Source organism: Pipistrellus hanaki (assembly GCF_964339955.1).
Source record: "Pipistrellus hanaki genome assembly, chromosome: X".
NCBI classification, from domain to species: domain Eukaryota; kingdom Metazoa; phylum Chordata; class Mammalia; order Chiroptera; family Vespertilionidae; genus Pipistrellus; species Pipistrellus hanaki.
In genome coordinates this window covers 63,911,675-64,046,180 of record NC_140524.1, presented here as the reverse complement: position 1 = coordinate 64,046,180, position 134,506 = coordinate 63,911,675, and the positions used below count along the sequence as shown (strand labels likewise).

At 41.9% G+C, this 134,506-nt stretch overlaps 2 protein-coding genes and 1 pseudogene across 4 annotated transcripts; 1 reads left to right on the top strand and 2 right to left on the bottom strand.

Moving 5' to 3' along the window:
• The first annotated feature begins 19,395 nt into the window (after nucleotides 1-19,395).
• TAF7L (TATA-box binding protein associated factor 7 like) lies at nucleotides 19,396-50,418 on the top strand. The gene is made up of 12 exons (XM_084869758.1): nucleotides 19,396-19,550; nucleotides 23,227-23,309; nucleotides 24,370-24,448; nucleotides 26,797-26,930; nucleotides 27,747-27,873; nucleotides 28,123-28,178; nucleotides 34,636-34,708; nucleotides 35,797-35,949; nucleotides 36,525-36,803; nucleotides 37,004-37,116; nucleotides 38,818-38,877; nucleotides 48,545-50,418. The coding sequence occupies exons 1-12, from the start codon at nucleotides 19,538-19,540 to the stop codon at nucleotides 48,587-48,589; spliced, it is 1,215 nt and encodes a 404-aa protein (XP_084725884.1). The 5' UTR covers nucleotides 19,396-19,537; the 3' UTR covers nucleotides 48,590-50,418.
• LOC311615456 (large ribosomal subunit protein uL22-like) lies at nucleotides 49,272-51,960 on the bottom strand (annotated as a pseudogene). The gene is made up of 2 exons: nucleotides 51,876-51,960; nucleotides 49,272-49,708 (listed from the first exon to the last, which is right to left on the bottom strand). The product of its transcript is annotated as a large ribosomal subunit protein uL22-like (transcript).
• A 988-nt stretch (nucleotides 51,961-52,948) lies between these two features.
• Nucleotides 52,949-125,038, bottom strand: DRP2 (dystrophin related protein 2). 2 transcript variants are annotated; one of them, XM_084869491.1, is made up of 23 exons: nucleotides 124,982-125,038; nucleotides 85,517-85,697; nucleotides 81,473-81,636; nucleotides 78,947-79,103; nucleotides 77,420-77,540; nucleotides 74,641-74,909; nucleotides 74,103-74,249; nucleotides 73,309-73,387; nucleotides 71,445-71,505; nucleotides 71,070-71,131; nucleotides 69,991-70,065; nucleotides 68,610-68,811; nucleotides 68,302-68,387; nucleotides 66,274-66,431; nucleotides 65,780-65,946; nucleotides 63,865-63,976; nucleotides 62,445-62,581; nucleotides 62,099-62,164; nucleotides 61,784-61,849; nucleotides 60,773-60,916; nucleotides 58,742-58,979; nucleotides 57,478-57,598; nucleotides 52,949-57,173 (listed from the first exon to the last, which is right to left on the bottom strand). In XM_084869491.1, the coding sequence occupies exons 2-23, from the start codon at nucleotides 85,631-85,633 to the stop codon at nucleotides 57,049-57,051; spliced, it is 2,874 nt and encodes a 957-aa protein (XP_084725617.1). In that variant the 5' UTR covers nucleotides 85,634-85,697; nucleotides 124,982-125,038; the 3' UTR covers nucleotides 52,949-57,048. The 2 variants fall into 2 exon arrangements, with proteins under 2 accessions (XP_084725617.1, XP_084725618.1); XM_084869492.1 differs by lacking the exon at nucleotides 62,099-62,164.
• Nucleotides 125,039-134,506: the final 9,468 nt, after the last annotated feature.

The window sequence follows — 134,506 nt, the reverse complement described above, 5'->3', positions numbered from 1 at the left end:
TTTCGGCCTGTAGACTAAAAGGTCCCAGGTTTGATTCCGGTCAAAGGCATGTACTTAGGTGGCGGGCACATCCCCAGTAGGAGGTGTGCAGGAGAGAGTTGATCAGTGTTTCTCATCGATGTTTCTAAGTAAACCCTTTCCCTTCCTCTCTGTAAAAAAAACCCCTATAGAATATATAAAAAAACCAATTCAACAAACTGAAGTGCTTACTTTGTGCCTAGGTATTTAACAGTGCACAAAAGCAAAGTCCCTGTCGATGTGGAACTTATGTTCTAGTGAGGGGAGATAGGCAATAAACACATATATATATATCAATATATTGAGTGCTATGGAGAAAAAGCAGAGTAAAGGTGTTGGAGAATGTCCATGGGGTGTTGTTATTTGAGATAAGATGGTTAGAGAAAGCCTCATTGGGACAATGGCATTTCAGCAGAGACTTGCATGAATTAGGTGTCCAAGCCATGTAGGCTTCTAGGAGAAAAACATTTTAGGTAGAAGTGATGCAAGCCCCAGGGTCGGAGCGGCATGCTGTGAAGCTAAGATAGAACAGTGGTCATTACGGCTGGAGTGAAGTAAGAGTGGTAAGAAAATCTGGGAAATATGCTTGAAGTGGATTGGGGCTGGGCGGTGGGACAGGGATGTACAGTGATCATGTAGGGCATCGTAGGCCCTTGCAAGGACTTGGAGTTTACCCAGCAAGATGGGGAGCCTTTTGAGGATTTTAAGCAGACAAGTGATGTGATTTAACTTAAGATTTAGGAGGGTCTGGCTGTTGTGTGGAGAACACTTACATGGGAAAGAAATAGCAACAGCAGCAAAGTAGTAAGAATAATGCCATTTTGAGGTCCAGAAAAAAATCAGGTTTTTAGGGTAGTTATCTGGCCTACACCTTGTGTCAACACGCTCCTACAAAATTAGTGTGTTCATGTAAAACCCAAGGTCATATAGAAAAGGACTTTGGCTATTTAGTTCTTATTCATTCTTCCTTATTCTTTTTATTATATTATAGTAGAGTCCTGGTGCATGAAATTTGTGCACTCTGGCTCGCACCCTCTCACAGTCCAGGAGCCCTCGGGGGATGTCCAACTGATGGCAGTCGGACATCCTTAGTGCTGCGGCAGAGGAGGGAGAGGCTCCATCACCGTTGCTGCACTGAGCCTGGCTTCTGGATGAGCTGCGCTTGCCCCTGTGAGATTGCACTGACCTCCAGGAGGCAGCTCCTGCATCAAGCGTCTGCCCCCTGGTGGTCAGTGTTCATTATAGCTACTGGTTATTCTGCTGTTCAGTCAATTTGCATACTAGGGTTTTATTATATAGGATATGCATTTTTTTAAAATATATTTTTTATTGATTTTATACAGAGAGGAAGGGAGAGAGAGAGAGAGAGAGTTAGAAACATTGATGAGAGAGAGTCATTGAGTTGTGAAGGGGCAGGGTGGGAACTGGGTGGTGGGGGCAAGGGGGAGAAATACTATCAACAATAAAAATGATGTTTAAAAAAAGAATTTGGAGATGTAATAGCAATATGATAATAATTGGTCTGCTTTATTGAGAGTATGTACTAGTATATTATTTGCCATACTAATTATTTTACATCGGCCATCTTTTAAAAAATTATGACTATGAGAGAAGAACTATTATTATCAGGCCCATTTTATAGATTGAGAAGCTGAGGCTCAGAGAAAGAAACTTATTCAAGGTTACACAGCTAATAAGTTGTAGGGTTGGAATTTGAACCCAGGCAGTTTGATTCCAGAGCTCATGGTCAGAGCTACTATACCAGATTGCCTCCTGATGTTTATTTAAAGACTAGAGGCCCGGTGCATGGGACTCGTGCACTTCTGGGGGGCATGGCCTGCAGGGATCCTCCCACTGTGGGAGCACTGCTCATCCTGGTTAGCCAAGCAGCTGTGGACCCGACTTGGAGTGGCTGCTCCCTGGTCTGGCATTTTCCATGGAGTTGGAGCAATTGCCTCTCTAAGGGCCCTGTTGGGGCCAGGCCCAAGGACAATAGCACTGGGAGGCAGCAGAGTAGGCCTCAGTCCTGTGGTGGCCACAAACCCGCCTCCTAGCCTCTGGAGTCAGTTCTGCGATCCTGCAGCAGCACTGCATGGCCTGTGGGCATTCAGAGGAGGCAGCAGGGAGTGAGGAAGCAACCATCGCAGCTGAGGTTCCTACCCATCGACCCAGGGTTTGCTCATCCCGGTCAGCCAAACGGTGCTTCCACTGTGGGAACACACTGACCACCAGGGGGCAGCTCCTGCATTGATCGTCTGCCCCCTGGTGGTCAGTGCGCATATAGTGACTGGTCGACGTCGTTCTGGTTGTTCCGCTGTTCCGTCACTGGGCTTTTATTATATAGGATAGAAAGGAATGTTTCTTTAAAAGGTAGAGCTAGAAGACCAGAACATTTCATTCCAGAGATGGGAAGGTATAGTGGAAAGAGTGTAAGTTTTAAAGCTAAGCAGAACTGGGTTCAAATTCTGACTCTGCCAACACCTATGTGACCTTAGGGAAGTTACTTAACCTCTTTGGTACTCAGTTTCTCCATAAAGCTGAAATGTAATGCCTACCTTACACAGTTGAAAAATGAAATCACATGTAAAATGCTTGGCAAACTATATAGATGCTTTAATTGGTGCTATTATTATTTAGAACTGAGCATCTTTGATAACCCTGGCAGACTCATCTGGGAGAACAAGAGAAAAGCAAGAAGCCATTTAATGAAGCTGATTAATTGATGAAGTGGCATAGTTAATTGAGCATCCTATATAATGAAGAGGTAATATGCAAATTAACCCTCATGCCATCATAAGATGGCTGCACCCACAGCTGAGGCAGAGTTCCTGTAACACAAGATGGTTGCACCCACAGTGAAGGCCGGGTTCCTGTAACACAAGATGGCTGCACCCACAGCGGAGCCTGGATTCCCGTAACACAAAATGGCTGCACCTACAGCGGAGGCCTGTAACAAGATGGCTGCACCCACAGTCGAGGCGGGGTTCCTTTAATGAGCGATCAGCAGGGACCTGAGGCTGCTTAGTGCCAGGCCAGGCTAAGAACCTCAGGTTGTGCTGCCCCGTGTATGCCAGGGGACCAGAGGCTGTACCCCCCCATCTGGTGGGGCTTGACAGGAGACCTGAGGCTGCTCCCTCTGCCTGGCGGGGCTGGATGGGGGTGAGGCTGGCCTGGTCTGGATCTTGCCCAATGGTGGTGGGCTGGCTGGGACTGGGTTTTGCGCGATTTCAAGGTGTGCACGGGTTGGTGGGGACTTGACTCTGGGTCCCACGGCACATCCCAGATTCTGACAGGAGAAAGATTTTCATATACATTTTACTAATTTTCTTTCATCTCTGTCTCTTCTATTATAGAGAAAGGGCAAATAGCAATATTAAAATACTAGAGGGGGGTGGTAGAGGGTGTCCCTGTGTCCCTCAGCCCAGCCTGCATTCTCTGCAATCTGGGACCCCTTGAGGGATGTCCGACTCACCCCATAACCACTCACCTGCCAGCCTGATTGATGTCTAACTGCTCACCTGTCAGACTGTTTGCCCCCAACTTCCCTCTGCCAGCCTGGTCACCCCTAACTGCCCTCCCCTGACGGCCATCTTGTGGTGGCCATCTTGTGGTGGCCATCAAAGGGGCAGGATCTTTGACCACATGGGGACAGCCATATTGTATGTTGGAGTGATGGTGAATCTGCATATTACTCTTTTATTAGATAGGATAGAGGCCTGGTGCACGGCTGGGGCCGGCTGGTTTTCCCTGAAGGATGTCCTGGATCAGGGTGGGGTTCCCTTGGGGCATGGGGTGGCCTGAGCGAGGGGTCTGTGGTGGTTTTCAGGCCGGCCATGCCCCGCAGCGACCTAAGTGGAGGCCCTGGTATCTGGGATATATTTAGTTTCTACAATTGAAACTTTGTAGCCTGGAGTGGATGCCTGGGCCGGCCAGGGTGTGTGGAAAGCTTTGCTTCCTCTATTGCCTAGGAAACCCAAGCCTCCTTATGGCAGCAGCCATCTTGGTTGGGTTAATTTGCATACTTTCTCTGATTGGCTGGTGGGTGTAGTGGAGTGGCGGTTAATTTGCATATTACTCTTATTATATAGGATTTCCTCTAATTTTCTTTTTAAATAAATGTTTATTGTTCAGATTATTTCAATTGTTCTTTTTCCCCCATAGCTCCCTTCCATCCTGTTCCCACTCCACCCTCTGCCCTTACCCCCGCACTGTCCTCATCCATAGGTGTACAATTTTTGTCCAGTCTCTTCCTGCACCTCCCACACCCCTTCACCCTCCCCCTCGAGAATTGTCAGTCCATTCCCTTTCTATGCTCCTGATTCTATTATATTCACCAGTTTTATTCTGTTCATCAGATTTTTTTATTCACTTGATATTTAGATTCACTTGTTGATAGATATGTATTTGTTGTTTATAACTTTTATCTTTATCTTTCTCCTCCTCCTCCTACTCTTCTTCCTCCTCCTCCTCCCCCTCCCCTCCCCCAGCATTTCATATAATACTGGTTTGGTGGTGATGAACTCCTTTAGCTTTTTCTTATCTGTGAAACTCTTTATCTGACCTTCAATTCTGGATGATAGCTTTGCAGGGTAGAATAATCTTGGTTGTAGATTCTTGCCAGTCCTCTCTGCGTGCATCTCAGTACTTCTGCCTCCTGCAGCTCCTCTGAGTCTCATTGTGCTTTTCTCTTTCCTTCTAGTTGTAGAATTTCCACTCAGCCAGCCTTCCTGTGGTTCTGGATGATGTTTTGTCTTTTAGTTGTAGTTTTGAAATTGTTGTGCGAGGCATCAGTTTAGGTGTTTACCTATGCTGCCATCTTGGTTTCTCCCCTAATTCCCTTTTAAAAATATATATATTTTATTGATTTTTTTTACCGAGAGGAAAGGAGAGGGATAGAGAGTTAGAAACATCAATGAGAGAGAATCATCAATCAGCTGGTTACGGATCTGATCTCCACTCATCCCTTGTTGGGCACTCACTGGAGGCAATGCTCGATCCTTCTCTCTTATCTCTTTCTCATCTCTCTCTTTCTCACTCTCTTTTCTCCCTGCCTCCCTCTCTCTCTTTAGAAAGAAATAAAAACATATCCTGAGTGAGGATTAAAGGAAAAAAAACAGCCCTGGCTGAGTAGGTCAATTGGTTGGAGATTCATTCCGATACATCAAGAACAACAAGATTTTGGGTTCGATTCACAGATATCAACCAATGAATGTATAAATAAGTGGAACAACAAGTCAATGTTTCTGTCTCTCTCAAATCAATAAATAAAAAGAAAAAGGAAACCTACACTGAGATGCCATCTCATGTATTAGACTGACAAAGCAAAAATATGACACTGTTGTGTGTGGGTGTAAGGAAAGAGACACTATTACATTACTGATGGGTAAATTGGTACCACCATTACAGACAGCAGTTTATCAATATCTACTAAAATATAGGTGTACAAAAATTCCAGAAATTGACTTCTAGGAATTCATCCTACAGATATACTCGCATGGACAAAATGACATATAAATAAGGTTATTCACTGCAGCATTGTTTGTAGTAAAAAGGAATTGGAAACAATAAAATATTAGCTAGATAATGTTACTACAATGAGATACCAAGAAACAACAGAAAAGAATACGAAGCCTCTTTATATACTGATATGGGATGAATTCCAATACAAATTGGTAAAATAAAACAGCAAGATTCAAGACATACGGGGGATTAAAATATATGTACACATTTGCTTGAATAAGCATAAATTATTTTTTATTTTTACTTATTTTAGAGAGGAAGGTAGAGAGAGAGAGAAACATCAATGGTAAGAGAGAATCATTGGTTGGCTGCCTCCTATATGCCCCCTATTTTGGATCGAGCTCATAACCCCGGAAGGTGCCCTTGCCTGGAATCAAACCCAGGACTCTTCAGTCTGCAGGCCAAAACTCTATCCAGGGAGCCAAACCAGCTAGGGCCACACATTATTCCTTGAAGGATATTGTTAGCATTAGTTGCCTCTGGGGAGAGGAACTGGATGACCCAGGGGAAGGGGAGGGAGGGAGCTTATTTATTTATTTTTTTACTACAGATCTTTTTTTTTATGCCTTTTGATTTTTGAATCATGAATACATATATTACCTACTCAAAAATTAAACATTCTTTTAAAAATAAAAGAAAATTCTCCCCACTTCAGAACTCTAAACTCTGTACTAAAAGTGGAAAGGTGTGATGGAAATCACTTCCAGAAATAAAAGCCCCATATTTTAACTATAATACTTGCAGAATCAAATAGATTACTTATATTTAAGGACCTCAAGCAGTGCTGGGATAAGGGTGGGTTGAGTAAGGCACTCACCTTGTGTGCAAAATTTAAGGATATGCCAAAAACAAAAAATCCAGAAATATAAAATTTTAATGTAACATTTTAAAATAAAAATTAGTTCAAAACTCCATGAACAAAATGCCAAAATTCTAAATGCCACACCAAGCCATACTAGAGCATGTGCCCTTGACAAAAGGAAAAATGTGGGACATGTTTTAATGCATTCTTGAATAGTTAACTTTTTCCCAGAACATTGAAACAGTTGAAAAATTTTTTTTTACAAATTTGAAAAATAGGTCGATTAAAACACATCATTAAATATAAATATTTTATCTATATCAAAATCAGAATTTATTAAATTTTACTTTCCTGGATTTCACTGGAAGCAAACTCATCAATAATGTTTTCATTTACTATTTTCCTATACCAAATTAGAATATAATTTGGGGGAAGTGCTAGTAATCTGGTGGAATTTAAATGCAAGTAGATGCCGAAGAATCTCTGGAAATGAGAATCACAAAATAGACGTGGATTTTATTTTAAAGGTGGTGGGTTACGTCAAAACTATTTTAAGCCTGTGTTTTAGGAAGATTACAATCACATCAGTGCCCTGGATTGAAAAAGGAGAAGACTGGAAGTAAAGACCTGATAGACTTTTAAGGTAGAAATGTAATTCCAAGGTTGATGGGCTAGGTTGTTTTTAAAATATATTTCATTGATTTTTTTTTTTTTTTTTTTTTTTTTTTTTACAGAGAGGAAGGGAGAGGGATAGAGAGTTAGAAACATAAATGAGAGAGAAACATCGACCAGTTGCCTCCTGCACACCCCCTACTGGGGATGTGCCTGCAACCAATGTACATGCCCTTGACCGGATCTGACGCTTTATCCACTGAGCCAAATCGATTTCGGCTAAAATATAATACCCTTTTAAATGTACAGCTGAATTTTCAGGTAAGAAAATGAATTCACAATGAATCCAAACACAAAATGAAAAGCAGAAAACCAGAGCATTTAGTCAGAGTTAGAAGTCTTAGCTGCTCTGATGATGGGGTCCAGGTGGCTTGATTATCTACTAAGTAAGGTGCTTAGTTTTTTTTTTCTTTTTTAATATATATATATTTTTTTTCATTGATTTCAAAGATGAAGGGAGATAGAGAGAAACATCAATGATGAGAGAATCATTGATTGGCTGCCTCCTGCACTCCCCCTATGGGGGCGGGGTGGATCGAGCCTACAACCCAGATATGTGCCCTTGGCCAAAATCGAATCTGGGACCCTTTAGTCTGCAGGCCGATGCTCTATCCACTGAGCCAAACTGGCTAGGGCAGAGGCTTAGGTTTCATTGCCATGTAACGGCAGGAGACAGAGCCTTGGAACTAAATGAGGCAGAGATTTTGGAACTGGGACACCTATAGAAAGTTGAGACTTTCAAAGTACTAAACCATAGATAAGAATATACTAAACAAAAATCTGGAGAAAAATTCAGTAGCATAGGGAGATGACCTGGGATCTGGGAAGGCAGATAAAGGGTTTTGCTGGGAGGATTTGTAAGTTCAAGCCTGCGTTCACACGAGCTTGGGATTCAAAATATATAACTCCTGTAAAGTCCAAGAATCCTCCAGGTTAAAAAAAAAATAGCATAAAGTGGTTCCTAGCTGTTTATATCGGTCAAACAACTCGGCAGAAGCAACACACAACAGCATTTTCCCAGGTCTTTAAGTAGTAGCAGCATTAAGGTCCATAAGTTTAGTATCTGTTTTCTTCTATGTAATTTATTCTTTCAGTCTTTTATCCATTTTGAGCTAATTTTTGTATATAGGTGTTTTTTTTTTTTTCTTCTATTCTTATTTTACTTAGAGTTTTTATAAGGAATTCCTGCTAACTTATTTTTCAAATTCCTTTTCACTATTTATCTATGTGATCATAGGGCTTTCTCCTTTAATTTAAAAAGTTCAGCCCACTCCCTTTCTATTCCTCTTATTCTGTTATATTCACCAGGTTATTTTGTTCATCATATTTTTAATTTGCTTAATTTTTAGATTCACTTGTTGATAGATATTTGTTGTTTATAATTTTTATCTTTACCTTTTTCTTTTTCTTCCTCTTCTTAAAGAATGCCCTTCAGCATTTCATATAATACTGGTTTGGTGGTGATGAATCCTTTAGTTTTTTCTTGTCTGTGAAGCTCTTTATCTGACCTTTAATTCCAAATGATAGCTTTGCTGGGTAGAGTAATCTTGATTGTAGATTTTTACTATTCATCACTTTGAATATTTTTTTTGCCACTCCCTTCTGGCCTGCATAGTTTCTGTTGAGAAATCAGCTGACAGTCATATGGGTACTCCCTTGTAGGTAACTTTTTTCTCTTGCTGCTTTTAATATTCTCTTTGTCTTTTGCCCTTAACATTTTAATTATGATTAAATTATAATTTAATCTTGGTGTGGTCGTCTTTGGATTCCTCTTGTTTGGGGTTCTCTGTACTTCCTGGACTTGTAAGTCTATTTCTTTCACCAGGTAGGGAAAGTTTTCTGTCATTATTTATTCAAATAGATTTTGAATATCTTGCTCTCTTCTTCTGGCACCCCCATAATTCAGATATTGGTACACTTGAAGTTGTCCCAGAGCCTCCTTACATTATCTTCATATTTTTATATTCTTTTTTTTTTTTTTTTTTTTCCTCTTCAGGTTGGGTGTTTTTTTTGCTTGCTTATATTTCAAATCTTTGACTTGATTCTTGGATTCCTCTAGTCTACTGTTGAATTTCTGTATATTATTCTTTTTTTTTTTATAAATATATTTTATTGATTTTATACAGAGAGGAAGTGAGAGAGATAGAGAGCCAGAAACATCGATGAGAGAGAGTCATCGATCAGCTGCCTCTTGCACACCCCCCACCGGGGATATGCCCGCAACCAAGGTACATGCCCTTGACTGGAATCGAACCAGGGACCCTTCAGTCCCCAAGCCGACGCTCTATCCATTGAGCCAAACCGGTCCCGGCTGTATTTATTTCAGTCAGTGTATGCTTATTTCTGACTGGTCCTTTTCCATTTTTTTCGGGGGGGGGGGGGCATTCTCTAAGATCGTTGAAGGTCTCATGAAGTTCCTCGTAGGTTTCTAGAAGATTCTTAAGTAACCTTATAACTGTGGTTTTGAACTCTATATCCAGTAGCTTGCTTTCCTCCATTTCTTTCATTTGTTACCTGTTTCTTTGTCTCTGCATTTTGGTTGCTTCTTTGTGTTGATAGAGTGGCCTTGTGTGCTAGGTGTCCTATAGGGCCCAGTGGCTCAGCCTCTCCAGTTACCTGAGGTGGACACTCTTGGTGCACCCCTTTATGGGATGGGGGCACAGTCCTATTGTAGTTAAGCCTTGCTGTTGGTATCACTGGGAGGAATTAGCAATGGAAGAACAGCTGTGCTGGAGACACCCTTATGGGGAAGAACTTGCTTCAGTGGGGCTTTGGTGCTCAATGAGTCTGCTCATTGAGTGTGTAGTTTATGGATGTGAAGAATTGTAATCTGGTATGGTCTGAAACTGACCACTCGGTATACTGGCTTTTGTCTCCCAGGAGATTCAAAGTCAGCCAGTGCCTGAGGCCACTGAGCAGGAGCTACAGAGAGATCTGCAGATTCCTCCTCTTTGTTTGGGGTTTGGAAGTTCCCAGGCAAGGCCCAGCTGTGAAGCAAGGCGAGTTGCTGCTTCCGGGCCTTGGGCCTTCTTTTGGAAGCTCTGGGGCTCTCTGACCCCTCTGTAGTTACTTAGGTTTTAAGCTGCAAAAGGACAGGCCATTCATATGCAAAAGCTGTTGCATATAGCTTGGGTGGGGTTGTAAATTGGGTAGGATGGGATCTCAGAAATCACCAGGGCTGAGCAAACACCAGTCAGCCCTGAACCAGAGAGGTCCCCATGTCTCTGCAACCCATGCCCCCATGCTGGGACAATGATTGCTGCGAGCACCTCTGAGAGAAAGCCACCCTCTTGTTCCAACCCGATGCCAGACAGTCCAGTTCCTCCCAGTATGAGTCTGGGTTCCCAGAGTGTTACCTGGAACTGAAGTTTAGAACAATCTGGAGCTTGTATCTCCCTCCTGATTGAAAGAACAACAACAACAACATCGCACCCAGTTGCCAGCCTGTTCCTCATGCGCCTCCGCACATCCGCATCTCCTACCAGTCTCAATTTACTTTTTTCTTTCCTTCTAGTTGTAGAACTTCCACTCAGCCAGTTTTCCCGTAGTTTTGGATGATCATTGTTTTGTCTTTTAGTTGTAGTTTTGATGTGGCTGTGAGAGGCAGCAAGAACCTATGCTGCCATCTTGGTTCCTCATCTGTACCACAGTTTTTTAATTCTCATCTGCTTATGGACACTTCGGCTGTTTCCAAATCTTAGCTATTGTAAATTGTGCTGCTATGAACATAGGGGTGCACATATCTTTTCTGATTGGTGTTTCTGGTTTCTTGGGATATAGTCCTAGGAGTGGAATTACTGGATCAAATGGCAGTTCCACTTTTAACTTTTTGAGGAAACTCTGTAGTGTCTTCTGCAGTGCCTGCACCAGTCTGCTTTCCCACCAGTAGTGCAAGAGGGTTCCTTTTTCTCCATATCCTCACCAACACTTGTCATTTGTTGTCTTGTTGATGATAGCCATTCTGACAGGTGTGAGATAGTATCTCATTGTTTTGATTTGCATCTCTCAGATGATTAGTAACTTTGAGCATGTAATCATATGTGTCTGGGCCTTTTGTATGTCCTCTTTCAAAAAGTGTCTATTTAGATCCTTTGCTCATTTTTTTTTTATTGGATTGTTTATCTTCTGTTTGTTAAATTGAATCAGTTCTCTATAAGTTTTGGAGATTAAACAGTTATTGGAAATATTATTGGCAAATATGTTCTACCATGCAGTGGGCTTTCTTGTGGTTTTGTTGATTGTTTCTTTTGCTGTGCAGAAGGTTTTTATTTTTATGTAGTCCCATTTGTTTATTTTATTCTTAGTCTCCATTGCTCTAGGAGCTGTGTTGTAAAGGTATTGCTATGGCATCTGTCTGCTATTTTTTTTTTTTTAAGTTTAAGGTCTTAGTGACATTTCATCTTTTTAAAAAATATATATTTTATTGATTTTTTACAGAGAGGAAGAGAGAGAGATAGTTAGAAACATTGATGAGAGAGAATCATCCATGAGCTGCCTCTTGCACACCCCCTACTGGGGATGTGCCCGCAACCCAGGTATATGCCCTAGGCCAGAATCGAACCTGGGACCTTTCAGTCCTCAGGCCGATGCTCTATCCACTGAGCCAAACCAGTTTCGGCCTGTCTGCTATTTTGTTGCCTAGGGAGTCTTGTAGAATTTTTATAGTTTCCTGTTTTACAATTAAGTCCTTTAGACATTTTGAGTTTGTTTTTGTGTATGGTGTAAGTTGGTGATCCAGTTTCATTTTTTTTTTTTTTTTGCATGTATCTGACCAAATTTCCTCACACCATTTATTGAAGAGACTGTCTTGACTCCATTTTGTATGCAATTGCCTCCTTTGTCTAATATTAATTGAGCATAATGGCTTGGGTCGATTTCTGGGTTCTCTGTTCTGTTCCATTGGTCTATATGTCTGTTCTTGTGCCAGTACCAGGCAGTTTTGAGAACCGTGGCTTGGTAATATAGCTTAATATCTGATATTGTGATCCCTCCAACTTTGTTCTTCTTTCTCAGGATTGCTGTGTTTATTCAGGGTCTTCTTTTATTCCTGATGAATTTTTGGAGAGTTTGTTGTAGATCTTTGAAATATGCCATTGGTATTTTAATGTGGAGTGCATTGAAGCTATAGATTGCTTTGGGTAGTATGGACATTTTAATGATGTTGATTCTACCAATCCATGAATATGGTATGTTCTTCCATTTGTTTATGTCTTCCTCTATCTCTTTTTTCAATGTTCTATAGTTTTCTGAGTACAGGTCTTTTACATCATTGGTTAAGTTTATTCCTAGGTATCTTAATTTTTTTGGTGCAATGGTAAATGGAATTGTATTTTTTTGCTTCTGTGTGTTCACTATTGGTGTATAAATTTTGTATTCTGCTACATTGCCAAATTCATTTATTAAGTCTAGTATTGTTTTGATGGAGTCTTTGGGGTTTTCTATGTATAGTATTATGTCATATGCAAATAAGGGCAGTTTTACTTTTTTTCCAATTTGAGTGCCTTTTATTTCTTCTTGTCTGATTGCTATGACTAGCACTTCCAGTACTATATTGAACAGGAGTGGTGAAAGTGGGCATCCCTGTCTTGTTCCTGTTCTTAGGTGAAATGGTTTTAGTTTTTGCCCATTGAGTATGATGTTGGCTGTAGGTTTGTCATATAAGGCTTTTATTATGTTGAGGTATGATCCCTCTATTCCCACTTTGCTGAGAGTTTTTATCAAGAAAGGATGTTGGATTTTGTCAAATGGTTTTTCTGATATGACATTGTGATTTTTGTCTCTCAGTTTGTTTATGTGATGTATTACATTTATTGATTTACAGATATTGTACCATCCTTACATCCCTGGAATAAATCCCACTTTGTCATGGTGTATGATATTTCTAATGTAATGCTGAATCCGATTTGCTAGAATTTTGTTGAGGATTTTAGCATCTATGGTCATCAAGGATATTGACCTATAATTCTCTTTTTTGTGTATGATGTTTCTATCTGGTTTTGGGATTAGGGTTTTTATATCTCTTAAATTAAAACATATCCTCAGGTGAGAATTAAAAATATTGCTACATGGACAATTTTCCCAGATTTTAAATTCTTATGTTTGTGTGATATCAGCAAAAATGTCAGAGTAGAAAACACCAAAAATCTTTCCCTTCACAAAAGCAGTAAGTAAACTGGTCAAGTCAAAATCAAATTTATAAGAACTCTGGAAACTATTGTAATAAAAAGTTTACAACAGGTACAGCCACTGTGGAAAATAGTATGGAATTTTCTCAGTAAATTTAATTGGAACTCCCATTTGACCCAGTAATCCTGCTTCTAGGAATATATCCTAAGAAAATTGAAACACCAATCAGAAAGGGTATATGCACCCCTATGTTCATAGCAGCACAATTTACAATAGCTAAGATTTGGAAACAGCCTAAGTGCCCATCAGCAGATGAGTGGATTAGAGAACTGTGGTACATCTACACAATGGAATACTATGCTGCTATAAAAAAAGAAGGAATTCTTACCCTTTACAACAGCATGGATGGAACTGGAAAGCATTATGATAAGTGAAATAAGCCAGTCAGAGAGAATAAATAGCCAATGATCTCACTAATTTGTGGAATATAATGAACAACATAAACTGATGAACAAAAATAGAACCAGAGATATAGCAGCATTGAACAGACTGTCCAACCTATGAGGAAAGACCGGGGGGTGGGGGGAAGTAATGGGCTGTGAGGGAGTAAGAGATCAACTAAAGGACTTGTATGCATGCATATGAGCATAGCCAATGGACACAGACACTAGGGGGGTGAGGGCATGTGCTAGGGGGTAGGAGTGGCTGGGGAGAGGTCAATGGGGGAAAAGGAGATTCATATAATACTTTAAACAATAAAGAATTTAAATTTAAAAAAGATTTTTAAAAGTTTACATCAACTATATTTATTGAGGGACAGTACCAAAAAAAAATGGCAGAGTAGGTAATTCCAGGAGTTCTGTCTCTTCACAAAAAACAACTAATACTCTGACAAAAACTGTCAACTTATGTAGAACTCTGGAATATATTAAAAATAAATGTACAACAACCAGAGGAAAGCTTAATGGAGAAAGAAGCAGCTATATTGCAGTAAAAAAGTCAGAACTAAAGGCTAAGGTGGAGTTGTAAATGGATGGCTAAGCATTGAAGGAGTCTCACAGCACAGAGGTGATCTGCAAAAAAATGAAAAAACATTTTTTTTTTTGGCTCCAGGCATTTAAGACAATTCTGTCAAAATACTAGTTGAGTACTAACCGGTTGCTCAGTGGTTAGAGCATTGGCCCGTGGACTGAAGAGTCCCGGGTTTGATTCTGGTCAGGGCACCTGAAAAAGGCAACCAATTGATGTGTCTCTCTCATACTGGTGTTTCTCTTTCTCTGTCTCTCCCCCTCCCTTCCACTCTCTAAAAATCAATGGAAAATGTGTTCTGGTGAAGATTAAAAAAAGAAAAGAGCTGAAACCAGTTTGGCTCAGTGGTAGAGCGTCGGTCTGTGGACTGAAAGGTCCCAAGTTCGATTCCGGTCAAGGGCATGTACATTGGCTGCGGGCACATCCCCGGTAGGGGGTGTGCAAAAGGCAGCTGGTCAATGTTTCTCTCTCATCGACATTTCTAGCTCTCTATCCCTCTCTCCTCCTCTATGTAAAAAATCAATAAAATAGCCGAGACTGGTTTGGCTCAATGGATAGAGCGTCGGCTTGGGGACTGAAGGGACCCGGGTTCGATTCTGGTCAAGGGCATGTACCTTGGTTGCAAGCATATCCCCAGTAGGGGTTGTGCAAGACGCAGCTGATCAATGACTCTCTCTCATCGATGTTTCTAGCTCTCCATCTCTCTCCCTTCCTCTCTGTACAAAATCAATAAAATATATTTTTTAAAAATCAATAAAATATATTAAATAAGAAAAGAAAAGAAATACTAGTTGATTACTAAGCTAATGGAATACAAACTTTACTGACCATATTACAGAATAGAGACTTTACAAAATATTTTTGAAAAGTCATTAAACAAACAGCCCACAAGAGGAAAGAAAACAAACCCTGGGGAGGGAGGAATTGTATAGCAAGAATTATCATATTATAACACTAAAAATAACTAGCTTTAAACAAAAATTATAAGGCATGCAAATAAAAATGAGGTTGCAGGCTGCATTCCCAGTAGGAGGGCATGCAGGAGGTTGCCGATCAATGTTTGTCTCTTATCACTATTTCTCTCTATATATATATCCATAAATAAATAAATAAATAGATAGATAGATAGATAGATAGATTAAATAAATAAATAAATAAATAAATAAATAAATAAATACACTTTTAGCTCTAGCTGGTTTGGCTCAGTGTATAGAGTATTGGCCCGAGGACTGAAGGGTCTCTGATTCAATTCCAGTCTAGGGCACATGTCCGGGTTGTGGGCTCAATTCCCAGTAGGGACATAGAAGGAGGCAGCCGATCAATGATTCTCTCTCATCATTGATGTTTCTATCTCCCCATCTCCTTTCCTCTCTGAAATCAATAAAAATATATTTAAAAATAAATAAACACTAATAAATAAATAAACAAATGAATAATGTAAAATAAAAACATTTTAAAAAGATGAAGTAGAAACTTAGACAATTTATTAAAAAATTGGTTTTAGGAAAACTGGAGAGGATATCCACATGCAAAAGAATGAAATTGAACTCTGACCTTACACTATCTATAAAATTGACTCAAAATGGATTAAAGACATAAACATAAGACCTAAAACTGTAAAACGCTTAGAAGGAAATGTGGAAAATCTTCATGGTATTGGTTTTGGTAATGATTTCTTACATATAACATCAAAATTACAGGCAAGAAAAGAAAAAAGATAAATCGGATGCCATCAAAATTCAAGTTTTTGTGCATTAAAGGATACTATCAAAATTATTTTTTAAAAAACAATCAATCCACAGACTGGGAGAAAATATTTTCCAACAATATCTGATAAAGGGTTAGTTTCCAGAATATATAAAGAATTCCTAGAAGTCAATGATAGCAAAAATAATAATAACAATAATAAAATAATAAATCAGCCAACTCAATTTAAAAAATGGGCAAAGGACCTGAATGGATATTTCTCCAAAGAACATATTACAAATGATCAATTATCACATGAAGAGATGCTCAATATCACTAGCTATTATGAAAATGCAAATCAAAACCATAATGGTAATGATAGCTATGTGAGTATTCTGTGTAAGCTACTTTGACAAGAGTGTTATTTCAGGAATGAATGTGATTATTCTTCTGTAATGTTTTAGGGATTTGTTTAAAAATACCTGTAATACATTCTAGAGGCCTAGTGCACGAAATTCGTGCATGGGTAGTGTCCCTAGGCCTGGCCTGCAATCAGGGCCGATCAGGGCCTTCCAGTTGCCAATTGGGGCCTCTCTCCCCCAGCTGCTGACTGCCCGCCAGGGCCTTCCTTCATTCCACGCTGCCCCCTGGTGGTCAGCACATGTCATAGCAAGTGATTGAACTCCCAGTTGAACTCCCAAGGGGGCAAATTGCAAATTAGGCTTTTATATATATAAATAATAAAGATGGATATGAGTTTTAAAACACAGTGAGATACCACTACATACCCATAGGATAGCTATTTTTATTTTTTATTGGAAAATAGTAAGTGTTGGTGAGGATGTAGAGAAACTGAAATCTTGTGCATTGTTAGTGGGATGTAAAATGGTGCAGCCACTATGGAAAATGGTTTAGTGGTTCCTCAAAAAGTTCCACAGATTTACCATATGATCCAACAATTCCACTTCTGCATATATACCTCAAGGACTCACACAGGTACTTGTACACCAATGTTCACAGCATTATTCATAATATCCAAAAGATGGAAACACACCAAATGTCCATTGACAGATGAATGGATAAATGAAATGTGATATATCCTTATAATGGAATGCTATTCAGCCTTTAAAAGAAATGAAATTCTGATAATGCTGCAACATGGATAAACTTGAAAACATTATGCTAAGTGAAGAAGCCAGATACAAAAGGACAAATATTGTATAATTCTGCTTTATATGAGGTACTTAGAATAGGCAAATTTATAGACAGAAAGAAGACTCTGGGGAGCGGGAAATGGAGAATAACTGCACATGTAATTATATAGAGAAGGTATGAGAATGTAGACATAGACATAGAGTCAAGTAAGACTGGACTTAAATTAAGTCCATTTACTATATGTGTGACATGTGTCAGTTAATTAACTTTTAAAAATCTCAGTTTACTCATCTAAAAAAACAACCCCAGGATCATAGTCACACCAAACTCACAGAGCAATTATGAGGGTTAAATAATATAATATATATAGATTACTTAGCAAAGAGTTGAGTACCTAATAAGCATTCAATGAATGTTAGCTATTATTAACCTTTGATAAGTTTCTGGCATATAATGCAATAACTTTCTGTTGGAATACATGCAAGTACATCTATACTAATAAAAGGGTAATATGCTAATTGGACCAGGAGACCTTCTGGATGTCCTTCTGAACAAAGCCACAGTGTGGGGCCAAGGCAGAGGTGGTTAGGGGTGATCAGGCCAGCAGGGTAGGGCAGTTGGGGCGAGCAGGCCAGCAGAGGGGGCAGTTGGGGGCAAGCAGGCATGCATGGGGGGGGGCAGTTGGGGATGATCAGGCCACCAGGGGGGGCAGTTGGGGGTGATCAGGCTGTCAGGCAGAGTCGTTAGGGGCGATCAGGCAGGTGAGAGGTTAGGAGCCAGCAGTCCTGGATTGCAAGAGGGCTGTCCAACTGCCAGCAGTCAGACATCCCCCGAGGGGTTCCAGATTGGCTAGGGTGTAGGCCAGACTGAGTGCTACCCCTCCCCCATGCACGAATTTTGTGCACTGGGTCACTAGTATTTGCTATAATGATGAAACTGATTGAAGCATAGTTGGGGGAGGAGAGGAAAGCTTTGGAGGAGATGGGTCCAGAAGAACTTATTGGAAAGGCAGCAACAGACAGAACAGAACCTAGAAATATATTCTATATATATTTGACAGCACGATAGTATGTATATGACAGGTTATTAGAATATCGGTGCTACTTCTGGGATTAGTTCTCCCCTACCAAGAGAAATCATAATTCATGACTTTTTTCCTTTTTTGCACTTTTTATTCCCCTCTTCCTTTGAAAAGGGTGGGAAATCTGGCAGTAAGGGGAAATTTACATAATGTGTATGCTTGTATTTTAAGTTTTACCTTCTTCCATGAAACTCTTACTGTATATTAAGCATTTAATAGATGTATGACATGGGTCAGTTAATTAAGTCTTATCATATTTTAATGAACTCTTACTATATTTTAATTATCTCTTGCCATATTTTAAGCATTTACTAGATGTGTGACATGGGTCAATTAACTAACTTTAAAAAAAATCAAGCTTGGCACAGTAGATTCTTAATTAACATTTGTCAGGTGATTGAATTTATAAGTGAGCTGACTATGCTCCCCACCTCCACCCATGGAGATGCTCCCTGTGACAATTTTGCAAGAGCTCTATTTTTAAATTACCTAATATTTATATAGAATTCTCTTTTTAAAAGTTTTAAAGCAGCTTTCAGTGTTACTTATCACAAAATAAAAATAATTAGGGAATTGGGAGAGACTGTTTAAGATAAAAGAAATTAACATATGCCAATAAGGTTTACAGTTTTTATAGGTGTGTTGCAAAATGGGTTCTGAGCATCATAGCAGCCATCACAAGGAAAGTTAATTACTCAATTCACATTGCCCATATGACTGAAAACATACACTCAACCCAGTTACCAAAAGTATAATTTTTTCCTTTTGAGTTATTTTAAAATTATATTTTGATGTAATATATGCCTTCACGAATATTATAAATGAAAACCAAATTTCATTGGTATATTTTGTATCATAACCTTTGATGTAGTAGTCTCAAGGCCAGGTGGATGAATTCTAAAAAGGACCAAAAGCAATTTTGTCCAGGTCTGAAGCTCTGGTAATTTAGTTTCACTAAATGAAAAAAATCATTTATTCAAAAGAAATAGTTGCACAATAATTAGTGTTCCAAAAATATTATAATTAAGTTTGGATAAGTGTTAGGCAGTAGAGACTTTGTGGCTATAATGTCTAACAGGAACCCACAATATCTGTAATATTATCCCTATGCCTTTAAGGAGGATGCCTTTGACATCATTTTATGGAAAGTACTAGAACGGTTCAGGTCACATGACTGAGCAGGGAGCCATTTTAGTACCTCAAGTGGGTAGACCATGGAGTACCCTGAGGGACAGCTCTCCGAAGAGATGGAAAGTGACTCAATACCAACAACTTCAATATCAGAAACTATAAGTTTCCAAGATCCCCAAGTTGTTGTCGACTCTCGAACTGAAACTGCCGATGTTCACAGCACCCAAATTGCGAGTGACCAAGTCACCTCAACTTTTGACGACCATGGTGCCCAAGGTGATGCCCAGGGGGCTGCCAGACCTCCTCTGGAAAACTTAATGGAAAGTCAAGGTAAGTGGCTTTATGTTCCACCCCGCCCCCCAAAATATTAAGGATATTTTGGGGAGTTTATTTGAACCGTGCGACCCCCTTGAGGAGAAATTGGTGTAACTTGTGTTCCTGTCCAAATATGTAAAATAATGACTCTGTGGAGGAGAGGGGACAACTAATATGTTAGAGTAGTTTGGGCAGGATTCTAATTATTTAATGGGTTTGCATAGTGGCATGTTTGTCATCCGGCGAGCAGCAACCGAATGTGCCACCCCTTTTACAAATATCTAGTAAAAGCCCTGTGGCCACTCCGAAGGTTGCCCTGTACCAAGAGAATTTGTTCTGAAGCCTTGTTCTTTGAGATCCCAGAGCAGCCTGCGCCCCTTGAACCTTTCCCCCCAACCCCACCTCACCGGGCACGCGAGGATCCCACCTCGAGGCCACTGGTCTGTCAGCTCCGGCAGGCGGCGCGGAGGCGTGGCGAGGTGGGGAGGGGCTGTGCCCTCTCCTGCTACCTGTGGCTGCACAGTCCACCCACCGCCTGCCCTTGGATTCCATGGCTTGCTTTCCTGGAGCCCACTCACACCCCCTTTGGAACCGCCAGGGCACAGAGGGGGGTCTTCCTCCCCGCGGCCTTTCCGGAGCCATTGCGAGCCAAAGGAGGAGCAGGTGAATTGGCCAGGCGGAGGTTTCTGGGGCTGCTTAGAACCGTGTGCCAGTGCACACGAGGTGCTTGCCTCCCCTGCTAGCCTGGACGGGGCTCGAAGGCTGGAACCTCAAAGTCTATGAGCTGGGCTCTTCCCTTGGAAGCTTTGTGTCCCTGGAATAAGGAGGGAGGGTCATTGCCTCCAAACTGCAGCCAGCCGCTATGAACTTCAGAAAATGCAAATTTTGGCTGTTGCTGACTTAGGCTGCATGGAGCATGCTGTCTGGTGCCTTCCTCCTAGCTATCATTCTAATTCCAAGTCTAATTTCACTGAAGCTAGATGGAGCTTGGGGGTGGTGAATGGTCGAGAGAAGTCCCATTAATTTAATTATGTATCCAGAATGCTTGCCAGGAAAAAAAGTGGATGCCTTTTCTTAAATATGAAACAACCAGTTCATTGGTTAAATGCAGGTGACAAACTTTAAAACATTAAAAACTCATTTCAACCTTGTTTTCCCACCTTCTCTGAAAGTTTCCATTTTTACATTCTTTCTTTTACAAAATAAAAGGATTGAAATGAACAAAACGTCCAAGTCTTAGTTCTGCTGAGAACTCTAAAACTTACTACAGATCTGATAAAATCTTGCTTAGCAGCCAGTTCTTTAAATATCTGTATTTCTGCTCCCAATCTTAAGTGTTTATTACTTTTTGTTCTGTTATACAATGTTCTCAGCCCCAAGATTTTTAATGTAATTTGGTATATTTTAATTAACATCCCCCCCCTTATTTTACATTGTGTGTATATAACTGTATGAAGCAGGAAGAAAAAAATGATTGTCATAAATAAGCAATGTCTCTCTTTCCCTGCCCTTTTCTCGCTTTCATCTTGGCTGCCTGCTTTTCCACTGCTGGCTTCTCTTGTGCTTTCTATGGCTTTCTGAGAGTTTCTGAAGTCATACTAAAGGATTGAAATTATAACTGGTGAGTGATTTCACCATAATAGGGTCTCAGACTATGTGATTATTTTTTTTAAAAAAAAAAAGGTTCCAGTGCTTTTAAATGATATTCAAGTTCAAAACTCAGAGCCCAGTTAATGGTTCACAGAGTATTAGGAGCTGTACATTAATCTAACTTAAGGTATAAGATTTTATAACTTTATGTATAGTATAATGTTCTTAGAACCTAATAAAACTTTGTCAGGTTTCATATATGTACATTGCTTTCTTTCCACTTTTGAGAAAAGTTTCCTCAGAAGAAGTGAGAGCCCTAAAACCCAAAATGCAAGCCTCTCAAAATCTACCCAAAATAGATGGAAAATAAGATGAAACATAAAGATTAATTACACTTTACAGAAGGTGTATTTTTTTAAAAATATATATATTTTATTGATTTTTTACAGAGAGGAAGGGAGAGAGATAGAAACATCGATAAGAGAGAAACATCGATCAGCTGCTTCCTGCACACCCCCCACTGGGGATGTGCCCACAACCAAGGTACATGCCCTTGACTGGAATCAAACCTGGGACCTTTCAGTCCACAGGCTGACGCTCTATCCACTGAGCCAAACTGGTTTCGACAAAAGGTGTATTTTTAAAATATAAATGGATATGTCTTAGGATTCCTTTAAATAGCTTTTAGAGATATTTCAAATAAGTGATGTTGTGAGGCTTATACAAAATAATAGACCTAACACATTCAATGTAGTGCCTACACATAGAATGAACATAGTAAATGTAGAAATGAATAAATCAAATTGGATTTTATAGTCTTTCATATTATCTTTCAGGAATGTCTATTCAATGAAGTTAGGTGTACTCATATAGATAGCTTATCCATAAGAACTGGACTTTTTGAGAGCTTGTTTGGAGGTTCTAGCAGGGGAGCGCAGCTACTCGTATACCCTTGACCAAAGACCGGTCCTCTCCTCTTGGGGGAAAGTCGTCCTCTTCGACCGAGCGCGCAGCTTCGGGAGGGACGCACATGGATCGGTGAGGGAGGAGGGGGACACCCGCCTAGCCAGCCAGATCAGCCGAATCAACCCTGGTGATCAATGGGGTGACAGATGTCGCAGCCAGATCGCCCTCACATCCAGAACTGGACTTTTTGAAAGGTAGCTCTGAGCTATTTATGCTGGCTCTAGAGTTAAAAAGCTGCCTGCTCCCCCATGGGCTTGTTTAGTTCTTACCAATCAATTATAGTGAATGATATTTAAAATGTAGCACTTATTTCTTTCTAATAATCACGGAAAATTTCTGCCAGTGGTTTGGGGGTTGATTTCTGACTTTAGTTGGCACCCTCCTGCAGAGGAATGTAGTTTGCTTCACTTATCCCTCCCTGACCCCCTTCACTTACAAGTGGTGAAATTGTAGTCCTTTATCTGAGAGTCTAAAAATATTAAAAAGACTAAATCATGTTTTTAAACTTATTTATTTATTGTCTAAAGTTTTACACATGTCTCCTTTTCTTCCAATTGACCAATTGACACCCGTCCGCCCCCCCAGCCATTCCCACCCTGGGCAAGCCCCCACCGCCCCAGTGTCCGTGTCCTTAAATCATGTTTTATAACAGCTCTGACTTTATTTGTTATGTTATTTGGGTTGATTTTTGAAAATCTTCAAGTATTGTAGGGAAGATAAAGAATTTTTAAAATAGCCGGGACAGGTTTGGCTCAGTGGATGGAGCGTCGGCCTGCGGACTGGAGGGTCCTGGGTTCGATTCCGGGCAAGGCATGTACCTGGTTGCGGGCACATCCCCAGTAGGGGGTGTGCAGGAGGCAGCTGATCGATGATTCTCTCTCGTCGATGTTTCTAGCTCTCTATCCCTCTCTCTTCCTCTCTGTAAAAAAATCAATAAAATATATTAAAAAAAAAAGAATTTTTAAAATAAAGAAGTTATTTCAAATAAGGTATTTCAGAACTGTACACACACAACAGTCCAGTGAGGATTATGGGCCAGACCTTGTATAATTTAACCAGTACTGCCAGAAGTGATTAGCAGAGGGAACAAGAGGAGTTTTTGGTGATTTTCTGTTGGTTTTGTTTTTGTTTTCAGAAACTCAAAATCCAGAGATGAGTAAAACCCTGCAGGAACCTCCTTACGAAATTGAGAACCAGTTTATACTGCGTCTGCCTCCGGTAAGAAACCCTTGTATCTCAGAGCAAATATCTTCAGTATTTTTTAAAAAAAATATATATTTTATTGATTTTGTACAGAGAGGAAGGGAGATAGTTAGAAACACCGATGAGAGAGAGTCATCGATCAGCTGCCTCTTGCACATCCCCTACAGGGGATATGCCCGCAACCAAGGTACATGCCCTTGACCGGAATCAAACCTGGGACCCTTCAGTCCCCAAGCCGACACTCTATCCATTGAGCCAAACCGGTCTCGGCAATATCTTCAGTATTAGCTCTGCTTGGATTCTGTACCATTTTTACTTAAGATAGGCTATAAAAACTGAGAACATTTGTTTTCCAGGAATCATGTTCTATTAAGCAGTCCTATCCCAGCGTGTACTCTTTTAGCAGCATTCCTTTTGTCCTGTACATACCACCTATCGTGGGGGTTGATTTCCTGGCAAGCAGCTGTGACAATGATGGATTCAGTATCAACAGCCTGCTCATTGGACAGCCAACATAAGACTTTTCTGAAATCCTTTCTGTCACCTCAAAAGGGCTAGTGAGAAGGACCAGCACTATGTTCTTCCAACTGATCACCATACAAGGCTGTTAAATCTCCTCTCAACATTGTGTTAGGTTCTTTTCCCCCATTGAGACCTATATTCAAGTATTGTTTAGTCTACAAGACTATATTAAGATGGGCTTCAGAAAGTTACTTCTCCCATTAGGGTTAATTAGTGTATTCAGTAAACTGCAGCTAAATCTTTCTTTAGCAACTATAACTGAAAGGCAGCAGTGAGAGGCAGGAATATAGAACTAGGAGAAGGCATTAACTGTAGCTACTAAAAATCAACAATGATATTAGAGTTCACCTCATCCTAAATTGACCTTCACAATGCATGGTATCTAATGGTATGTGGCATTGTTCCTAACGTTTGGGAGGCTTAATGTGTGTGTGTGTGTGTGTGTGTGTGTGTGTGTGTGTGTGTGTTTTAAGAAAGACTGTCTCTGACATATCTGTTCTATTAGCTGCCAAGTAGACAATCCTTCTAATTTGTCAATTTATCTCCTTTTTAGGAACATGCTGCTACTGTCAGGGGAATGATGCAATCCGGAAGTGTCGCCATGAAAGATAAACTAAAAATTGACTTGTCTTGTAAGTAGTTAATATCCACTCACCATACATTGAACAGTAACTTATTAAGAGATTGCTCTAGTGCCGAAACCGGTTTGGCTCAATGGATAGAGCGTCGGCTTGGGGACTGAAGGGACCCGGGTTCAATTCCAGTCAAGGGCATGTACCTTGGTTGCGGGCACATCCCCAGTAGGGGGTGTGCAAGAGGCAGCTGATCGATGACTCTCTCTCATCGATGTTTCTAACTCTGTATCTCTCTCCCTTCCTCTCTGTACAAAATCAATAAAATATATTTAAAAAAAAAAAAAAGAGATTGCTCTATGCCAGGTGCTCTACTCCATACTAAGGATTTGAAAAGAATAGAAGTGTTCTCTGTCTTGATGGACTCTAAGAGGGGCTTAAATCATTCCCATCTGTTCTTTTAAGAGGAAAGGAAGTAGATATTATACAACTTGAGGTAATTATCAAAATGTGTATAAGAACGAACTTGGGGGTCAACTGTGGGATTTGCATGCTGCTGATTGTCTCCTACATACAAGCTTTGGGATTTCTGACTATAACAAATGAATGTACTGTTCTTTGTTTACAAAGGTGACACACCTTTCTCTCTTTTAAACAACATTTATTAGGTTTTATAAATATATAGAAGCACAACCTATGCCTTGAAAATCTGTGTGTATGTGCATTTAAACTGTGATTGTCACTTTGACTTTAATTCTAGTTGGATCACCTATTGCTAATCAAAAGCTGCAGAGGGTTTTTTTTTTTTTAATTATAGAATGTCCTTTTGTTCAGCTAATTTTACATGACAATACATGGTATTTATTCAATAAATTTTTTATGTTAAAAAGAAAATAAATACAGAGGAGTATATAAAGAAGGAAATATAAAATGGTCCATAAGCCCACACTCTAGTAACTCAATTGACATTTTTAGAAAGGGCAATGCAAGTTTATGGCTAGAAAATTCAAATAAAACAAAAAAGTTCAAAAGGAAGAGCAAAACTCTCTTTCACAGTGCCCCGAAGTCAGTGCTAAAGATAAGTGATATTAACAATTTCTCCTTGTATTTCCTTACAGACAAAACTTTTATGCATAATATCATCATTTAAATAATCTCCGTTTTTAAAATTAATTTACACAAAAAGGGTCATGTCAAATATAGTTCTGCATTTTTTTTCACTTACTCTTAGAAGATTACACTTGACTCCTCAAAAGATATCCATATTTAAGACATCTGGGCAGGATTCAGAGTCGTCAGTATATGAGTATATGTATATCCTATATAATATCAATAAAAGGTTAATATGCAAATAGACTGACCAGTGGAATGACCGGTCGCTATGATATGCACTGACCACCAGGGGGCTGACAATGCAGGAGCTGTCCCTTGGTGGTCAGTGCACTCCCACAGAGGGAGTGCCACTCAGCCAGAAGCCAGGCACAGGCTGGGGAGCACAGTGGTGATGGCGAGAGCCTCTCCTGCCTCCGTAGTAGCACTAAGGACCCCTCAGGGGGATGTCCACATACCGGCTTAGCGGGCCTAAGCCAGTAGGTGGACATCCCCCTGAGGGGTCCTGAACTGCAAGAGGGCACAGGCCAGGCTGAGGGCGCCCCCTCCGCCAGTGCACCAATGTTGTGCACCAGACCTATAGTATATTAATAATATACATACTTTTTATTTTTAAAAGTTTTTAATCCTCACCTGAGGATGTGTTTATTGATTGTAGAGAGAAGAAGTGTGTATGTGGGGGGGGGAGGGAGAGAGAAACATTGATTGGTTGCCTTCCATACTCGCCCAGACCTGGAATCAAATCAGCAACCTTTTGGTATATGGGACAATTTTCCAATCAACTGGGCCACCTGGCCAGGGCTACATATTTTTTTCAGTGTTTGATGATTATAAGAATTTTATATTTGTGAAGCTAACTAGAGGTTATAAATTGAGACTTACTACCAAAATTCTAGGATAAATCCTTCCTTCACCCAACCCTTTGAAAACACCCATGCATAATGACATGATTGAATGCTTCTTATGGTATCAAAATGAATGGGTTTGAATGAATGGTGTTTGCCTTTCAAGATGAGAATGAAACATTTACTACTTTATCCACATTTGTTCACAACCATTACTAAGAAAATTTGATACTTTTGATCAGTGACACAAACTGAGGGAAAATGTATTCCATTTACTCTGCCTTTTTTCCTTTGGGGAGTTATTAAGTGCATATATAACTCTAGCACTATGAGAAATAGTAGATTTCACTGAAAGACTAGTTTATCCCACACATTGTCTCAGTATTCAAACTCTAGGAAGTTTAAGAGTACATGAAGAAGATGTCAACTTTAATATTTCCTGCTTCTCTTTAGCTGATGGACGTCATGCAACTGTTGAGGTGAAAGATGTCTCACTGACTGCTAAGGTGGTTGATTTGCCTTGCGTTATTGGAAGTATGAAGACTCTCGACAATAAAATGTTTTATAAAACAGCAGATATTTCCCAAGTATGGATGAGTTTTCTTAATCTCCTAGCTCTCACATCCTTCTAGGAATCCCTTTCTCCCTCCCTTTCTCTGTTTTTATTTATTGATTTGAGAGAGAACATTAATTTGTTGTTCCACATATTTATGCATGCATCCATTGATTGATTCTTGTATGTGCACTGAACAAGGATTGAACCTACAACCTTGGCATATTGGGATGACACTCTACGCAACTGAGCTGCCCAGCCAGGGCCCTTTTCTATTTCTTTCCGTGCTCCTTTACACTTGGTGAATGGCTGCTTGTTATTTCTAATTCCCAGCTCAACTGCACAGAAATACAATGTCATGTTCTGGTTTAGTGTTTTATTCATAATTTTTCCCTATTTTATTTTATCCAGGTAGCTTTTAGAGCCCCCTGTTTGCCACTTCTAGTGACTTTAATTTGAAATAGATGAACATCTGGATTTTCTTCTGAACTCTCTGATAAAACAGTATGTTTTTAACTGTTGAGATTTACACTGGTTCTTATAATCTCTTCTCTTGATTTTTTGTTTTCTTTCTAAATCAAAATGCTAGGATATATCTGTTTTAAACACATTCCTTCTACAGTGTTAAACACTCAAGCTAAAAAAAAAAAAAAAAACCCACTCAGAGTCCACATACAGACTCCACATGCCAAGACACAGAATGAATCCGAATGTATGTAATACTTGATTTTCTCGAAATGCCAAGTAACATTGTCCTTACTTCTATGCTCTGGTGGTAAGAATGATCATGATTCATTACTAATCCAAGGTTTATGTCCATAGTCAAAGTCTTCATTTTTGTTAAATGCAGATGCTTGTATGCACTGCTGATGGTGGTCCCCAGTCTTCTCCAGAAGAACCTGTTACCTCTACTGATCTTAAAGTAATCAAGAAAAAGGAAAAGAGGAGACGGAAAAAATATGCCTGGAAGCATGGCAGTAAGTCACCAGCCCTTTTGCTCATTTTGGCTCACTACATTTATCTATTGAATCATAACTACTTGTGAACCAGACACCCATTTTACAACACTTGGGCGTTTGGTTTATTAGGCATCCAGACATTATTTAAGGAATGAGTCATGTCATGAGCCAGTAGTTTATAACATGACATTTCTCTTTGTCAAATTCAAATAGATGTGTGACTACCATCAATACTATATACATTTCACTATGTTAAATTTATTTTAGTTACTCCACCACTTAAGAATGTCAGAAAGAAAAGGTTCCGCAAAACAACAAAAAAGGTTAGTTTCATGCTATTTCTGTCCCTAAGGGTGGATTGGAAGAGGATTATAGGGGGTGGGGGGAAAAGAGAAATAGTTCATTGGGGATTAATTTTTCATTCATTTATATGTTCAATAAACATTTATTGAATGTGAGCTAAATGCCAGGCACTGCATGCTAGCAGTTGGAAATATATAGTGAACAAAAAACCAACCTGATCCTTGAGGTTATAGGCTAGTCCTTTAGGGATCTGTTTGTATCTTGATTTTGAAACCTTCTGCTAATGCTTTTAGTTTTCAATTACAAGATTTGGTTTTAAAGTGAACCCATGTAGAACCTGAGAATTGGGAATTGTGGTTATATTCCTAACCTTACCTCAGATTTTTAGAACCATGAGCAAGCTACCAGAGTATTGTAGTTTGGCTTTATTTTTTAATTAAACTTAAAAAAAATTATAGAGTTGTGTGCAGTTGTTAGAAAAAAAGGGAGTTACCATGTACCCTTTACCCAGTTTTCCCCATTGTAACTTTTTGCAAAACTATAGTACAATACCAGAAAGAGGAAACTGACATTATTACAATTCACCAATCTTATTTAGATTTCTCCAGTTTTACTTCTACTCCTCTGTCTGTGTGTTTAGTTGTCTGAAATTTTATACTATATGTATGTTCATGTCTCCACCTATACAGTCAAGATAATAAAGAGTTCTGACACCACAAGAATCCCTCATCTAGCCATTTTATAGTCATGCTTACCCTTAGTCTCTAACTTCTGGAAATCACTAACTTGTTCTATAATTTTGTCATTTTGAGAATGTTATATAAATGGAAACCTACAATATATAATATTTAAGATTGGCATTTTTCCACTTAGCATAGTTTTCTTAATATCTGTGCAAGTTGTTGCATGTATCAATAGTTAATTCCCTTTTATTGCTGAGTAATTTCATGGTATGAATGTACCACAGTTTAACTGTTCGCCCATTGAAGAACATCTGGGTCATTTCCAGTTTTTGATTATTATTATTATTTTTTAAATATATATTTTATTGATTTTTCACAGAGAGGAAGAGAGGGGGATAGAGAGTCAGAAACATTGATGAGAGAGAATTATCAATCAATTGCCTTTTGCACACCCCCTACGGGGGATGTGCCTGCAACCAAGGTACATGCCCTTGACCGGAATCGAACCCGGGACCCTTCAGTCCCCAGGCCGATGCTCTATCCACTGAGCCAAACCGGTTTCGGCGAGTTTTTGATTATTATAAGTAAAGCTGTGAGCAGGTTTTTGTGTGAACATGAGTATCCGTTACTTTGGGATCAATGACCAGGAGTGCAATTGTTGGGTCATATGGTAGTTGCATGTTTAATTGTATGAGAAACTGCCAGACTGTTTTCCAGAGTGGCTGTACCATTTCACATTCCCACCAACAATGTATGTGTGAACTACCTTCTCTATATCCTCACCAGCATTAGGGGTTGTCACTATTTTTTATTTTAGCCATTCTGACAGATGTGTAGTGATCTCCTTGTAGTATTAATTTGCATTTCCCTGATAACTTATGATGTTGAACTTGTTTGCGTATTTGCCATGTGTTTAATCCACTTCAGTCAAATGTCTGTTCATGCCTTTCACCATTTCTAAATTGATTTTTTAAATTGTTGTCTTTTGAGAGTTCTGATCTAAATATTAGGGCTTTTTGGTCAGATATCTGGTTTGCAATATTTTTCCCAGTTTTTTTTTATGAGGTCCATTTTATTGATTTTTTTCTCGTTAAGGGTCTTACTTTTTGTGTCAAGCCAAAAAACTCTTTGTCCAGTCCAGATTTTCAAGATTTTTTTTCTATATCTTTTTTCTAAAAATTTTAGATTTCACATTTAATTCTACAATTTGTTTTGGCGTTAATTTTTATAAAAGGTATAAGGTTTAGTTCAAGGTTATTATTATTATTATTATTATTATTATTATTATTATTATTTGCCTTTACATGTTCAATTGTTCCAGCACCATTTGTTAAAAAGCCTATCCTTCCACTATTGTATTTCTTTTATACCATTGTCAAAAATTGGTTAGGTATATTTGTGTGAGTCTTTTTCTGAGTTCCTTGTTCTGGTCAATTAATCAATGTGTTGATCCTTCCATTAATATCATATGTAGCTATATAATGTTGAGAAATCAAGATGACTGTTCTCACTTTATTTTTCTTTGTCAAGATTGTTTTAACCTTTTGGACAGCCTGTACCTTTCCATATAAATTTTAGAATAAGACCGGCCAGTGTGGCTCAGTTGGTTGAGTGTCATCCCATGCACCAAAGGTTACTGGTTCAATTCCCAGGCAGGGCACATGCCAAAGTTTTGGGCTGGATCCCAGTGGGGGAGTGTGCAGGAGGAAGCCAATTAATGTTTATCTCTCATTAATATTTCTCTCTCTCTCTCCCCCCTTCTTGTCTCTCTAAAATCAATTTAAAAACATATTTCAAAAAGATTACATATTACCTTTTAGAATAAGTTTTTGTCTACATCTATAGAAAAATCTTATTGGAATTTTGATAAGGAATTTCATCAAACCTTAGATTAATCTGAGGAGATTTTACATCTTTACTAGTCTTTCAATCTATGAATATAGTTGCCTTTTATATTGTCAGTCTATAGCATTCATTGAATGCCTACTAAATGTAAACCTAAGTTAAGACTAGTTTTAGAACTCTTTATGCCTTAGTGAAGTACAACAATCGTACTATAACTTCATTGTTTATTATGTTTTATTTTATAGCTGTTTAATTTCAAATAAATTGAAGAAGTCAGCTTTACTGAGGTAGAGCAGTCATAACCTTATTGCTTGCCCTTAGTATATTTTATTTCATAGCTTAATTTCAAACAGATAGATCATAAAAGTCACTTTCAAGCCTTTCTTCTCACCACTAATCCTCACTCCCACACATACACTGAATTTATTCACTGAAAAATGAATTCATTGATTAATGTCTGATAACTCCTAGAGGAAAAGATATAGTTTGGCCAGTGACCCCTTGTATTCTAATCTGCGTTTTTACTCTGATATTTATTTATTTATTTATTTATTTATTTAAATTTAATAAATCTTTATTGTTCAGATTATTACAATTGTTTCTCCTTTTATCCCCCATAGCTTCCCTCCACCAGGTTCCCACCCAGTATCCTCATACATGGTGTACAATTTTTGTCCAGTCTCTTCCTGCACCCCCAATATTCCTTTCCCCCTGAGAATCATCAGTCCACTCCCTTTCTATGCCACTGATTCTATTATATTTACCAGTTTATTGTGTTCCTCAGATTTTTAATTCACTTGATTTTTAGGTTCACTTGTTGATAGATATGTATTTGTTGTTCATAATTTTTATCTTTAAGTTACTTCTTTTTCTTCTTAAAGAATACCTTTCAGCATTTCATATAATACTGGTTTGGTGGTGATGAACTCCTTTAGCTTTTTCTTATCTGTGAAGCTCTTTATCTGACCTTCAATTCTGAATGATAGCTTTTCTGGGTAGAGTAATCTTGGTTGTAGGTTCTTGCTATTCATCACTTTGAATATTTCTTGCCACTCCTGTCTGGCCTGCATAGTTTCTGTTGAGAAATCAGCTGACAATCGTATGGGTACTCCCTTGTATGTAATTAACTGTTTTTCTCTTGCTGCTTTTAAGATTCTCTCTTTGTCTTTTGCTCTTGGCATTTTAATTATGCTGTGTCTTGGTGTGGTCCTCTTTGGATTCCTTTTGTTTGGGATTCTGTGAGCTTCCTGGACTTGTAAGTTTATTTCTTTCACCAGGTGGGGGAAGTTTTCAATAATTATTTCTTCAAATAGGTTTTCAGTATCTTGCTCTCTCTCTTCTTCTGGCACCCCCATAACTCGGATGTTGGTATGCTTGAAGTTGTCCCAGAGGCTCCTTACACTATCTTCAACTTTTTGGATTCTTTTTTCTCTTTGCATTTCTGTAGGAGTGGTTTTTGCTTCTTGGTATTCCAAATCTTTGACTTGATTCTTGTGTTCCTCTAGTCTGCTGTTGGGTCTCTGTATAATATTTTTTTATTTCAGTCAGTGTATGCTTAATTTCTAGTTGGTTCTTTTTCATATCTTCAAGGGTCTCGCTAAATTTATTGGAAATTCTTGAAAAACCTTATAATCGTGGTTTTGATCTCTATATCCAGTCATTTGTTTTCCTCCATTTCTTTCATTTGTGATCTGTTTCTTTGTCTCCGCATTTTCGTTGCTTCCCTGAGTTGATAGGGTCGCTTTGTGTGCTAGGTGTTCTATATGGTCCAGTGGGTCAGCCTCCCCAGTTACCTGTGCTGGATACTCTTGGTGCATCCCTTTGTGGACTGTGTGTACAGCCTTGTTGTAATTAAGTCTTGATTGTTATTGGTATCACTGGGAGGAATTGACCTCCAGGTCAATTGGTTGTGAGTATCAGCTGTGTCTACGCCAGGAGACCTCTGTGCTGGAGACAGCCTTATGGGACCAGACTTGCAAAATTGCAAAAGCCTCTGTGCTCAGCTTGGATGAGGCAGAGTCTCAGGGCTGAGCAGACAGTCTTGGCTTCCTGTCAGCCCTGCCCGAGGCACCTGGGTCTCAGTGTCCCTTGGTAAATCGCTGCAAGCATCTCTAAGAGAAAACTGCCCTCGAGTTTTGCCCGTTGCCAGACAGTCTAGTTTCACCCCAATGAATCTGAATTGCCAGATTCTCGCCTAGCACTGGATTTCAGAGAAGTCTGGAGCTTAAGGTTTCCTCCAGCCATGGGCACAGTTAGCAGTCAGTCCTATCTGTGTGCACTGGCATGTGCTCCTCCAGAACTCTGCCTTTTTGTGACTCCTTGAGTTTCCACCTGACAGTCCAGATACCCCTCATAAGTGTGTGGGTCCCCAGGGGCTCGCACAGAACTGGGGTTCAATGCAATCAGGAGGTTCTGACTCCCTTCTGCTAGGGAAAGCCAGCAGAAACCTCCACAGTCAGTCTTCTCTGCGTGCACTTTCACACACATGCCTCCAAACCCCTGCCCATCTCAGCTCCCCTGAGTCTCCATGTGCCTTTCTCTCTACCTGACAGTCCAGACTCCCTCCATATGAGCCTGGGTCCATGGGGTTTCGCCTGAAACTGGAGTTCAATCCAGTCGGAACTGGGTTCAGTGCAGTCAGGAGCCTCCTTTTCCCTCCCACCAGAGAAAGCCAGCCAGGCACTCAGCTGCCCTTCCTCTCTTTGCCGGTGTTTCTGTACCTCAGCCCTTTTCAACTCCTCTGATTCTCTGTGAGCTTTTCTCTTTCCTTCTAGTTGTAGAATTTCTACTCAGCCAGCTTTCCTGTGGTTCTGCATGATATCTGTTCTGTATTTTAGTTGTAGTTTTGAAATTGTTGTGTGAGGTAGCAGTTTAGGAGTTTACCTCTGCCACCATATTGGTTTCTCTCTGATATTTATTTAAAAAGCCATTTCTTAGAAGTGAGGGTTAATTTTTTACCAGCAGTTTTTTGCAATTGCTATCCCCCCTCAAAGTTCTAATTTCTATCTGTGGCATAATGAATCAGTTGCTGTGGAGATGATTATCTAAAGCTGGTTTAAGGGAGAAGATATAGCTAAGACCCATATTTTAATAGGAAAATATCTAAATAATAAAGATGTGGGGAAGTGGAATCCGGGAATTTGGATCTTAAACTAAATTACTTTTAAATATCAAATAAGGAATTATAGTTCTTTGCCAATGTGGGTCAGGACAAGTAGTTAAAAATTGAGGCCTAAGGGTTGCATCTCTGAGACAGGTCTTTAACATAGAGGTGCAGGTTAAAAAGATTAAATGTCTCAAGAAATTTGATTGTGAAAAAGAATAAGCTTAACATACACAAATCTAGAACCTGGTCAAGATTCCTTCATAGTCCTAGCTTGTTTGGCTCAGTGGGTAGAGTGTCAGCCTGTGGACTGAAGAGTCCCAGTTTTTTTTTTTTAAAATATATTTTATTGATTTTTAACAGAGAGAAAGGGAGAGATAGAGAGCTAGAAACGTCGATGAGAGAGAAACATCGACCAGCTGCCTCTTGCACACCCCCTACCGGGGATGTGCCCACAACCAAGGTACATGCCCTTGACCAGAATCGAACCTGGGACCTTTCAGTCCGCAGACCGACGCTCTACCACTGGGCCAAACCGGCTTTGGCGAAGAGTCCCAGTTTTAATTCAGTCAAGGGCACATACAGGTGTGCAGGAGGCAGCCAATCAATGATTCTCTCTTGTCATTGATATTTCTATCTCTCCCTCTCCTTTCCTTTCTGAAATCAATAAAAATATATTTATGAGAATATTTCTTCATGATTAGCATTACTTAAAGTATAAATTTGGATGGATATCTTAAAGAGGATTAATTATTTGAATTTGTATATAGGAAAAGGGCTTTCCTGGAAAACACAGGGTGTTAAATGGCATTACTAATATTCTTCCCACTCCCCACTTTGGTCCAGGGCACTGACTCTCCTGATTCAGAAAAGGAAGTGAAAAGATTGCTGTGTTCTGATGCTGAAGCTTTCGGTGTCCGTATCCTTTTATATTAAATGAAGGGCACAGTGCATGAATTTATGCACCTTGAAAGGAACTGTGGGCCAGGAGGCTGCGGTTGGCACAGGTGCAGGTCTCGGCCCATACTCTGAGCCCTCACCTGGCCCCTCCCACTGTGGCCCCTGGTCCCTTATCTGCCAACAGCCCCACTCCTACTGCTGCAATTCCCATGCACTGAGGACATCGGCTCCACTCACGCGCATGCTGCTGGTGCAAAGTGATTGGATTTGGCACCAGCAGCGGTGCAAGCGGGGCCGACGCCCTCAGTAGGGGCAAGTAGTGGCTGCTGCCCCTATCACCCTTCAGGAGCAGGGGGAGGTGGAGAAGCCCTCAAAAGTGATCAGGGCTGGCAGTTACCACTTGTACCCACTGATGGTGCCGATCTATAGGGACTGGTGCCGGGTGCCGGTAGAAGACGGAGGCTCCAGTGCTGGCAGCAGGTGTGAGTGGGGCTGGTGGCAGGACCACGGTGTGTGGGAGCAAAGAATTTTCAGTAATGTCCAGAGGCTTGCCCTGATGACAGCGACTGGTGTCCAACCTTGGTCTGGCACTCCTACTCACCTGCTCCACATTCCATCATGACTGATGCCTGCCATGTTCCATGGTCTGCCTCCTGCTGCTGATGCCTGCCATTTTCTGCATGTGCTCCCTGATGGTCAGCACACATCATAGCAACTGGTTGTTCAGTTGTTCTGTTGTCTGGTCTATTTGCATATTATGGTCTTATATATAGAGAGATAGATAGATAGATAGATATGTCCTGTGTAGTATGTTCCATTTCATATGTACTTGCTGACAAGCCCTCACTTCTGGTACTTATGTAATGATTTTGATGTATGGAATGTAAGATTTTTGGAAATGTTACTTTCTAGCTAGGAACAATGCATTCATAAAATAAAAATTTATTTACCTGTGTAATTCAATATAATGCACTTCTCCATACAAAGAATCTAGATAGAAAGGCCTAAAGTTGGATTAAATAAATAACACTTTCAGCAGAGAGCCTTTTTTCTTTCAATGGTGTCTTCTCCTTTATTTCTGCTTTTTTCCTTGACTGCCCCTTTCAGGATGGGAAGTAATTGCTGAAGGTGAAGCCAAGGAAATTGAAAATCAAGGCTCCATTCCAAGCTTTGAGATGTCCCCAGGAACGAGTGGCTATAAACAGGTTGATAGATCACCAGGTATTTTAAAAAAGGCAAAAAACAGGAGCTCCAGACAGGGTAGGTATATTCTCTATAGACTTACAAGCCAATTACAGGTCCTTCTTTCTGCTTATTGGTCACTCAGTACTTTGTGGGTATTTGATTGCAGTTCTAATTTCTTATCAATCTATGGTATTATAAATTTCTATAGGACTTTAGATTCTCTAAATATCTTGATCATTTAATAAATTAATGAATGCTACATTGTTTTATATTTCTTGTCCTAGTTTTTTTTTTGAAGGGATTAATCTTCCCACAAAAGAAATTACTTATAAAATTCATTGGTTAGACAAGCTGGTGTGGCTCTGTCTTGAGCATTGACCTTTGAACCAGGAGGTCACAGTTTGATTCCTGGTTAGGCCATATGCCTGGATTTCAGGCTTGATCCCCAGTAGGGGGTGTGCAAGAGGCAGCCAATCAATGAGTCTCTTTCATCATTGATGTTTCTCTCTCTTTCCCTGTCTCCTTTCCTCTCTGAAATCAATTAAAAAAAAAATTCATTGGTTGCCCAGAAAATTTGAGAGGAAAGGATACAATGGCAGCTGGAATGGGAGTCACTTGAAAAGTTTCACCTTCTTGCTTAAAACCAATAGAATATCATATGCTTCGGAAGATACTCAGTGATTCTAGCAATAGCAGTGATGATGATGACGAAAAGTATGAGGATGATGATGAGGAGGAGGATGAAGAGGAGGAGGAAGAGGAGGACGATGACGATGACGACGACGATGATGATGATGATGAAGAATTTTACTATGATGATTGGAATGAAGAGGCAGAACAGTATTATGAAGAGAATCTACAAAGGGAGCTACAGGCAAAGTTAATTGAATTTGGCCATTGTAAGACAAAGGAAGGAATCAGTTCAATAGGTAAGTTAGAAAAGAAAAGGCAAAGGGGTGAGATAGAATGGGTGGCAGTGCCTAAGATTGATTCTAAACATACAGTAGTTGCAAGGCTAAGTTTGAAAAGTTATTGCTCAGATGCATAGTGGACTTTTAGTTTATTTGGATTTCAGTCCATTAGTTTAGGCTGTGTTTAGATACATAAAGTTTCTGTCTATCTCTGTTAGTCATGGAAATTCGGAAGCATATTCATTACATGGAGAAAAAGCTCCAAGAGATTCACTGTAGAGCACAAAGACAAAAGGATCTCATCAAGAAAGTGGAAAACCTGACATTGAAGGTAAATTCTTGTTGGCTGGTATAAAAATATCTTGGTATCTTACTTTTAAAATCCCATCTTGTATTTCCACTCATGTCCTCTGAGCAGCATTCTTATTCATTCATGAAGATAAACAACCTCTTAGAACCCCCTAATAATAGATAGCTCTACTTCCTTTTATCTGAGTAATTTTGATAATTTCATATAAGCATTTTTTTGGAAGGGACTAGGAGACTTGAGATAATAATTTCCAATATTGAGCATTTCCTATGTGAAAGGCACAGGAAGAGCTTAGTGTTTTACATGTATCATCTCATTTCATCCTTACATCCATGAAATATAGGTACTGTTACTATACCCATTTTATAGATAAGGAATTCAAATTCAAAGTGGTTAAATAATTTTCCAAGGACCACAGAAAGCGGTAGGACATAGGATAAATCCAGTTGTTTGTGCTAAAATGTTTTCATTGCAGTGAAAGAGAATTAATTAAATTTGTTTTTAAATTTTATTGTGCAGCCGAAACCGGTTTGGCTCAATGGATAGAGCGTTGGCTTGGGGACTGAAGGGTCCCGGGTTCGATTCCGGTCAAGGGCATGTACTTTGGTTGTGGGCATATCCCCAGTGGGGGGTGTGCAGGAGGCAGCTGATCGATGACTCTCTCACATCGATGTTTCTAACTCTCTATCTCTCTCCCTTCCTCTCTGTACAAAATCAATAAAATACATTAAAAAAAAAATAAATTTTATTGTGCATCCTTGAATAAGAATCAATATCTTGATTTATTTTTATTGATACACATTTAATCTAAAAGAAAATGTATATTTATGCCATGTTTGCTTTCCTTTTTGTAGTGAGGGAAATTCTGAAGCATCTGGAGAACTATATTAAATGACCAAGTGAGATAATAGATGTGAACACACTTTGAAAGATACAGATATGTGATATTATTGTTACATGCAGTACTAGTTAAGAATAGTAATATTCTGCTCTAGAGCAGGGAAATGGAGGCACTCATTAACACCAAATTCTAAGCCAGCTTTTTATTTTTTATTTTTTTATTTAAAAAATATATATTTTATTGATTTTACACAGAGAGGAATTGAGAGGGACAGAGAGTTAAAAACGTCGATGAGGGAGAAAATCGACCAGCTGCCTCTTGCACACCCCCAACTGGGGATGTCCCCGCAACCAAAGTACATGCCCTTGACCGGAATCGAAACTGGGACCTTTCAGTCTGCAGGCCGATGCTCTACCCACTGAGCCAAACCGGTCCCGGCCCAAGCCAGCTTTTTAAAAATAGTTCACCACAATCAAAGGATTTGTGTTAACTAGAAAAATGTAACATGAGGCATGTCAATCCTTTATTTCAGGACAAGAAAAAAAATGCTATGTAGGGTATATAAAATCAAATTGATGGTTTTGTAGTTAGGAGGTGCAGTTTTCTAAATCTTTTAAAAAGAGTGCTCTTTTGTTATGACTGTTTTCTTACTTATAAAATCATTTGCTAAACTGTTTGCCTCTCTTGGTTCTTCTTTTTCTTCTTCTTTTTTTTTAAATTTTTAAAAATTAAATTATTATCTGTGTACATATTTTACCATTGCCCCCCCTCCCATACATACCCACCCTCCCCAGAGTTTTGTGTCCATTGGTTGTACTTTTCTTTTCTTTTCTTTTCTTTTTGAAACTCAACATGCATTATTGACACAATTTGTTTTTCAGAATCATTTACGCTCTGTACTGGAACAGCTTGAGTTAAAGGAAAAACAAAAAAATGAGCAGGTAAGAAATGTGTTTTCAAATCAATAAGAAAATATTTGATACAAATAATACCCCACCCCACCCTCAATCTCATTTCTGACTGTTCTTCTTTGTTGTTGTTGTTAATCCTCATGGAGGATATTTTTTCCATTGATTTTCTAGAGTGTGGGAAGGAGGGAGAGGGAGAGAGAGGGGGGGAGAGGGAGAGTGAGAGTGAGAGGGAGAGTGAGAGGGAGAGGGAGAGGGAGAGGGAGAGGGAGAGGGAGAGGGAGAGAGAAGAGAGAGAAGAGAGAGAAGAGAGAAACATTGATGTGAGAGAGACACATTGATTGGTTGCCTCATGCATGCACGGATGGGATTTGTAACTTGGGAATGTGCACTTGACTGGGAATTAAATACAAAACCCTTCCTTGGGAAGGCCAATGCTCTAATCACTGGACCACACTGGCCAGAGCTCTTTTCTTATTTTTAATCCTCACTTGAGAGTATGCCTTCATTGATTTTAGAGAGAGAAGAAGGGAGGGAAGATGGGAAAGAGGAGGAGGAGGAGGAGGAAGAGGAGGGAGAGAGAGAGAGAGAGAGAGAGAGAGAGAGAGAGAGAGAGAGAGAGAGAGAGAGAAACATCCATGTGAGAGAGAAACATTGGCTGCCTCTCATACATGCCCCATCTGGGGATTGAACTCGAACTGGGTATGTGTCCTGACCAGAATGAACCCAAGACCCTTTGGTGCATGGAACAAAGCTCTAACAAACTAGCCAGGGCTTTGCTGTTCTTTATAACTTGTTTCCCTGAAAATAAGACAGTGTCTTATATTAATTTTTGCTCCCAAAGATGCGCTCGGTCCTATTTTCAGGGGATGTCTTATTTTTCCATGAAGAAGAATATGGTACACATTTATTGTTAAATTAAAATAAAGGAAATTTATTACCTGTATATGGTACGGTAGTACAGTAGTTGTCAACACAAACCAGACAAACTGTGAATCCTACAGTATCAAGAATTTACTCATTTATTCAATGAAAATCATGTCATCATCTTCTGGAACATCATAACAATCCAATTCCTGAATTTCCTGGTGAATTTCTTGTGACTCCATTTCTTTCAGAATCAGTGGACCAAATCTCTCATGTTTAGCCTATGGAGTCCTTATTTTCGGGGGGGATGCCTTATATTTCACTCAGAAGGAAACCTGTGAGTAGGTCTTATTTTCAGAGGATGTCTTATTTTCGGGGAAACACGGTAGGAACAGTAGTGGTCAAATCTTCTAAATAAGGGTAGCAGGTTGGAATATGGTTTTTGTGAAAATTCGCTCATTCAGCAGATATTAAGTGAAATGTCTATTAAGTGAAATGTTCTGGATGTACAGAGTGTTTTTTAAATTTTATTCTTCAATTATAATTTACATTCAATATTATTTTGTATTAGTTTCAGGTGTACATCATAGTGGTTAAACAATTAAATAATTTACAAAGTGTTCCCCTTGATATTTCCAGTACCCATCTGACACCATACATAGTTATTAGAATATTACTGACTACATTCCCTATGCTTTGCTTTACATCCCCATGGGTATTTTCTAACTACCAATCTGTACTTCTTAATCCTTTACCTTGAATAAGATATATACAATACTTGTCCTCATGGAGCTAACAGCATAGCAGGGAAGGTTGACAGTAAACAAATTATACAAACGTAAAGGTGCAAATCATGGCCTAGCTAGTTTGGCTCAGTGGATATAGCACTAGCCTGAGGACTGAAGGGTTCCAGGTTCAGTTCTGGTTAAGGGTATGTACCTCAGAGGAGGATCCAAGATGGCTGCGCCCAGGTGAACACCTAGCCGCAGCCTCACACAACAATTTCAATAAAATACAACTAAAATATAAAACGGACATTGCCCAGAACTACAGGAAGGTTGACTGACTGGAAATTCTACAGCGAGAAGCAAGGAGAAAACCAGAAGGAGGCGCAGAGGAGCTGGAAAAGTCCAAGGTACAGAGACGCAGTGGTGCATGCGGAGAGGACGGAGCCGGAGAGGAGGGAGGCCGAGTGCCTGGCGGGCGTTCCCTAGCAGAAAGGAGATAAAACTCCGACTGTGCTGGGCCCCTGACTGCTCTGAACCCCAGTTCTAGGCCAGACCCCGGGGACTCAGGCTCAGCCATAGGGAGCTGGGCTGTAAGGCGGAACCCCGGGGTAGCGGAGAAAGGAGGTCCCGGAGGCGCGCACACTGCCCCCAGAGAAGGGACGGTCGGCTGTGCCGCGGGATTGCCCTGACGGGAAGGAGACTGGGGCTCCAGACTGCTGTGAACGCCACCTCCAACTCCACTTCCAACTGAACTGAACCCCAATACCGGGCTCATTGTGGGAGAGCATAGACTGTTTGGCAGCAGGCGAAAATCGAGGGCACCTTTCTCTCAGAGGCGCCGGCAGCGAGCATTGAAGGACCCGCATAGGGCGGGGCTGACGGAAGCCAAAGCTGCAGGCTCCACCCTGAAACCCCGTCCCATCTGTAACTGCGAAATGCGACAACAAAATAGATCACAAACGAAAGAAATGGAGGACAAAAAGCGTCTGGATATAGAGTTCAAATCTACGCTTATAAGGTTTTTCAAGAATTTCCTAGAAAAGATGGATAAGGCCTATGAGGATATGAAAAGAGATCAACTAGAATTAATAAGGAGTCAACAAGAAATGATAAGGGATCAACAAGAAATAAAGAATACATTGTCTGAAATAAAAAAATATTTTACAGAGTCCTAAAAACAGAAGGGAAGATCGCAAGAATCAAGTCAAAGATTTGGAACATAAAGAGCCAGAAGACACTCCTCCACAGAAGCTAGAAGGCAAGAGAATCCAGAAAAATTGAAGATAATGTAAGAAACCTCTGGGACAACTTCAAGCGAACCAACATCAGAATTATGGGGGTCCCAGAAGATGAGAGAGAGCAAGATATTGAAAACATACTGAATGAAATAGTGACAGAAAACTTCCCCCACCTGGTGAAAGAATTAGACTTACAAGTCCAGGAAGCGCACAGAACTCCAAACAAAAGGAATCCAAAGAGGACCACACCGAGACACATCATTATTAAAATTCCAAGAGCAAAAGACAAAGAGAGAATATTAAAAGAAGCAAGAGCAAAGAAGGTAGTAACTTAAAAGGAGCACCTATACGATTGTCAGCTGACTTCTCAACAGAAACCATGCAGGCCAGAAGGGAATGGCAAGAAATATTCAAGGTGATGAATAGCAAGAACCTACAGCCAAAAATAATCTACCCAGCAAAGCTATCACTCAGAATCGAAGGCCAGATAAAGAGCTTCACTAATAAAAAAAGCTAAAGGAGTTCATCAACACCAAACCAGAATTATATGAATTGCTGAAGGGGGTTCTTTCAGAAGAGAAAGTAAACAAAGATAAAAATTATGAACAACAAATACGTAATTATCAACAAGTGAATCTAAAAACCAAGGAAATTAAAAAAATCTGATGAACAATATTAACTGTTGAATATAATAGAATCAGAGGTATGGAAGGGAAGTGAACTGACGATTCTTGGGGAAAAGGCGAGAGGGGGATGTGGGAAGAGACTGAACATAAACTGTGCACCTATGGATGAGGACAATGGGGAGAGGGGAAAGGGCAGAGGGTGGGGTGGGAACCTGGTGGAGGAGAGCAATGGTGGGGGGGAAGGAACATTTGTAATAATATGAAAAATAAAAACTTATTAAAAAAATAAATTAATTAAACTTAAAAATTAAAAAAAAAGGGTATGTACCTCAGTTGTCGGCTCGATCCCTAGCCCTGGGTCAGGGCGCATGCTGGAAGCAACCAATCAATGTACCTCTTTCACATTAATGTCTTTCTTTCTGTGTCCTTCCCCATCCCTTCCGCATCACACCCTCTAAAAATAATCAGTGGGAAAAAATATCCTTGGGTGAGGATTAACAAAACAAAACAAACAACAAAAAAGGAAGAGGGTGCAAATCGTGAAGAAGTGCTGTGAAGGAAAAAAAGTCAATGGTCTTCTTTGAATAAAGACAGTCCTGATTTAATTGGGGTGTGTGTAATAAGCCTTTCTGAGGAAGTTATATTTAGGTTGAGATCTGATGGATAAGTCCAAGCTAAGAGGGGATGAAAAGCTTCTTGGGTGGAACATACGCCAGGTATTATATTTGGAAAGAACTTAGCCTCTTCAAGGATCTCTGGAGTATTCAAAACAAGGAAGAGAGTGACAACATAAGGTTAGAGAAATAGGCTGATGCCATATTGTCTGGTCCCTTGCAGGCCATGATAATGAGGATGGATTTTAGTCCTAAGTGCAATTAGAAGCCCTTGAAGAGTTTTAAGCAGGGGATTAACATTTAATTTAAAAGATCACTCTGATTCTTATATGGAGAATGTATTATAGGAGGGCAGGAGAGGCTGTGTGGTAGTATAATAAGATGATGGTAACTGGACTAAGATGTTGGCAATGGAGATGGAAAGAAAAAAATATATAAAATTTAACTGTCTTATAAATGTTTTATAACAGCTTTATTGAGATATAATTCATATACCATACAATTCACTCATTTAATTTTTACCATCATTTTTTTTTAAAAAAAATGGACCTCAAAACGAATACTTTATAGGAGTCAGATAAAAAGAACTGCTGCTTAGAGGCTTCAAGAAATTTGCATCATGTATAAATACACACTACAGATACACAGATACCCCTATATTTAACTCAGTGCTTGATAAGACCCTTTACCACATAATGTCCTTTGCCCTGCAAACTATATAGAGGAAATTTTTAACTGCATAAATGAATTTAAGTATTTAACTATGTTGTAGGAAAAAAATGGAGTAAAATTAAACATTGTCATTCTCTTGACTGTAAGAGTATACCATCACTTTCTTATTTGGCAGAAGTAGAAATACATCCATGTTATTTTTTTTAATTCACCAATTTAAATTATACAATTCGATGGGTTTTAGTACATTCACAGAACTGTGCAACCATTGCCACAATTAACCTTATAACATTTTCATTATCCTCAAAAGAAACCCGTATCCATTAGCATTCACTTCTCATTTCTTCTGAATCATGCCTACACTCCACCTCTAAGCAACCACTAATCTACTTCCTACTATTGATAGTTTACTTTCCCTATTCTGGATATTTCATATAAGAAGAAACATATATATTCTTTTATGTCTCATTTATTTCATTTAGCATAATGCTTTGTAGGTTAATCCATGCTGCAGCATGTATCAGTACTTTATTTCATTTTATGGCTGAATAATACTGTATTATATGGATATACTGTACCACATTGTGTTTATCCATTTTTATATCAATGGACATTTGGGTTGTTTCCACATATTAGCTATCACTAATAATGCTGCTATGAACATTCATATATGGGTGAATACCTTTTTAAAGGTAGAATTGATGAGACTAGGCCAATTACTGGGTGTTGAAGGAGAAGAAGTATTAAGGATGCATGCCAGATATCTAACTTGAATAACTATTATTTAAAGCCATAAGAGATTGAGCAGAGTGGAAATATTAGGTCAGTGTGTGATAAGTGAGGTTCAAGTAGCTATATAGAAAATATATGCTGACTCCAGCCCTATACTTTTGAGGGTCACAATTTTAAAGAGATTGGAGGTCATATTATGAGAATAGGCTTAACATGGGACTCTTAAGGTAGAGATGATCCTGTCCCCCATCCCCATCCTACAAGGCCAGGGGGATTCTTATGTTCTGTATCTTCCCTTCCCCTCAGCAAATCACTTATCCAAGTACTGCTTATAAACAATCATATGAACGGTTAATGCCAAGATTTCTTTAGCACCCTCTAAGCATCTTTGTTTTCATCAATGTAAGTAGTTAGTATTGGGGAGTGCTATTTTCAACAAGAAAGATAGCTGTAAACTTTATTCACCCAGAGCCCTTTATGTTAATTCATTTATTTAATGTACATTTATTGGGTGCCTATTTAAGCTAGATTCTGCAGAGAACTACAAAGTGATTACAACACAGCCTCTGCCTTCATTGGGGGAGTAATTATGAGAAGGATAGGAATTTAAAGGACTGAGAGCTCACTTTTGTCCACTGAGATTAGGGAAGACTTTATGGAGAGGTGGTGTTAGACTGGGGCCTTAAAATGTGGGTAGGGTTTTAATAAGGAGATAGAGAAAGGAGGGCATTCTGTATAGAAAGTAGCATGCACAAAATGGCTCGGTGGTATTGATGACAGGCTAAAGAGTTTAGATTTTTAAAAAATATACATTTTATTGATTTTTCTTACAGAGAGGAAGAGAGAGGGATAGAGAGCTAGAAACGTCGATGAGAGAGAAACATCGACCAGCTGCCTCTTGCACACCCCCTACTGGGGATGTGCCCGCAACCAATCTACATACCCTTGACCAGAATCGAACCTGGGACCTTTCAGTCCGCAGACCAACGCTCTACCGCAGAGCCAAACCGGTTTTGGCAAGAGTTTAGATTTTTGATGTAGGTCATAATGAGCCACCAAAACTTTTTTTTTTTTTTTTTTTAACCTTGGGAGTAGTAATTCAGGAGGATTTATCTTCCAGTAATGTAGGGGAACAATCAGAGGGGGGAAAGACTAGAGGAAGATGTAAGAGAGAAGAAATCAGAACTGGACAATTGATTAGACTTAAAGGATAGAAAGGGGAAGAAAGAAGAGTTCAAAGCCTGGGTAACCAGAAAATGGTGTGCCACTAACACAAATGAAGACAACAGAAAGATATTATTGGAGTAGAGGATGGAGAAGATGATTAGTTGAGTTGGAAGCACTCTAAAATGGTAGAGTGGAGAGTGGCTCATGCATAGAAATGATCACTGAAGCTGTGGGGATAGATGAGTTAGCCAGGTTGACTGCTCAGCAAGATGTCTGAACCTATGAGGAAAGCTACCTTTAGGAGGTGGTGGGGGAAGAAAAGAGCCCACAAAAGAAAAAATTGGGCCAGTCAGTGGTTGTAATCACGGTCAGCATCTGAGTGAAAAAAGCCTCTAAGTTACTGCAGATAGCAATTATAGTAGTTTCAGTAGATGGTATGCAGCATAGGATCATTTTGCAATGTTCCATTCTTTTTATTTCACAGAATGAAAAGCCACATTGGTATGTGGTGAACTAAATTGAATAATATTCGAAAACCATCTTTGTCCCACGGACAGTATATTTCTGAGTGTTATTAGTCACTTTGCCATTTCAAGTAAAAAAATAAATAAATAAATAAATCCTACATCACAAAAGATCCAGGACTTCTGACTTTGAACGCGTTAGGATAAGTAGAACATCACAAGCTCCTGATTGGCCAGAACTCTGAACCAGTTTGCAAGTGTCTCTCTCTCTTTTTTTTTTTTAAATAAATTTTTATTGTTCATATTATTACAAATGTTCCTCCCCCCCCACTCCATTGCTCTCCTCCACCAGGTTCCCATCCCACCCTCTGCCCTTTCCCCACCCTCCCATTGTCCTCATCCATAGGTGCACAGTATATGTTCAGTCTCTGCCCACATTCCCCTCTCCCCTTTTCCCCAAGAATCGTCAGTTCACTCCCCTTCCATACCTCTGATTCTATTATATTCAACAGTTAATATTGTTCATCAGATTTTTTTTTAATTTCCTTGGTTTTTAGATTCACTTATTGATAGTTACGTATTTGTTGTTCATAATTTTTATCTTTATTTACTTTCTCTTCCGAAAGAACCCCTTTCGGCAATTCATATAATTCTGGTTTGGTGGTGATGAACTCCTTTAGCTTTTTTTTTTAATTTTTTTATTAGTGAAGCTCTTTATCTGGCCTCTATATCCAGTCGCTTTTTGTCCTCCATTTCTTTCGTTTGTGATCTATTTCGTTGTCTCGGCATTTTCGCAGCTTCCCTGATCGTGTGTGTGTGTGTGTGTGTGTGTGGGGGGGGGGGGGGGGGGGTTTCAGGGTGGAGCCACAGCCCTGGCTTCCGTCAGCCCCGCCCTATGGGGGCTCCTGAGTCTCAGTAATCCCCAGGGTCCTTCAGTACTCATTGCAAGCACCTCTGAGAGAAAGGTGCCCTCGATTTTCGCCTGCTACCAGTCTAGGCTCTCCTCCAATGAGCCTGGAGCTGGGGTTCAGTTCAGTTGGAAGTGGAGTTGGAGGTGGCGTTCAGAGCAGTCCGGAGCTTTTGTCTCCCCACCAGGGCAATCCCGCGGCACAGCCAACTGTCCCTTCTCTGCATGCAATGTGCGTGCCTCCGGGACCTCCTTTCGCTGCTCCCCTGGGGTTCCGCCTTACAGCCCAGCTCCCTATGGATGAGCCTGGGTCCCCAGGGTCTGGCCTAGAACTGGGGTTCAGAGCAGTTGGAACTGGGGCCCAGCACAGTCAGAGCTTTTATCTCCTTCCTGCTAGGGAACGCCAGCCAGGCATTCAGCCGCCCCTCCTCTCCAGCTCTGGCCTCTCCGCGCGCCTTGTGTCTCCGTACCTTAGGCTTTTACAGCTCCTCTGCTCTTCCTTCTGGTTTTATCCTTGCTTCTTGTTGTAGAATTTCCAGTCAGTCGACTTTCCTGTAGTTCTGGGTAATGTCCATTTTATATTTTAGTTGTATTTTATTGAAATTGTTGTGTGCGGCTGCGGCTAGGTATTTACCTGTGCAGCCATCTTGGATTCTCCTTGCAAGTGTCTCTTAATGTGGCAAGAAGAAGCAGCTAAGACCCAGTATAAGACCTACTGTGTTCAATGAGTCAAGAGGCTCTCCCAACTGCCTTACCTTCTGACTCTTTAAATATGGCTACAATAATCCCATCTCCATTACTCCTACAATGAGCTATGATCTCTATACTCTTCCCAGAAATACAAATTCTTAACAGCAATCATATTTAATTTTTCAGTATATTCCATTTTAAAGCCTCCTTTTATAAGTTTGTCAAAATAAAGGACAATATCATGGCTGCAGCATTGTGTATGTATTCTTTTTGTTTGTTAATCCTCATTGGAGTATATATATTTTTTAATTTTTAGAGTGGGTAAAAGTGAGGATGGGAGAAAGAAAGGGAGGGAAAGAGGGAGGGAGGGAGGGAGGAAGGAAAGAAAAGAGGGAGGGACGGAGGGAGGGAAGGAGGAAGGGAGAGAGGGATGGAGAAACATGGATGTGAGAGTGACACAATTGGTTGCCTCCTGCATGCACCCAGGGATCCAACCGGCAACCCTTGAAACCCAGGTATGTGCTCTTGACTTGGAATCAAACCTGCAACCCTTCAGTGCCCAGGTTAACACCCTAACAACTAGAAACACCAACCATAGTTCTGTATGCATTCTTTATTATTTGTTTGTTTATTAATCCTCACCTGAATTATATTTTTCCATTGATTTTTTGAAGAGTGGGAGAGATAGGGAAAGATAGTGAGAAACATCAATGTGAGAGAAACACATCGATTGGTTGCCTCGTGCATGTGCCCGGATCAGGGCCCAGACTAGGAGGAGTCTGCAACCAAGGTATGTGCCCTTGATGGAATCAAACCTGGGACCTGCATTCTTGACTGTGACATTGTTCTTTGGAATATCACAAGATTAACATACCATATAAATGTCAAATTACAGTTCTTCTTTTTTGTTTTTGTTTTTTTGTTCATATAAGTAAATTCTAGATCAAGTAGTGGAACTTGATGAAATTTTCATGTTTTTCTGCCTCTCCCTACAGATAATTTCCCTACAGGAAAAACTGAAATTTTTTCTGGAGAAGTGAGGAGAGCCTTCAGCCTTACACATCCAGATTGAAGACTGCATGAAACTATTTGTTTGTTTCATTGCTTTATGTTGAATCATTTGTATTTGTTTCTCTGAGCCGTTTTTTTGCTAACTATATTTGAAATTTCTAGTAGTGTATAAATGGAGTGTAGAAAGGGACAGAATATAAAAAAGTAGTAGACCTAAGGACCCAACTCAACTATGGGACTTTGCTTCTCTTTATGAATTTGAGAATTATTTATATTGCTCTGTTCTATGGTGCCATCAGATGGTTCAGTCATGCTTGCCAAAGATAGTCTAACCTTGAAGGCTATGCAGCTGGCTTGCTTATGTTTTAGCCTTTTCTTCTGTTTGCTATATATATTTTCTAAAACATTGAATAAATTGAGTCATTTCTACCAAAGGCTAGAACTGGCTACAGTGAATTTAAGTGCCTACTTCATGGCAGCTAATACCCTGTTTCCCCGAAAATAAGACAGTGTCTTATATTAATTTTTTCTCTCAAAGTTGCACTAGGTCTTATTTTCAGGGGATGTCTTATCTTTCCATGCGCTAGGTCTTATTTTCGGAGGATGTTTTATTTTCAGGGAAACACAGTAGTGGGTTATGCCCCGTCTCTGTACATATAATAGGGGCTGCTTTCCTGCTCATGGATGATTTTTTAAAATTTTTATTAGTATTTATTTCATGCTGAATTTACTCCTGAGCAGTAGTTTTTGTTTCTTCAGTTTCGTCTGGGATATCTTTTCCTTCTGCGCATCCTCTTCTGGTGTAGGAACAATCTGCTCTTCTTCAGTAAGGAGCATCTCCTTGTGGCAGGGAGAACTCGTGTATAAATTAATCCGCCCATGAGCTCTGTAAGTTCAGTGTAGCATCTTTGGAGCTTTGTTCACGTGGATGCGCTTAATGACTAGAGAATCTACATTTAAACCTTTAAGTTCGGCATTACTCTCTGCATTTGTAAGCATGTTCAGCAAAAATTCTGCACACCTTTTGGGCCACCAACCCTGTATCCAACCCCACTGTTTGGCCTGGGTGCACCTAAAAATGCCAACATTATAACAATGGAATGACACACATTGCTTCTGTAAACTGGCACCCTTCATATACTTGGTGGCTTTTCAAATATGCATACCCTTGATGGCCTGGGTAGTTTTATGAGTGCTCGTTTAAAAATTTTATTATTTCATATTTATTTATTTATTTACTTATTTATTTATTTCAGCGAGGAAAGGAGAGGGAGAGAGAGATAGAAACATCAATGATGAGAGAGAATCATTGATTGGCTGCCTCCTGCACACTCTACACGGGATCGGGCCCGCAACAAGGCCATGTGCCCTTGATTGGAATCAAACTCGGGACCCTTCAGTCCTCAAGCCAATGCTCTACCCACTGAGTCAGACCAGCTAGGTCTCATGAGTGCTCTTAAAATGAAAACAAAGATTTGAATCTCTTGATTTGAATAATTTTGTGAAGTTTTCTGAGTAGCGAACCATTTTCAGAGGTCACCTCAGGCCACTTATGGGAAGAGTCAGGAATGATTTCTTGCCACTACAATCTTTGTTCTGATGTTGTGTTTTTAGGACTGTGTCTGGTTGTTATTTGTTAGCTAAGGGAATACTTAGAGCAGAGATTAAATTCTAAAGGTTCCCCTTATTCTGAGCCTCTTCATCCTAACCCCCATCAGAAAAGGTTAGGAAAGACCAGATACTTGTGATGACTGTGAAGACTCCTTTAAAAGCTGTGGATGCATATATTTTTTTAGATGCATTGTTAAGGTTTTCCACTTTGTATTATTTAAGCAATAAATAAATTATTTATTTTAAATAGATTGCTGTCACTTTATTAAATCACTTCCAAAAGGAAACTGGAGAGATAAGCAGTTAACTATGATTAGGAAATGTCACAAGATGCTGTCAGTACTGAAGCTCCTTCTAAAGAGCTCTTAGGATAACTTCTAAAGAACTAAGCAAATCATCTCATATTAACCATAGAGCTCCAAAATTTTTGTTGAATTATGTTTAAGTGGAATGAACATATGATTGAAATCCCAGGTCTACTACTCACCTTGGACATGTTTCTATACCTCTTAGAGCCTCCAGTTCCTCATCTGGAAATCAAGGGTGATAATGCTTATTACCAAGAAGCAGCTGAGGGTTTTCTGGAAGTAGTCCAGCTAGACCCAGATCTGGTCCCAATTAATGAAGTTGGAAATGTACTCACAAATTTTCTCTGCCACTTCAGGTGCTCCAACTCCAAATTGAAGTTAGTAAGCCAAGGGCAGAGAAGGGAGGTCAATATGTATGGAAGGGCCTATGGAGGAGGGATAAAGACAGAAGGAATACTGGGGGCTAACTAATGCAGGGAAGAAGGGGAATTAAGGGAGACAGACATGTTAAGGGCAAACTAAATGAAGCCAAGATTAGATGAGAAGTTATAGGATAGCTTGAAAACCAAAATGATATAAAAACATTACCCCCCACCCAACCGCCACAGAAACCCAGAATTTAAAAAATAAGAAGAAAGAGAATGGGGGAAAGGAATTGTCAGAGGCAGAAGGTGGGAGAAGAGGCAGGGTTTGAAAAGAAGATAGACCTTTTCAAATGAAGGAAGGCAGGGGGGCTGGAACAGAAACAGATAAAAAGTACTCAGGGCACTTGGCTGGAGAGACTGAAGTCAGTGAGGGTGGCACATATGCCGCACATGCCATCCAAGGGTGAGAGAGGTAAAAGAGTCCTATCCAGCCTCTGCCTGATACTCCAGCCCAAGAGCAACCAGAGCTCTGCTGAGAGGCAAGGGGGAAGGGAAAATAACAGGAGGGGACAAGGTCAAATTCATGTGTCTGCAGTGCCCTTTCATTCCTTCTAATACCATATCTCATTGTAACTGTAGGCAACTGCTTTACCATTGCACTCCAGTCCCCCAAGGCTTATTGCCACCCTGACTGTCCTCCCCACCCAAAATACACACATATGATATCTCACAGAGTCTTTTTTTTTAATAGCCCAGTGATTCTGACTTTTGTATATTACAGTCCTGCAGTGGCCAATATGGTATCCACTAGCCACCTGTGGCTTTTGAACAACTTATCTAGCCTGAATTGAGATGTGTAGTAAGCATAAAATATACACAGGGTTTCTGTGGGGGGACTTCTATTTGCCAATGGCCTAGCAACCTCACACTATCCTAATAGGTCACATAGGCAAGGCTCAACTGCAGGCTGCTCTGGGCCTTGGCGAATGCCCTGTAATTCTACAAGAACATGGAAAGATAGGCAGTCTCACAGGGAGCTCCTACAAGATCATTCTCACTCACTTCCTTATCTTGAGGGAGACTGCCATGAGGCAGTCTCTCATCTGTCTCCTTCATTCTGGTGAGGCATGGGACTTTATGCCTGCCCCCCAGCACCAAAGGGGACATCTGCAGGCCATAAAACTGCTTAGCTACAGTTTGGAATTGGCTACTCAGCAGCAACATGCCCCAGCATCCATATTACATGTCATAAGGCTCCTTGTGTTTCATTGTTGTCCTGTGGTACAAGGGGTGCAGGGACCTAGTACTATTGTTGTTCTTGCTTTTGCTGTCTCTCTAAGTAATAAATAGTCTGGATCGATGTGGGTTTCTTATTTCTTTATAAGCTTGTTTCACAATTTATAAGACTTCTTTAAAAAAAAAATGAATCTAAAATATCATTAAGAATCATCTTATACTGATTACATGTTGAAATAATAATATTTTAGATATATGTGTTAAATAAAATATATTAGCAAAATTTGCTTCACTTGTTTATTTTTACTTTTTAATATGGCTTCTAGAAAATATTAAATTGCATATGTGTCTCACATTATATTTCTATTGGACAGTGCTGTTATAGATTAGTGAAAAAAGAAAAACGGTGGTAGCAAAGAGGGACTAGCAGAGTTTTATTTTGGCAGAAAATGGCATTTATAAAAAACGACCACCACCGATTATTTACAAGGACATTATACATATAATCTAGAGAATAATTGAATAAATGTAACTTTATGGCCACTTACTGCATTGTTCTTTTTTGTATAATGCTTCAGGCTGGTAAAAAAAAAAAAATCGAAGAACCATTGCCATGGAGCTCATTTGGTGAGGGTGTAACTAGCTAATGTGTATAGTGCCTTAAGTAGCAACCATTTCAGGTAACTGTGGTGGATGTAGTTAGTGGGGGTGTCTTTTTGGTACAGTAGGTATTGAACTCATCTAGTAACCTATTTTTTGCAGTGTTGCTGTAGTTTCTTGGCCCACCTTCTCTTCCCACACACAAATAAGAGAAGGGTGTGGAATATCAGAGTCAAAGAGTACATATATATAACCAGAGGAACCAAGGTAAACAAATACAAATTTATTCTTTTCAAAGAAGATTTCCAGGGAAAGGAGAAAAGCACCACAGTGAGTGGCAATCAAAGTTAACCAATTTGTTCCCAGCCCTGCCTCTTTGTCTCAAATGTTTCTAGCTTATGTGTCACCCTTGTCATCTCCCCTGAATCTCTTCCCCAACTCCCATCCTCATGACCAGTTCTTGCAGCCAGCAAGCAGCATAGCTTTAGTCTGGCTTCAATACTGCCCTGGGGACAATAAGAACATTCAGCAGGCCCCTCAGCCAAATGCAGCAGCTGTGGGAGGAGATAGAGGCTGGGAGCTGAGCCCTGGCCTTGAGCCTTTCCTTCTCCCACAGCCATGGGTGTTAAAAGAATAAGAAGGAACTGAAATATTCCTTTCTTCTTAGGGCCAGATTTTGGCAGGGAGTCCCAGAGATAGAGGTGCCCTGCTGAGCAACTAAGTCTCCACAGCTCTAGGGCAGGGCCTCCAGTTTTCTCTTCCGGGACTGTTTATCTTAAGGCAGCTACTTTCTTGGTTATCTGTCACCTACGTCAAAGAAACTTTGATGAAATTCTTGGCCTGAAATGGTTTCAGAGGCCACAAGTCTGTCATTGAGAATGTGTATTGAAGGAACACCCTAGCCTGAAGCTGGAAATGGAGCCCAGGTCCCAAACACACCACCTCAGACAATATGAGTATTCCTTAAAATGAATCTGGAGGCAAACCATCTCCCAGAATTGACCTTTGCCTGTCTTCAGGGTTTCTTATTACTGTAACCTAACAACCCAGTTCCTGGAAAAGATAAACTCAAACAGGTTGCTCTGTAAGAAAATATTTCCAAATTTTGGGCCTTGAAGGAAATGGGTACTTAAAAGCCTTGATTTCAGCCTTTCCATTCTGGAGGGAAGGGCACATGTCTTCCTGGGTAGGGCCCTCCCTAGGGTTCCATACAACAAAAACCACATATCCTCCAGCCAGTCAGCCTTCCCTAACAATTTCCCAGTCAACATTACCCCACTCTGCTCTCACTACAAGCAGAGGCACCCTCAAAATGGCTTTTTGGCTTATATCAGATTCTGCCAATAATAAATCACCTATCAATCCTAACTGTTTATTGATACTATTTGACAACAACCTCCGCAAACACATTTCTTATCACAGCTCCTAACTCTTCAAGTCAGACATTTTCCTCAGGCTGCCTACTCAGCAACTCCCTTCACGACCCTTTCAGTCCAGGGCCATAAACCATGCAAAATCACATACGATACCTTTAGGAAACATACGTGACAGATGCCTAATGACATACACCACATCTCAGTAAGTGTCACCTTAATTTGGATTCACAGTGCCCAAGGATTCCTTTACCTCACTACAGGAAAACTGCCTGCACATGAGGAGCTTTGAGAGATAAATAGGCATACCTGGGAGATATTTTGGGTTTAGTTCTAGACCATCACAATAAAGTGACTCTCACAATAAAGTGAGTTTGTAATCTTTTTGCCTATAGAGGATCTTGCATTCAATTTGTAAAAACAATGCAACACCTGTGAAGCTCAATAAAATAAAGTGCAATAAAAGGAGGTATGCCTGTACTTACCTCGGGCATTAAGGTAAACACAGGACCACAAAGTGTCAGTAACCCTGTTAGTGAGAATTCAACACTTCACCTGTTGCTTCTTTCCACCTAACAGCACAAATCCTACATAACAAAATCTACATCTCTCTACTATGCCTGGCCCGCTGCAGTTGCCACAGGCCCTCAGCAACCCTGTATCTCTTTAATGGCATGAGGGTTACAGAAAGGATTTTCCAGGATTTCCCTGGTAAAAGATTGTTTTATAACATCTATCCTCCTAAGACCTAGGCAGCCATAAGCCTCAAAGACCCCGAGCTCTCTGTTTTATAGCAAATTTCTTCTATCCCATTCCTGCCCACAATCTAGGCCACTACAAATATAGCTTCCCCCCACTCATAGACAGATGCCTAGGCTCTGTGTCTAATGCCCACTTACCACCTACTCATCATATATCCAGATACACAAGTCCTTCTTCCCAGAGACCTCTTGAGCAATAAGGTAAATGTTGTGATGAGGTCTGACACTGGGCCTTTGGCTTAATGCCCCGTGGTGATTCTAGAAGGAGGCAATCCTAGGCTTTTGCATCTAAGCTTCTGCCTTCCCTCCTATACAGCAGATAAATCTAGCTTCCCAGAAGCTGTATTCATTGGCACACTGCTTGATTATAACACAGCACTCCAAGCATCTCATACCCACCTGACCTCAGTGGCAACCACAGCTTTCTTCATGGACCTGAGCCAGACTCAAGAACTGGAAAGGGCTAGATAACATATTCTGAGCCTTTTACAAAACGGCCGCTAAAAGCCTCTTTGTTACTTCTTTTCTGCATGGGGTAGGTAAAGCTTAGATTTGCTCTATTTTGGTACCTGAAGCATCATTTAGAGGAGCCCTGGAAAATTCATCCAGGCCCTGGTCTCAAGGGAAGAAGATTTGCATTGAGTAAAGAGAAGAGATTGACTCTTCCTGTTAGATTCCTCTATGGCCACAGGCTTCTGTTGCTTTGGTATTAAAGAGAGCTCACCCCAAACATGAATAGAGAGACATCGTAGGGGAGCAGCCAGGATATATCTATCTGTTCAACTGGAGGCTTGGGCTAACAAAAAGCAAGGCAGAACATTAATACTTCAAGAGGTATTAGAATTTAATGTGTGAGTGAGGCCAGGGGAGTACTAATATACAGTAGATATGTAGGATAGATATGTATGTATATAAATTTAGGCAAATGAAGTCAATTTTAGGGCTCTAGGTCGTAAAGCTCCCTTTGAAAGAAAGCTGCCTCAGTGGGCTCTGACTCTATTCAAATTTCCCAAGATCACTCCTCCCTCCGCCACTATCTATTCTGACTGGTTTCTGGATAAAGGGATCATGGTATACATTGCCTAGTAAGAGTTAGTTCAGTTTGAGATTTGGGTTCATCTTCTGGAGAGAATAGTTTTATGCAATGGAAGGTCATGCTGTTTCCTGGATGGAAAATGGTCAGTAGCTCCTAGGAACAGGCCACTATTTAAAGTGGCCCATTGCATCTGCCTTAGGATTAGCTGGAGACAATCGGCCACCTCATCCAATTCAGTGTAAAAGAAGAAATGTTGTTGGGCAGTCACACTCTTCCAGGCTAGCTGGTGGCTTCCACATCTCACCCAAAGAGAGCAAGACCCCTTGCTGAGTAAGCTGCTTCCCCTCCCCCAGGGCTGTGAGGGTAGATTCAGAAGAGCCAAGGGTGGCTTCACTTGGATTTCCAAAGAAACTCAACTGTTCTCGTATGATGCTGACGCCTTCAGGAAAGAATAGCATAGGGGGTGGGGATGGAATCTGAGCCCATAAATATTTCTATAATCTTTCCAAATGTAAGGTGGAAATAGGACCCAGAATGAACTGTTCTCTTCCCCATGAGAAAGGTCTGCCATTAGAGGTCTGAGGCAGAGAAACTGAATATATTTGAGGAGGAAACAATATCTAGGTAGCATCAGGATGGCTAGAGGTATGCCCTCGAGCTGAAGTAATATGACACATGCTACCCCCAGATTTTTTTCAGGGGCACTTTGATGGAGAGGGTTGTCTCAGGGATACCCTTTTACCTTTCTGAGTTGGTCCAGAAAATAGGGCTAACTCCTGTGGGTTCATAATGTTGGAACCCTGGGGTCATTAGGCTTCCCTATCTCCATAATTCCATGGAGAAGAAAAGGATACAGCAAGTATTGCTTAGCACTGCAAGGCAGTTTCTTTGCTCCCCATCTGAGTGGCCTCCAAGTGCTATTTGCCTGGGCTGCAATATAAATCTACTTAAGGGACCAGTCTCAAACTTGAAGATTAAAGGGCACATTTCTGGAGTCATAGGAATCATTCCTTTCCCGCCCCGGTCCTCATACACCCACCTCACATACCACCAGATCTCTGCTGCTGCCTAGAGCCCAAATGACTCTGGCTCAGACATGTGGGGCCAGTGGGGACTGAAAAGGTTGGGTGAAGACTGAGGAAAGGCTTTGACAGAACTAGTAGAGGACTATGCACTATAGGATGGGGATATGGCTCCATCAAGAGGCCAGCAGTGTGTTGGCAGTCACATCAGAGCTTCGCACACTGGGGAAGGCATGGCGAAGCTTCTCCATAATGTCCTCCAAGCACAGGCTGACATTTTGGCTCTTTGAACCCACATCATCTGTGTTAGAAAAGAGAAATTTGGAAAGGAAACTAGAGATTCCCTAATGAAGCAAAGGGGCTACAGTGGGACACCACCAGTGGAAGGGCAAACCCACAGCATTTGTGTCTTCCCAGGGGTGCTACATGGGTGGTGATCAATATACATATGTAGAATTAAAAAACGAATGAATTAGTCAATAAACCAATCATCCCTGATGCTAGGCTCAAAGCCATGAGGAGAAACCAAAACCAGCCCTAGCAGAACTTTAAGTAGGAGATCTAGGGCAGGACAAAGCATGGAGGAAGGGCCTGGGGAAACTCACCTGCAGCCTCAGTGTCTGGAGTAGTCTGTCCCTTCTCCTGGGGGTGACTGCCTTCTGATTGCTGTGGAGAGGAAGCTAGAGACGAGCCTGCAGAGCCATTGCCATTTGATTCATTCTGTGGCTAGGAAGAGGTAATGCATGACTTAAGTGGCTTTGCCTTCCTGACCTTTGACAGACTCCTGAACTTAGAAGGGGCCTTAAAGACCCATGTCCATCCCTTTGCACTTGGACTTCAAGAAACTAGAATATTCAATTACCAATTACCTTCCTCCTTCAACAAGATATATTAAAGTCCCCTAGTTCTTGTAAGAATGGCATTGCACCTAAAGGTCTCTTGCTGTTATGTCAGCTATAATTAAGCTGTTCAGAACCCAATTCTCTCTAGAAATGTAGAGTTGCACACCTGATCCTCAATTCATAACATATCATATATTAGAGACCTCCAGGCATCTAGAGTTCATCCCTTGGAGGATCTGGGGAAGAGTCAGGGGGTGGTATCACCTGGTAAGTATAATGACAATAGGTAACATTTATCACGTGTTTACTATATTCCTGGCATTGTACTAAATTCTTTAAATGTATTATCTCATTTTATGTTCACCACAGTTCCATGAAGTTGGTATATTATTATACCTATCTGGCAGATGAGGGTACTAGGGCTTAGTGAAGCTAAGTAACTTTCCTAACACCCCACAGTCACTAATTGGTAGAGCCACATTAAAACACAGGACATTCTGACTCTAGAGCTACACTATATCATATACACTATCTCTCAAAGAAGAAAGGGATAAAAAAGTAAAAAGAGCCCCCTTCACAGAAAAAAAAAATCTTTCTCTTGCCAAGTATGTTCAAACTTGATTATTTCCAGCAAACATATGATAAAAATCAATTTTGGATGATTCTTTGAACTTTGTTCTCTCAATACTGGGTTCAAATAGATTATAGGGAATTGAGCTCTCAGAAGTCCTCTCTCTGCCCTAGACCCCACAGTGGCTTGAGAGTAACATACAAGGATGGAGTGAAAGCTAGATGGAAGAGAATTGGCCAAGTAATGCAATATGCCAGACCTCCCCTCCCCTTTTCTCCTTCCCTTCCCTTCCTTTCCCTTCCCCAATTTCCAGTGCAGTTCTCTTCAGAAGGCCATCTAATAGCCATGGCCAAGGAGTTCTTTCTTTACTCCCTGTTGTCACATATCTACTCCACTCCTCCCCATCTCTATCCCCTGAATGGGTCACACTAGCCCTTCCCCTGGCTTCAGCCTCACCTGCAGAAGCAGTTCCCTTAAGCGCTGCAGCTGGGACTCTAGCTGCTTGTTGTGGTCTTCAAGGATCTGCATGCGTGTCTCCAGGCGGCTCTTGTGCTGCCGAAGGATCCGGGCCTCAGCCAGAAGCTCCTCATTGCGGTGGTCCTGTGCCACCTCAGCAGAGCCTTCAGCCAGGGTGGGTGCCTCAGCAGCCTCCTCATGCTGCCACTTCAGGCGCCTCAGCTCTCCTTGGAGAATCCTGCCACGGACAAAGAAGCCAAATCTATAGCCCTAATGAGTTGTTGACTATCCCAAATGATCCCCCATATCTGGATGTGAGCAATACGTTGGCTCTCCCATCCCCACCACCACCCCAGCCATGATTTTGCTTGAATGGTTATATCCACTTCCTTTGTAGCACATATGCCATTTATTCTGCCATCCTTGGGCCTCAAAGCAGAGAGAGCTATTATTTCATATAACAAATGTCTCAGGGCTCTAATGTGCTGTTTAGGTGATTAATTCTAACCTTAAAATCAGGCAGAAATACAGTCTGCAACAAATGAGGCATTGCAGCCACTGACTCACCTTCTGCATTTTTAGATATTTAGAAGACATAACATAAATAAAATATCACCCATCTTTCCTCTTTTGTCAACTACCCTCTTCTTTGGCCTACTCTGAACACCCATGTTGAGTCATCAAGAACACAGATTCCAAAGAGATCATCTGCTTTGGGGGACATTACTTTTTTTTTGGCAACAGAATTATTCTCTCCCCATTGTTTCCCAGTGTCTACTAACTGCTGCTCTTATGCAGTGCTTCTCAAACTATCCATAGTGAAGACTTTTGGGGATATCACTTTGTAAGTTACATAGATTCCTAATCACTATGTCATACACCTGGAACTAATATAATATTTTGTCAACTGTAATTGAAAAAAAATTAAACAAAAAATAACTATCCATAGTGAAACACCAGGGGGATTTTTTCAATCCACTGTGAACCAATATGTGGTCTGAATGTGCATGGTTAGTACACAGCTCACATTACACATGACTTGCCACACAAGTTCAACAACAAAGTGATCTATACCCTGTTCAATGAAGATAAATCCACTAATTATGTGCTGGGATGTCATGGCAATGTCAATAAGCATTTCTAAAAATTTACTCTCTGTTTCTATATTTATCTTGTTTTGAACCAGTAACAAACACCTTGAAGACTGGCCCTGTTCTAAGGACTTGCTACTCCAAGTACAGTCTTTGGGCCAGTGACATGGGCACACCTGGGAGCTGGTTAGAAATAGAGGAACTCAGGCCCCTACCCAGATCTATTAATCAAAATCTGCACCTTACCGAGCTCCCTAAATTACTTGTATGCTCACTATTGTTTGAGAAGCACTGTTCTATGGATTCTACTGCATGCCTCCAAAGTTGTTTGGACCATCCTCCGGTCCCTGCTGCCATAAATACTTTATGGAGTTAATGCCATTCCTGTCATCTCCACTTTCACTCTTCCAGTCCTCAAATGTGCAATGCAGTGTTACTTTCCTCTTCTTTCATTACTTTCACTTAGTGCTAAGTATCTTTCTAGTCCAACCCTGAAAATTCCATGAGGGCAGAAACATGTATACTTTCTGGGTTTGTATTCTTTCTGCTTGCATCTAGTGAGTACTTGAATATTTTTGGATTGAGTTAAAGGTGTTAACCAGTTAATTGCCAAGCATCCGAAGACGCTTTTATCTCGTTTGCGACTATAGATGCTTATGGCGCACAAAGGGTTAAAATAATTACTAGACTAGCTAGCACTTATTGAATACTTACTCTAAGCTAGGCACTGGCTAACACATTATATGCCTGATCATTTGATCTTCCCAAGTGGCCTTAAGGTGGAGGTACTATTACCAATAGCCCCATTTTACAAATGAGGAAATGGAAGGTCACAGAATATAACTTGTTTGAGGCCATATAGGTAGGATGTGGAAGTGCCAGGACTTGCAAGCTGCCTGACTCTAGAATCTACATAGATCTGTGTCATTGCCACACCCACCGGTTCTCATCCTCTAAGTGGGCCAGGACCTTCTCTAGCTCCCCCTTGCTTTCTGTGGCCATGCTGCATGGAACCTGCGGTCCGAAGCCTGGCTCCCGGTCTGTAATAGGGCTGGAGTGCCGCAGCAGGTACTGATCCTCGTCTCTGCATGGGTGTGGGGAGAGGAAAGGAGATGGCTGGGCGCTGAACCAAGAAACAGCTCAAGGCATGAGTTCTCAGGTCCCAGTTCAGGCCTCAGGAAATGCATGCTGAAGGATTCAAATCTAAGTCACGTAGAAAGGGAAAAGACTATGTATTTAGGCTTACGAGGAGTGGAAGTATTCAAAGGTGGCAGAGGTTATGGTTGGGTATATACTAGGACAGAGTGTTTTCAGTATGCTGAGGCTTGTGGATTCTTAAAACCATGTGGGAAATGATTCCCTGTCTGTGTTATTCTTCCACTCCATCTTCCCTTCTCTTCCCCATCCCAAGAAGGATCACTGCCTGCCTTAGTCCTGGTCAGGGCCAGATTGATCCATGTACCTCCTAGGCCCTCTGAGCAGGCCAGGTATCTCCTTAGAGATGCAGGGCCTGTTCTTGGGGCTATAGAGCCAGGGAGTATCTTTGGCCACACTTCAGTTATGTCCCTGGTGTCTTCCAGGGTTGCTGAGGCACTATCTGGGCCTTTGGCATCCTGAGCATAAGGTAATGGCTCATTTCTGCAAAATTAGTTGAGAACATAGTCTTCTTCCTCAAAGCTGGGCATAAAAGGATGGGATCGTGCAACAGAAAGGGATCTGGGCAGATGGCAGGGAGGTAGTGTTCATTCCCCCCACTCAGTTAATAGCAGGCAGACTGCTTCTCTTACTGAACTATGTGCCCAGAAAGCAGTCTCCCTTCCTTAGGGTATCAAATACCCTAACTACCATACTACCTCCCCTGGAAGATATAACCCTTCCCAAGTAAATGGTGGCAGAAGGATCTTAAAGAAAGCTAGCTATTCCTGGAAAAGGAGCAGCTGTGAAAACTCACATGCTGTCATCTGGGGACAGGCTGTCATTAAAGAAGGAGCAATTTTGATTTTCCATCTCAGCAAGCCTGGGAAAAAAGAGCAGGAACAAGGGAAAACAAGATGTGGGCCTGCTTTCATCTCAAGGATTCTAATCCCACAATAGAATATTAGTTTTGGGGGCTGTCCCAACCACACCTAAGTGTTGGGCTTCACTGACTGCCACATACCCCACTGTGCACACCCTCCCCAGCACTGACTCCTTTCTCTTTGCCCCAAGCGAAAACCCCTTCCCCATGATATTCCTTGTAATCCCTATCCCCCAAACCTGGTGGTACCTGCTGGCGAAATGCTCAATGCGGGAGTGTGTGTCAGCATGTGGCAACCTCGGGGAAGAAGCCGGCCTAGAAGAAAGCAGCAAAGACTCAGAGGACCAAAGATTGGGCAACTGGGCAACCTGTTTCTTCACCCCCTACCCCAATTAGTGAGATGGGAAGAAGATGATGAGAACAGGATACAGAGACTGGATTTAGGCAGGATTCCTAGTCAGGGACAAGTTGAACTGCTCTGTCACGAGTTGGGTTTTGCCCTGGAGCACTCCCCTAGCCCACATGGCACTCTGCCCGTTCTTATACCAAGGCTCAGTGAGGCTGTCCACAGTTCCCACCAGCCACTGGTACTCACGTCTCACTGTACTCGACCTCCAGCACTGATTGCACAGGCAGATAACCTCGCTGAGGGTGTTTGCTGAAATAATGCTTTGAGCGGAATTTGTTCTTTAAGGTTGTGGCAAAGTCTCTCATGTTCTCACTGGATGTGGTCTGAGGGGAAAAAGGGGAGAGGGACTTACCTTAAAGGCTTTGGGATATGATGGGGTAGGTGTGGCTGCTCCCCTAGAGCAGGGAACATGACTGGTCCTCCACTCTTATTCATGCCTACTACACCCCAATCCTAGAAAAAGGTCTAGAAAGACACATGCCAAACTGTGAATACTGGTTGTCTCTGAGAATTTGGACCAGAGGGGTGGGGATCAGGCTGAGGAGAGAGAAAGACTTTCATTTTATACTTTAAACACATCTATATTATTTGAATCTTTTACAATTAGTATATATTCATTAATTTTTAAAATATCATTTGCATAAATTCTAGGGACATAGATCAACAGGAGGTAGAGGATTATCAGTATACTATTTTGAGCCAGTTTTCCATGTATATCTTTTATAATATTTACCTTAAAATTATAAAAGAAAAATAAAGGGCAATGTCCCTGCTCCTACTGAGTTGTACATGTTTCTGTGCCAACAAAATTTGGAGAAGAGATGATAGCTTGGAGAGATGGATTATGTAAAAACAGGTTGAAAAGTAGGAGATATGGTGGGAGACAGCAGTGGGGAATATAAGCAGCCCAGACATGCTTGGGGCATTGGGAGTATCTATAAAATAGGATGGAATAAAGGAGTTGAGGAAGCAGAGTCAGCTCAAGCAGCTACATCTGGAGCTGTGGATCCTGAGCACAGCAGAGGAGAAATTGTGTAGCTGGAGTCCAAGGATGTTGACCAATTTGGACTCAAGTGGCTATGAAGGGCACAGTTCCCAATGAAAACCAAGTGAAATTGGGAAGCCAGGTAAAGAACATACCTCCTTCTCCCCCTAAGAGACTGATTAATTAATTCGAGGACAAACTTTGGTATTAGAGAGATGGAAGCAATAACAAAGTAGCAGGTGAAGACCAGGTGACAGGAGCAATGTAGGAAACTGGTGTGTGTGTGTGTGTGGGGGGGGGGTGTGTGTGGAGAAACTAAAGTGAGCAACAGAAGCTTGTTGCCTGGAACTGTCTTACACTATTTTTCATGAAACTTCTCTCTTCAGGAAAACAGTGAGTATGTCCTGGGCTCTTATACCCAGCTGTGGCCCTGGTGATGGAGAAGCCCTGCTGGAAGAACATAGAGGCCTGAATCCCCCAAACTGGTAAATCATCGGGACTATTGGGAGAATGCTCCCCAGAGGAGGGCAGAATACAGTTAGTCAGTGCTTGGCTAAGTAGATCAAGGGCCCAGAATCTGAGAGCTGTCTTCCCCTCCCACTCAGCCCCGAGGCTCCATACCGGGGTGTAATACTCCATGATGGGATAGTGCAGCTTGTTGCCTTTGCTGGCCTTGCCTGTCAAGAAGCAGGTCTGGCAGATGTCCACATTAAATTGTTTCAGACTCCGGTACCTTGGGGAGATGAGAGGTTGTAGGACAGAGTATCCAGTGGACTATAGTGACCTCCCCATTTCCCTAACATACAAATATATACACACATCAGAAGGATGTAGGACATGGAGCCATAACATGTTCAACCTCCTATACATAGCAGTGGCTGAGTCCTTACTAAATGATTAGCCTTATTCTAAAGAACATAAGTCTCCATAAAACTACATGCTCAGACTCCTAGGAAGTGTGGGAAATAGCACTGTGTCACCATCCTTTTTAAAGGGAAGAGAGGTGCAGGTATAAATTGCTCACAATAGCAAATAGCTTTCTAAAGAAGGACTATCCCGCCGAAGCCGGTTTGGCTCAGTGGTAGAGCGTCGGTCTGCGGACTGAAAGGTCCCGGGTTCGATTCCGGTCAAGGGCATGTACCTTGGTTGCGGGCACATCTCCAGTAGGGGGTGTGCAGGAGGCAGCCAATCTATGTTCATCTCTCATCTATGTTTCTAGCTCTCTATCCCTCTCTCTTCCTCTCTGTAAAAAATCAATAAAATATATTAAAAAAAAAAAAAGAAGGACTATCCCAAAAAGTCCATTCTCACCACCTACATTGGAGAAGTCACTCTTCCCATATGAAGGCCGCTTATTCTACCAGCCCTGGGTAAGTTAGCTAACAGTTATTTCCAAAAGTTTTTTTTTTTTAAATAATAAACTCTATTATTACCCAACGTAGACTAGACCTTCAGATCCAGTTCCAAAGCCTGGCTGAGCTGCCCAGACCTAGTAGTATATAGAATGGTGAAATACCTAGACTTTGAGAAGTCAGAGGATCCAACATCTTGTCCTAGATCTATACTAACCAGCTGTGTGAACTTGGGCAAGTAACATTCTACCTCTTTGCCTCATTTGCTTATAAAAATATTGGGTGGTTGTAAAGAGAGTGTATGTTAGTGCTTTGAAAAGTCAAAAAACAGCATTGTATGATGAAAGTCAATTTCAGGATAGTGGCTATTTTTGTGGAAGGGGAATGAGAATGTAATCAGTAGAACTTAAAATGTACTGCAATAATTTTTTATTTCTTACACTTGGTGGTGGGTAAGCGCTGTGGGATGCTGGAGCTGGTTCACAACAGCTCACAAAAGCCAACTGTTAAAATTTCAGGGAGTTTCTAAGCTGGTTGTTAAATACAGCCATTATTAAAAAATAAATTCTATAAACTCACAATTAAGTAAATGACATTAAAGACTGAAGTAATAAATACTCAAAACTCACGAGGTTGTTTATGTCTATTGGATCTGCATGGTGGAAATACTATAAATAGTGTGCAACTGTGCATCTCTCCCCAGTCCCCTGTGGGTAGCTAGACATCGGCCACAGTGGGAGTATTTACATCATGGAAATTAGCAAATGCTAAAAATTAGGTTCTTTTCTTGCTTTCTGGAGAGTCAGTTGTGAACCATTTGCCAGCATACCATTTGGTACATAGATGTTCTTATGTCAGGATGCTGGGGCTTCTCAGTTCTACTTAATGCTCCTTGAGAAACCAGAAGCAAATTACTTCCATTTCTGTGCTGTTCCCTCACCCACTCCCTTTGGCTTCTCTATACATTTTTGTAGGTTGGAATATTTCACAATACAACTAAAACTAAAGAAAATATTTCTGATTTTTAAAAATGTTAAACGTGCGATAGAATTACAATACATACTAATGTACACTAGATTAGCTGTAATTATATAATTACGCAATACATTTTTAAAATATATGATTTATTTGCAACATAGCCTATTTACAATTATTATCATTCCATCAGGTACTGTTTTTCCTACCTGAAGCCCTTGATGGGGCACTGTCTACAGATAGAGCACTTGGTCTGATGTTTCACTTGCTCAGCAATGGTGACCCGATGGAGAACAGCCAGCCACACCATGGATTGGGGCTCTAAGTTGACCCATTCCAAGAACTGCGAAGCTTCAATGACTGGCTTCCCAGTGCTCTAGAGAAACAAGAAGTCCAATGGACTAAGGCCCAAAGTGTCCCTAGAATGGCAGTCCTCAGAGGAACAGGATAACTAGGCAAGACCTGGGTTGACCTATTCTCCAGAGGTGACTACTTCTGTCCTGTCCTAGTAGAGCTGACACCCTCTTTGGCAGGACTCTGACCCTAAAAGCCCAGAGAACCCTCTGCCCTCTTGTTCCATCCCAAAAAACTCTCTTACATCTGATTAGTGCAGATCAAAAGCCTAGCTCTTAGTCCTCCCTCCCTTCTTCCCACCCTCCCTCCCATAAGCCCTCCCTTCCATCCTCCCAAGTTCCATACTCACAAAACGGAAGCAGCTACGGACACTGGGCTCCACATTGCTGCCCCCAAAGGCTGCCACTTCCCCCAGCTGACGGGGCACCTGAATGGCCTCATGAAGCAGGACACCAAGGTGGCGTTGGTCACACTGGCTGCCTGAGTTGGCTACTTGACTGAAGAGGTCTGCTGGCCCCACAATAAGTCATGGCCAACCCCAATGCAGAAGTGGCCAGAGAATGAGCAAGGGGAGAGCAGAAAAAGAAGACAGGGAAAGAGCACATAGACTTAGCTAATGACTTTTGAAACTGGAATACCTAGAGGTTCATCCCTGACCTTCTAGAAGCTCAAGAGTTCTAAAAATAGCATTCTCTAAGTTCAGAAAGTAAAAGTGAGACAGGCAAAAGAGAGAGTACACCAGAAAGAGAGGGTAGAAAGATGAAGACAGAGAGCAAGCTGTGTGAGAGCAGTGCCAGACACCGATATAATACTGTCGGGAAAACAGATTCTTAAGAAGCAAGATAAGGGTGTATGGGGCTCAGGTGTGCCTGAACATGAGTTATAGCTAATCTGCCCTAGCTTATGTAGTCTGATACTCCAGTATTCTCTCAATTATTCACACAAATGGGAAGAAACACTGGCATGGATCATCTAAAAAGAGAAGCTAGCCCTAGCCGGCTTGGCTCAGTGGATAGAGCGTAGACTTCCCGGACTGAAGGGTGGCGGGTTTAATTCTGGTCAAGGGCATATGCCTGAGTTGTGGGCTTGATCCTCAGTAGGGGGCGTGCAGGAGGCAGCCAATCAATGATTCTGTCTCATCATTAATGTTTCTATCTCTCTCTTCCTCTCTGAAATCAATAAAAATATTTTTTAAAAAATAAAAAGAGGAGCTAATTCAAAGCATTTGATAATCTAAGAATTATCTTTAAGTGATTGTGGAATAGACAGTGGTACTTGTATTTGAATATGAGCTATATCTGCCTTTGGGAAACTCTCTCATCCCACTCCCTTAGAAAACCTCCTCCAAAGATTACTGTCTGTCTGCTTCATACCTCACCTAAGACTTAGAAAACACACAAACATGGAAGGCAGAGGGCCTGGATTTTCATAATGGATCCATTACTGACTAGCTTGCAGAACTTTAGGTAAGTCATGAGACTCTACACTGTAGTTTCCTTACTTGTAAAATAAAATAAATAATCATTGTCCACCCAACTCAAAGGAATCTTGGGAGAACTAAGTAATAAAGCTATGGACATGCTCTGAAAGGTTTCCTTCCTTGTAAAGTTTTCCCAGACTGCTGTCATTTCTCCTCTGTGACCTGATATAGCACATATCCTTTACCATTCTGATTAGTCTAATTAACACTGTAAAATTGCTTTCTGTGTACTTTTGTCTCCTCCTCTGGACTATAAACCACTTGAAGTAGGGACCATGTTTAATTGAACCTAGCACTCACCACATTTAGTAGAGTGGTTAATACACCATAAGCACTTGTCAACTAAGAATTCTGCTGTAGAAAAGTATAAAAATGTTGTACAAAAGATGAAGATGGAGGGGAAACAAAGGTACTATATACCAGAGAGGTTAAAAAAAATACAGGATTACATATTGTGCACTGTCCAATAATGGGGATTATTGCACCCTGCCCATGTAATCCCTGTGGGAAGTCTCCAGTAGAATGTGTGACATGGCTTGAGCTCCAGACTGGAGAGGGCTAAGCCTTATAGGCTATAGGAAAATAGAACTATAAAGTCTGGGCTTTGAGTACTCCAGGATGCTAACTCAGATCCTGGTAAAGTAATTACATCAGATTAGCAGAGACCAAACCCAGTGGAGTGATACTGGCAATAAAAATAGGCCTTAAGCCCATCTTGACCTTTGGCTATTATAGGTTCTTTGCAACAGCCTGGACCAGAAAGTATCACAAGGTAGCCTGAGTAGTCTTCTGCTGAGTCATAAGACCTGCCTTCTGCTTATCTTATAAAGATGTTTCCTCCCGCCACACCTCTCCCTCCACCCTACTCCACATTCCAGAATTTGGAGTTGTACTCACACTCCAGTTTTTCCTTCACTTCTGTGCCACACAGGCATGCAATGCCAGTCTTAAAGGACAATGCCCGCATCTTTCCACTGCGACCACTAGGTTTAAAAGAAGAGACTGAGAACATGAATATATGTAAAAGGTTAACTTCTTGGCAGTCATTTCCTTCACAGAGTTGACTTCAGTAGGGCTCTGTGCTAGCCATGTCCCAAGCTGAGTTGGGTCCAAGTCCACCATGGGAACAACCCCTTCCCACCAGGTCCACTCCCGATGTCCCATTGAATTTCATCCTGGAGGCTGCCAGGGTTTCAAGCCCTTACCTATCAAAAACATTGAGGAGCCAATTGAGACTCATGTCCACACAGAGTGGCACGTTGACCAGGATGCCTCTTTCCTCCTCCAGGCGTTCATATAAGGCAGTCAGGCAATGAATGACCTCCACCACATCCATCACATGCTCACTGGCCTGAAGATCATGCTCATTAAAGATCTCCAAAGCTGTGGTTAAAGTGACCAGGTCCACTAAGAAAAAAAGGAGAGGGGAGAAATATTGCCAAAAGAAGAACCCCAGGGGCTAGACAAGGAGGTAAGGCTACCAGCTTCACCAAATTTAACTCAATTTCCAGACAAACCATTTGTGAATATGACACGAGCTTGCTCTTCACCAAGGCACTCATTAGAAGGAAAGGGAAAGCAGCAAAAGGCCCTTTAAATTAACCCAAAATTTTTCTATACACATATGTTCTTTGACATCAGTTTCAAGATGGTATGATATGAATAAACTCACTTTCTTTGTTGGACAAATCCATTTTAAATTTCTCTGTCTTTATACATATTTTAACTATAAATAGGTTTATCCATAGATTTTGTCCCAAGAACCTAGTTATGAATGCTCAAGTGTGCCTGGATAAGTGTAAAATACCTGAGGAATTTAAGGAACCTGAGGAAAACAATGTTGGAAGCAGCCTAGCCAGATGTGCCAGGAAGATTGAATAAATAGTGTTTCTGAGAAAGGCCAGAAAGCACATTATATCTGCAACTATGTTGTCCCCTAACCACTGGCATATGCTTCAACAGATCTGCTACTACATCTAATCACCCCAAGATGACAAAAGAATACAGGCCTCACCCTGGCCAGTGTGGCTCAGTTGATTGAGCATCATTCCATGCACTGAGAGTTCACAGGTTCGAATCCTGGTCAGGGCACATGCCAAGTAGCTGGCTCTATCCCCAGTAGGGGGTGTGAAAGAGGAAGCCCCCTAGATTCTCTCTAGTCTCTCTCTCTACCCCTCTCTTTTTCTTCTCTCCCCCTTTCTCTCCCTATCTCATTCCCTCTCTCTAAAACCAATAAAAGCATATTTTTCTTTAAAAAAAGAACACAAGCCCTCAGTGGCACCAAGCCATCATCTGGGATACTTCCTGCCATAAAACAATTCCTTGATTATCCACGTTAGATGTGGAAGAAGGGACAAGGAAGAGGGTAGCTGTGGGTTAATTTGGAAACAAGTCTGGGACTTTGGGAGAATAGAAGGGCCCTAGAAGAGCAGGTGTCAACAGCCAGGATATCCCAGCCTTTGGGTATCCCATCAAGTCAATCGACAACCCTGCCCAAGGTAGAATGAAAGTGGGAAACAGCCCACAGATGAAGACGGGAAGAAATAGAGTGAGAAGGCCATAAAGGAAGTATTATGGGAGACTTACAGCGTAGTGCTTTTTGAACTCTGCGTAGCTTCATGGCAGTACGGTAGGCTGAGAACTTAATGTTGTTCAGATCAGCTGCAGAGAATGGAAAGAGACCCACTCAGATCAGGGAAATGCAAATTTAAACCACAACAAGATACCATTATACACCCACCAGATTGGCAAAAGATAAAAGTCTGACAATAACAAGTATTATAAAAGATATGAATGAATAACTGCTGATAGAAGTATAAACTGAATACAATGTGGCATTAGCCAGTAAAATTGAACATTTGGGTCTCCTACAGCCCAGCCAGTTATATATCCAGATCAGTAATTATATATCCAGATCAGTGATTTTCAAATGTTTTTTGCCCAAGACACATGGTGAGAAATTTATTTTACATCATGATCCAAATATATATACACTCATGTGAGTATGTATAAATAACTGAACCAAACATTTCAGGAAACAATACCTTACTAGATTTTACAAAGTAAAAACATAAAATTAATATCAGATATGACTCTTGTTAAAGATTTGTAGCACTTTCTTTCATATTTCCTAGTCTGTTTCAATTTTTAAAATGCTTGTCATAACAGTGAAACAATATTAAACCTGTAGTCTGAAAAACACACATATGTGTACCAGAAGTCATTCACAAAAGCTCTTCATCAGCACCAAACTGGAAACAAGCCAAATGTCTATCAGCAATAGACTAGATGAAGAAACTGTGGTATATACAATGGGACACTCTAGCAGTTAAATAAATGAACTAAATTCACATAGATCAACATGAATAAAATTGCAACCTCATGGTGAGTCTATTAGTAGCCAAAGATAACGCAAGTTGAGTCACATTCATTACACCTGGGAAATGCCTTTCAAAGCAGATCTGGTTTATGTCTATAAGCATAATTCTTTAATGTGATAATAAAATGGTCCATTTGAGGGAGGTGCAGAGGGGATGAAAGGAGGCTGCTGGAGAAAGGACAAGGCACTCACTTCCATCCCCACCTGCTTGTTGAATGGAATTCCCTTCTGTTATAGAGCAAAGACAGCTGAATATCCACCCTATACAGGATCCCTGAATTCTTACCCAGGGTTTGGTATAATTCGGTCATCTTGGGATGGTCCCAGCATGTGGTCTGAGCCTGGTGGCTACAAACAAAAGCATCAATAGCACCAGGGGCCACACCACCCCTCACCCCCCTCACACATGCGCACACCACTCAGGGATAGGTTGGATGCAAGGAGCTGCAGGATCCAGGGTTGAACCCTGAAGATCTCAAAGCACAAGGGATCACCTTTACCCAGGTAGAATCTTGAGCTCTTGAGATGAGCAGGAGGAAAAACTGGACTGGATAAAGGAATTCAAACAGATAAGGAGTGACAGGGACAGGTAGAGAAAAAGACAGGCAAGGGAAGGGGTGGGCAGGTAACTGAGCCACTTCTGATTCAGACAGTCACTCACTTGATGTAGTAGGGAACTTTATTGGGTGAGATTGCTCTTTCCCAGGGAACCTGGACAGAAGCTGGTAAGGAAGAAGAGAAAGAGAAAGAAGCTGGCTACCAATGCTCATCAGGCCCCTAAAGATTCCCCTGCTCTGTCATCCCAAGGAGAGGTCAAACCCCAAAGGAAACACTTGACTCTCATTGCCAGATCTTAACAGCCCCAAAAGGTGGCCTCCTTGATCTTAGGGCAACAAAAGGAGAAGAGGTTGTCTCTCCTTGATCTTAGGGCAACAAAAGGAGAAGAGGTTGTCACTGATAACCTCATATGTCAAAGACAAGGCAAGGGCATGAACAGAAATACTTGACTTTGGTTACCCTAAAAATCTTCTCCCCGACCAGACTGGCATTTCTATCCATTCAGCTATAGACAGCTGGCATGCTTCTATGGATATGAAGTGGAACCTACATTCCTCCTGGGGCTCAAAGCCCTTCCCCAAAAAGGTCAAGTTACTCAGTCTTGTGGAACAATGGGGAATGGTACTGTCCATTTCTTTATGGTGAGGAACTCTTTAAAGGATGTCCCTTTCTGCTCCATGTCTTTATCTTCTGGATGGTGCAGGAGAGGCTAAGTTACCTTACCAACCTCCTCATTGCTATTTCCCTGAGTACAAGAGCCCTCTGCAGGTATAACTACATACAAGTGTGTAATAGCAATAGTTTTGCTATTAAAATTTATTGAGTTCCTACTATGTGCTAGATACTCTTCTAAATGCTTTGTGTACATATCTAATTTTTATATCTGTATTTTGTCAACATATCCACTGCTACCACCCTGATATGAGTCACCATAATTCCTCACCATTTTTTTCTCCTATGCAGTTCCCATTTCAATGCACCTTCACTTCCTTTGGGCCTAGAGATTCTTAACAGTTCTCCCTGTTCCCACTATCAATCCTCAACACTCTGACTCTGTTGAAACATAAGTCAGATCATGTCATCCTTCTGCTCAAACTCCTCCAAGTTCTGCATTCCATTTAGAATAAAATCGCAAGTTCTTACCGTAATCTACAAGGTCCTCTGTACTCTGGCCTCTTGCCACCACTCTGACCTCCTACTCTCTGCCTTCTTTGTTCACTTCTATACCAGCCTTCTTGCTGATACTTAGGCATGCCCCTGCCTTAACAAAGGCAGCTGTTGTTCCCTTTTCCTGGTATGCTCTTCCTTTAGACATCCACATAGCTCATTCCCTCACCTCCCCGAGGTTTTCTCTTCATCACCATACTCTCAGTGAGGCCTTTCCTGACCACTCTGTTTAGAATTGCAATGCCTCCCCCCTTTAAATTCATCACTTCCTGTTCACCCCTTAGCTGCTTTACTTTTTTCCATAGCACTTGTCACCAATTTGCCTCATATCTGTTTTTACTTATTTATTTATGGTCTGGCTTCCCTCACTAGAATTTAAGTTCTATAGGTCTAAAGACTTTCCTATGTTTTATTCACTGATGTAGTCCCAGTGCCTAGAAGAGTACCTGGTCCACAGTAGGCCCTCAATGAATATTGTTGAAAAATAAAGTCATTTAATTACCCTAACCCTGTGAGTTAGGTAATACATTTACTTCCTTCTATAAGTGGGAAAACTGAGGTTCAGAAATGTTAAACTATTTTTTCAAGCTTACACAGCTGTTAAGTTAAGGAGCTGTGACTCAGACCTAGGTGTCTCTGATTTGAGAGCTTATCCTTTTAAGCACTACATTGCTTTATCCTTACTGTGCTTAGAATGTCAAGGTATACTTGGATCCCACTAGGTCCCTAAAGGACAACAGTAGAACTTCCTGGAAGGTGGCTGAGGCTCTACTAAGTAAAGTCCAGTTTGTCTCACGTACAGGAGAGGAAGTGCTGTGATCCAGGTCCAAAGTCCCTGTGGGCATCCTGGAGCTGCTTAAGTCTCTCACCAACTGATACCTATGGAACCAACAGGTAGGAAGTGAGTGGATTTATTCCAGGTATTTAGTGTGGGATTTCCAGGTGCCTCTGAGAATCTTTGTGAACTCCCTCATAGTCTGATTCTTCTCTGGTTCCAGCTCTTCCCACCATCACCCAACTGCTAGCTCTCCCACAGCATTCCCAAGGGTCAGAGATGAGCATCCCTAGTTCCAGACCACAGTCATTCTTTTTTTGTTGTTTTGTTAATCCTCACATGAGCATATTTTTCCCATTGATTCTCAGAGAAAGCTGAAGTGGGGAGAGGAGAGACAGGGTGAGAGAGAAATATCAATGTGAGACACACTGATTGTCTGCCTCCTGTGCACTCCCAATTGGGGCCGGGGATTGAGCCTGCAACCAAGGTATGTGCCCTTGACCAGAATAAAACATGTGACCCTTCAGCCCATGAGTTGAACCACTGAGCAAAACAGCTAGGGTCGCAGTCACTCTTTGTCTGTCCCTGTATACTCCAAGTATCCATATTTAGACTGGTCCTTCTTAGATCCTCATTTCAAGTACTCCCTGTAGCTTAGAGGTTGAGAAGCCTGTTACCTGGCCCCCTATTATCTACCATTTTTTTCTCCTATGCAGTTCCCATTTCAATGCACCTTCACTTCCTTTGGGCCTAGAGAAGTTCCTCCCAAGTCTAGTTATATTGAGGCTCTTCCCCATGGTTCATTCAAGAGTTCTCTACCTGCAGCTGTTTCCATCGGATGTTGATCTGCTCCAGGGCCCGGGAGTTCTCCATTGACAAGTGAACATCAGAAATGGCAAGTTGATGGGCCAGATCATTAACCAACTTCACTCCATCTTTCATGGGGGATAATTCTTCTTTGAATAGCTGTGGAATCAGAGCCCAAGTCCCACAGTGGACAGATAGTGGGAAAGATAAACCATTAGTCATTCACCTCAACTCCTCCCTCTTCACTCCAAGATTTTGATCCAACAGCACAACCTAGATGCTTCCCTATTAGGGTAACAGGACTAAGATGTAGGTGGCCACGGTCCTTATCCTCTTCCTTTCCTACTCACAGAAAACATCAGAGAAAGAGAAGACAGTAGATGACAGAGGAGACTCCAGCAAAACCAGCCCCCAAATCCAGCACATAAGTTGGTAGACTTGGTTGTTGTACTGGTCAACAATGGCCTCTCAGGATCAGGAACATTGTCAGGGTCTGAGAGGAGTGTCAGGTATCAGGGTGGGCTGTAGCCAGGCGAGGGGGCCTATATACCTTAAGAGCTTGGATGTGGTCAGGGAGTGAATCAATGAAGAGATCCCCAATGGGCTCCCAAGTGGCTCGGACTCCCTCAGCCTGAGTCAGAGTAGTGCTTAATTCCTCCATTGCCCCTTGGATCTCCAACAGCTGCTCCAGAGTGCGCTCAATGTGGCGGTGTTGGTCCACACAGCGGGCTGTTAGCTTCTCCCATAGTTCACTGGCCACTGTCGCCTGCTTCCATACAAAGCGACTAAGATTCTGGATCCGCTGTCTGGGAGAGGTATCTGCAAAGGCAGGTAGGAAGACAGGTGAGGCCAACCAGTCAGGGGAACCCCATGGAAAGACAGAGACAAAAAGCCCTTTGTAAGATGTGCATGCATGTATACCCATGGGCATGCATTTGTGCATGTATTTATACAAATGCATTTTGCATAAACAAATCTGTAATCATTCAAATACATATTTTACCATGATTTTGCTCCTTTTGTACATTCAGGTTTTTAAAAAATTAAACTTTTTGTCCAGCCGGCATGGCTTAGTGGTTGAACATTGATTTATAAACCAGGAGGTCATGGTTCGATTCCCGGTCAGGGCACATGCCCGGGTTGCAGGCTCAATCTCCTGTGTGGGGCATGCAGGAGGCAACCAGTCAATGATTCTCTCTTATCATTGATGTTTATATTTCTCTTTCCCTCGCCCTTTCTCTCTGAAATCAATAAAAATAATTAAAAAAAATAAAATTAAACTTTTTATTTTGAAATCATTATAAATTCACATGCAGATGTAAGAAATAATAGAGATCTCATGCACCCTTTACCCCGTTTACCCAAACAATAACACTTGAAAAACTATAGTACATTATCACAACCAGGATATTAACTTTGATGCAATCCACCAATTTTTTTCAGTATTCCCCATTTTAACTATCGTGTGTGTGCATGCGTGCGTGCGTGCGTGCGTGCGTGTGTGTGTGTGTGTGTGTGTTTAGATCTATGTGATTTTATCACATGCATAGGTTCATGGATCCACTACCATAGTCAAGAGATAATGTTGGCCGAAACAGGTTTGGCTCAGTGGATAGAGCGTCGGTATGTGGACTGAAAGGTCCCAGGTTCAATTCCGGTCAAGGGCATGTACATTGGTTGTGGGCATATCACCAGTAGGGGGTATGCAAGAGGCAACTGGCCGATGTTTCTCTCTCATCGACGTTTCTAGCTCTCTATCCCTCTCCCTTCCTCTCTGTGAAAAATCAATAAAATATATTTCTTAAAAAAGAGATAATGTTGTTTTCCATCTATTATATCATGAGGATTTCCTCATAGTCTTTAAAAATGGGCACGGTAAATAGTGAGTAAAATATTTTAAGAGGCACAGTGAGGCAAACCTTCCAGAGTCCTATTTACATAATCCTGGAATGTAATTTTGCATTAGTGTCTGCTGCCCACTTCCATACAAAGAAGGGATGCATTTCATGAAAGATCAACCCCAGAGAAGTTAGTGTAATTTGCCCAACTTTTCCACCTAGGTTCCTAAACTGTAGGTTTCTTCTTCCTCCTTCAGACCTCCCCTTAGAAGTAAATTCATATTTCTAAACTCTAGACTAACTGGAACTGTCCTGTTTTCTGTTGAGTCTGTCCTATCTAAAGCCCATTGGACAGTAAATTGAATACTAACCTCCTACTGAGGGACTCAAGGAAATTAGAGTGTCAATGGCATTGGCAAAGGGCTCAACTAATGAAAGGTCCTTCCAGGCAACCACTCAGACCTAATCACCACAGATCCCAGTAGCCTTATATGAAGATGTAGAGTGGCCCATTCTATTGAGGAAAGGGGCCGGAAGTCACTAGGGTCAGTATCAAAAAGTCATAATCAAATTTCTTCTCAAATGTCATCACCTAACTTCTTGGATTTTAAAAAGGACTTGTTACTTGTTGGTTGATTAGAGAATTGTCATATGTCTCTCTTAATGTTGGAATAAAGTAGTATATTTTAAAAGGACACTACTACTACTTGGATTAACTGAGTCAGTTCAATGCCTTTGAGTCTTTTGTTTTTTCTTTTTCTTTTCTTTTTTTTTAATTTTAAAAATATATTTTATTGATTTTTTTACAGAGAGGAAGGAAGAGAGCTAGAGAGCTAGAAATGTCAATGAGAGAGAAACATCAACCAGCTGCCTCTTGCACACCCCCTACTGGAGATGTGCCCGGAACCAAGGTACATGCCCTTGACCAGAATCAAACCTGGGACCTTTCAGACCACAGTCCGACACTCTACCACTGAGCCAAACCGGCTTCGGCTCTTTTTTTTTTTTTTTTCTTTTTTAAAAAAAATATATTTTATTGATTTTTTACAGAGAGGAAGGGAGAGAGATAGAGAGCTAGAAACGTCAATGAGAGAGAAACATCGACCAGCTGCCTCTTGCACATCCCCCACTGGGGATGTGCCCGCAACCAATGTACATGCCCTTGACCAGAATCAATCCTGGGACCTTTCAGACCACAGTCCGACACTCTACCACTGAGCCAAACCGGTTTCGGCTGTTTTTTTCTTTTTCATGCTTCATTAGAAGGCCACATGTGATGCTCCAGAGCCACATACAGCTTTGGGGCAAATGTATGTGTATCCTGCTTCAGACCCTGTTCTCTTTGCTTTTTCTTGCAGTATGAATCTCTCTTCTCCAATTTTGGAAAACTATCCTCCTAGGTAACAGCTGAGAAAATGAGTTTAGGAAAGACAGGAAGGTGTTTAGTGTTCATAGTTCAAGAGGAAGGGGGGAGAGAGGAAGACCACCCACCTTTGCTCTCCAAACGAGGCTCCTCTAATTCCTCAAATGGGTGCTGGGACAGAAAGTCCTGAGCTGACTCTAGCACAGAGTAGATATAGGGGCCCCGAGACTTCACATCTTCCATAAATGCCTGTGAAGTTTAGCAACACAGTCAACAGGGAAGGAACATCTTTCAATCAATCACTTTACATTCCATTCTACAATTGACAAGCTTTCTTCTCAGTGTAACTTGATCCTGTGGCATTGTCATGTACCTTTGGCCTACCCACACAAAAAGTCCTCCCTACAGGCAGAAGAAAGATTAATTGTGACACTGGAACATCTATGTAGTATGAAATGTGTCTCTATGCCACAGGGTAGAGAGAATCGTGGCGATTTGGGGCTGGGAATTTTGGTTCTTCAAAAGACTGAGGAAGTCCCCTATAAGTGGCTTAGATAAATCAAAACCAGAATGAGCAATATTACATTGGTTTTAATTAACTTTTTATTGAAATATACATAGAGAAAAGTAAAAAAAATCAAAAGTGCACATCTCAATTAATTTCCATTAAGTGATTCCATCTCTATAACTAGTACTTAGATCAAGAAACAGAATTACACTAGCATCCCAGAAGAGCCCCTCATGGCCCCTTCTGGTCACTATCTTATACTCCCCCCCACTTGGGTAACCACTATTTTGTCTTGTAATACCACCGATTAGTTTTTCCATTTTTGAACTTTATATAAATGGAATCATACAGTATATCCTCTTTTGTATCTTTTGTTTCAATCAACATACCATCTTTAACCTTCATCCATGTTGTGACACAAAATTATAGTTTTTCTTGCTGTGTTATATTCCATTTTGTATGTATTTTAATTGCAGTATAATTGACATATGATCTTGTGTAACTTTAAGGTATACAACATATTTATTTGATTCATTTATATTGCAATATATTGTCATTGTAGCATTAGCTAACATCCCTGTCGTGTCACATAATTTATAATTTCTTTCAGTGCATCTGCATATAGTTTTAGAAATCTTTTGCTATTTCCTGATTATAAAGGAAATATATGCAACAGAAATCTTAGAAGTTTTAGAAAAGTATAAAAAACTAAAAAGAACTCCAGTTTCATAATCTAGAGTTGTTAACCATTATGGACATTTTTATATATTTCCTTCTAATATTTTTATATGTGTGCATACATGTACAAACATCTATATATATTTTTATACAATTGAGATCCACCTGTATATATTTTTGTATCCTGCGTTTTTTATTTTATTTTATGTTATAATTGGTTTATTTTCCATGGCTCCATTAAAAATCATGGCACTTTTTTTAAGGGAGGCCAATATTTGATTGGAGATATAGAGAGGAATGCTTTGAGTTTCTCTGTGGAGTGTTATCCATAGGTCTTTAAGACCACATGCAGCTTCCTGTTACTTTAAGTATGTAAGCAGAGACTGAGTGTCCTTCTGTCAGGGTATTGTAGAAGCAATCCCTTCACGACTAAGAGGCACGTACCACGGCCTCCATAATTTGAACCTACCGCATGTGTCTCCTTTTCCTGTTGCACCAGGGCCACATCCCCTTGTAGGGGCAGCTGGGCTGACAATTCCTCATCTTTTTGGCTGAGCCAGTCAATAATCTCTTGGAGAGGGAGCTGAAGCTTTCCACTATGGTCTGAGAAGGCCTCTAGGCGAGCACTACACACAATGGATAACACCAATGATTTTCAGTCTTGTTTTTAAGTGGCAAAACATTTTTTCCCAAACACGTATGTGAAACATTAATATATATAAACAGATTAAAGGGGAGTTACTCTGGTTGAAGTAGGAGGAGGTCCAGAACCCTCCCTCTTACCCACCCACAGAGGCAGCTCCACATGGATCTCACTGTCAAAACCAATGGGCAGGAACATGTGTGGGGAGGTATCCCAAACTTAAGTGGTTTAACTCAGTGTTTTTCAACCTTTTTTGGGCAAAGGCACACTTGTTTCATGAAAAAAATCACGAGGCACACCACCATTAGAAAATGTTAAAAAATTTAACTCTGTGCCTATATTGACTATATATAAAGTAATTCTCTTGAATAGGAATCAAATAAACACAAAGAAAGTATTTTATAATTACTTTATTATGAAATATTAAGTAAACAAAATAGTGAAAAATTATAAAATTCTTGTCTGCACCTACGGCACACCAGGCAACATCTCGCGGCACACTAGTGTGCCGCGGAACAGCGGTTGAAAAACGCTGGTTTAACTTGTTACTTTGTGGACATCAGTTAAATCAGTCACATGCCTAGCATCAGGTTAGAAAAGACAGAAAATTGAGCAAGGGCATTAGAGGTGACAGCTGTCTTCTTGCCCTCTTGCCCTAGAAAGTGGTCGACAAACTGCGGCTCTCGAGCCACATGCGGCTCTTTGGACCCTTGAGTGTTCTAACGCCACTTCTTCAAAATAGACTTGCCCAGGCCGAAAACCGACTTCTGTGCATGGGTCATGAGGTTTCAATTGCACTATATGTGCGTGCCCACACGTGGTGAGCCACACTCAAGCCAAAGAACCGCATGTGGCTCACGAGCCACAGTTTGCCAACCACTGCCCTAGAGGAACTTAACTCATGCCAACTGCACATCCACAGAGGCTTCTCAGAGCCTGCCCTCTGAGCAGGGAAGGATGCAATAAGTGGGAAGGGCAAGTCAGGGAGTTGAGTATAGGCACTCACATATGCAAGTATGCATACAAATAAAAGAGGTCCAAGGGTCCCAAAAAATGATAGCAACATAGGCTAGAGGTTTAACATATGGCATATTAAAAAATGTGTCCTGTATAACCATCTCTGTCAGCCTTCCCCCACAAATGAACAATGAGCTGAGGTCCAGGTGGTAGGAAGCTGGAGGCCAGCCTAGGCTGTGTGCAGTCATCGAATCATTTCCCTTAGCTGGCAACAATAATGAAGCATTGCCTCCCTATTACCTGGGCCAAGCCCTTTCCCTACATTTTTGTTTCCACTAATTCTCAGAGCAACTTTATTAGGTAGGCACTACTATTGCCCAGAGAGGTTAAGTAATTTACCTAAGATCACATAGTTAAGTCACTAGTAGAGTTTTAATTTGAATTTAGTTTTATATGACTTCAAAGCCTGCACTTTTTCAATTTCTCCACACTGTCTCATCTCCACTAAAGCTTACCAGAAACTACAGGTTTGGACTTTGACCATATAGTGTGGAGAAGAAAAGTGTAGGGTGGGGGATACACTAGGGGTAGGGAAAAAAGGGAACAACTGATATAGAAATTGCTTTTTAGCTCTTACTGACTTGTCTTCAGTTTGTGGAGCACTAGGTGGATTAATAATGAATAAATGGGAATAGAGCAGGAGTGAGGAACATCCGGCCCGAGGGCCATATAAGGCCTTCAAAATAATTTGGTCTGGTCCTGCCAAGGCATTAGGGGTGAGTTAATTAAATGTTTGACCAAATATAGCGGGCTAATTTTTTAAGTTGATAATTTTGTATGGCCCATAAATAAATATTTAAATAGCCCTTTGCAGAAAAAAAGGTTCCCTACCCATGGAAAAGAGGGATGAAAGAATGGGAGAGAGAGAAGATGAGATCTACCAAGATGGAGAAAAGTTATGCAAAGAGAAAGAGGAGAGAATAATCATATCTCTCCATTTATATATCAGTGCTTTTAAGTTTAGCAAGCATTTTCATATCTTATTTGAATTCTCATAACAACACTGTGAGGTAGGTAGGACAGGTATTATTCCTACACCCATTTTTTCCCCTTAAAAATAATCCAAATAAATGGAAGCTAAAATTCAGCTAACTCAAACCACTTAGCCAAGGTGACATAGCTACTTAAACCTGAGGCTCAAATTCAAATCTCCTGATTTCTGACCCAGGTTTTTCCTCCAGTGTCAGAGAAGGAAAGGGGAGAGAAGGGGAAAGTTAGGCTAATGAAAGGCGAGACACAGGCTGAGAGGAGAATGACAGGCTGCAGCGTTAAAAGGAGCCCAACACTGTCCAAGTCAGGTTTCTACGGCCCCTGTTTGTGGGGGACAGGCCTTACCGGAGGTTGTGAGACTTCTTCTTGATTTCATTCCAACACAGATTCATGGCTGATGGTTCCAGGGGTCCAGAGGTACCAAAAGACCCATTGAACAGCTTTGTGCTTAGGCAGAAAACCCCAGCACCATCCTGAGGAGGTACAGGGGAGATGACAGCAGCTCTAACCTGGGCAGAAACACAGACATCCTATGATCCCTGGAGTGTGCCTCACCCTGGTCTGTAGGAAGACAAGGGTGGGACAGGTGAGAACAAGGAAAGATAAAGGCTTGTTCCCGGGTATGTTTGGGGATGAGATAAAGGAAGACTCGGTGGCTCTGTTGATTGCAGGGTCCACTCTTGTTATAGATTGGTCACATAATGACTGCTGACTACTACAGTATTACTCTTATGATTGTAAATTCTGCCAGGACTACTGCCCAAGTGTGATCCTGGAAGTCCTTGCATTAGGTAAGAGGTGCTCAGAATTTCCCCAAATGCTGGCAACCACAGAAATAAAGATGAACTGTAAGCTCCTATTTCAGGGTCCCATCGTTTACCCAATATGTGGAAAAGAAAGCTCGGGGGCTGCCCCTCTCCCTCTTTCCCACTCGCATTTCCCACCATAGTTGGGAAATCTGGATGGAAATCATCCTAAAGAGCATTGTTTACTTCCCATGGAATTGTAAAGGGCTAAAGAAGCATTTTGGATCCTGAGCGCCAAACGACTCTGACCAGAGTGGGCAGCTAAGAGGATCAGCCATGGAGCCAGCCAAAATCTTGGGCACTCAAGCCCACAGCCCATCACTTGCTTGCCCTTTGGGGTAATGCAGGGTTTGGATGAATGGGGTTATGCCATATAGCCCTAAGAAGTTAGCTTCCCCCAGCACAATGTCAAGACTGCTCAACCAGGGGGGCAATGGGGATCGAGGAAGGGGGAGTGTGGAGGAGGAAATATCAGTGTAGCCTCTTCACCCAAGCCCCGGGAAACCCACAGTCTGCCTGTCCACCTGCTTGCCTTCTCTGGGAATAACACAGTCCTGCTTGTGGCTGAGATTGTCTAGTTTCCTTCCCCCCAAGACTTCTTCCCCACACAAGACTCTCCAGGCAATTTAGAAAAACAACCATACCATTAAAACCACAGCATGTAGCCACATACTAACAGGAAACTGAGGGAGTAGCCAGGTTCTGGGGCAAAACTCTTAACTCAGTCACCCTGCATCCCAAAGAGCTAATACTACCTGTGTTGCAGGGACTCCGTTGCAGGATGGAGCAGCTCCATGATTATTCCTCAGCACGAATCCAGACCCAATGCCTGGTGAGCCACAGGCAGTATTGACAGGCTCTGAGTAGGCTCCCACAGAGAGGGCAGGCAGAGTTTTGCCAGGCCAGAGGTGGGAGCTGTCACCCTGTTTGTTTACTGACCCCCCAGGAATCTTGAGGGGGTGGCTATGTAAGGGCTCAGCCGGTGAATCAGAGCTTTGTCTCTAGGGAATTCCAGCTCACTCCCAACTGGGCCCGCCACACCGGGGCCAGGAGGGAACCTCCCAAGCTGCAAGGATGGCAAGAGTGGGACTGGGCATTCCATGGTGCTGAGAAGGGGCATGCAGAGAGCAGTGCCTGCTGACTTATTTTCCTTTGCTGTGGAAGACACAAAGGATTCACTCTGCTTCCAGGCCCATCTCTCTCCTGAGGTGGAGGAAAGTATCAGACCACTTTGGTGACAAACCTCTCTGATAAGCAATTTCCCAAAGACCTGCCAGGAGGATAGGCTTGGAAATAAGCCTTGTCTTTGATGAAGTAAGTGTCAGAGGCAGTGAGAAATATGTGTATCACAACTGGGGGCAGAACCGTGGGGTAGCAGGATCAGATTGTTGGGCAGCAGAAGATTCATCTGAGCCCACTGTGAAAACATAGGGGTGCTCTGCCCTGCCTTTGGAAGGTAGAGATGGGTGGGAGGAAAGGCATATTCCCCCGCCCCCCAGACATCCAACCACACTCTAAGGCCAGAGGGAAATGGTCTACGAACCTCTGCAGAGGAAGGAAAGGGCAAAATGGCAATGAGCAGCTCTATGTAGGGATCCAGTTCTAGAGAGTCTCTTGTGCCCTGCCCCACTGCTCTGGGCGACTGGCCTGACAAGCAGGGTCCCTTCTGTATGTGGACACCCTCCTTTTCAAGAAGACTTGCTTGGGGAAAGGTTACATTCCCAAGCTGAACTCCCACCCCTCAGCACTAAGGGAAACACTTCATTTTACCAAAAAGGGTTCTGTTCCCATCCTTATTTATCTCCCACAGAGTCTTCTGGGCTTTCCACAGTCCTACATTGTTTCCATGCTGAGGCCCACCTACAGGAATATTTGGAGCAGCTGCCTGACCCTTTCTGAGAGTCTGGGATGGAGCCATCAGGGGTGGATGTGGGATGGCAATGGATGGTAGGCTAAGCATGGAGAGTGGGTTTTGCTCCAGGTCACAGCTTTTCTTATGTGGGGATAAATGGGCTCAATCCAGTCTTGCAGATTCTCCTGGACTGGGAATGCCCCAGAGTTAGAAATGGTCCCTTGTGACCCAGCCACAATCAACTTCTCCTGGTACTATAGGAAGTGCCTACAATGAGCTGGCTCCACCCATGTTAGCCTTTAATTCCCTCTAAGCTTCTTAGTTTCCTAACCCCCTTCTTGGCTCCCTTACTATGTTCCTTCACTCTGTCCTCCCCTCCTAGTTCCCCCTTATACTCACAAGTCCACCTAGCAGAGATAGGCAAACAATAGGTAAATAATGAACAATAATTGTTTTCTTTCCCTATCAATTCCTTCTATAATTGGCCAAGATATTTGCTTCTCACTCCCACCCTCCACACAGTTTTTCCCTCATCTCTTGAAACTTTAAGATAAAGTCAGGGCCATCATGAAGGGAATGACGTGATTGGACAGAGGTAGGGGAGAAGGGGTGGTTTTACCATTCTGAATCATAAAATGAAGCCCTCAGGTCCCTGTGTCTAGGGAGTGAAGCTTGAAGGGGGCAGACAACAAACAGAGCAAATCTTTTGAAAGGGCCCAGGCTTCTCAATCCTTTGATACTATGAAATTCCCATTCTGGGGAAGAGGTAGGTGCACTGAGGAACTCTAAGTTGACACTGACTTTGAAAACATGGTAGATGTAGCACTTTCTCTCTAGCTAGATGTAGAGAAAATAGCTCAGGAGAACCTTGAACTTATGCCTCTCTGGACTTTGACTCTCCCTCACTATTCTCCCCCAAAAAGGGTTCCCAAACACTTACATTCTCCATTTCTACCACCTTTCTCTCTTTCTTCTCCCTGTATATTCATCTGCTGTCTGTACTCCCATAAATGTTTGAGCACAACAGCCCACCTGTGAGAAACTAGGAGACATAGTATTTTCTTACACCCCCTTGACCTCTGGACCCCAAAGCACTGTAGGGCAAGACAAAATATGCTTATGCTTCTCCCTTGTCAATTCAATTTCCCCATGGCCTCCCTGGCTTCCCTCTTCAGGATTACTGCCTCTCACAAATTGTGTGCCTACCTACCAACATACACAAGCAGGCACACACAGTACCACAACTATACTCCTAGGGGAGGAAAGAGGAGAGGCATGTATCGGGCACAGGGGAGTTTTAGTGGGGCTGAGCCAGGAGCTTCAAGTAAGGCTAGGTACTTGAGAGGTACAAATGGATGGAGGTACAGAATATGAAGTATGCCACAGAGAAGCCAAGCCAAAGGAAAGTCCTGCCTTGTCCTAGGCTGTGCCCTGTAGGAATATGGTCTTCTGGAACATTCCATGTTAATCACAGTTAACATGGAACCAGCCCCCTCAGCCATTGTGGGCTTTGACTTGCTCCGCCCAATACATTTCCATGCCCCATGTCCCCCCCTTCCCCCGATAAAATGCCTCATGAATGACAAGGGATAGGCCAGAAGGAGGCCATGTGCTTTCATGTATATGAAGAGTTCCCCTGAGCTTCAGGAAGCATGAACACCCAACAAGAACACATACAGATACTGTGTTCACTTTTTCTCCACAGTCTTCCTTTTGCTAGTGGCTTCTTACCTGAAGCTGGGGGCAGGTGCTTCGGAGGCTGCTGCTATGATGGAAATGGTCAGTAGCTGGCCACTCATGACATCGTGGGAAGGTGTAAGGGCATCCCTGCATGACCATAGGTTGCATCAGAACCAAGGCTCATGGGGGAATGGTGAGGATGGGCAGTGCACCAACCATTGAGCATAAGCACCTGGAAGAATAACAAGGGAAGATTTAGTCAAGACCTAGAAAATCCCCATCAATCCATCAACCCAGCACTTACCCAGAAGTGCTTCCATCAGTTGTATTAATGAGTTGTCAAAGCTTGCTGACCTACCCAATAGTTTTTCCAAGGTAACCGTGTACCATAAAAGACTTTGTCTAATTATTGATCAAGGAAGTACTTATTGTTTATCCATTATGCTTTGTGCTAGAAACACAAAGATGATTTCCTGTCTGACATCTCACAGCCTAGGGATGGGGATAGGGTAGGGGGAAGCCATGTAAGCTGATAATTATAATGAAATGCTTATATGGCAAATGCTATAATTAAAGTTTGTCCAGAAGGCTAGGAGAGAACACAGTGGAAAACAATTAATTCTATCTAAGAACATACAAAGATTTCAGAAAGAAAAGCCCAGAGTGAGCAGAAGGAAGGAGATAATGAAGATCAGAGCAAAAATAAATGAGATAGAGACAAAAAAAATACAAAAGATCAATGAAACAAGGAGCTGGTTCTTTGAAAGGATAAACAAGATTGATGAACCTCTAGCCAGGCTCACCAAGTAGCAAAGAGAGAGGACTCAAACAAAATCAGAAATGAAAGAGGTGAAATAACAACAGACCCCAACGAAATACAAAGGACTGTTAAAAAATACTATGAACAAAACTATTCCAACAAACTGGACAACCTGGAGGAAATAGACATATTCCTAGAAAAAATACAACCTGCCAAAACTCAATCAGGAAGAATCTAAACAGCTCAATAGGCCAATAACTATGGAAGAAATTGAAGCAGTCATCAAAAAGCTTCCAGCAAACAAAACCCGGGGCCAGATGGCTTCACAGGGGAGTTTTACCAAACATTCAAGGGAGAACTAAAACCTATCTTCTTCAGACTATTCAAAAATATTCAAGAGGAAGGAATACTTTCAAGCTCCTTCTATGAAGCCAGCATCACTCTAATACCAAAACAAGATAAAGATAACACAATGAAAGAGAATTACAGGCAATATCCCTCATGAATATAGATGCCAAACTCCTCAACAAAATTCTAGCAAATCAGATCCAACAGTACATCAGAAAGTTCAGATCAGACTGTCAGACCTGAGAGGGAGGGTAGGAGAGGGTGGGGATAAAGGAGAGAGGTCAACCAAAGGACTTGTGTGCATCCATATGAGCCTAACCAGTGGTCAAGGACAACAGAGGGTGGAGGCATGCATGGGGAGGGGTTTCAGATGTGACTGAGAGGATGAGGACAAATATGTGATACCTTAATCAATAAGGAAATTTAAACAAAAAAGAAAAAAGAAAGTTCATATATCATGACCAAGTAGAATTTCTCCCAGGAATGCAAGAAGGTACAATATCTGCAAATCAATAAACGTAATTCATCACATAAAGAAATTGAGAGATAAATATCACATAGTCATATCAATTGATGCAGAAAAAGCATTTGACAAAATCCAACACACTTTCTTGATAAAAATTCTCAGCAAGGTGAAAATAGAAGGATCATACCCCAACATAATAAAAGCTATATATGACAAACCCACAGCCAACATCATACTCAATGGGCAAAAACTAAAATCATTTCCCCTAAGAACAGGAACAAGACAGAGATGCCCATTCTCACCACTCCTGTTTGACATAGTATTGGAAATACTAGCTATTAAAATCAGACAAGAAGAAGAAATAAAAGGAAAGAAGAAGTAAAACTTCCTTATTCGAAGATGTCATGATACTGTACATAGAAAACCCTAATGACTCCATAAAAAAACTATTAGACTTAATAAATGAATTCATCAATGTAGCAGGATACAAAATTAACACCAAGAGATCTATGAATTTATAGAAAGAGAGACTAAAAAAGCAATCCCATTTACCATCACAACAAAAAAATTAAGATACCTAGGAATAAACTTAACTAAGGAGGTAAAAGACCTATAGGTGGAAAACTACAAGACACTGAAAAAAGATATAGAAGAAGACATAAACAGATGGAAGAACATACCATGTTCATGGATTGGTAGAATCAACATCATTAAAATGTCTATACTAACCAAAGCAATCTATAGATTCAATGCAATCCCCATTAAAATACCAACAGCATATTTCACAGACCTAGAAAGAACTCTCCAAAAATTCATCTGGAATAAAAAAAGATCCCGAATAGCTGCAGAAATCCTGAAAAAGAAGAACAAAGAAGGTGGGATCTCAATATCAGATATCAATCTGTATTATAAAGCCATTGTTCTCAAAATAGCCTGATACTGGCACAAGAATGGACATATAGATCAATGGAATAGAATAGAGAACCTAGAAATCAACCAAAACCATTATGCTCAATTAATATTTGACAAAAGAGGCATGAACATGCAATGGAGTCAAGATAGTCTCTTCAATAAATGGTGTTAGGAAAATTGGACAGATACATGCAAAAAATGAAACTAGATCACCAACTTACCCCATACACAAAAATAAACTCAAAGTCAATAAAGGACTTAAACATAAGATGGGAAACCATAAAAATACTAGAGGAATCCACTGACAGCAAAATCTCAGACATATGCCAAAGCAATTTCTTCACTGATACCGCTCACAGGGCAATGGAAACCAAAGAGAAAATAAACAAATGGACTACATCAAAATAAAAAGCTTTTGCACAGCAAAAGAAACCACCAACAAAACAACAAGAAAGCTCATTGCATGGGAGAACATACTTGCCATTGTTATCACTGATAAGGGTTTAATATCCAACATTTACAGGGAACTCATACAACTTAATAAAAGGAAGATAACCCAACAAAAAATGAGTAATGAACCTAAATAGATACTTTTCAAAAAAAAAAAAAAAAAAAAGGAAGGCCAAGAGGCATATGAAAACATGCACAAAGTCACTAATCATCTGAGAGATGCAAATCAAAACAACAATGAGATACCATCCCACACCTGTCAGAATGGCTATCATCAACAGATCAACAAACAACAAGTGCCGGTGAAGATGTGAAGAAAAGGAACCATCATGCACTGCTGATGGGAATGCAGACTGGTGCAGCCACTGTAAAGAACAGTATAGAGTTTCCTAAAAAACTAAAAATGGAACTCCCATTTGACCCAGTGATCCCACTTCTAGGACTATCCCAAAAAGCTAGAAACACCAATCAGAAAGGGTATGTGCACCCTATGTTCATAGCAGCACAATTCACCATAGCTAAGATTTGGTAACAGCCTAAGTGCCCATCAGCAGATGAGTAGATTAGAAAACTACAGTACATCTACACAATGGAATACTATGCTGCAATAAAAAAGAAGGAATTCTTACTATTTGCAGCAGCATGGATGGAACTGGAGAGCATTATGATAAGTGAAATAAGCCAGTCAGAGAAAGATAAGTATCATATGATGTCACTCATTTATGGAATATAATGAACAACATAAACTGATGAACAAAAAAAAGATCCAGAGACAGAGAAGCATCAATCAGACCGTCAAACCTCAGAGGGAAGGTAAGTGAGGGTGGGGGTAAGCGGGAGAGATCAACCAAAGGATTTGTATGCATGCATATGAGCCTAACCAATGGACACAGACAACAGGGGGGTAATGGCATGAGTGGGGGGGCGGGGGTTGGGGAGGTAATGGGGGGATAAGGACACATATGTAATACCTTAATCAATAAAGAAATTTAAAAAATATTTCAGAGAGACTGTGTTTGAGAGGAATCTTTCCTTAAAATATATTTGTAGCCCTACTCAGTGTGGCCCAGTGGACAGACTGTCAGCCTGCAGACTGAAGGGTCCCAGGTTCAATTCCAGTCAAGGGCATATACCTAGATTGGACCCTGGTTGGGGCACATGCAGGAGACAACCAATCAATGTACTTCTCTTTGTCTTCCCCTATCTCTTCTAAACAATCAATGTAAAAATATCTTCACTTGAGGATTAAATAAATAAATAAATAAATAAATAATATTTTTATTGATTATATTGGGGTGACATTGGTTAATCAAATTATATAGGTTTCAGGGGTACAATTCTATAATATATCACCTGTATATTGTATTGTGTGTTCACCACTCCAAATTGTTTTCTTCCATCAGCATTAATTTCCCTCCCCCTCTCTTACCTCTCCCCATTCCCGTTTCTCTCTGGTAATTACCATACTGTTATCTGTGTCTATGTGTTTTTTCTTTTCTTAATCCCTTCACCTTTTTCGCCCAGCTCCCTGACCCCCCTCCCCTCTAACAGCTGTCATTATTTCTTCTTTGAGTATGCTTCTATTTTGTTTGTTTATTTGATTCAGTACATTTCCCAAATAAGTGAAATCACGGGGCTTGCCTTTCTCTGCCTGGCTTATTTCACTTAGCAAATACTTTCCATGTCCATCCATGAGGTGAGTCTTGAAGGATGAGTAGATGTTTGCCTTTTCAGAGAAGGGAAGAAAGGGAGAAGGGCAGGCTCACCAGAGGGATCTATGCAAAAAATCTTAGTATGTTCAAAGTATAATTATAATTATAAAGTTTAGTATGGCTAGAGTTAGGAGGTACAGAGATGGAAAAGACATGGTGCCTGCCCCATGAGGAGTTCATATACAGAAAGAACAGATGTGGGGAACATCAGGCCATAAAGTGTTACTTGCATTAATAATAGAAGTATTAAAAAAATCTGACATAATAATAATAATAATAATAATAATAATAATGATGGGATGGAATGAAGAGATAGATGAGGTGAATTCTACTTGGTCAGGTCAGGAACAGTCTCTCCTAGAGGAAATATACCTGAGGTGAGACACGAAATAGAGGTTGAATTGCCAGTATAGAGAGAAGATAAAACAAAAAGAACATTCTAAACAGCATGAAAATAAAATGTATGATGTGATCAGAATACAAGGCAGGTGCCTTATGGGAAGTAGCAGATGAGGTTGAAAAATGAGGCTGTGGCCAGATTGGGCTGTGCCTTGAATGACAAGCAGAGGTTTCTAGGCTTTGTCTTGTAGACAACAGGGAGGCACTGAAGACTTTGAGCCAGGGAATGACATGACCAAATTTGCATTTTAGAAAGAGCCTCTGGCTGCCTTATGAAGTGATTCTCCCAGGGAAAGAACTCATTGAGAAGCTGTTACAATAGGCAGGCAGTTATGGTAAGGATGAAACAGACAGCATGGCTTTGAGATATACTGAAGAGGTTAAATACATTGGGCTCTGTGATCAATTGCATGTAAAGTGAAGGGCGAGGGAAGTGAAGGAAACAAAGGTTTCTAATTTGGGAGCTGGGTGGATAATGTTGAGAAGGGAGAGAAGGAGCAAATTTGGTGTGGTAGGGGGTGAGAGCAGTGTTCCATAATAAGCTAAGCTTGAGACACAGTCAGCTTTATATGTTAATCATTAAGCTTAGAAAAGGAAGATATGAGTGAAAAAATTAGATGTTTAAACCAATTAACAGCTTAGTGACTATACACCAATGTTTTCAAATGATAAAAGAGCTGGGCAAAAACATGCAAACCCTGATCCAAAGGGCAGGAAGTAAGCATCTTTAATTCCTGATGTTGATGATTTAATAACCATCATTTTTAGTCTCTAATTCAATGGCACCCAACATTTTAGGTTAAAAAAAAAGTGTCCCTTCTTAAGATTAAAAAAAAATTGCACTTCACCTACAATAGTAGCTGTATTTTTAGTACATACAGAGTGAGAAAAACACTTATCTATTTTTTAAATGATAGCATTATTATTATTCCTCACCCAAGGATATTTTTCCATTGATTTTTTTAGAGAGAGGGGAAGGAAGGGAGAGGAGGGGGAGAGAAATAAACATTGGCACGAGAGAGACACATAAATTGGTTGCCTCCTATACATGCCACAAGAGGGACCAGGGACAAACCTGCAACCAAGATACATGCTCTTGGCCAGGAATTGAACCTGAGACCTTTTGGTCTGTGGGCTGATGCTCTAACTACTGAACACTGGCCAGGGCAACACTTATTCATTTAAAGATCTGTAGACTTTGTGCATTAAACACCCTTCCCTTCACTCAGGGGTCTATGGTCCAAACATTGGGAATTACTACAGATCATGAAGGTGCAAAAATTTATGGATAATTTCTTGTAGTCAAATTCCCTAGATATTACACAGCTACATAACTCCTCATCCACAAAGAGATTCCCCAAAGAATAGTTTAAAAGGTGGATCCCCTCTGATCCAACATCAACATAAAAGAATCAGTACCTCAGGTAAAATTGAAGTATTGCTAGGAATGTATTACAAGAATGAAACTACAAAAAAGGCTTGTTTTCAGACCTCTTTTTATAATAAGATTTTCATTTTTGCCAGTTACACGAGTAGTGCATGTTTTGCCTAGAAAAACTGGAAAACACAAAAATTATAAGGATGCAAATAAAACTAATCTATAATAAATACTACCATCCAGAAATAACCATTACTGGCAGGTATGAAGCCTTACATAGTTTTACTATGAAAAATATATAAAGGGGAGAAACCAAGATGGCAGCATAGGTAAACACCTATACTGCTGCCTCACACAACAATTTCAAAACTGCAACTGGAAGACAGAATGGACATTGTCCAGAACCACCAGAAAGCTGGCTGAGTGGAATCTCTACAACTTGAAGGAAAGAGAAAAAGGACACTGAGATCCAGAGGAGCTGTGGAGGACAGAGGTATGGAGACCCATGCAGTGGAAAGGGTGGGCAGCTGTATACATGGCTGGCTTACTCATGGCACTCAGAGAGGGCGGACAGCAAGCACGCAGCTAGCTTTCTCATTCGGGAGGGAAACAAAAACCCCCAACTGCACTGAAATCCAGTTCTGGGTGGGACTTGGAGTACTCAGACTCATTCAGGGAGAAACTGGACTGTCTGGCAGTGGGCAAAACTCAGGGCAGTCTTCTCTCAGAGCTGTGTGCTGCCATTGCTGCAGGACACTGAGACACAGGGGCCTCATAGGGCAGGGCCGACAGGAAACCAAGTCTGTCTGCTCTACCTTGAGACTCCACCCCATCCAAGCTGAGCACAGAAGCTCTCCCAGAGGAGACACAGCTGATCCTCACAGCCAATTGGCCTGGAGGTCAACTCCCCCCAGTGATACTAACAACAATCTAGGCTTAACTACAACAAGGCTATATATGCAGTTCACAAAGGGGAGCACCAAGAGTCACCACCTCAGGTAACTGGGGAGGCTGAGCCACTGGGCCTTGCTAGGACATCTAGCATACAAAGCCACTCCATCAACTCAGTGAAGCAGCCAAAATGCAGAAACAAAGAGGCAGGCCACAAATGAAGGAAATGGAGGAAAGTAAACGACTGGATATAGAGTTCAAAACCACAGTTATAAGGTTTTTCATGAATTTCCTAGAAAAGGCAAATAAACTTAACGAGACCCTAGAAGATATGAAAAAGGATCAACTAGAAATTAAGCATACAGTGACTGAAATAAAAAAAACTATATATTATACAGAGACCTAAAAACAGACTAGAGGATTGCAAGAACCAAGTTAAAGATTTGAAATACAAAGAAGCAAAAAACACTCAACAGGAAAAGCAAAATAAAAAAAGAATTAAAAAAGTTGAAGATAGTGTAACAAGCCTCTGGGACAACTTCAAGCATACCAACATCAGAAAAATGGGGGTCCCAGAAGAAGAGAGAGAGCAAGATACTGAAAACCTATTTGAAGAAATAGTGACTGAAAACTTCCCTCGGAGGATCCAAGATGGCTGCTCGGGTATACACCTAGCCGCAGCAGCTCACAACAATTTCAAGGGAATACAACTAAAATGTAGAGTGGACATTGCCCAGAGCTACAGGTAGTCGACTGACTGAAAACTCTACAATAGGAAGGAGGGAGAAAACCAGAAGGAAAATCAGAGGAGCTGAAAAAAAGCCTAAGGTACGGAGACATGCTGCGTGCTCGCACACACGCGCGCGCGGAGAGGTCGCAGCCGGAGAGGAGGAGAGGGCTGGGTGCTGTCCGGCGTTCCCTAGCAGGAAGGAAATAGAACCCCCAGCCTGGGCTGAACCCCCGAACCGGCAGCGCTGAGCCCCAAGTTATGTGCCAGACCCTGGGGACGCAGGCTCCGGCAGGGGGAGACAATCCCGGGGGACGGCGAAATGCGGGGCCCCTGGAGTCGCGCGCACATGGCGCGCAGAGGTCTGAATGTTGACTCTGATGCTGGATTACCCTAGCCGGAAGAAACAAAGCCTCCGGCGGCAGCTCTGAGCCTCAGTCCAGACCGCCCCGAACTCCAGGTCTGGGCCAGTCCCTGGGGACCCAGGCTCGGGCAGGGGGAGACAGAGCTGTGAGGTGGAGTCCTGGGAGCGCGGCGAAAGGCCGAGCCCCCGGAGTCACGCACACTGTGCGCAGAGGACAGTCTGTTGACTCTGATCCTGGACTCCCCTAGTGGGAGGGAGAAAGAAAGCCCCAGACTGGAGGAACGCCACGAGGAGCAGGAGCCCCTGCCGGACACCGGCCAGCCGGGCGCCAGCAAGGAGCCGGGCGACGGGGCCCCCAGTGGGGGGGGGTGCCCCTGAGCCTTCGACTGCTGAGCGCTGGCAACGGAGCCAAGGATGGGGGCTGCTTCCTGGGCGGCGCCGACCCTGGCAACAGGCTGGAGCAGCGCGGGAGCCCGCGGAGAACAAAGGGGTGCCACAGGCCAACCTGCTGAACTCCCAGGACAAGGAGGAAGAAACCAAAGAAGTTCTCAATGTGAAGAAATCAAGTGAGAGCAAATGATAGTAAAATTACTTAAGAAAGAATACAAAGAAGATCTTGAAAAATCAAAGACTAGTCAGAACTCAACGCACCAGCCAACATTGCAACATAAATGCGTTTTGTTTTGTTTTTTTAAAAGAAAAAAAAAAGAGAAAAAAGGGACAGAATGTTGGAACAGCGGCGACCAGGCCTAGAGTGGCCAGGCACAAGGCAGTGGCAGCTGGGCCCGGAGCAGCAGTGGCCAGGCCCCAGAGCAGCAGCAGCCAGAACAAGAGCATCAACGGCCAGCACTGGAGCAGCCAGACCTGGGGCAGTGGCAGCCAGGCCTGAGGCAGAGGCGGCCAAGCCCAGGGTGGCCAGTCCAGGAACACCCAGACACGGAGTGGCTGGGCCCGGAGAAGCCCGGCCCAGAGCAGCCGGGTTGGGAGCAGCCAGGCCCAGAACAGCAGTAGCCAAGCACGGAGCATCCAGGCTGGGAGCGGCCAGGCTCGGAGCAGCCGGGTCGGGTGCGGCCAGGCCTGGAGCAGCGGTGGCCAGGCTGGAAGCGGCCAGGCCCGGAGCAGCTGGGTCTGGTGTGGCCAGGCCTGGAGCAGCGGCTGCCAGGCTGGGAGCGGCCAGGCCCAGAGCAACAGCTGCCAGGCTGGGAGCGGCCAGGCCCGGAGTAGCCGGGTCTGGTGCGGCCAGGCCTGGAGCAGCGACTGTCAGGCTGGGAGCGGCCAGGCCCGGAGCAGCCGGGTCTGGTGTGTCCAGGCCCGGAGCAGTAGCTGCCAGGCTGGGAGCGGCCAGGCCCGGAGCAGCCGGGTCTGGTGCGGCCAGGCCAGGAGCAGCGGCTGACAGGCTGGGAGCGGCCAGGCCCGGAGCAGCAGCTGCCAGGCTGGGAGCGGCCAGGCCCAGAGCAGCCGGGTCTGGTGCGGCCAGGCCAGGAGCAGCGGCTGCCAGGCTGGGAGCGGCCAGGCCCGGAGCAGCGGCTGTCAGGCTGGGAGCGGCCAGGCCCGGAGCAGCCGGGTCTGGTGCGGCCAGGCCAGGAGCAGCGGCTGCCAGGCTGGGAACGGCCAGGCCCGGAGCAGCGGCTGTCAGGCTGGGAGCGGCCAGGCCCGGAGCAGCCGGGTCTGGTGCGGCCAGGCCAGGAGCAGTGGCTGCCAGGCTGGGAGCAGCCAGGCCCGGAGCAGCGGCTGCCAGGCTGGGAGCGGCCAGGCCCGGAGCAGCTGGATCTGGTGCGGCCAGGCCCGGAGCAGTGGCTGCCAGGCTGGGAGTGGCCAGGCCTGGAGAAGCGGCTGCCAGGCTGGGAGCGGCCAGGCCCGGAGCAGCTGGGTCTGGTGCGGCCAGGCCCAGAGCAGCGGCTGCCAGGCTGGGAGCGGCCAGGCCCGGAGCAGCCGGGTCTGGTGCGGCCAGGCCAGGAGCAGCGGCTGCCAGGCTGGGAGCGGCCAGGCCCGGAGCAGCAGCTGCCAGGCTGGGAGCGGCCAAGCCCGGAGCAGCCGGGTCTGGTGCGGCCAGGCCCGGAGCAGCGACTGCCAGGCTGGGAGCGGCCAGGCCCGAAGCAGCCGGGTCTGGTGCGGCCAGGCCCGGAGCAGCAGCTGCCAGGCTGGGAGCGGCCAGGCCTGGAGCTGCCGGGTCTGGTGCGGCCAGGCCCGGAGCAGCGGCTGCCAGGCTGGGAGCGGCCAGGCCCGGAGCAGCGGCTGCCAGGCTGGGAGCGGCCAGGCCCGGAGCAGCCGGGTCTGGTGCGGCCAGGCCAGGAGCAGCGGCTGCCAGGCTGGGAGCGGCCAGGCCCGGAGCAGCGGCTGCCAGGCTGGGAGCGGCCAGGCCCGGAGCAGCGGCTGCCAGGCTGGGAGCGGCCAGGCCCGGAGCAGCCGGATCTGGTGCGGCCAGGCCCGGAGCAGTGGCTGCCAGGCTGGGAGCGGCCAGGCCTGGAGAAGCGGCTGCCAGGCTGGGAGCGGCCAGGCCCGGAGCAGCTGGGTCTGGTGCGGCCAGGCCCAGAGCAGCGGCTGCCAGGCTGGGAGCGGCCAGGCCCGGAGCAGCAGCTGCCGGGCTGGGAGCGGCCAGGCCCGGAGCAGCCGGGTCTGGTGCGGCCAGGCCAGGAGCAGCGGCTGCCAGGCTGGGAGCGGCCAGGCCCGGAGCAGCAGCTGCCAGGCTGGGAGCGGCCAGGCCCGGAGCAGCCGGGTCTGGTGCGGCCAGGCCCGGAGCAGCGACTGCCAGGCTGGGAGCGGCCAGGCCCGAAGCAGCCGGGTCTGGTGTGTCCAGGCCCGGAGCAGCAGCTGCCAGGCTGGGAGCGGCCAGGCCCGGAGCAGCCGGGTCTGGTGCGGCCAGGCCCGGAGCAGCGGCTGCCAGGCTGGGAGCGGCCAAGCCCGGAGCAGCAGCTGCCAGGCTGGGAGCGGCCAGGCCCGGAGCAGCAGGGTCTGGTGCGGCCAGGCCAGGAGCAATGGCTGCCAGGCTGGGAGCAGCCAGGCCCGGAGCGGCCGGGACCGGAGCAACCGGTCCCAGAGCAGCCGGGTCGGGTGCGGCCAGGCCTGTAGCAGCAACAGCCAAGTCCAGAGCAACTAGGTCGGGAGTGGCAGTGACCAGACCCGGAGCAGCTGGTTGTGGAACGAACCAGAGCAACAGAGGCCAGGCCCAGAGCAGCCAGGCCCGAAACAGCTCGCTCCTCGCCTGTACCTGCCCACGGCTGCCTCTCAGACATGGCTGGAAACTTTTGCGGGAACTTGAGGGTCTGCTGAATCAAGTGATGAAGGCTTAGATCTGGATGTGTTGAGTTAGTATAGCGCTGGGGTGTTGATCTGTGAGTGCCTTGGGTGGGGCCTGGATGAGGCTGGTTGACCTATTTGGAAATGTCTTTTGTGTGAAGTGTATCATTGGGCATGTGGAGGTATTATTGATATGAGAAAATGCTAAGTAACAGATTTACTATCTGAAAAGGGATTTACTATCGGGGAGAGGGAGGGAGGAAGAGACTGAACATAAACTGTGCACCTATGGATGAGGACAATGGGGAATGGGGAGGGGGCAGAGGGAGGGGTGGGAACCTGGTGGAGGGGGGAAGAAATGAGGAACCTTTGTAATAATATGAACAATAAAGATTGATTTAAAAAAAAAAGAAAAAAAAAAAAAGAAAAAAACTTCTCTCAACTGTTAAAAGAAATACTTACAAGTCCAGGAAGTGCACATAACCCCAAACAAAAGGAATCCAAAAAGGACCACACCAAGACACAACATAATTAAAATGCCAAGAGCAAAAGACAAAGAGAGAATCTTAAAAGCAGCAAGAGAAAAACAGTTAATTACCTACAAGGGAGTACCCATACAATTGTTAGCTGGTTTCTCAACAGAAACTATGCAGGCTAGACAAGAGTGGCAAGAAATATTCAAAGTGATGAATAGCAAGAACCTACAATCAAGATTACTCTACCCAGAAAAGCTATCATTCAGAATTGAAGGTCAGATAAAGAGCTTCACAAATAAGAAAAAGCTAAAGGAGTTCATCACCACCAAACCAGAATTATATGAAATGCTGAAAGGTATTCTTTAAGAAGAGGAAGAAGAAAAAGATAAAGATAAAAATTATAAACAACAACATGACAACAAATACATATCTAATGTGTTTCCCCGAAAATAAAATATCCTCTGAAAATAAGACCTACTTACAGGTTTCCTTCTGAGTGAAATATAAGGCATCCTCCCAAAAATAAGGTCCCCCATAGGCTCTGTCTCAGAATGAAAATTAATTTACCGTAAACTGGTCGCTAGGGCCGCCCCAACTGGCGTCTAGCAACCAGTGACGTTACGCGGAGTCCTGACGTCACTGCTGTGTGGAGGAGGAGTGGAGGTCAGAGTGAGCGGTGAGCACAGGGTGGGAGAGAGGAGGAGACTTTCACAGATGCTTGTAGAAGAACAGGAGGATTAGAGCGGACGGGATGCTGCGAAGGTGGTTAGTGCTGGTCTATCTCTGGTGACACTACCTGATGCTCGCGGCCACCCTCATAATGACTGAAGGTTCTCAGTCAGTGGCAGACTCTGCTCCAGCCCAGATCCAGGCCCCAGCAAGCCCAGTGACAGTCCCCAGGCAGGCCCCAGGGGGTAAATGTCTGATAAAGGGGTAGGGGGGATGTCTGGTGAAGGTGTTCAGTGGCACAGGGGTGGGGGGAGGGCTATCATTTAAAATGACACAGGAGGATCAGAGGGGGCAATCAAAATGACATAGGAGGATCAAAAGGGGTTGCTAAAATGGTAAACCCCCTCTGATTCTCCTGTGCCATTTTTATTCCCCCCTGTGTCATTTTAAGTGAACCCCCTCCTCCCATCTTGATACCCCAATTCCTTTTTTTTACCCCTAGAAATGAGTGCAAAAAGAAAAAGCTACTCCGTGGAATACAAGAAAGGAATCGTGGAAGACTCTCGGGACCAAAATCTTACTGCTTTCTGCAAAGAGAAGATGTTGAGTATCCAATTGGTCCAAAAATGGCGAGCAGAGTATGGTAACCTCATTGAACAAGTGGACAAGAAAAATGCTAAAAAGCGCAAGTGTAGATCAGGTCGGCAACCATTATTTTCTGAGCTGGAAGACCTGATCTGTGAATGGGTTGTTGACAGGTGAGCAAAGGCTTTGGTTGTGAATAGGGCTCAGATTCAAGAATTTGCCCTTGCAATGGCACAACAGTTTGACATAGCCCCTGAAGACTTCAAAGCATCACAACACTGGCTGGATAATTTCCTTCAACGAAGTGAACTGTCTTTAAGAAGATCTACAACATTGTTTAGGTTGGAAAATACTCAAGTTATTAAGTGAGCACTTGCATTCAAGTCCTTTATTGATGATGCTGACTTCTCTAAATACAATCTTTCCAACATGATTGCTATAGATGAAACTGCAGTGTTTATGGGCCAATCATCTCAAACAACAATTGAACAACGGGGCACCTCCTTAGTGTACATTCCCTCCACTGCTTACGAAAGTGCATGTGTTTCCTGTATTTTGGCAATTCGTCTGGATGGCACTAAAATTCCACCTTTAATCATTTCTAAGGGCAAGAAGGAAAAGATTGAACGTGTTTTGGGCGTTTTTATTCTTGAAACTGAAAAAGCCTGGGCCACACAAGCAGTTATAAGGAAGTGGGTCGATTTAATGCTGCTGCTTGTTATGTGAGGGAGCCAAAGAGGTCTGCTAGTCTGGGATGCAGCCAGCATTCACCACACTAAAGACATGAAAACATTTCTTTACGAAAGAAAAATAGATCAGATAACGATTCCCGCAGGAATGAAGGCCTATCTCCAGACTCTTGATATTGCAATAAGCAAGCCATTCAAAGACAATTTGCGCATGGAAATTAATGACTACATTGAAAATAGAATGGAGAGAAATCAGCGTGGAAACTTTGAGAAATCTAAACTGCAAGAAGTTGTGACTTGGGTGAAGAATTCATGGGAGAAAATCACTGACACTTGCATTGGAAATGCACTGCGAGCAGGCTACCTTGACAAGAAATACTCATTTAAAGACAGTGCTATTGCTAAACATGAGAGATTTGGTCCACTGATTCTGAAAGAAATGGAGTCACAAGAAATTCACCAGGAAATTCAGGAATTGGATTGTTATGATGATGTTCCAGAAGATGATGACATGATTTTCATTGAATAAATGAGTAAATTCTTGATACTGTAGGATTCACAGTTTGTCTGGTTTGTGTTGACAACTACCGTACTATCGTACCGTATACAGGTAATAAATTTCCTTTATTTTCATTTAACAATAAATGTGTACCATATTCTTCTTCATGGAAAAATAAGACATCCCCTGAAAATAAGACCTAGCGCATCTTTGGGAGCAAAAATTAATATAAGACACTGTCTTATTTTCAGGGAAACAGGGTATCAACAAGTGAATCTAAAAACCAAGGGAATAAAAAATCTGATGAACAGTATTAACTGGTGAATATAATAGAATCAGGGACATAGAAAGGGAGTGGACTGACAATTCTTGGGGGAAAGGGGTGTGGGGGTTGTGGGAAGAGACTGGACAAAAATCGTACACCTATGGATGAGGACAGTGGCGGGGAGGTAAGGGCAGATGGTGGGGTGGGAAGTGGGTGGAGGGGAGCTATGGGGGAAAAAAAGAGGAACAATTGTAATAATCTGAACAATAAAGATTTATTAAATTCAAAAAAAGAAAAGAAAAATATATACATATACTTTAAAAATAAAATTGTCATCATAGGAGATATATATTGATATATCTTGTATTGTGCCTTTTTTCATTTGCCATTTATATCACAATCACTTTAGAATGTCAATAACTATTCCTCTAAAATATGATTTCTTAATGACAGTGAACGTGATAGAGTGGTACTGCTGAGGCCATGGGCTTTGGCATCAGACAGACTTAGAGTCAAATTCATACTATTAAAACAAATAGCAGTGTGGTCTGCGACAAGTTCATCTCTCTGAACTTCAGTGTCATCTGCAAATTTGGGATAACAACAATACTTCCCTCATAGAATTGTTCTAATGATTAAAATTGTTCTAATGACTTAAAAAGATAGATACAGAGACAATAAAGCATCAGACTGTCAAGTTACCATGGGAAGGTTATGGGGAGGGGGGGGAGATAAGAGATCAACCATAGGACTTGTATGTATGCATATAAGCATATCCAATGGACGCAAGACACTGGGGGTTAAAGGCATGTATGGGAGTGGGGTGGTGGCAATGGGAATATACGGACACATTTAATACCTTAATCAATAAAAAATTGAAAAAACAAATAAAATTGTCCTAGTGACTAAAACTTAGCATAGTTTCTGGAAATAGTACACTGCTCAATAAATGTCAGTTGAAATAATTATTGTATACTATTTCATTGAATGGATCTATCATTACAGTTAGACATAAGTCACACTGTAATGAATAGCCATGTGAATATTTGTAATTCTTTCCTTGGGATAATTTCCTAGAAGGGAGAATTCCTGGATCAAAGGGTATGAACCAATTTCATCTGTGATGCATATTTCTAAATTGCTGTAGAAAAAAAGATCACTTTATACTACCACTGGCAATGTATGAGAGTGCCAATTTTCCAGTACACTTGCCAACAGTGAAATACTGTAATCTTATTTTTAAAATATCTTTGCCAAATTTGTAAGTGATGATGGCATCTTGAGGATTGCTTTGTATTTCCTTGTTTTTTAGAGATGTTTAACTTTGCCCCTACATTTTATTATTTTTTTTTTGTGTGTGTGTGTGTGTGGCCAGGTGTATTTCTTATGTAACGAACTATCTCTTTTTGTCTTTTGAGATTCACTTACATATTAACTTCCTGACCTGATGTATAATTGTCCACAAACAAAAATAAACCAAACACAGGAGTTAGAGAACTTGGAGCTTCCAATTCCAATGCAGGCAGCAATGTACTCCTTCTGGTTCTAGCATGACTAGCCTAGGGTATTTTTAGACTTTGCCAATGACTGTGACTTCAAGTCATTTCACCTCTCCAGACTTGGTTTGCTAATTTATAAAATGTTAATGTTTTAGAGTTGTCACACTAAAACATTAGCATTCCCTATATTTCTATAGCATGCGTTGTATCCTGCTGTACTGTCTTTCTTGATCCTCGGTGTAACCTGGTAAGGTTGGCCCAACCAGGATAATGATCCCACCTGACAGATGAAGATGCTGAGACACAAGTGAACCTGAGCCTCCTGACTCCTGGCCAGGATTCTTTGTTCTACACAAAGAATATTCTTTCTGACCCTCTATCTCTATCCTGTCCCTAATTACCATCTGTACATACTGATTCTCTTCCTATTCCTCCGTCCAATTTTCAGAGACTATGAGGAAATAAAGATGAATCCAACTTGGTCCCCAATTGGTCAAGTTTAGGAAATAAGAGATATAAACAAAAAAGAACTATAAATTAAGAGAGAAAATGATTTGCACCTTAAGTGTGACAAGAAAGCATGCAATGAGAGGACACAGGAAGAAGTGTTCATCTTAAGTTGAAGGGATTTAGGGTACATTTATGGAAGAGGTACTTTTGTTGTAAGGTGAGAAAGAATATGTGGATGCACAGAGTACTGTGGAGGATAATTTTGGGGTGGAACTAACTCTTCTGTGCTCTCCTCTAAGGGTCCTGATGGATATAAAGCTGTGGCTTTTTTCCACTAGGAATACTCTTCCTGGTTCTCAAAGTTACACATAGGAGACCCTTACAGGAGGCTTGTGGGGAGACATGGTTCCTTTTGGGCAGAGATAAAAGCTTTAAAAACACATGGGAAATACCAGTATTTCAGCATGAAAGCAAGATTGTTGGCTCATGGAGGACAAAGTACATGTCTGATATTTATTTCTATCCCACATATTTTTAGCATAGTGCAGGGCACATAACAGGCACTCAGTGAATGTTTCCTGGGTTGATATATTGAATTGAACTACAATTAGGTAACTATATAGACTTTAACATTATAGGGCAAATCACAGGAATCACGAAGAGAAAGGTTTGGGATATACATATTTCCTTGCATTTCTGTGAAATGATGTGTGCAGAATGTTAGCATTTGAAGCAAGACTTGAAATGGTAAAAACAAAAACAACCTGCAAACAACCAAAATGTTCATTAATAGAAGACTAGTTAAATAAATGTGTGTCAATACAATGGAATTCTATACAGCTATTAAAAACAGAATTAGAGGAGGAAGATGGCCGACTGCAAGATAGTGTGTAAGTGAGAGAACGAAAGGAGACTGTGTGATCACATGGGGAGTGTATATTTGTGCGTGAGTGACAGCTATACTCAAGGGACTGTTGGGAATTACCAGAACGGGTTCCCTTGACCAGGCAGCCTCCACTGCTGCTGAAATCACTCCTGGAGCAACCGGCTCCGACACGGAGACCATGCCATCTTGAAGGGGAGAATGGCTGTGATTGGAAGTCTATATATCCAGGACTCTACAACCCCAACACCCAGGGACCAGCTGTGAACCCAGGAACACCGGATCTCAAGTAGCGCAAATACACAGACTCCAATGAGCTCTGCACCTTTCAGGGAAAGGTAAGATTTCACCTAGCGAAAGGTGAAGTCTGAGATCCAGTCTGGAGAGAGAAACACATTCAACAGGAGCTAGGGGTTCAGGGGGAAGTCGGCACCCCACAAAATCCATGGAAGGAGATACACAGGGCTGTAAGCAGAAGGGAACTCTAAAAAGCAACCCATAGCTGGACTGGACCCAAAAAGGCAGCCTGAAATTTTAACAGGGTGCTGGCTGCTTAGTGTCAGAGATATTCACAGGATTGCTAGCAGTGCCAGAGGGTAAAAGTTGCGAGTTAGTGCACTTACTCTGGCTTTTTGTCTCTTTAGATCCTTGCTTTTGATTACTAAGCCCAGTACATAGGATCACCCAATTGGGGATACTCTCAGAGACTGCCAGAGAAAGTTGTTTTTGTGGAAACTGGGGATCAGAGTGGGGCGTTACTAGCCTTAGGGCAGTCCATTCTCCCAAACTAGTATTAAATGCAACAGGGAAAACAAAATCTAAATACTGGATAGAGAGGACTTGTAGCCCCGGAGGTCAGTCCAGAAACACTGCCACCTAGGGGTTGAACCACAAACTGACTCTTGTGTAAACAAAAATAAAGGAGTCTAAGAAACAGAAATACTGCCTGCTGGAAAATCAGGACTGTGATTTACAACACAGAGGAGCAGTGGAACGCAGGGAACTACAATACTGTCCTGACTACCGGACGGGAAACAGGCATACCAAACAGAACGATTGAATGACCTTCAATACTGCACATTTTTAGTTTTTCATCTTTTAAGAAACTAAATTATTTTCTTATTTCCTCACTTGATTTTACCTTTTTAATTATTATATTTTAATTTATAATCAGTATTATTACTACTATTTTACCTTTTTTTTTAAAGTCACTTTATTTTATCTTTATTTTATTTTGGGATTAGTGTTCTACATTTTATTTTCATTTTTCCTTTAGCATCATTTTACTCTATTTAAACTGTACCTTTATGGGAACACTCTCTTCCTCAATTTTCCCCTTTTATTGTCCTATATCTCTTACCTTATTTCTGCTTTGGATTTTCCCCATTGTTTCTTTTTAGCCTCTGTTAAAATTCCCCCTATTCATGTATCTAATTTCGGATCCCCTGCTCTAACTACATACACACTTTTCTCTTTCTTCACTATCCAAATTTTTTTCTCTCTCTGCCCTTTTGGTTGTTATTGTTGTTTTGTCTTGTTGTTCTAGGCTTTTTTTTTTTTTTTTTTTTTTTTTTTTTTTTTTTTTTACTTTGTCCTGCTTTCTTTCTGTCCTATTTTTGTTGTTTGCTTGATTGTTGATTAGATTGGGTATTGTTGTGCTTGTTTGTGAGATTGTTACACTTTTTTTTGTTTTTGTTAGTTTATTTGCCTGTGTTTTTTCCTCTCCTCACTTGTTATTAGTTGTTGTTTGTAGTTAACATTCATCTTTGGGTGTTGTTGTTTGCATCTTTTAGGATTAGTGGTTGTTCTATTGGTGTTTTCTCCACATATAAATAGTCCCCGTCCTCTTTTTTATTCTCTTTCTTTTCTCTCTTACTTTTTTTCTTTTTCTCAATATAATTTTTGCACTCTTTTTTTTTTTCTTATCCCCTAACTCACATGAATTCAAGAAGCTCACAAAGTCCCTAACAAAATGAACCCCAAAAGACCAACGCCAGGGCACATTATCATTAAATTGGCAAACACCAACAACAAAGCAAGAATCTTAAAAGTGGCCATAGAGAGACATAAAGTTACCTACAAAGGATCCCCCATCAGACTAGCAACTGATTTCTCAACAGAAACACACCAGGCAAGAAGGGAATGGAATGAAATACACAAAGTCACGCAAAGGAAGGGTTTGAATCCAAGAATACTGTACCCAGCAAGGCTATGAATCAAAACTGAAGGTGAAATCAGGAGCTTAACAGACAAAAAAACAAAAAACAAAACAAACAAACAAAAAAAAAACACACACACACACACACAAAACCCTAAGGGAGTTTATTACCAATAAACCAGGGATGCAAGAAATGCTAAAGGTTCTTCTATAAAAAAAAAAAAGTAGGAAGCAAAGAAGAAAGACAGGCATAAAGAGAAAAAATGGTGACAAATAAGTAACAATCAATAATAATTTTATTTTTTAAATATATATTTTTATTTTGTACAGAGAAGAAGGGAGAGAGATAGAGAGCTAGAAACATCGATGAGAGAGAGTCATCAATCAGCTGCCTCTTGCACACCCCCTACTGGGGATATGCCTGCAACCAAGGTACATGCCCTTGACCGGAATCGAACCCGGGACCCTTCAGTCCCCAAGCCGACGCTCTATCCATTGAGCCAAACCAGTCTCTGCTGATCAATAATAATTTTAAATGTAAAAGGAATAAATAGCCCAATCAAAAGACATAGGGTAGCAGAGTGGATAAGAAAACATGATTCCTATATCTGCTGTCTACAGGAAACCCACATTAGAAAAAAGGACTCACACAGACTGATGGTGAAGGGATGGAAAAAGGTTTTTCAAGTGAATGGAAATGAAAATAAAAAGCTGGGGTAGCAATACTTATATCTAAAAAATTAGATCTCAAAGTGAAGGACATAACAAGAGATAAGGAAGGCCACTTTATAATATTAAAAGGAGCAATCCAACAAGAAGAAATAACTCTGGTAAACATATATGCATCCAATACCAGAGAACCCAAATACATAAAAATATATCCTGAAGGATATTAAGGGAGAGATTAACAGCAATACAATCATAGTAGGGGACTCTAATACCCCATTATTGCCATTGGACAAATACTCTAAACAAAGAAACATCAATCCTAAATGACTCACTATATCAGATGGAATGAATTGACATCTTCAGAACATTTCACCCCAAAGCCACAGAATATACATTCATCTCAAGTGCACATGGGTCATTTTCAAAAATAGACCATATATTGGGTCACAGGCAAAATTTCTTCAAATTCAAGAAGATAGAAATCATATCAAGCATCTTCTCAGATAACAATGGCATAAAACTAGAAATCAACTATAATAAAAATAAAAAATAAAAATTAAACACCTGGAGACTAAATAGTATGCTATTAAACAATGACTGGGTTACCAGAGAGATCAACGAAGAAATAAATAGAATCATCCAACATCTGTTCTTGATAAAAACTCTCAACAGGGTGGTAATAGAAGGATCATACCTCAACACAATAAAAGCCTTATATGACAAACCTACAGCCAACATCATACTCAATGGGCAAAAACTTAACTCATTTCCCCTAAGAACAAGAACAAGTCAAGGATGCCCACTTTCACCACTCCTGTTTGACATAGTATTAGAAGTACTAGCCATAGCAATCAGACAAGAAGAAAAAAAAGGCATCCAAATTGGAAAAGAAGTAAAACTGTCTTTATTCTCAGATGTCATGATACTATACATAGAAAATCCCAAAGACTCTATAAAAACACACACACACACTACTACACCTAATAAAAGAATTTGACAATGTAGCAGGCTACAAAATTAACACCCAGAAATCTATGGCCTTTTTATACACCAATAAGGAACTCTCAGAAAGAGAAATGAAAAAAAACCATTGCACCAAAAAAAATTAAGATAACCAAGGAAATAAAAGACCTGTACTCATAAAACTACATAAGATTGAAAAGAGATAGAGGGGAGAAACCAAGATGGCGACATAGGTAAACACCTGAACTTGCTGCCTCGCACAAACACATCAAAACTACAACTAAAAGACAAAATGGGTATCATCAAGAACCACAGGAAGGCTAGCTGAGTGAAATTTATACAACTAGGAGGAAAGAGAAAAGCACACTGAGACTCATAGGAAGGGCAGAGATGTAGAAGTGAAGTCCAGACATATGGAGGCATGCGGAAAGGGCTGGCAAGTATGCTGTAGTCTTTTCCATTTGGGAAGGAGATACAAGCTCCCCACTGCTCTGAACTGAAGTTCCAGGAGCCACTCTAGGGACCCAGACTCATACGGGGAGAAATTGGACTATTTGCCATCAGAAAGAATAGAGGTGCTTGCAGCGATCATTGTTCCTGCATGGTGCCATGGGACACCTTTCAGGCAGGACTGATGGTCAGCCATTGATGTTTGCTCCAACCTGGAGAGATCCTGCCCACCCCAGGTAATTAGGAAGGCTGAGACACTGGGCCTTATAGGACACCTAGCACAAAAAAAACACGCTATCAACACAGGGAAGCAGTCAAAATCCAGAGACAAAGAAACAGGTCACAAATGAAAAAAAATGGAGGAGAGCAAACTACTGGATATAGAGTTCAAAACCACGGTTATAAGGTTACTCAATAATCTTCTAGAAACCGCTGATAAATTTAGTGAGAACCTCAATGATATGAAGAAGGACCAACTAGAAATTAAGCATATACTGACTAAAATAAAGAATAATATACAAAGATCCAACAGTAGGCTAAAAGATGAAGACAGTGTAAGGAGACTTTGGAACAACTTCAAGTGTACCAACATCCAAATTATGAGGGTGCCAGAAGAAGAGAGAGAGCAAGATATTGAAAACCTATTTGAAGAAACAATGACAGAAAACTTCCCCCACCTGGTGAAAGAAATAGACTTACAAGTCCAAGAAGCTCAAAGAACCCCAAACAAGAAGAATCCAAAGAGGACCACACCAAAACATACCATAATTAAAATGCCAAGGGCAAAAGACAAAGAGAGAATCTTAAAAGCAGCAAAAGAAAAACAATTACCTCCAAGGGAGCACCCATATGACTGTCAGCTGATTTCTCAATAGAAACTATGCAAGCCAGAAGGGAGTAGAAAGAAATATTCAAAGTGATGAACAGCAAGAACCTACAACCAAGATTACCCAGCAAAGCTATCATTTAGAATCGCAGGTCAGATAAAGAGCTTTACAGATAAGGAAAAGCTAAAGGAGTTCATCACTGCCAAACCAGTATTATATGAAATACTGAAGGGCATTCTTTAAGAAGACGGAGAAGAAGAAAAAGGTAAAGGTAAATATTATGAACAACAAAATTACAACAAATACATATCTATCCACAAGTGAATCTAAAAATCAAGTGAATAAAAAGTCAGATGAACAGAATAAACTGGTGAATATAATAGGATCAGGGGCATAGAAAGGGAGTGGACTGACAAAGGGTGTGGGAGGCGTGGGAAGAGACTGGACAAAAATCTTACATTTATGGATGAGGACAGTGGGGAGGGGTAAGGGAAAAGGGTGTGGTGGGAACTGGTGGAGGGGAGCTATGGGGGGGGGGAAGAGGAACAACTGTAATAATCTGAACAATAAAAATTTATTAGAAAAAGAGATAGAGGACGACATAAACAAATGGAAGAACATACCATGTTCATGGATTGGTAGAATCAACATCATTAAAATGTTCATACTACCTAAAGGAATCTATAGATTCAGTGCAATACCTATTAAAATACCAATAGCATATTTCAAAGATCTAGAAAAAACTCTCCAAAATTCATCTAATATATATTAAAAAAAGAACCCGAATAGCCACAGCTGTCCCGGGAAAGAAAAACAAAGTTGGAGGAATCACAATACCAGATGTCAAACTATATTATCAAGCCACAGTTCTCAAAACTGCCTGGTACGGGAACAAGAACAGACATATAGACCAATGGAACATAATAGAGGACCCGGAAATTGACCCAAGCAATTATACTCAAATAATATTTGACAAAAGATGCAAGAACATACAATGGAGTCAAAACCACCTCTTTAATAAACGGTGCTGGAAAATTTGGTCAGATACATGAAAAAAATAAAAAGAAACTAGATCACCAACTTACACCATACACAAAAAGAAACTCAAAGTAGCTAAAGAACTTGAAGGTAAGACAGGAAATTATACATACATATATATATATATATATATATATACAGGAAACCATGAAATTCCTACAAGACTCCATAGGCAGCAAAATTGCAGACATATGTCATAGCAATATTTTTACAGACACAGATCCTAGGGCAAGCCAGACTAAGGAGAAAATAAACAAATGGGTCTACATAAAAATAAAAAGCTTCTGCACAGCAAGAGAAACCATCAACAAAATACAAGAAAGCCCACTGCATGGGATAACATATTTGTCAATGTTATCTCCTATATAATTACTCCAAAATTTGCCAATGTTATCCCCATATAATCACTCCAAAATTTACAGGGAACTCATACAACTTAACAAAAAGAAGATATACAAACCAATAAAAAAAATGGGCAAATGACCTAAATAGACACTTCAAAAGAGGACAATCATAAAGCCAAGAGACACATGAAAACATGTTCAGTCACTAATCATCCGAGAGATGCAAATCAAAACAACATTGAGGTACCACCTTACACCTGGCTATCATCAACAAATCAACAAATGACAAGTGCTGGAGAGGATGCAGAGAAATAGGAACCCTTCTTCCCTGCTGGTGGGAATGCAGATTGGTGCAGCCATTTTGGAAAAACAGTATGGAGTTTCCTCAAAAAATTAAAAATGGAACTGCCATTTGACCCAGTAATACCACTTCTACAATTATATCCCAAGAAAACAGAAATACCAATCAGAAAGGATATATGCACCCTTATGTTTATAGAAGCCCAATTTGCCATAGTTAAGATATGGAAACTGCCTAAGTGCCCATCAGCAGATGAGTGGATTAAAAAACTGTGGTACATCTACACAATGAAATACTATTCTGCAGTAAAAAAGAATGAATTCTTACCATTTGTAACAGCATGGATGGAACTGGAGAACATTGTGCTAAGTGTAATAAGCCAGGCAGTGATAGACAAATACCACATGATCTCACTCATTTATACTATATAATAAAAGGGTAATATGCAAATAGACCAATTGGCAGGACAACTAGTCGCTATGACATGCACTCACCACCAGGAGGCAGATGCTCAATGCAGGAGCTGCTCCCTGGTAATCAGTGAATTCCCACAGGGGGGGGGCCTCTCAGTCATAAGCCCAGAAGCCCAGCTTATGGCTGGCAAGAGCCTCTCCCGTCCCTGTGGCAGCACTAAGGATGTCCTACTGCTGGAATAGGCCCACGAGGGAGTGGGCCTAAGCCGTCAGTCGGACATGGACATCCCCTGAGGGCTCCCTGACTGTGAGAGGGTACAGGCTGGCCTGACGGAATACCCCACCACCACCACAAGTGCATGAATCTCGTGCACTAGGCCTCTAGTGGATAATAAAGAACATTATAACCAGATGAATAAAAAGATAGATACAGAGGCAGAGAAGGATCGAACAGACTGTCAAATTACAACAGGAAGGCTGGAGGGTGCGGTAAGATATCAATTGAATATATACATAACCAATTTTATACAAGATGGGGGGGGACGTGAGAGCATGTGCTGGACGCAGGGGTCCTCAAACCTTTTAAAGTGGGGGCCAGATCACGGTCCCTCAGAGAGCTGGAGGGCCGGACTATATGAACTACTAATTCCTACTGTAGCACCTCGGCTGCGCTCACTGCCCAAAAAACCTGGCTGGCCGGATCAGACTCCTCTGCGGGCCGCATGTGGCCCGCGGGCCGTAGTTTGAAGACCCCTGTCTGGAGGGTAGAGGAGGCTGGGGAAAGGTCACTGGGGGAAAAAGGGAAACATGTACTACTATTTGTAATATTTTAAACAATAGAAAAAAATAAAAACAGAATTAACTCTATGAGCCAATATGGAACAATCTCTTAAGATATATTTTTAAGTGAAAAGAAAACACAAAAAAATAAGATGGTTAGGTTATATATGTGTAAAAAAGGAAAATATGTGCTTATATATACAATAATATATCTTTGAAAGTTTTACAAAAGAACGTATTGACATTAACTGCATTTGAAATTTTTCTCTATTTTTCCCCTTTTAAAAAAACTGAGAAATATAGTTACAAAAAACTGCATAAAACATGTGCATAAAATATATTGAATTATTAATAAGCAAATCCCCATATAATCACTGCTTGAATTGAGAATTAGAATAACTACCCATACCCACACAGCCCTGTGTTGGCAATAAGAGAGATAATTTTTATGGAATATCTTCTTGTATCTTTTGAGTATTGAACCATGTGAGTATATTAACTACCTAACAGATATTTTCTCCTTCCCTCCCTCCCCACTCCTCACAGAAATGCCATGGATCTCTTGAACTGCTTTATGGAAAGACTAGAGGCCCTGTGCACAAAATTCGTGCACCGGGTTGGGTGTCCCTCAGCCCAGCCTGGACCCTCTCCAATCAGGTACCCCTCGACGGGATGTCTGACTGTCCGTTTAGACCCAATCCTGGTGGGACATCCCTCTCACAATCTAGGACTGCTGGCTTCCAACTGCTCGCCTGCCTGCCTGCCTGATTGCCCCTAACTGCTTCTGCCTGCCAGCCTGATTACCCACTAACCACTCCCCTGCCAGCCTGATTGACGCCTAACTGCTCCCCTGCCAGCCAAATTACCCCTAACTGCCCTCTACTGCCAGCTTGATTGTCCCTAACTTCCCTCTTCTGCAGGCCTAGTTGCCCCTAACTGTCCTCCTCTGCATACCTGGTCACCCTTAACTGCCCTCCCCTGCAGGCCTGGTCCCTCCCAACTGACCTCTGCTGCAGGCCTGGGTTGCCCCTAACTGCCCTCTCCTGGAGGCATAGTTGCCAGTCTAATCATCCCTAACTTCCCTCCCTTGCCAGCCTGATCACCCCTAATGCCCTCCCCTGCTGGCCTGGTCACCTCTAACTATCCTCCACTGTAAGCTTGGTAGCCTTTAACTGTCCTACCCTGCAAGCCTGGTGGCCCCCAACTGCCCTCCCCTGCTGGCCTGCTCACATCTAACTTTCCCTTGCCAGCCTGATCACCCCTAATGCCCTCCCCTGCAGGCCTGGTCACCCCTAACTGTCCTCCCCTGAAGGCCTGGTCACCCCTAACTGTCCTCCCCTGAAGGCCTGGTCACCCCTAACTGCCCTCCCCTGCAGGCCTGGTCCCTCCCAACTGACCTCTGCTGCAGGCTTGGGTTGCCCCTAACTGCCCTCTCCTGGAGGCCTAGTTGCCCCTAACTGTTCTCCTTTGCAGACCTAGTCGCCCCCAACTTCCCTCCCCTGGTGGCCTGGTCACCCCTAACTTCCCTCCCTTGCCACCTTAATCACCCCTAACTGCCCTCCCCTACAGGCCTGGTCACCCCTAACTGTCCTCCCCTGAAGGCCTGGTCCCCCTCCAACTGACCTCCCTGCAAGCCTGGGTTGCCCCTAACTGCCCTCTTCTGGAGGCCTAGTTGCCCCTAACTGCCCTCTTCTGCAGGCCTAGTTGCCCCTAACTGCCCTCCCCTGCCAGCCTGGTCCCTCCCAACTGCCCTCCTCTGCAGGCCTTGTCCCTCACAACTGCCTTTGACTTTATACATTGTGTGTGTGTGTGTGTATGTGTGTGTGTGTGTGTGTGTGTGTGTGTGTCTGCATGCGCACACAAAGAAAATATATATAACAAACATTCATTATTATTGGGAGAAAAAAATAATTAGGAAAAACTTCTAAATCAGAGAGGCTCAGGAAAGAACAGGGCAGTGGGATGAAAACAACCCTTTTTATGGGCTCTCTAATCCAAGGTAATGCTGCATGATGGCCCTGTGTCTCACAGTACTGCCTTTCTACCTGACAGCATGGCACTAAGAGATGAGACACATTTCGTTTGTACCAAACCTTGTTATGTGTTCCTAAAATAATTCCTGCAATGTAGAAAAAAAGCAACAACAACAAACAAACAAAACACACACACACACACCAAGGTTCTGCTTCATATGCTCTCACTTAATGAATAAATCATGGAAACTCAGATTGTCAAACTGGAAGGATCTTAGAAATTATCTCATTTACAAATAGAAACAATGAAATGTGTTCCTGAGAAGTTATTAGCTGTCAAGCAATTTTGAGATATAAAATTTATTTTCCAGTGACAAACTCAGAAACATATCCCTTGGGGAGATTTTTATTCTAAGAGCCAATTAATGCACTACATCAGAACCTGCTGCAAGTTCCCACGTTTCCTCTCTCCTCCCTTTTAAGCCAATGCTTTCCATACTTTCTCCTTTCCCTCCAATTTTATTCTAAGAGTCAATTAATGAACTACATCTGAAACCTTTATACAGTGTAAGTTAGTAAACCATTTGGGAGAGCAATTTGATGATATCTCCCAAAGGTGAAGATTTTCAGACCCTGTGGTGGGACAATTCCCTCCTAGATACAAACCAAATAGCAACAGTCACATAAGAATATCTAAACAAGAATAATTATAGTAAGCCCTAACTGTGAGCCAAAAACTGGAAATGGCCTAATTGTCCATAAACAGTAGAATAGATAAATCATGGCATATTCATTAAATGGAATGTTATACAATAGTAAAAAAAAGAAAAAGAAAAGAAAAGAAAAAAAAATGAACTAGAGCCACATGGCACAACATGGTTAAATTTCACAAATTCAGCACAGAATAGAAAAGAAATTGGAGAAGAATTCAGACCATCGATATAAATTTTTAAGACATATAAAGCAGTGGTGTATGCTGTTAAAAGACAGTCATATGTAATAAAAGATTAAATAAATGCATGAGAATAATAAACACCAAATCCAGGAGAAGGGTGACTTTGGAGAGAGGGAGGGAAGGAGAGAGCTCTAATTATAGAAGGATAGATAGGGTTTCATCTTAACTGGTAATGTTTTTTTTCCTGAAGCTGAATTGTTGGTAACCTGATTTTCATTACAGTATTCTTTACTAGAGGCCCAGTGCATGAATTCATGCACAGGTGGGGTCCCTCAGGGTGGCCTGCAGAGATCAGGCCCCAACTCACACCCCTAGGCTCACAGCCCCAGCTCACGCCCCCAACCTCACAGACCTACAGCACTGCCTGGCCACCCACATTGTTCTGGTGCCACCCCCTCACCTGCTCCACAATCCCACCTGCAGGGTGATTGATCTGGGCCTAGGCCCCCTGCCTGGCTCCCTCAGCACCTGAGAGCTAGGTGGCGGCCCCATCCCTGCGACCACTGGTTGCCATCTATGAGGCGATTGGTGGGGTGATCTGGCCCCTGCTTGCATCCGCCTTGCCCTGGAACCACCTGCTCACCTGCTCCACCGTCCTGCTACAGTCCGGTTCTCATTGGGGCTCATTGATGCCTGCTGCCAGAGCTGCGTCACTGACACCCACCATGTTTTGTGCCAACCCCATGGTGGTCAGTGTACATCATAGTGAGCGATCAAAACACTGGTAGAATGACAGCCCGAGGAGATAATATGCATATTAGGCTGTTATTATATAGCACTAGACGCTTAGTGCACAAAATTCATGCGAGGGTGTGTGTGTGTTCCTCAGCCCAGCCTGCACCCTCTCCAATCAGGGATCCATTGATGGATGTCTGACTGTCGGGTGGGATAAGGCCTAAATGGGCAGTCAGACATCCCTCTCACAATCCAGGACTGCTGGCTCCCAACTGCTCACCTGCCTGCCTGTCTGATTACCCCTAACTGCTTCTGCCTGCCAGACTGATCACCCCCTAACCACTCCCCTACCAGCCTGATTGACACCTAACTGCTCCCCTGCCAGCCCAATTGACCCTAACTACCCTCCCATGCCAGTATGCTCACCCCTAACTGTCTTCCCTTGCCAGCCTGGTCTCCCCTAACTGCCCTCTCCTGCCAGCCTAATTGCCCCTAACTTACCTCCCCTGCCAATCTGGTCACCCCTAATTGCCCTACCCTGCCAACCAGGTCACCCCTAACTGTTCTCCCCTGCACGCCTGGTAACCCCCAACTGCCCTTCCCTGCAGGCCTGAGTCCCCCCAAAACTATCCTCTCCTGCAGGCCTGGTCCCTCCTTATTGCCCTCCCCTGCTGGCCTGGTAACCCCTAACTGCCCTCCCCTGCAGGCCTGGTCCCTCCCAACTTCCCTCCCTTCCTGGCCTGATTGCCCACAACTGCCCTCCCCTGATGGCCATCTTGTGGTGGCCATCTTGTGTCCACATGGGGGCAGCCATCTTGTGTGTTGGAGTGATGGTCAATTTGCATATTGCCTCTTTATTATACAGGATATCTCTTTGAATGTATAAATATTTTCATAACACATTATTTAAAAGATACAACAGAGGGGAGGGAAGATATCTGCCGATGGGAAGTCAGGCTGCAAGATAGTGTGTGAGTGAGAGAACAAAGGGAGAGTGTGTGGTCGCATGGGGATTGTTTGTTGGTGAGTTGAGGGGCAGTTATACTCCAGGGGATTGTGGGGGACTGCCAGATGGGGTTCCCCTGACCGGGCAGCTTCCACTGTTGCTGGGATCCCTCCTGTAGCAACCGGCTCTGACATGGAGACTGTACCATCTTGAAGGGGATAGTGGATATTATCAGAAGCCTGAAAATCCTGGGAATCTACAACTACAGCACCCAGCAAACAGCTGTGAAACTGAGAACATCGGTCCCCAAGTGGCACGAGCATGTGTATTAGGAGGAGCTCTGTGCCTACTCACAGAAAGGTCAGATTTTGCCTATGATAAGGTGAGATCTGTGTTCTGAGCAGGAGAGAGAAATGCACACGGCGAGGACCTGGGAAAGTCTGTGCCCAGAAAAATCCGCAGCCATTGGGGCTAGCGTGATCCACAAATGTGGAATGGGATTTGCGGAGCTGCTTACAGAAGGGAACACTAAAAAGTAACCCATAGCTGAGCTGGGCACAAAAGTACAGCCTAAAAAATTTTTAAAGTGTTCTGACTACTTAGACCAAAGGGGAAAAAAGACTACATAGACTTGAGCTGCAGCAGCGGAGTTCAAACATTTACTCTGACTCTCTTTCTCTCTCTCTCTCTCTTTCTCTCTCTCTCTCTCTCTCTCTCTTTCTTTTCTTTAAATCCTTGCTTTTGATTACTACACCCAATACATAGGATCACCCAATTGGGGACACTCTAAGAGACTGCAGGAGACAGTTGTTTTTGTGGAACTTGGGGATCAGAGCAGGGAATAACCATCAGAGAACAAGCTCTGGGGAAGCCCGTTCCCCCAAATCAGTATTAAGTGCCACAGGGGGAAAAAATCTAAACACTAGCTAGAGAGGACCTATAGACCCAGAGGTCAATCCAGAAACACTGACACCAAGGGGTTGAGTCACAAATTGACTATTTTGTAAACACAAATAAAGGAGCATAAGAAATAAAGACGTGGGAGAGAATAGAAAAATGGCAGTGGAATAGACAGACGGGTCCCAAGCCTTGTCCTGGAGCAGAAAGAACAGCTGAGGGTCACACAGGGAATATTTGTTGGTGAGTTAAAGGACAGCTAAACTCCAGGAGAAGGTGGGGGACTGCTGGACTGGGTTCCCCTGACCAGGCAGATCCTACTGCTGCTGGGTTCCCTCTCAGAATGACTGGCTCAATGCGGAGACTGTGCCATCCTGAAGGGGAAAGTGGATCTTAATGGAAGCTTGAAAAGTTATAACTGCAGCAACCACTGAATAGTTGGGAGCCCCAGAATACCGGTCCCCACTTGGCACAAACATGTGGATTCAGAGGAGCTCTACACTCCACCATGGAAAGGTCAGGTTTTGCCTGGGATAAGGTGAGGTCTCTGGTCCCAGTGGGAGAGAAAAATGCATGTACTGTGGGAGCTGGAGGACTGTGGAAAATCTGTGCCTAGAAAAACCCGTGGCTGTTGGGGCTGGCGTGATCCATGAATGTGAAATGGGGTCCTCAGAGCTACTAGCAGAAGGGATCTCTAAAAAGCAACCAATTTGTTCTGACACAAAAGGAAAGCCTAAAAATCTTTAAAGTGTGCCGGCTGTTTAGACCCAAGGGGGAAAGGATGACTGCGCAGATTTGCCTAGAGCCCCATTGTTCACACACTTGTGCTTTTTCCTCTTCAAATCTTTGCCTCTGATTACTAAGCCCAATACATAGGATCACCCAGTTGGGGACACCCTAGGAGACTGCAGGGGAAAGTTGTTTTTCTGGAACCTGGGGATCAGAGTGGGAAATGACCATCGGAGAGCCAGCTCTGAGGCAGCCCACTCTCCAAAACCGGTATTGAGTGCCACAGGGAAAGCAGGATCTAAACACAGGCTAGAGAGGTCATATATAGATCCGGAAGTCAATCCAGAAACACTGCCATCCAGAGGCTGAATCACAAATTGACTCTTGTGTAATTAAAAATGAAGGAAAAGAGAAATTAAGACACCGCCTGCTTAAAAATCAGGAATGGCTTACAACACTGAGGAGCAGTGGAATGCAGGGATCTGCAACACTGTCCTGACTGGGGAAGAGGCCTGCCAAACAACAATAGAGGAAGAGAATGACCTTCACTACTGCACATTTTATTTTATTTTTTTAGTTTTTATTTTCATCTTTTACTTAAGAAACTAATTTTTTCTTTTTTCCTCAGTTGATTTTACATTTTTAATTATTACATTTTTATCTTCAATCAGTATTATTACTACTACTATTTTACCTTTTCTTAAGTCATTTTATTTTCTCTTTATTTTACTTTGGGATTAGTGCTCTACATTCTATTTTCATCTTTCCTTTTGCATCCTTTTACTCTAGTTCAACTCTACCTTTATGCCATCACTCTCTTCCTAACTTTTCCTCTTTTGGTGTCCTGTTTCTCTTACCCTTTTCCTGCTTTAGATTTTCCCTATTCTTTCTGTTTACCCCTGTTAAAATTTCACCCTATTTATATATCTAATTTCCAATCCCCTGCTCCAAGTGCATTCACACTTCTCTCTTCTCTGTCTTACCTATCCAAAAAATTGTTTTTCTCTCTCTCCTTATGTTGTTGTTTGCTTGAATGTTGACTATATCATTATTTATGCTTTTTTTGTGAGATTGTTTTGCTTATTTTTATTTGTTTTGTTTGCTTTGTTTTTGTTTATTTTTGCTTCTGTTTTCCCTTGCCTCACTTGATAAATATTGTAATATTAGTCTAATACTAAAATTTGCTACAATCACCTTATTGCTCCAATTCTTTCAGATCAAATCTATTTTATCAGTTTTGTATATATCATTTACAATATTTTCTTATAGATATGGCTATGTATTTGTATCCTAAGAGAAAAATATAGAGTATCGTTTCCCCTTTCTATGGGATTTTTACATTAATTATATCATTTTTTTCTCTTTGGTGTGTAATATGATTTCTAATTTTATTGATTTTTTTAGAGAGGGGGAAAGAAGGGCAAGAGAGAAAGAGAGAGAGAGAGAGAGAGAGAGAGAGAGAGAGAGAGAGAGAGAGAGAGAGGTGAGAGAGAAACATAAATTGGGTAGTAAACTACCTAACCCTACAACTAAAAGAGTTAGAAACAAAAAAAGCCCATAGTTGGCAGAAGGAAGGAAATGATAAAGATCAGAGTGAAGATAAACGAAACAGAGACCAAAGACACAATACAAAAGATCAACAAAACCAAGAACTGGTTCTTTGAAGGGATAAACTAGATTGATGAACCTCTAGCCATGCTCACCAAGAATCAAAGAGAGAGGACCCAAATAAACAAAATCAGAAATGAAAGAGGTGAAATAATAAGAGATCCCACCAAATACAAAGGATTGTTAAAAAATACTACGAACTACTCTGTTCCAACAAACTGGACAACCTGGAGGAAATGGACATATTCCTAGAAAAATACAACCTTCCAAAACTCATTCAGGAAGAATCTAAACAGCTCAACAGGCCAATAACTATGGAAGAAATTGAGCAGTCATCAAAAAGCTTCCAGCAAACAAAACCCGGGGCCAGATGGCTTCACAGGGGAGTTTTACCAAACATTCAAGGAATAACTGAAACCTATCATCCTCAGACTATTCCAAAACATTCAGGAGGAAGGAACACTTCCAAGCTCCTTCTATGAAGCCAGCAGCACCCTAATACCAAAACCAGATAAAGACAACATGATAAAATAGAATTATAGGCCAATATCCCTCATGAACATAGATGCAAAAATCCTCAACAAAATTCTAGCAAATTGGATCCAGCAGCACATCAGAAAGATTATACACCATGACCAAGTAGGATTTATCCCAGGAATGCAAGGATGGTACCATATCTGCAAATCAATAAATGTGATACATCACATAAACAAATTGAGAGATAAAAACCACATAGTCATATCCATTGATGCAGAAAAAGCATTTGACAAAATTCAATACCCTTTCTTAATAAAAACACTCAGCAATGTGGTAATAGAAGGATCATACCTCAACATAACAAAAGCCTTATATGACAAACCCATAGCCACATCATACTCAATGGGCAATAACTAAAACCATTTCCTCTAAGAACAGTAATTAGACAGGGATACCTACTCTCACCACTCCTGTTTGAAATAATACTGGAAGTATTAGCCATTGCAATTAGACAAGAAGAAGAAATAAAAGGCATCCAAATGGGAAAAGAAGATGTAAAACTGTCCTTATTCACAGAGGACATGATATTGTACATAAAAAACCCTAAAGGCTCCATCAAAAACAATTGGACTTAATAAATGAATTTGGCATGTAGCAGGATACAAAATTAACACCAAGACATCTATGGCATTTCTATACACCAATAATGAACTTACAGAAAGAGACTAAAGAAGCCATCTCATTTACCATCGCACAAAAAAAATTAAGATATCTGAGAATAAACTTAACTAAGGAGGTAAAAGACCTATATGCGGAAAACTACAGGACACTGAAAAAAGAGATAGAGGAAGACATAAACAGATGGAAAAACATACCGTGTTCATACAATAGATTGGTAGAATCAACATCATTAAAATGTCCATACTACTTAACACATTCTATAAATTCAATGCACTCCCCATTAAAATACCAATGGCATATTTCACAGACAGAAAGAACTCTCCAAAAATTCATCTGTAATAAAAAAAGACCCCGAATAGCCAGCAATCATGAGAAAGAATAAAAAAATTAGGTGGGATCTCAATACCAGATTTCAAGCTGTATTACAAAGCAACTGTTCTCAAAACAGACTGGTACTGGCACAAGAACAGATATAAAGACCAATGGAATACAATAGAGAACCCAGATATCAATCCGAACCACTATACTCAATTAATATTTGACAAAGGAGGCATGAACATACAATGGAATCATGGCAGTCTCTTCAATAAATGGTGTTGGGAAAATTGGACAGATACATGCAAAAACATGAAACTAGACCACCAACTTACACCTTACACAAAAATAAACTTAAAATGAATACAGGACTTAAACATAAGATAGGAAACCATAAAAATATTAGAGGAATCCACAGGCAGAGAAATCTCAGACACATGCCAAAGCAATTTCTTCACTGATACAGCTCCTAGGGCAATGGAAGCTAAAGAGAAAATAAACAAATGGGACTAAATAAAAACAAAAAGCTTTTTCACAGCAAAAGAAACCATCAACAAAACAATAAGAAAGCGCACTGTATCGAAGAACATATTTGCAAATGTTATCACTGATACATGTTTAATCTCCAACAATTACAGGAAACTCATACAATTTAATAAAGGAAGATAAATTATCCAATAAAAAAAAGGGCAATGGACTTAAATAGATACTTTTCAAAAGAAGACAGAAGGAAGGCCAAGAGACACACAAAAACATGCTCAAAGTCACTAATTATCCCAGAGATGCAAATCAAAACGACAATGCGGTACCATCTCACACCTGTCAGAATGGCTATCATCAACAAATCAACAAAAAAGTGTTGGCGAGGATGCAGAGAAAAAGGAACCCTCGTGCACTGCTGGTGGGAATACAGACTGGTGCAGCCACTGTGGAGAACAGTATGGAGTTTCCTCAAAAAACTAAAAATGAAACTCCCATTTGACCGAGTAATACCACTTCCAGGAATATATCCTAGGAAAACAGAAACACCAATCAGAAAGGATATGTGCACCCCTATGTTCATAGCAGCACAATTCACAATAGCTAAGATTTGGAAACAGCCTAAATGCCCATCAGCAGATGAGTGGATCAGAAAACTATGGTACATCTACACAATGGAATACTATGTTGCTATAAAAAAGAAGGAATTCTTACCATTTGCAGCAGCATGGATGGAATTGGAGAGCATTATGCTAAGTGAAATAAGCCAGGAAATGAAAGAAAAATACCACATGATCTCACTCATTTATGGATAATAAAGAACATTATAACCTGATGAACAAAAAGATAGATATAGAGGCAGTAAAGCACCGAACAGACTGTCAAATTACATCGGGAAGGCTGGGGAGTGTTAGGGAGCAGGGGAAAGAGATCAACCGAAGGACTTGTATACATGCATTTAAGCACAACCATTGGACACAGATACTGGGGGAGGGAAGTTCTTTGTGATAGGGAGTAGGGGAGGCTGGGAGAAGGTCAGTGAGGAAAAAAAGGAGATAGATGTACTACTATATGTAATACTTAAACAATAAAAGAATAAATAAAAGATGCAACAAATTCCATACTGAAAGGAAAAGTAATTGTTTTCAGGAATAACAAAATACTAAAAGAAATGTATAAAATATAAATGCTGTTCTCAAAATGATGGTATTTTTCCTTAAACTTGCCTCATTTTCCTGGGACTAGTTTCATGGGAGGGAATCTGCAAGAGAAGCAGCAGTTGGGCACAGTGGACTGACAATCAGAAGATAAGGATTCACTCTCTCAGATACTCAGCAGCTTTGGGAAAGAGAACAATTTCATTAAACTCTTAATCTTTTTCACATTTAAAAATGCAGTTTGGACTAGATTATCTAAAGAGGTTCCCCCCCCCCTTGTGTGACAATTTCTTCCAGCTTTTTATTTATTTTATTTTATTTTATTTTATTTTTGAGTAGCTATTCCAAAAACTGTGTCTGGAAGATGTTAAAGTGTTTCCCATGTAGAAAAGTGTTCCCTGGTCAAATCAGTTTGGGATTAAGTCCTGCAAATCAGGGCCCTTTAAAAGCCAATTTACCTGAAGGCCTTCTCTATACTGAGTTAAACAAAATTAAACAGATTTATTTATAACAGTCATCAGAACATTTATTTATTTTTATATGTACAATATTACATGCTTTGTTATCTTTTGTTCTAAAATGAGCTTTAAATTAAGTTATAGATATTTAAGTAACAAATTGAGATTTCTGAAATCAATTATAATTACACAAATTTACAGAAAGATAATTTGAACTACTATTATCACAGCTAAACAGTAAAGGCCAACCTAGATGAATAGGCACCACATAAAGAATGTAAAACAACAACCCAATAATAATAATAATAATAATAATAATAATTGTGTTACTAAAACATTATTGACAACTTTGCAACTAGGTATCAGCCTGAGAAGTTACAAATAGTTACCTTAAATTGGTGCCTTTGAATGCAACTAGAGCAGTCTTCCTCAGCCTTTTTACTTTTTGACCCTTTAGGAGTCATTTTTATTTTATTTTATTTTTTCCATCATCATTTATCAACTCTATGCCCTCTTCCATCTCCACCCCTGCCCCACAATCACCACACTATTGTCCATGTCCAAGTCCTCAAAACCTTTAATATGCTTATATGCATTGTAAGTATCCAAGAGGAAAATTCTGTTTTAAAGCATTTTCAAAAAAGTATTGGAGCACAGAATGCACCCACCACCACCACCACCACCACTCCTTATTTTAAAATGGAATCTATTAACATTCTCTCAGAACCATGTTCTGTGGAATATCGGTTTGATAAATGCTGTCCTGGGAGGATGTATCTCGTTTGCTATTTTAGTTGCTGCTGTGTGTTTAGAACCCTTGGTGAAGGAGGAATGCGGTTTCATACTGTAATTTGTGCGGTGTGGGTTTCCTTGGCGTGAGTGTCCATGGCCAGTTTAGAAGGCTATCTCTTGGGTTTTGTTAGTAGACACCCTATCTGTCACTGTGGCAGATTTAACATGAGAAACTTCTGTGTATCTATGGTTCAAAATTCTGCAACCCAGATGTGTTCTCTGTATTTGGTTCTTGGGTCTTTGCTAAGATCGCTGCTTCAAATGACGCTTCCCTCCTTTTGGGTGACTGCGGAGCTAAAGGGCCTCTGGCCCAGAGCTCAGAGAGTCTTTCCCATGTGCCTTCATCCCCCAGCAATACTTTGCAGGAAGCAGGACTATAGGATGGAGGCTGGCCTACCCAGGAAAAGAGGGGCTCAGTCTTCTTTCAGGGTCAGGACACTTATCACTTCCACTAGTAGCATGGCCTTTTCAGGAGGGGGAAGGGATGTTTCTGAAAGGCCCAAGGTTGTCTGGAACCAGCTCCCACCCGGATCCCAGAGGTAAAATCTCCTGAGGTCCTGCATCCCCACAGGGCTCCCAAGGGGATTTACCTGAGGGCCTTTCATCTAGAAACAAGGATTCCTTTGGAAAAGTCGGGAGCTAAGGTGAACTAGATATAGGGCTTATTAAAGACATTTGTTCTTTTGAACAATCAAAAAGAAAACATAAGAGAAAAGTATGTTCTTTCCCAGACAGCATATACCATACTCACAAGCAGAAGCAGGCAGCTGTCACTGCTGCTATCCCTCCTTCTCTACTTCACTCCATCCCAGCCCAGCAACCTGCTTGGACCCAACACCTGGGCAGCCTGGCTTCACCTGCTTACTAAAGACAGGGTAAGCTTTAACTCCCCACAGTCTCAAGTCAACTTACCAGGCTGGGACATTGGGCCTGCTGCCTGAGAAGGGTAAGGAAAGCAAAAGAAGCGGGGTTCTTGACTTCAGGAAAGGTAAGCCTGATTTCAAAGCACTCCAAGCTGTGCTCCCAAGAGTAGACAGGCGTTTCCTGATTAGAAAGGGTAGAAAGAAAACCAAGGGAAGAGCAAGGGGAAAATGCAATAGGGAAGACAGATTATGTAAATGCGGAGATGAGGATGTGCCTTCTGCCCCAGGAGCCTAGGTCAGAGTCCAGTTTACTCCACGGAGGCACTCCAGTGTCCTGTCTGTGGACAAGACACTCATTTGTTCAGGGAACCCACTGCAAGTTCCCACATTTCTTCTATTCTCTCTTTTCAGCCAATGCTTTCCACACCCCTTCCCTCCCACCAGGAAATCCAAACCCGTGGATTTTTGTCCTTCCATCCATGGACAAAAAGCATGTCATTGAGATCAAGCAAACAAATAAATAATACCCCCCCTCCTCTTGGACCTTCTTTTAATTCATTAGTTTCTCAAATTGGCTTGAGATTCTATTCCTAGGCATCTTTTCCCCCTCTATAAATCCAAGCAGTAGCCACTTCATTGTGATATGTTTTAATGCAAGTTTTTCCCTAAAGGCACACACAGGCAGCAGGCAGGCCTCTCTCTCTCTCTCTCTCTCTCTCTCTCTCTCTCTCTCTCTCTCTCTCTCTCTGTTGTGTGTGTCTGCATGCGTGCATGTACACACACACACACACACACACACACACACACACACACACACACACCACCTCTGGAGCTTCCCCTCCCTCAGTCTTTTCCCCTCAGCTAGAAGAAAAAGGGTGAGGCTTAAAAATAATTTCTCTGTGGCCTACCTTCTGAGTCCGTCAGGTCTGAGGATCAGGCGGTAACTGGGAGCTAGGAGGCCCGGGGCTGGACTGCCTCTGTGAATCAGCAAAGAAGTCCCTGAGACAGGGATGCTGACAGCTGCTGTATGCACACTCTCCCTCTGTCTCTCCCACCTCCCTGCCCTTCTTCTCCTTCTCCTCCTCCCCTCTCGGAGCTGCTCTGTGTTGCTATGCAATCATCTCACTGGGACTAACAGCATCAGTCCAACCTCCGGCTAAGATACCCTTGACTGGACAAATGCAGAAAGAGCAAGGACAGTATTGTCATACTCCCAGAGCCTTGGCGGCGCTCAGAAATTCTAATTCATTAGGAGCAGAGGAGGAAAGCGGAAGAGGCTGAGAGGCAGCCAGGGAGAGGGGGAGAGGCTTTCACTGAGAAGGAGGAGGAGGAGGAGGAGGAGTGGGGGGGAGGGGGAGACAAAAGAGGCCTGGAGATCAATGCAAGCTGCTGAGTGAGGAGCCTGGGCCCCAACTTCCACAGATCTAGTTCAGAGCCAAAGCCAACTTCAGAGCCAGCTGCTGGCAAGGCCCTTCAGTAGCCAGTCCAAAAGTTAGTTTATGTTGGAGGTTAAAACATCCTGTCCTAGAGTCAGCCCTGGTACCCAAGGTGCAGTCTTGGGCCCAGGGCTCTGCCAGTCACCCCTAAATTACGTTCTTGCCCCCTCTTAGAGCTACATGTAAAAAAAAAAAAGCCTAAACAATGAGAGAAACAAAATGGACCTTAATGATTTGAGAAAATGCAACTCCTCCATGCTTTCCTTCAACAATTACCCCACTTACTCTTTCTCCTTCTGTTCATACTAGCCCTTATTCTTTTCACTATTACCCTGTTAGAGAGAAGAAAGTAGGAGCTCCAAACTTCCTGAAAGACATGGGTGAAGCCACTAAAAGGATGGAGGGGATTATATCCCTTTACAGAGCACAGTAGGTTACCTAGTAAATATTTATGGGATTAATAAATTGAATGGATGGATGGATGGATGGATGGATGGGCAGATAGCAGTCAAAAAGCTCCCATCTCCATCCTCCTACACAAACATACATATATTTGAAGCCCTAGAAGCTCCAGGTCAGGGCAAAGGATAAGAGAATTCTTTCCAAGAACAGAGTGTATATATGAGAGAGAAACAGATTGCTATGGGATTTGGTTACTTAACTTTATTAATTTGTCTCTAAAAAGTCTATAAATTCTGACGGCACTGGGATTTAGAACAGAAAATACTTCCCAGCCCTAAGAACCTCGGATTAGTATTTACAAAGTATCTGTAAGGATGAGTATTATTTATTTTTTTTAAATATATTTTATTGATTTTTTTTTTTACAGAGAGGAGGAGAGAGGGATAGAGAGCTAGAAACATCGATGAGAGAGAAACATCGACCAGCTGCCTCTTGCACACCCCCTACTGAGGATGTGCCCGCAACCAATGTATTATACATGCCCCTGACCGGAATCGAACCTGGGACCTTTCAGTCCGCAGACCGACGCTCTACCACTGAGCCAAACCATTTCGGCGAGTATTATTATTAATAATAATATTACTAGAAGTAGTAGTAGTACTATTATTGGAAACTCTCAGCCAGGTAATAAGTAGTATATTTGCATGTGTGTGTGTGTGTGTGTGTGAGTGTGTGTGTGTGTGTGTGTGTGTTTCCTTTGGAGAGGAAATTTTAAAACTTTAGCTACAGGTTTCAGTAAAAGGTTAGCGACCGGGCCTGATTTCTTAAAAAACAAACCATATGGGAACCAACTACCCCTTCTCCCAGCTTGGCTTTCAGAGATGCATGAGTGACCCCTCCTGCCTGGCCAAAGTGAGGTCCCATGCAGTCGCAGAAAGGGCCTTTGATTTGTGAAGGGCCTTTTGAAAGCACATCCGGCTTCTCAATCTCCACACCCTCAACAGAGCATTTCCTCACTACCCAACCTCACCCAGGCCTGGCCCTGAGTCAGCCTCAGTCTTAATGCTGGCAGCTTTCAGGGTTTCTCAACACTATCCAGACCCAAAGCCCCAGGGGTCCTATACAAGTGACTTTGAATGACTTGAAGTGGGGAGTTGGCTAGAAGAAAGACCAGAAGGAACACTCTGAGAAATTGTTTGGGCTGGCACAGACACAGAATGGCTGTGACAGGCACACACAGAACACATGGGAACCTGACTCACTGCTCACCCTTGGCATTAGCTCAAGATTACACCGAACAACACCAGAATCTAGGTCTAGAAGGAGGAAGGAGAGTAAGCTGGGAGCGGGGGCACTTGCTGCCCACTTTGATTGCAGCTGGACTGTCTAGGTCAGTGGTTGGCAAACTCATTAGTCAACAGAGCCAAATATCAACAGTATGATTGAAATTTCTTTTGAGAGCCAAATGTTTAAACTTAAACTTCTAATGCCACTTCTTCAAAATAGACTCGCCCAGGCCATGGTATTTTGTGGAAGAGACACACTCAAGGGCCAAAGAGCCACATGTGGTTCTCAAGCCACAGTTTGCCGACTATGGGCCTAGATCATAAGGAGCCTTGAAATAATCCTTTACTTTTCTCTTTCTACCTCCAGAATAGGGATGGGGCCTGCAAAGTCATTTGGTCTGGCCCTGCCAAGGCATTAAGGGTGAGTTAATTAAATATTTGACCAAATATAACAGGCTAATATTTTTGTTGTTAATCTTCACCAGAGGATATTTTTTCCATTGATATTTTAGAGATAATAGAAGGGAGGGGAAGAGACACACAGAGACATCTATGTGAGAGAGACACATGGACTGGATGCCTCCCACACATGCCCTGACTAGGGCCAGGGATTGAACCTGGAACCCAGATACATGCCCTTGACTGAATCAAACCTGTGACCCTTCAGTCTGCATGCCAACACTCTAACAACTGAGGAAAAAACAGCCAGGTCAGCAGGCTAATTAAAAAATATATTTTTATTGAATTTTAGAAAGAGAGGAAGGAAGAGAAATAGATAGAAGCATCGATGAGAGAGAAACAACATCATTGATTGGCGGCTCCTGCAAGCCCCCTACTGGGAATCAAGCCCACAACGCTGGGCATGTGCCCTGTCTGGGAATCAAACCCATGACCTCTTGGTTTCTGGGTTGATGTTCAACCACTGGGCCATACTGGCTGGGTGCCGGCTAATTTTTAAGTTGATAATTTTGTATGGTCCTCGAATGACGTTGTAAATTTCCAAATGGCCCTAGGCAGAAAAAGGCTCCCCACCCCTACTCTAGATAAGGCATTCAGGCTGCAGATACAAAAATACAGTATCATTATGCAAATAAACCCAGTTTGTTTTGAGGGGTGTAACAAAAGGCTTCCCACAATCTCGCCCACTCATCACATCATGATAGATTCATTGTTTGTTTGCTTAAGGCACTAAAGGCTCTTGTGAAAATGTGAATACTACATATGAGACAAAAAAAACCAACAAAAACACAACATTAACCTGCCCTGGCCAGGTGGCTCAGTTGGTTGGAGCATCATCCATGTGCTAAAAGGTTGCAGGTTTGATCCCTGGTTGGGGAGCATAAGGAAGGGAGCTGATTGATGCTTCTCTCTCTCTCTCTCTCTCTCTCTCTCTCTCTCTCTGCCCTCTAAAAATCAATATAAACATATCCTTGGGTGAGGATTTTTAAAAAGCAAAACATTAAGACATCATCAGCTAGCAACACCTAAGATTTAATTATTGTATTATAACAATAATAATGGCTAACATTATTGAGCATTTACTATAGGCTAGGTACTGTTTGAAGTGTTTTGCACACATTATTAGTTCAGTACACCCTCACAGCAAATTAAAATCACTCTGTTAGTTACCCTCCTTTCAGATGACACAGTGAAGTTAAAATGACTTGCCCAAGGTCACACAGCTAATGCACATTGAGCCAAGACTTACCCTAGATCTCTCTGGGCAATGTCCACATAATTAACCACTGTGCTATACTGCATCCATCTAGTAGTGACCTATTCAGATATCAGGCCCACATAGGTCATTAAGACAAGTGTGCCTAGGGCAGAAGAATTCCCCGAATAGTTTTTTCTATCCTTTGTGCCTTTTCTCAAGCTATTTCCTCCATTCAAAATATCTCCCTGCTCTTTAGAGCTCAGAGACATAAGGGACCTTAAAGGTCAGACTTTTCTCTCTGAGGAGTCCCAAGTGAGCAGATTCCACACAAAAATGTGGTTAAGGCTATGAATGGAGTACATAAAGGAAAAGATTAATGACCTTGAGATGAGGTGGAGCTCTCCAATTTGCTAGAGTCCCCACACATTCTTTTTTTTTTTTAATATATTTTATTGATTTTTTTGCCCCCCTCCCTCCCTCCCTCCCATACATACCCTCCCTCCCCAGAGTTTTATGTCCATTGGTTGTACTTATATGCATGTATACAAGTCCTTCGGTTGATCTATTATCTCCCCCAGATCTCCCTCCCCTCCCCACTGTAAATTGACAGTCTGCTTGTTGCTTTACTGTCTCTATATCTATCTTTTGGTTCATCAGTTTATAATGTTCTTTATTATCCATAAATGAGTGAGGTCATGTGGTGTTTCTCTTTCATTGATTGGCTTATTTCACTCAGCATGATGCTCTCCAATTCCATCCAGGTTGCTGCAAATGATGAGAAATCCTTCTTTTTTTATGACAGCATAGTATTCCATTGTGTAGATGTACCACAGTTTTTTGATCCAATCATCTGCTGACGGGCACCTAGGCTGTTTCCAAATTCTGGCTATTGTAGATTGTGCTGCTATGAACATAGGGGTGCATATATCCTTTCTGATTGGTGTTTCTAGTTTCTTGGGACATATTCCTAGGAGTGGGATTACTGGGTCAAATGGGAGTTCCATTTTCAGTTTTTTGAGGAAACTCCACACTGTTCTCCACAGTGGTTGCACCAGTCTGCATTCCCACCAGCAGTGCACGAGGGTTCCTTTTTCTCCACAACCTCGCCAACACTTGTCGTTTGTTGATTTGTTGATGTTGGCCATTCTGACAGGTGTGAGATGGTACCGCATTGTTGTTTTGATTTGCATCTCTCGGATAATTAGTGACTTTGAGCATGTCTTCATGTGCCTTTTGGCCTTCCTTCTGTCTTCTTTTGAAAATATTCTATTTAGGTCCATTGCTCATTTCTTAATTGGATCATTCATCTTCCTTTTATTTAGTTGTATCAGCTGTCTGTAGATGTTGGAGATTAAACCTTTATCAGTGGTATTATTTGCAAATATGTTCTCCCACACCTTGGGCTTTCTTGTTGTTTTGTTGATGGTTTCTTTTGCTGTAAAAAAGCTTTTTATTTTGATGTAGTCCCATTTGTTTATTTTCTCTTTAGCTTCCATTGCCCTAGGGGCAGTATCAGTGAAGAAGTTCTTTTGGCATACGTCTGAGATTTTGCTGCCTGTGGATGCTTCTACACATTCTATTGTACTCCTCAACTCATTTATACAATCCACTTGGCTTCCATGGGCTTTTCAATATGTGCCATTTCATAGGCCACTGGAGGTATATTTGTTACTGTTGATGGCCTTGTGGAGTATTTGGAGGAGGGTTGTTTGTTTTTTGTTTATTGGACAGTGTTGGGATTGGTAGAGTCTCTAGTTGTGTTTCAGGAGAGGTAATTTCTTTGCATACCATTCCAACTGGATAGAAAAGTCTACTCTGATATTTAAACCCCAGGAAGACTCCTATGCACCCATGGGACATCTAGACAAACCATGGCAAGCTCATAGTCTAGCGTCAACTATTTTTCATAGGAAGGCAAAGAAAGATCAAAGTGGTTGGGATACAAGCTTTGACTGTGGCTCCACCCTGTTAACCTATAGAAGGATGTGTTGAGACCCATGCTGGTATCTCTGAGCAGGACTTTGCTAGGAAGACAGGGGTAAGTAGGACATTTCAGGTAGAGAGAAAGTATGTGCAACAGCACAATGGTCAGAGAACACAGCTTGCTAAAGGACTACAAGTACTAGACAGGTATAGCTAAGTTGAGATTGGGTAACAGGTGGGAAATGGGAAAAGGTAGCAAGAGATACAGTTATGGAAGATACAAAGAGGTGCTAGAATAGCATGCTGAGGATCATTTAAGATTTTTGTTTGCTTGTTAAATCTTTATTGTTGAAAGTATTATATATGTTCCCTCCCCCCTCTCCCCCACCGCCAAGAGTTTTGTTTTTTAAGGCAAGCAGCCTTTCGGTGGTGATCACTTTGTAGTGTATACAGATGTTAAATTACAATAAAACAATGCACACCTAAAACTTCTATACCAATTTTACCTCAATTTAAGAAGGCAAGCAGCATGGTCAGGTTTTTATTTTAGAAATATTATTCTAAAGAACAATTATTGAGTTCCTACTACATGCTAGGTCTGTGCTAGACTCCGAGAACACAGATAAGACTCAGAAATGGCAACAATTTGTTTCACTTGGGGTGAAACAATCAATTAACATATACAATAGAGTGATAAGTGCAATGGGAGGATGAATTGTAGGGGAGACAGTCTGAAAGCTTGGCCACCTGGTAGGTAGCAGTTACAGTACTCATGTAAAGAGGGCCTGAAGCAGGAAAGTTGGTAGTAAGGGTGAAACAGTGCCCTTGACCTGAGTGGATCTTCCTCATATTATCCTTCCTTTTTTATCATTTCTTCCTAAACTTACTACATTCTGAGTTGTTAAAGGAGAAATAAGCTATGAGCAGCTTTTTTGTCTTCAAGGGTGGCAGAGGTGATGTAGGTAATTCCCAGTGCTGTTTCACAACCTTATTCATTGGCTCCCTGACCATGTTTACTACTTCAAATTGTTTTTACTCTTCTCAAACACCCAACCTGCACCCACCTACCTAGGCCGATAAGCTCCCTTCTTGCTTTACTGAGAAGGTGGGAGTGCTTCTGCAAAATTCTTCTCTGTCTCGGAATTTCTTCCAGTTTTATTCCTCTTTCCCCAACAAAGTAAAGTCCTTTTCTTTCTTCCTCACTAAGGTCAATACCTCTACTCATGATCTCACACCATTCTCTCCTATTTCCTATGAGACCTTCATAAATTTTCCCTCTCTTCCTTTCATCTTCAATCTTTTCCTTGCTTCTGACATTTTCTTGCTGACTAAAAACATGAAAGGAGCAGAAATGTTGCTGACTCCTATGATCTTGGAAGTGGAAAGCCCCCTCCCACAACCCACCACACACACACACAGCCAAGTAAAAAATGTGTTAACTGACGATTTGGAGAAAGTCTGGAGTAAACTAACATCATCATGGCAAAGAACTCCCAGGCTTTAGGTAAGGCTGGGAAGTAAAAAACATCATTAAGAAAATGCAGAAGATAAGAATCATAAACCTTTGTAAGTTATCTGAGGAGTATTTTTACACATTATTTTGTATATTTAGCAAAGAGTGTTTCCAATGAATGGGCATTTAATGCAGCAAAACTGAAAAGGTTAAGTGGACGTAGAGACATAGGTGAGATGTTTCAGGAGAAGTCGGGATGTGAGAATGAGTGAGACAGTATGAGAGAAGGAGTTTCACAAAGTGTGCATGACATAAATAAGAAAGCAGGAAAATTGGGAGGTATGTTGGAGGAATATGTTAGGAATGTGGGGGCACAATGTTGAAAAGGCTAGATTTTGACATTGGAATTGATAAAGAATAATACAAAGCCATGGCAGCTTAAGGGTTGAAGATTCAGTGTTGGCGCAGTCCATGTTCTAAGCACCCTCTGCTGTTTTTGTTGAATATCTCAAAAATGTGGAATTCGTCTTACACACTTGGTTACCTCCCACCCTCTTCTGCTGTTCCTCAAGCTTCTGTTAAACCAGACTCAGCAGCTGGGATGTTATATAACCAAATATTATGTTCTATTTATGTTTTCAGATATATTCCATTTAGACCACAACCATTCAAAATCCAGTTAAAGTGGTACAGTGGAAAGAACACTGAATTGGGAATCCTAATTTTGCTACTTAATTGCTATTAACTTTTTTGAGTCTAGGGTGTTGTTTTTTTCTCTACCAGAAAGAGGATAATTCCTGCACTGTCACCTGATTAGGTTGAGAATCAAAAAGGATAGTGGATGTAAATATATAGTGAATATACTGAAATTATAAAGTACTATTTAAATGTAAGAGATTATTTTTTCTATTGCTTCAAGGTCCTGGTGGTTTTCCTATTTGCAGAAGACACCAAGACCAGGAATAGATTATAACAGTTAAGGAAGCACTTCCAGGAATATAACAAGCTCCCTGTTTCCATGGTAGGTCAGATATTATAGTGCTCTGAGAAGACATACCAACAAAGCAGTCAGACTCTTAATCACCATCCTTCACATTATCAACCTTCCCATCCCCCTGCCAGCCCAGAATGCTAGACATACATATATGCACTTACAGTCTTCACATATGAAATTCCAGGATAGGTTACATGACACAGTAAGAATCACTGGTTTTCCAGGCTAAAGAGAACTGTTACTGATTTGTACTTTTATTATGCTCGCGTTGGTGGGAAAAGGTTAGCATTTCTTGCTATAACTTGCACTGAGAGAAGGGAACTAACATTTTTTGAGCTCAGACTCTGTGCCAAACACCATGTAAGGCATTTGACATCTGCTACCTCCTGTAATGCTCACATCTTGATGAGGTAAGGATTACTGTTCCCAATTCTACAAACAAGGAAACTGCAGCTCAGAGATGTTAAATAACTTGTTCAAGTTCATTAAGCTAATGAGAAATGCAAGTTAGGATTTCACCCCAAATTCATCTGACTCTAATGCTCTTCCCACTTCTCTTCTTCCAGGCAAGGCCTCAATATTAAAAGTAGGGCACCTCCTAGAAATTGCCACTTCTCGGTACACTTGAAAGTACATACTGGCATAACATCTGGCTAGTACCTTGGCAACCAACAGGCAGAGGCCCCTTTCAGGGATACCTTTAAATATTGGCTTTGTTTTTTAATCTAAAGTAAGCCTAGGCCTAAAAGACTTCTAGCAGTGAGCTCAACACAGCTCACAAAAGAAAGGCAAGATATTTGTCTGAGTAGAGGTAAAATGATAATTTCAAGGTGAGAATCTGTCATTGATAAAAGGATGCCTTACACAGTGTTGTCTGGCCAATTACCAAACAAACTCACAGCTACTCCACTGGCCCTCCTTAGATTCCCTCTTAAATTTATCATATACGGGTGGGTACTATTAGCAGGTACCCACCTGATATGATGTGAGGAGGACTAAAATACTATCTCTAATGGAAATTACTTTCACCACTGGCTCTACCATGAGGCCTGCAATTCCCTATTAATCATTTTTTTTAGGTTAAGGCATTTGTCAAAGTATAAGTGCTATCTTTAATCACTATACATTATACTCGTTTGTTTAGCACTTTAATTCTAATACTAGACAGCTATGGGACATGGGGCAAATTATTTTGAAGGGGAAGGCCAAGGGAAAGATTCAATGTGATATATGATGGGCAGCTAGAGTATAGTGGGGCCAGATTGAGACATTTAGAAACCAC

Coding starts and splice junctions, on each gene's coding strand:
- DRP2 (XM_084869491.1), bottom strand. CDS start 85,633: ATGCAACCTATGGTCATGCAGGGATGCCCTTACACCTTCCCACGATGT. Junction 74,250..74,640: donor ACCACATCCAAGCTCTTAAG/GTATATAGGCCC, acceptor CTGATTCCACAG/CTATTCAAAGAAGAATTATC. Junction 65,947..66,273: donor TCCGTAGCTGCTTCCGTTTT/GTGAGTATGGAA, acceptor TTGTTTCTCTAG/AGCACTGGGAAGCCAGTCAT.
- TAF7L (XM_084869758.1), top strand. Junction 27,874..28,122: donor ATATGCCTGGAAGCATGGCA/GTAAGTCACCAG, acceptor AATTTATTTTAG/TTACTCCACCACTTAAGAAT. Junction 38,878..48,544: donor AAAAACAAAAAAATGAGCAG/GTAAGAAATGTG, acceptor CTCTCCCTACAG/ATAATTTCCCTACAGGAAAA.